The 119810-nt window shown below is 41.4% G+C and overlaps 3 protein-coding genes across 4 annotated transcripts; 2 read left to right on the forward strand and 1 right to left on the reverse strand.

The window, feature by feature from the left end:
- Window positions 1–2283: 2283 nt before the first annotated feature.
- Window positions 2284–91528, forward strand: frmd4a (FERM domain containing 4A). Its single transcript, XM_063004285.1, has 23 exons — window positions 2284–2582; window positions 30058–30123; window positions 40464–40558; window positions 42633–42725; window positions 47121–47205; window positions 50008–50064; window positions 51519–51541; window positions 53628–53711; window positions 55124–55189; window positions 56393–56450; window positions 56713–56799; window positions 68519–68595; window positions 72570–72708; window positions 73707–73848; window positions 77835–77968; window positions 78790–78912; window positions 79233–79464; window positions 80915–80971; window positions 81058–81295; window positions 82866–83021; window positions 83103–83914; window positions 87163–87259; window positions 90083–91528. Exons 1-23 carry the CDS (start codon window positions 2457–2459, stop codon window positions 90183–90185), a joined length of 3150 nt encoding a protein of 1049 aa, XP_062860355.1. The 5' UTR covers window positions 2284–2456; the 3' UTR covers window positions 90186–91528.
- Window positions 91529–98738: 7210 nt separating this feature from the next.
- Window positions 98739–107403, reverse strand: prpf18 (PRP18 pre-mRNA processing factor 18 homolog (yeast)). Of its 2 annotated transcripts, XM_063004856.1 has the most exons (11): window positions 107253–107403; window positions 106280–106357; window positions 105301–105327; window positions 104198–104308; window positions 104003–104116; window positions 103775–103921; window positions 102588–102656; window positions 102330–102470; window positions 102180–102251; window positions 99359–99514; window positions 98739–99267 (listed from the first exon to the last, which is right to left on the reverse strand). In XM_063004856.1, the coding sequence occupies exons 1-11, from the start codon at window positions 107316–107318 to the stop codon at window positions 99187–99189; spliced, it is 1062 nt and encodes a 353-aa protein (XP_062860926.1). In that variant the 5' UTR covers window positions 107319–107403; the 3' UTR covers window positions 98739–99186. The 2 variants fall into 2 exon arrangements, with proteins under 2 accessions (XP_062860926.1, XP_062860925.1); XM_063004855.1 differs by lacking the exon at window positions 105301–105327.
- Window positions 107404–110302: 2899 nt separating this feature from the next.
- On the forward strand, window positions 110303–115777 carry bend7 (BEN domain containing 7). Its single transcript, XM_063004857.1, has 9 exons — window positions 110303–110400; window positions 111786–111860; window positions 111940–112206; window positions 112944–113075; window positions 113238–113536; window positions 113629–113854; window positions 113940–114053; window positions 114134–114187; window positions 115248–115777. The coding sequence occupies exons 1-9, from the start codon at window positions 110337–110339 to the stop codon at window positions 115292–115294; spliced, it is 1278 nt and encodes a 425-aa protein (XP_062860927.1). The 5' UTR covers window positions 110303–110336; the 3' UTR covers window positions 115295–115777.
- The last annotated feature ends 4033 nt before the right edge of the window (window positions 115778–119810 follow it).

Genomic DNA, 119810 nt, shown 5'->3' on the forward strand with positions numbered 1-119810 from the left:
TGTGTCTGTATGAGAGTTTGACTGGGAAGTGTGGAGAGAGGAATGTTCCCATTAGACAAAACTGAACTGAACACAGTACAGACGAAACTTTGTAGTGACGTCCAAGGTGCGTATTAATTAGTAGTTCTGATTTAACTATTACGCTGTAATATACACTGATCATAACATTAAAACCACCTCCTTGTTTCTACACAGCTCCACTTACCATAAAGGAGCACTTTTTAGTTCTACAATTACTGACTGTAGTCCATCTATATAGGAGTGTCTAATAGAGTGGACAGTGAGTGGACACTATTTAAAAACTCCATTAGCATTAATGTGTCTTATCCACTCACTAACACACCACCACCATGTCAGTGTCACTGCAGTGCTGAGAATGATCCACCACCTGAATAATACCTGCTCTGTGGGGGTCCTGACCATTAAAGAACAGGGTGAAAGCAACAGATGGACTACAGTCAGTAATTGTTCAACTACAATGTGCTTCTATATGGTAAGTGGAGCTGATGAAATGGACAGTAAATGTTGAAACAAGGAAGTGGTTTTAATGTTATGCCTGAGTACAGTATAACTGCATTGATAAAGCACATATAAAACACAGAAGAGGTGCTGCTGCTGCTGTCAAGCTGAAGGGTTGCATCCCAAATGCCACAATGTATACTGTACTATGAAGGTTCTTCAAAAAGTTTCCGCAATTTTAAAAACAAATCTCATCACTTTTCTACACCATCACCTTCCGATGCATTTTTCCAGCATCGTACCAACTTATGTCATCAGCAAAAAATTTTTTGGGTTGAGCTCGTAGCCACTGATGTAGCGCCGCTTTCACATCATCATCACATGATAAATCTTCTTCCCCTTAAAGCTTCACTGATTGTCCAAAAAGGTGGAAATTAGTTGGAGCTAAATCTGGACTATAAGCATCTCTCAGTCTCTCAGACATGATTGATTACTCCTCCTCCACCCTCACCGCTTCCAACCAAAATATAAAAAGTTGCGGAAACTTTTTGAAGATCCCTTGTAAATATTATGTGCAGAATAGTATCAAAGGTATTGGTGGTGTGATCATTCGACATTTAGTATGGAAATACAGTACACAATTCAATACAACACAATTCATTTTCTTGCACTGTCATTGACTATTGTTAATTAATACGCTTAAAAGCAGTCAATATGTAGCTTCCACTACAGACTAGTGAACTCAAACACACTAAGAACGTTAGGAACAGGGATTTCATTGTTTGGTTTAAATGCGGAAATTAGTTATTTGTTTTTTGGTCCAGGTCCTTTCTGTGTGGAGTTTGCATGTTCTCCCCGTGTCTGCGTGGGTTTACTCTCCGGTTTCCTTCCACAGTCCAAAGACATGCAAGTGAGGTGAATTGGAGATACTAAAATTGTCCATGACTGTGTTTGATATAACCTTGTGAACTGATGAATCTTGTGTAATGAGTAACTACCGTTCCTGTCATGAATGTAACCAAAAGTGTAAAACATGACGTTAAAATCCTAATAAACAAACAAACAAACTTCATTCAATGTCAGATGAATCCGTTACGGTTCAGACTTCACCCTAAAGTTTCTGTAAATGTGAATTCATTAAGTGCTCTTTGTAATGTAGTTTTATTTATTTATTTCTTGAGAACACTGTCACTCTAAGCAAATGGAAAGAAGGAATACATCTCACATTGACTAAGCAATACCATGATGGACCAGAAACAGCCTTAATTACAACATTTTAAAACCAGCAAGCGTGACGTCACACATTTGTCAAGAATTGTGCCGACGATTGTGCTTGTATGTGTAACTAGGGTTTGATATAAGATGGTATGATATATACTCTGCACAGAGTACTAGGAGCATTGGTACTACAGTCATCGTCCCATTTATAAGTAGATAAGAATCTTGAAATCCAACATCCACCAACCTCTCGCTTAGCGTGTAAGAGGAGACTCTAGTATTGTGGATCTTATCGGTGTCGAGGTCATGGAGTGTAACCTGAATCAGTCCTCATCAGGGAGACTTGTAAGGTGTTGGGTGTGAAGAAGAAGTGTTCATCTCTGGACTCAGTGCAGGTCTGTGCATCCTAAAAGTTCTGATACAGGGCTGTCGCTTTAAAACTAACCCTAAGAGGAGGTGGGGAGGGGGGGAACCTAAAGTTTGTCCTTTCTACGTGGGAATGTTTGTGTTGGGTCAACCATGATTCGTTCCTGTGGGAATAGAGCCCTGCAGTTAGAGAAAGAAAGACAGAGTCTGGTGAGACGACGTAGCACAGACGAGGGTTATTGCTTCTCCCGTGGGGCATTTGGAAGGACAGAAAGGGGGATTAAGGACATGAAAGAAAAGAAGAGTAAAGATCACAGCAGTGCCTGAGGACTTCGTGTTCACGTGTTCATGCACCTGAACTGAGGAGGGATTACCTGTCCGTCAGACCTGTATCTGTGTGTATCCGTGTTGGTATGGAGGCTGTACTGTTGAGTCTGGAGGAAAGTGTGTGTGCAGGGCAAAATGTCATCTTGGATCTGGCTTCATCTACTCTCAGGAGACTGAGACACACACACCTACCCTATAGCACCGTCTACCAGGTAGGAACTTTAGGTTGATTTATACAAACATGTCAAATGAAATCAAGGTCTAATGACGTTTGGACATTTGCACTTCTAGACCAAAAGTGCAATCCTTAAGCCCGGGTACAGTCCTGGATACTGAGATTAGACCACATTATGTATAAATGTATTGTCCTCCTGATGCTGGACATTAAATGATTGGATACTGAGATTAGACCACAGTATGTAAAAATGCATCAGCCCCTTATGCTGGATATTAAATGATTGGTTTAATGTGTCATGACACTACCACAGTGGTAAAACCAGGATACTGTAATTAAACTGTGGATTAAACTCAGAGGCTGATTATACCTCAGTAAACATTTTAGTATATAGAGAACCTACTTTATATGAAGAAAAAATGTTGGAGCTTCCTTTCTATTTTTTTTAAATTCATGTGTTCCATCCATAACAATTACTAACAGGTTTAATAAATCAATTTTATAAAGGAAGTCCCTTTCCTGTTCCAGCTTGACTGTGCTTCTGTGCACAAGGCAAGGGTATACGTAAAGAAAAGCTCAGCTGAAAAGATCACATAGAGGTCAGCCTTTTTTTTTTAATGGGACGTCCAATAATCTCATGATCTGGTGTCCGAATACTTTTGACCATATAGTATATAAAGCGTCCAATAGAATGTGGGGTAAATTTTAGTACACATTGAGCAAGGGAAGCATTAAACTGAAAAACCTGCAGCCTAAATAAAATCACTAAATTAATGATTGATTGAGGGCTTCACCCGAATGGTCATCAGTGGTAAGCAAAAAAAACAAAAAAAACATCAATATTTAAACCCACATTTCATTAATTAAAGTATAAGAATTATGATGATGTTCGTTTGGATCAGGCAGCATTATGAGAATGAAGGAAGCATTCTAAAGGGTTCACAAACTTTTTACTTTCTATCCTTACGCAATTCGAATCTCTGTCATGGGAAATAAATACGGCTTTAGGTTGTTGTTTTTTTGTTGAGGTGTTTAAAAGCTCTGATCGTTAGAATTCAGGTCGTTTTTAGGACGTCTTGTAAGCTTTAAACAGTATTAGTGTTGCTATGGTGGAGCCACAGGAGCCTTCAGCTCCAACTAGCAAAGATCTGTGTGAAAGAGAGAGAAAGAGAGAGAGAGAGAGACAGAGACAGAGAGACTGAATGAGAAAACAACATCAGTATTCATTCTGGGTTTTTACCTTCTTATGGTGTAAGTGGGGCAAAATAATCCCAGAGTCTGAATTCTAAACAGAATAAATGTTGCAAGCAAAGAGGAGAAATCTTCACGTCCTGGTGTAATAAAAATGCTTGGAGGTAAAAATTACAGACGGTGAGATGTTGAGGTATCATCGAAGGGTTACATAAACTTGTTAGATACGTCCTGACAGTCCTGTGAATTCAGTTCTTTCTGCACTTGTTCATTTTCAGTGACTAAACGATTCGTACACATCTTTTTATTTTCAATTACTATGGGTTTTCTAAAAGACAGAAAGGTTCATAAAGCAACTTTGGGTGACATGGTGGGATAGAAAGTCCTATAATGTGAGGTAACTTCTAATTTCAGGTTATAAATTATGTTTGACTCAAGCTGGTGACTTCTCTTTACCCATTTATATTGGACTAGTTGCACCCATTGAATAATACATAGGTGGTCACTTGCCAGGGTCAGGATGAAAACCAAATTATTCATGGCCGACCTGATTCTAGTGGCTCTTGATATAGAAATGACAAGAACTGCCTAAAATGCATCAAAACCTCAAGAGAAATCACTCACTCACTTTCTTAACTGCTTATCCAATCAGGGTCGCGAGGGGGTGCTGGAGCCTATCTCAGCTTTTCAATGGTCGCAAGGCACCCAGTAACACCCTGGACGGGGTGCCAGTCCATCGCAGGGCAGACACATATACACACACTCTCACACACACACACCCATTAACCTATAGGGCAATTCAGTGTCTCCAATGAACCTGACTGCATGTTTTTCGACTGTGGGAGGAAATCGGAGCTCCTGGAGGAAACCCACACAGACACAGGGAGAACATGCAAACTCAACACAGAAAGGATCCAGACCGCCCGGCCTGGAAATCGATTCTTCTTCTACCCACTGAGCCACAGTGCCACCCTTAAGAGCAATCAGAAATTTAAAATAATTTTTGCTATTTTAATCTGTGTTAGTTAGTTAGTATCACAAGAGTGATTTGTGGTCGTCTAAGTCTTTTGGATGTCCAGGTGAGGTTCATAAACGTGTCGAAGGGGGTCTGCATGATGGCTCCAAGAATAAGATGTCACAACAGCAGGGAAAACACAACAGCAGTAGTGCATTGGGATTCACAGACTGTAGACAGGTCCGGCAATGAGAAACCACAGCAATTAAAATCTCCCTCACATATACACACACACTTGGCCAACGACGGAGTTCGAAGCAGCAGGTAGTGTTTGTGTGAAGATCCCTATTCTAGCCTCTCTTTCTTCTCAAAGACAGCGACTCTTTCTGTCCGGATTATTCAGTTCCTGGGTTGGTAACGTACAGCCCGGTCAGGCTTAGTTAAGCCTTTACTTTTGAAACTTCTCATTATCAGGCTGTAAAGATGCTTTTGTTTCTGCTTAAGCTGCTATTTCAACAAAAATTAGGGATGTAAGAAGGTTTTTGGACTCACATTTTTATAATGTCGCAGCGTCTGTACACACTCGTACACACCATACACACCGTTGGCTGTCTGACATTGTAAATCCAGTTGATCTGAGTTCTTAAGAAATAGAGATTAACGTGGAATGTGTAAACCTTTTACTGATTAACATACCGTAATGACACTTGTTTTAAGGTTTTAAGGCTGGCTCCCTGTCCAGGGTGTTTCTGTGTGCCTTGCGCCCATTGAGAGCTGGGATTGGCTCCAGCACCCCCCAGCCTTCCTTCCTGCGACCCTGATTAGAATGACCAGTATAGAAAGTAAGTGAGTAAGAATCATGCCTACCTGCCATGCCATTATGGCCAAAAGGGGGCATGAAGGCAAAGATAACTGACAGGCAAAGATGACCATTTTTCAACCACCCTGGTTGAGCAAGCTGCCCCGGAGGGCAACAGTATTAGGAGTGGTTTGTACATATTGGAACCACACTGGACACTGGCTGTGTCAGTTGATGGAGTGGGCTGTATTTATGTGCATCCCACAGACAGAAAACAATTTAAGAAGTCATTTAATTTCAGTGTAATTCAAATACAAGTCAGTGGTGGTCATGTAGTGGTCATTTTTCACTAATAGATACAGTTGAGGGCAGCTGGTAAACTGCAGCAGGTGGGTTACAGTCATTAAGTCATTAGGGAGTGTCTCTCTGTACTATGTTTAACAGACATGGCTTCAGTCGGAGGGAAATACCACTTTCGACATTCCCAAAATTGGATGATAAATGTTCTCTTCCCCTCCAAACTCTGTAGGGAGGATCTCTGGAGGACGTCCACACCTACAGATCACGTTCATGGCAGGTTGTTGTACGAAATGCTTGTGTTTCCGATTCACTCCATCATCACAGGGTTTATTCCCAGCTGTCTGACAAGAACACAGCTGTCCGTCTGGAGAGTACGGCAACTTCTTGGCCGCCTTAGTGGACGTGGAATGTTTAAACACACACACACAGTGCACAACACAGCTGTATTTATCAACCGTGATATCTTCCCAGAACAAGTTCCTCTGTTTGTGCATATTTGTTCCTTTTTACCTCTAATCGTCCTTGTTACACTCGAGTGTGTGTTTCACTTCAGATCATCTTTAAAGTCGTGTTTATATAGCTCTGCTAGGATTGGTTTAAAGTGGATTCAGATTTTTTTTAGCCCATGTTCTCCTGGGACTGGCTGCTATTTACATGCAAAGTCTGGAAAATGAAATTTTCATGCATGTAAGGGTTGTTTGCACCTCCTTTAGCAGCAATGACAGCAAATACAAACACATTTTCATCACTGTGAAGAAATTTGAGCCACTTTGCCTTGCAGAAATGCTTAAAGTTAAACACGCGGCTTGATTTTTGGACATGAAATGCTTGTTTCAGGTGGATTCAGCGATGTTTTAACAATGAGACCATGTAAAGAAACCAAAGTGGCCGAGTCAGTCATGTGACTATGATTTGTATTTTAGAAATCTGTCCTGCTGTATCACCCATTTATGCACCGGTTTCTGCTCACGGACGGATGATCTTATATTATTTTCTAAAACTTTCTGATACAGAATGGAGGTCTTTGTTTCCAGCAAACTGTCCAGCTCTCAATACAGCAAAAAGCCCTTCTATCTACACCATCATAATACTTTCCATCATACATTTCGAACTATAAAATGTACTGTATTTCCACTTTTATGCCAGACAAAAGTGTGACTCTTGTGTTCAGAAAAGCCCATGTTCTTCTGGGACTGGCTGTTTTTTACATGCAAAGTCTGGAAAATTAAATGTTCATGCATGTAAGGGCTGTTTGCACCTCCTTTAGCAGCAATGACAGCGAATACAAACACTTTTTCATCACTGTGAAGAAATTTGAGCCACTTTGCCTTGCAGAAATGCTTTAAGTTAAACACGCTGCTTGTAAAAGTACTATTAGTATAAAAGTACTTAAAGTAAATAGTAAAAGTAAAAAAGACACATTGTTTTTTAACAAATTAAAAAGTAATCTCACTACGCATTTTTTTATAATACTTTTTTAAACATGAATCAAATCTGTACTGACTATAAAACAAACACTTTACAGATTACGTAATCATTTGGTTGTGTGCTAAGAGGAACACTGTCCTGATGATCAGATGTAATCCAAGAACCAGCACAAATACACGCTGCTAGAACAAAAAGTTGAATGATTTAATAGAACTTTCTGCATCCAGAATTCAATTATGTCAGTGGGTAGCACTGTCGCCTCACAGCAAGATGGTCCTGGGTTCGATTCCCAGGTAAAGCGGTCAGGGTCCTTTCTGTGTGGAGTCGGCATGTTCTCCCCATGTCCGTGGGTTTCCTCCGGGAGCTCCGAGGAAGACAGCCCACTGAGAGCTGGGATAGGCTCCAGAACCCTCATGCCCCCCTTCCTCCACGACCCTGATTAGGATAAGCGGCTTAGAAAGAGAGTAAGTGAGGTTTTATGCTATTTTAGGATGAAGGACGTGTAGGCTGGCTGATCTTGGAGGTGATGGGCTAGCGTAATAGACTACTGCGCAATCTACGTACCCGGAAGGTCAACGGACAAAAAAAAAGTTTAATAGTTCAATCACAGTAAAAAGCAGTGAACACAGTAAAAAACTAAAATCCCAGGACCGAAACGACATACTCAGATCTTATATTCAGCTGTAACTGCATAAAAATTACATTACAGAGATAAAAGTGTGTAACGTGTTTGTGTGTGTGTGTGTGTTCTGAATAAAGAAACAGGTCCCACACTACATACTAAGCAGTATTCGGCTGAAATGTTACACCTCCTCAAGGTTCATGATCATACACACGATCATAGCAGTTTTAATGGCTTTGCTCCGACTATTAAACAGGTTGATAAGTCGTATGATTAAAATACTCGTTCTTCACTCTCATGCTGGATTTTAATTCCGGGTTCCCTCATCTTAAATCCGTGCATTAGCACAGATTGCTTTACAGACGGAGCTGGACTCAATCCAGTCGTTTTCTAAAGTTCATCTGTGTGTGTGTGTGTGTGTGTGTGTGTGTGTGTGGGATGAGAGTGTAATCTAGTGGGATTACAGGAAGAAAGATGTCATTAGTGTGGCTCACAGACACGTGCTGCACACACACACACGTGCACACTGTCATTTACACCAGCCTTTAAACCAAGGAAATCCCGTGTTTGAGATAGACTGAGGCTCTGTAGCTGCTACTGGTCTGGGTTTACAGTACGGAATATGAGTAATGGTTATGTCTAGACCTAGGATAAATAGAAGTACACACTAAAGCCTAGTAATTCTGATCTAGGGAAGTTCCATGTGCATCTGCCTATTTTAGCACAACTGAGAGTTGTGTTTTCAACAACCAGCACATACAGAGAGCCAGTGCTGAGCTTAATGAGTAAGTCGCTACTAAATTTCACAGACCTCATAATTCATAAATCACAGATTTCATGGATTTTTTAAGAAAAAGTGTACAAAATAACACTCATAAATTGAATAATAGAATAAATAGAAGCTACAATACACAGCACAGCTACCTTAATAGTTTAATGTACTCAGGTGGCGCAGCGGTAAAATACACTAGCACACCAGAGCTGGGTTTTCGAATACATCGTATTGAAACTCAGCTCTGCCATCCGGCTGGGATGGGAGGCTGCATGAACAACAATTGGCTGTTGTTCATAGGGTTAGGGACAAGCCGAATAATGGGTCCTCATAACTGGTGCAATTACTACCCCTGCTGGCTGATTAATGGCGCCTGCACAGGGCTGAGGAATAATGCTCATCAGGGTGTGGCTCTCCGTGCACAGTGCTGATCGGTATATATGAACTCGACTTGTGCGGGTGAAAAATGCAGTCTGTACCGAGCATGTGTCGGAGGGGGCGTGTGTCAGTTGAGAAGCGTCCTCAGTCAGCGGTGGACGGTTGAATCAGTGGAGGATGCAATCAGGGTAATTGGACACGACTAGATTAGGGGAGAAAATTGTGAATTTCACAGCCAATTGCATATTACACAGGAAAAGGCTTGCTTGCATGGGTTTCCTCGGGGTGCTCCGGTTTCCTCCCACAGTCCAAAAACATGCAATTGGAGACACTGAATTGTCCTGTAGGTACCTGGCCGCTAGGATGCATGAACCAGTGCATTGTAGTGCCGGTCCCAAGCCCGGATAAATAGGGAGGGTCGTGTCAGGAAGGGCATCTGGAGTTAAAACTGTGCCAAATCAATAATGCGGATCACGATCCGCCGCCGACACCTAACGGGAGCAGCCGAGGAAATAGATTGGCCATGATTATATGTGCAATAATGTCTGGTCCTATTTCACCAGTTCTTATCCAACATTAATAAAAACATCTAAGCCTATAGGAGCTCGTGTGGTGCAGCGGTTTATAACACCGCCGGGATATGGGTTTGAATCTTCTTATTTGTTTATTCATGCGTGAACACGTTCTAACATCAGAGAAAATGCAAACTTACAACTGAGACACTGAAACCCCAGAACACAGTGAGTGATATACACGTTTAATGCAAACTGACAGGTTGTGCTGTCATGATTCTGACCTCCATCCTGAAATCTGCTTCTGATGGCTGTGAGAACAGAACAGGAAGCGACTGCTAATAATTTCCCTGTTTCATTGCGTAAATGAAATCAGTTTCCTGACTTGACTCGATGCCCCTTAATCAACATGGTAATCAGAGATAATAGCTTAGCATGTAGCAGTTACCTTCCTCACACAAACACACAGTTATTAAAATATATCACCTCGGGTTTATCACACATAGCGGCGCACTAGTACTATCTAATTTAAGTGTCATTTACACTAAATCATTACATACACGTTCACTTTTCTTCGTCCCTGCAGTAACATCGACTGAAACACTCGTCGTCAGACGTCAGTTGGCATCAGATCCACCGCAACACTGACCAGAATGAGGCGGATACTGAAAATGAAGGGTTATTTTTGCTTGTACAGAATACAGCTCTGACTTAATACACTCACACTGTCATTCCAAATCTTCTCTTTGCTGCAAAGTCACTGTCAGACTTTCAGAAAGAGCTTCAGGAGGAATTCAATCTCCAGTCAGGAAAGCCTAGCCTATACCAGAGACACTTTTGACCAATCAGAGCAGAGTATATATGGCATACTAGGTATCCAGTAACGTGAGGTCATCTCCCTAGACTCTCAAAAGCTCTGCTAGATTTACACTTGCTTAATTATGAATGAATGAGGGATGAGAGAAGCGAAACGGATCTCTTAAAACCTCGTGCTCAGTCTGCTTTAGTATCAACCACACGCTCATCCACTCCTGGTAAAAAAAGAAGAGGTACAGATGAGGTACAGAAGAGGTACAGAGGTCCCTTCTTTGACTCACAGTGTAATTTTGGCAAATGTTGATCAATTTTCAAAATTCTGTCACCGTTGGTGCGGGATATCCTGCTAGCACACCAGCACTGAGATTCTAAACACCCCAGTTCAAATCTCTGCTCTGCTACCGGTCGGCTGGGCGCCATCTAATGGGCGCAATCGGCTGTGCCTGCAGCAGACAAAATTGGCCACCGAGTCTGCTGGGTGGGAAAAGGTCGGACTAAGTTGGCTGGGTCTTCAAACACTGTGCAACGACCCTGGTTAGCAGACCGAGGCACCTTTGCAGAAGTGGAGGAGCCTCATGTGCGGATCCAACGACAGCACGGGCGAAAAAGACAAAATTGGCCACCGAGTCTGCTGGGTGGGAAAAGGCCGGACTAAGTGGGTGGGGTCTTCAAAACGCTGTGCAAGGACCCTGGTTAGCAGACCAAGCTGCCTGTGCAGAAGTGGAAGAGCCTCATGTGTGAATCCAACAAGGCACAGGTGAAAAAGAAGGGATTGAGGGACTGCGTACGTGTCGGAAGGGGCGCGGAGAATATAGAAAAAAAATATTTCCTCCCACAGTCCAAAAACAGTCCACAAACACCAAGTCAGGTTAATTGGAGACGCTGAATTGCCCTATAGGTGAATGGGTGTGTACATGTGTGTGTGTCTGCCCTGCGATGGACTGGTGCCCCGTCCAGGGTGTTACTGTGTGCCCTGCGCCCATGGAAAAGCTGGGATAGGCTCCAGCACCCCCCCACGTGACCCTGATTGGATAAGCGGTTAAGACGGAGTGAGTGAGTGAGTTTAGACTTGGGTAATTCAGTGATCTTTTATGGTCTTTTTTACACTGTCGGCCACTACGGCCACACCTGACCCCCTGATTCGACCCCCTGGTTTGATGTGGCTCCTCTTAAATGCACAGCCAGGTGCTGGTATGAAATATCCTACAAGAAAAACATGCAATCATGCAAGCCACAGAATCAGGTTACATTTGAAAATCTAGCTTAGCATGCATGTGTGTTTGTGTGTGTGTGTGGGAGGTCTTTAATATCAAGGAGCACTTAAAGTCACCATCGATGGCTCCATTTCAGTTTAACGCACTGCAGATGTGTGGGCGTGAGTGGGTGTAGGGTCGTGCTTTTTTGGTCAGTCTTTTATCAACAAGCTCAAGAGTCCACCAGTTTCCCAGGAATCTGTGGAATTTGGGATACAGGCGTGTTTTTTTTCTCTACGTTTAAAGTACAGAGCCTGAGAAAACCAGCAAGTGACTCACGCGGAGAGAAATAAGTGGGTCTATGTGAAGTCCGACTTCTAATAGATAAGGAATTCCTCCACACACACACACACACACACACACATATTTGGACAGAACCACACATAGTAGAAATGAGTAATACAAGAATCAGAGGTTGTGCACCACCTTAGATGGACTGAGGAGGATGTGGACTGTTCATTCTGTACAGTGTGTGTGTGTGTGTGTGTGTGAGGTTGCTCTCACTCTGTCACCTTTGTGATAAATGAGGATGAGTGTGCTGTTCTACTGCTCCACTGACTCATGCACCCCAGTTACACAAACACACACACACACACACACAAGGGGCTTCACAGTGGCATAGCACATAGTGTTGGTGCTGCACAGCTTCGGCAGCTCAGGTACAAATCCCATCTTTGGGTACTGATTATAGGGACACCTGTTACATCACGCCTCCCAAAAACATTGAGTCTGGTCCTACTTTCCCTTGGGCATGAAGGATGAGTGAGTGAATATGTTATGCAGAGCAGTGGATTGGCACTCTCATCATGGTTTAGTCCCAGTTTGCACCCAGTGTTCTCTGTACAGACTAATAGTAAAGCAACAGATTATAATAACGATAAAGAATGAATGAACGTTTATCATTTACTACAACCATCACAAAGCGATGACGGTGTAGTGACATGACGTGACTATTGTCATTGATTTCTCATTCATATAAAGGGGGTCAATGAATAAATAAAGAAAGTATATACTTACTTTTTTTAACCGCATATCCAATCAGGGTCGTGGAGGGGTGCTGGAGCCTATCCAAGCTTTTCAATGGGTGCAAGGCACACAGTTACACCCTGGATGGGGCGCCAGTACATTGCAGGGCAGACACACACACACACACACTCATACACACTCATTCACCTATAGGGCAATTCAGTGTCTCCAATTAACCTGACTGCATGTTTTGTTTTTGGACTGTGGGAGGAAACCCACACAGACACGGGGAGAACATGCAAACTCCGCACAGAAATGACCCGGACCGCCCAGCCTGGGGATCGAACCCAGGACCTTCTTGCTGTGAGGCGTCAGTGCTACCCACCGAGCCCCCGTGCCGCCCAAGAAAATATATAAAATATTTAATTGAAGTTATTTGGTTAATAGAAAATTGATCTGATTGTAATTGTCGTTTTATTCTAAGTTGTTCTAAGCTGCTCAGTGTTTATTATTCTGCCTCAGTTGTACTTTTACTGTGAGTTATTTGTGATACTGCCACATAGTTTATCACAAGGAATTGAAAATCTTTGTTACTTCCTCTAACTTTAATGATAATCTTAAAACCACAAACACCACAGCGGAATTGAAATCACACCAGCCTAAATACCTAAAGGCACGTCAACAGTTCTGAAAAGATTGGGGTTCTTAAACCTTAGAAATAGAAATAAATAATTTGGTTTCTAATGTTTACACTCTCTGTTATTACAGAAAAAAATTATATCAAACTGTTTTTTTTTTTTATTATAAGTTCTGTTCATCTGCGCTTTGCGTTCTTTAATTTCACCCCCATAGCTCCAATCCACCTTCTGCCTCAAAAAGGACAAGTAGTCTGACCCTCCTGTGTGCAGATCTATCGGGTCTAGAGATGCGTTACATCTAACACTCTACCCACTGGGTGCACGATACTATTTTTTCCCAATTTTTTTTAAACAAAATGAAATTGAAGGCAAATTATGACGTTTCCTTTTATTATTTCTCTTTAAAATATAAAATAAAAGACTGTATTTGTGATTATCTTTTATTTATCTAAATAATGAATGTCCTTTTATTCTGAGGTAGGTACAAACTATGCAAAACAATTTTTAATTGTTCGAACCTGGCAACCAGACGTAAAGCGCCAGTGACGGCAGCCAGGCGAGGTGTATAGCGCCAGTGCCCTCTGCTGTTTAAAGTAAATATCGATTCATTTTACATCTCAACCGGTTTGAATCGTGGAATTTTTCTAATTGGTTATTAACTGTCTTGTGGTGCATCGTTACATCCATAATCGGGTCATTTCTATATTGTTGATTCGGAAGCTGATAGCAATGAATCAGGCTTTCAGTGAAGAGGGTCTGAAACTTCTGACCCAATTCATTTATAAAACAAGTTATACTGAGGTGTCCTAAACATGCCCCTGAACATAGATGTTTATTTCTAGAGATCATGTCAGGACCCTTCAGATGACTTAAAAATGAGGATGATGATGAATTAGGTTCAACCAATGAAGCTCTAAAGCTCTATGACTAGTTACAACTCCTATGTGTATTGTTCCAGAACAGATTTTTTCACATGCAGTCTTTTTTAGCGTATTTTTGTTACACCCGTCCCCACAAAGCCCCGCCTAGTCCTTTTACATGTGTATTTATGTGTATAGGTGTGTGGGTGCATGTGTGTGTGTATGTGTATGTTTGGGTGGGTGTGTTCAGTTCCAGCCAGATGGGAACTGAACTATTCAGTGACGTTTGAAGTGTTCACATGTGGGTGTATATTTTTTTCCACACACATAACTGGAAACACATTTTTCTTGCACACATGTGCACACAGAAATTGAGAAAGCAAGGCAGTGAGCTTTATAAATGGAATATTTCTGATATCTGTGATCGCAAGTATGTGAAGTCGGTCCTTTTTACTGCTTTATACTGTAGGTGAGGACGCTTTATGGGTCTCTGCGGCTCTCTTATAACACACAATCACACACAGGGCACATAACGTAGAGTAAGATGAGTAATAGTCCTCAGTGGTCCAATAGAACACATACATGGACAAGCAAAACAGTCAGACTTTCTTGATTTGTTTTGTCTCCTTCAGCTCTACCAAACTGCTTATTACTTTAATCCCATATTAATAAACACAATGACAGTCACACAAAAAAACAACGAGCTCTGTCAGTCACCTGATCTTTAGGTCAATCCGGAGCCTCGGGTCATGCTCGCCACACCTGGTCCTACACACGAACCGTATAGAATTACACCTAGTTAAACTTCAGAGACGACTGCATGTACGTGGGGGATCTTTGATGTATTCTCTGATTTAAAGGAGGCTCATAACCACCAAGAGTGTCCTCAAAGATGCCCACACACACCAAACCCTCCCTCTGAGGACATTTCTTGACCCCACACCCTTGCATCCATCCATATCAGGCCTGGAAAAAGACTCCACACAAAGCAGATGGGCAGGGCTTTAGGAGTCAACCAGCTATACGGTTCTCAGGCGTCCCATATCATTTTAAACCTCAAAACTATAAAAAGAAAGTAAATGGAAAAAATTAGAAATAGTAAATTAAACACTTTTACACTTTTTTTAGACTTTAATGTGGTTAAATCACATACACAGATGCAGGCAAGTAAAGGTCCGTCCCCATATTTTTGTCATAAATACGAGGGATCTTCAAAAAGTTTCCTCACTTTTATATTTTGGTTATAAGCGGTGAGGGTGGAGGAGTAGTATCGATCGTGTCAGAGAGACTGAGAGATGCTTATAGTCCGGATTTAGCACCATCTGATTTTCACCTTTTTGGATGCTCAAAGAAGCTTTAAGGGGAAGAAGATTTCCATGTGATGATGATGTGAAAGCAGCGCTGCATCAGTGGCTACACGCTCAACTTAAAACATTTTTTGCTGATGGCATTAAAAAGTTGGTACGATGCTGGAAAAATGCACCAGAAGGCGATGATGTAAAAAAAGGATGTCATTTGTTTTTGTAATTCTTAATAAATAGAGTTAAATAAGTACAGAAATTTTTTGAAGAACCCTCATATGTGCCAAAATATTCAAATACTTGTTCAAAAGGATGGGCGGCACGGTGGCTCAGTGGGTAGCACTGTCGCCTCACAGAAAGAAGGTCCTGGGTTCGATCCCCGGGCGGGGCGGGGCGGTCCTGTTCCTTTCTGTGTGGAGTTTACATGTTCTCCCTGTGTCTGCATGGGTTTCCTCCGGGAGCTCCGGTTAACTTTCACAGTCCAAAAACATGCAGTCAGGTTAATTGGAGATGCCTCATAGGTACTTGGCCGCTAGGATGCATAAACCATTGTAGTGTCGGTCCCAAGCCCGGATAAATAGGGAGGGTCTTGTCAGAAAGGACATCCGGCATAAAAACTGTGCCAGATCAATAATGCAGATCACGATCCGCCGGCGACCCCTAACAGGAGCAGCCGAGGAAATTGATTGACTTGTTCAAAAGGAAGTTTTATTGCTACATTAATTTTATATTTATTTTTATTTGTTTATACTGTTAATGGGGAAAAAACCAAACATGACTAAGGAAACAGAACTACTTCTCCTGTATATACGTGTATTATTGTCTTTTTGTTTTCTACTTTTCTCCAAATCAGTTTATGCTGACCATACGACCTCTCCTGACTTTCTCATGGTGCCTCCAAAACCAAAGGTTCCCTCCGACACACATTTACTCAATTCTGATTTCAGCCTAAGGCCATAAGACAGAAATAACCAGGCTGGGAAAGTGGCCTCTAACGAGAACCACATTTTCCTCTGAGAGAAAGACAGACCAGAGAGAAACACAGCGAGATCATATTTGTCCTTAAATTTGTCTGTAGATTTTCAGGCACATGTAAAGGGCTTTTCGTGAAGTGTATAAACACTCAGTCTGTGGTTATGCTCCTTTTTGGGACAGTTAAACCACAAACAGGACTAACTGACATTTAGCATTCAGCTGAGGCAGGAGGAGAGACCGGGCTGTTTTGAAGTTTATTTTAAAACTTTATGTCCACCAATCAGAGTCGTGTGAGCTTAGCCATTCCCGTTCATTCCAGGGCGCCCCAGTGCATCATGGACTTCTTTGCTTGAGACGTTTAGATCTCTGTGTTCTCTCCAGCGTTCTCTAGAACAGCGGGCTCTTGTGACCGAGGGCTCGGACCCGGGCCCAGAGGAAGCAGCCAATAATGCTAAAAATATGTCAGCTTGAGAGCAGACATCACGAGGGAATGTTTAGGTTGGACAGAGCTCAGCTTCAGTTCCAACGGCTATGCTACCCGCCTGACAACCCTAGATTTCAATTCAGTTGAATAATTAGATATAAACTGGTAGATTCAACACCACTGAGACAAAGGAGCAAGGAGGCTGATTCACTGAAATCTGATCAGTATTAATTCAGTATTTCAGTCCTATTCTGGGGTCGGTTGCTGTCTTTTTAAATTAAAATCCCCTATATTTGACGTGTCTTGTTGTGTGCATTTGTGTTCATGTGTGTAAGTCTTTGCCAATGCTGGAAAACTTGTAGATTTTTGTGGTTGTCAGTGCTTTTGAAAGAACTGTGTGTATATAAAGGACATGTTTGATCTAAGAGGAGGTTTGGAATGGAAAGTTTAAATACGGTTACACATGAGCTGGTGATTCTTTTGCTTGTATTCTAATCTGACACGAAGTGAAACAAGCATGCACTTTTGTTATAGTGGGCCAGTATTATCAGTGTTAGCATATATGAAAAACAAAACATGGTGAGGTTGTGTGACAAATTAAACTGGATCATTGTTTCTAATAACTGGTCTAAGCAGATAAAGGCATGTGAAGTTCAAACAGCAGCTCAGGGGGCGCCCAGGTGGCACAGCGGGATATTCCACTAGCACACCAACGCCGAGATTCTGAACTCCTCATTTCGAAACTCGCCATTGCCTCCGGTCGGCTGGGCGCCATCTAGCGGGCATAATTTGCAGTGCGTGCAGCAGATGCTAATTGGCCACCGTATCTGCAGGGTTGGGGCCGGACTATGTGTGGGTGGGTGGGTGGGTGGGTGGGTCGGTCTTTATACACTGTGTAAGGACCCTGATTGGCAGAAGAGACGCCTGTGCAGAATTCAGGGGCGAGAAGAGGAGGGCTGTGCACGTGCTGGAAGAGGCGTGTGCAGCGACATGCTCTCCTCGGATTCAATCTGGTATCTCTCAGCAGCGGAGGTCAAATTGAGTGCGCTAAATCGGGAGGAAAATGGGGAGAAAATGCATGAAAAAACAGCAACTCTGTTTGAATCCATCGGCGTGACGTTGATGTGAGCTGATTCCATCCACAGTCCTGTTATTGCTGCATCAGAAGAACTCCAGCTCCAGGCGACTATGCCTGTGCATCAGCTGGGACTGAGGCTCTCTTTTTGAACCTGGCCAGCTTGCACTTTCATTTGGTTTCACTTTAGGATTTGAATGAACTAAAATACAAAAGTGGACGAGAAATCTCACACCAGGTTATTAGATAGCAACAGTGGTGTGTCTTACCTGCCACAGTCAAAACATGCAACCAAACAATGTAAACTCTTCAGATTTTAGATTATTTATTACCAACAGACCCCATTCACCTTTCTGGGGCACCAGCCAGTGAGGAAGAATGTATGCCATATAGCTTAACCGGTCCAGTTTAATTCAGGACAGATAAGAGGACAGCATTTTAATGGGTAGCCCTTTGTGGCGTGTTTCTTTAGCCCCACATTGCATGTTTTGATCCATATCTAAAGTTAGCAGCATTTTTGGTGAGTTGTAGTTTTATTACAGTAACTAAATTAAACTAACTTGGGGACAGTGGTAGCCTAGTGGGTAGAGCTTTGGGTTATCAACCGGAAGATTGGCGGTTCAAATCCAGGCTCTGCTATGCAGTCACTGTTGGGTCCTTGAGCAAGGCCCTTAACCCTGTCTGCTCCAGGGGTGCCGTACGATGGCTGACCCTGCGCTCTGACCCCAGCTTCGGAATATGCGAAGAAAGAATTTCATTGTACTGTACATCTGTATATGTATATATGACAAATAAAGGATATCTACATTTAAAATCTACAATTAAAAAGCAAGTTTCATGTCTATCATATGAGTCACATGACTCACATTTAACTTGATTCATTGGCCTAGATTATAGATCATATATACTGGACAATGTACGAGTAAATGGGCCAAATGCTAATGACCTTCCTTTTCCATGAAACCTTCACTGGGCCAGACTGGCCAGTAATGGATGTCCGTAAACGTCCCTAGTCACTGGTTCCGACCCACATGCCAAAATCCTGCGGATTCTTGCGGTAAACAGGCTGTGGTGCCTTTTTTAAATGCTAGCTCAGATGTTAACAGAGCACGTTCTGCTGAGCATGGCACGGAGAAACCGATTTCCAGTTTTAAAAAGCAACAAGTTCCTGTGGAATTTGAAAGCTTAGGGCTGCATTCATTTGTGGTTAGGTGACCGTTGGTGAAGGGTGTGAGTGCACACTTAAGGTCACACATATGGAGCCTCGGATTTTAAACCCTTTCATATGCCCCTTGTCAATGGGCCAAACCAAACGGGGTAGCTGGGAAGTCTGATTTAGAAACGGAGGTAAGGATGAGGGTGGGGAAAGAAGAGAGAGAGGTTCTTTCCCACATGCAGGGCCTTTCTATAGCAAAATCCAGATGTTGGACTCATGGTCTGTATGTTCACCCAGCAACCCCTGCACTGTGGTTCTCTAATAATAGAACTTATGAATTGTTTACTGTTTTATTTTAGGCTAATGTAAAACATAAGTGTTTTTAACACTTATACACTGAAACTAACACAAATATAATATAAAAACACTGAAATAAAAAGCTGATTCTTACAATTTCTCAGAACCCCGAGCTGTAACACAAGTTTAAAAGTGAGGAAAATCCAGCTAAACACAGATACACGTGGAGCTTTCAGAGTGAATATGACGGTTATTCCACACAAATGCAGATTAGTCTCATGTGCACACTTTAATTACGTATTACTGCACCGCTCAAGCCGAGGCTGAACAAAGCGACTGTTCATTGTTAATTTAAAAATAAATAAATATATAATTAAAAAAAAACTGAACATGTTGAGTTTAAGGGTACAAATAAAGGGCGTTGAGTTTCAAGGATTGTGAGTTTAGGGGACTTTGAGTTACATTTACATTTACATTTTCGGCATTTAGCAGACGCTTTTATCCAAAGCGACTTACATTATACAGTCTGAGCAATTGAGGGTTAAGGGCCTTGCTCAAGGGCCCAACAGTGGCAGCCTGGCAATGGTATGGTTTGAACCAGCGACCTTCTGCTTACTAGTCAAAAAAAGCATAAAGTACTGTACTTTGTTTATAATAATTAATAACAGTTTCCTGTCTAAATAATGATATTTTGGAAATAAATACATTATTATACTATATACTATACTATATACTATATTACTTCAGTTTATTTTATTTTTATGTTTTACCACTGCTTTATCATGGTCAGGGTCGTGCAGAAGGTGGATTAGTTTCTACCTAAGTGTTTAATAAGTGTTCAACGCCCGACCCATAACATAGAAATAAAATGGTAAGTAAATATAATGAATGAGTACAAGAATAATTATATGAAGTAATGTATTAATCTTTACAGTGAATAAACCTGATTCCTATTCTGATTCCAACTCTCGATTCATCAAGGGGAGTCGTTTGAAAAAAGCGACTCGTTCTTGAATCACCTATCAGTTTGGCTTTCCCCGCCCTCCTCCCCGTCCCTTCCCCCATTCATCCTCCTGCTTTCCCACAAAACTACAATCAGAGCTGTCTGTGGGAAGAAGGAAGCTCAGGTCTCAGTGCTGAAAGCGGTGTATCGCTCCTATCCGATTCCCTGCGCCTCCGGTGCTTCTGCCGCTGCTTACGTTCGCGATTTGCGCTTTTTTGCATGATCGCAGCCGTGCTGTCTCATACGCAAAGGGTAAAGAGGAGGAAAAAGGACGCAGGCGTAGTTTCCTGGTGAATAAAGACAGCAGTGGTATCGGAGTCGGGTTAAAAAAAGAAAGAAAAGGAGGACGCGGCGGGAGATGGGACGCGCCTCAGCGCCGCGGCGCTCCATCCGCTCCGACAGAGCTGCGTCTCCCCGGCCACAGCGGCACTGATGCTCAGTCTGATCTATAGGCCGGCTGACTGAAATCTGTAATTCTGGAATACATCCAGTGTGTGGATTAATACTGCAGATTTGAAATTCATGCTTGGGGAACATTGATATTTCAAGGTAAGCATCGTGGATGGATCTGTAATCTGTATCGTCACCGATGGAGGGGCACAATGTATGGGGATTGTTGTCTGTGCCATGCATGCAAAGTGCACCAACACATGCTGTATATTAGCACGTCGTGTGTTATTTTGTGTGTGTGGAAGTATTATTATAATAAGATATGAGGATGAGATGCAGCACATGAGTTTGCATCCTTTTTGCGTACGGCCAGCAGAGGCAGTCCAGACACACATGTATGTATGCATACTGCTGTCCATCTATTATTCTCCACACTGTCGTTTCTGGATGTATGTAAGCACATTCTTTCATTAGCAGTTTAGCAATGTGGTATTATAGCATTTTAAACCCTTCTTTTAGGAGCTTTTAGAAAGCAGGGCTTGTTTATTTGCATATGTGTTTATGTTTGCATGTGTGTATGCAAGAACCTGAGTTTGGATTGAACAGTAAAACTAAATGAGCTAATGTACTGTTCCTATTTGTTATCAGACATAAACTGGACTAAGTGTATCACCTCCTAGAGCAGAAGATGCATGTGTTCATTAGTTGGGTTTTTAGACTGTAAGAATTCACAGTGCAGACATAAGCATGCTGATTTGCAGGCCTGGTCTGTATTATTGTTACTGTTTTATTATGTAAATCCAGATGATAACAGAATGAGATACAGTGCACTGTTGCCTAGTGTGGTGTTTGGCTTGCAGATGTATTCCCAATTCACTGGAAAACTGCGTGTATTGTACAGTTTCGGGTTATTATGTGATGTACAATGCATCTTGCCCTTTATTCACTTGAAACCTGCTTTCAAAATGATGCAGGACGTCAACTGTGCTTGTGTGTCTTTAGTCAAATGTGGACAAAGTTGTTCCTGGTGCTTGCCATTGCCATTTCTGAAGTCATCATAAGCAGGTTAACCCTAGATTTGGTTCAAGAGGTATCCACATGGAATATATGTGCTATTTTCTTTAATTAAATATCAGGCATCATGACATATGAGATGCCAGACTAGAAGGCTAGTTAAATAATAACCCAAAGTGAAGCAGCTAAATTGATGTCTAGCACATTACAGGGTAAAACCTGTAGAATGCAATGCATGTCTTTCATTCATTTATTCATTTTTACTTTACTTTATCCATGGACTCATCCTGGCACACTTAGGTACACTAGCCACAAGGCAGGAATAGACCCTGCACAGGGTGCCCATGAATCTATGGACAAAACACACTCACATTCATGTAATAACTCCATTACATCTCATGGGAGGTAGAAGGAAGCTGGTGTACTTGCATACAATCTGAACTCTTTATAGACTGTGTGTTGAGGGTCAAACCCAGGTTCCTAGGACCTGTGTTGCTGTGTGGCATCTACTCTACCAACTGTGCCACCATTTCACCCACTGCGAAAGATTGTTAGGCAGCTACATTTCACAGGGTGGTGAGCACCTCATGACAGAGGTGTCAATCGTAACTCCTCACTTAAGATATTGAAAGATGAACCCAATTGCAGGAGATGTAACCCTGGAACCCAGTAACAAAGGAAAGGATAAAAATAACAAAAATAATTATTAATTTTAATTTTGGAAGTTAATAAAACAAAACAAACCCAAAGTCGCAGCCCAAAAGCAGGACTCGAGGATAGAAAGGATAGGAGACTGCATTACAGGAACAGAAACACTGCACTCACTGCAACATGATCGCCAGGAACACAGGGAACTCTGGGACAGATTCAAGAGGAAACAAAAGTGTTCTTGGGTGCAACTCCACTAGCTATTCAGTCCAACTGACCACTGGGGAAATAAAACCAAAAAGTTGCCATGCCACCCATGGCGAGACTCGAAACGTCATTACCGTTACTGACATGAAACATGGATCGTTCTTTGTGCCCCTAAGACATGGTTTTACTTGCTTTGTGCTTAAATGGGCACTAAATTCTAAAGACAAACTCTGAAGTCTTGTGGAAAATCTTCCCATGCTTAATGCCCGTGCTTTTGGAATGGGGTGTCCAGTAAGCTTATGGTCAGCTTGTGGTGTTGACATACTTTTGCTCATGTTGTGTATATTTCCGGACATAAATGACACAGTGGATTGGTGGATATTGCACAAAACGGCTTGTTTGGGATATTGAGACAGTAACAAATCCCACTGTACATCAGCTACATTACCATTTAGGACCTTACTGACCATAAAATTAGCTAAGTACTCATTGGATTGGTGTTACTGAGTACTTAAATCCAGCAAACGATATGTATGTGACAATTTATTCTGAAACACTGCAGCAGGAAGCCAGTCTTGGCTGTTTCGAGAGAATAAGCATTGTGCAGGCATCAGCATGCAGGTTTGCAGGTATATTCGTCGAGGTAAATCCGTCTCTCTCTGCTGCAGTCTAATCCTCGTCTCTGCACTGCAGGGCAGGGGTGGCAGCCCGGGCAGCAGCATTTCGGTGCCAGCCAGACCCAATCACCCGTCCAGCATACGGAAACTGGTACGGCTTGCTATCTGCACAAAGCAGCCAACCAGAGATCAATGAGTTCAATGACAAGGGCGGCTTGGTGCCAGGTACATCCTATTACCAGTGCGGGATGCTTACACGGGCGAGGTTTACATTCACACAATGCAATAAACCGAGGGCTGCAGTTTGTCTTGTAGCTCAACGTGTCTTGTGAGAAATTGTAAACCTGCATATTGCTATTGATCTGTGAAGTGTGATTCAGCACTTTCTTCCTGTGTCTTGTAATGTCTGACTTGAGTCTATACTACATCAGCTAGTCCAGAGCGTCCTTCTCAGGAGAGGATTTAAAGCTGGGATTTTCTGGAGTTACACTATATTCCTTCAACCATGTCTCTATTCTTCAAATACACTATAGAGCCAAAAGTATGTGGACAGGTATGTGGATATGGATGATATTTAAACATCTTCCTAAACTAAGAAAGGACTTTTATGGGAGCACTTAGTGTAAACACTCCACTAGCACACCATCGCATCTCATGAGTTCGAATCTCCGCTCTACTACTGACAGGCTGGACTCCTATTAGGATAATAGTTGGCTCGTCCAAAGGGTGGGAGAGCCAAAAGTGATTCCTCATAACTGCTGCATTTATGACCCCTGCTGGCTGATTGATAGGGCCTGCACAATGAGACGGGGAATAATGGAGATCAGTGCATGACTCTCCATGCACTATACACATCTCCATATAAACTTGCCTCATGCAGGTACTGCACACATATCCCCGTTAAGGAGGGGAGGTCAGCAGCTCTTGAGGAAGCAAAATGAGTTTGGTAACTGGATAAGATTAGTTTGGGAGGAAAATTAAGAAACATGCAGGTGGAAATTAGCTCATTTATAATGTCTAAGCCAGGGGAGGTGGTGGCAAAGTCATTGAACATTTATGTCTGACACTGTTTTAGTTGTAGCTTTCCTATAAGTGTCATTCAGTGGTGTTTGTAAATGATTTTTTACATTAGTATTAAGTCTTAATCCTTTTAGAGAACGTTTAGAGGAATGAATGTGGGAATAAGCTTTGAATTGTATATTAAGTCAGTTGCGATGAAACCAGATCAGGCTTTTGAAAGAAGCCCTCTCAGAAGTCATTAATGTCATGTCCCAAACTGCTAACTAAGTAGTATTTAATACTACCATCGGTGTTGTGCTAATTTGACATTTCATTGTTAGTATAGTGCTTTGTGGCTGCAATTTTTACTTTGGCTTGCTCTCTTTGAGCTGAATGATCACTTTAAGCTCAACAATACCATTTCTGCCTATTTGTGCAGGAATACTACAAGACCATGGGGAAACATGAGCGTCTAGAATTATATTTTACTGTGCTGCTAGTTGGACAGCTTTTGCAAGCCATTTTTACTGTCTTGTTAAAGTGTGACATTATGTAGTCGTGTTTTTCTTGAAGTATTTCTTTAAATCTGTGTTTTCTTGGCTCATGTGGACCACAGCTTGCCTCCCTTTATGCTGGTCCACACTTGAGCGGTGCTTTACATTATTATGTACATTATAATTTTAGTATGTGACCATGAAATATAGAAACTATTTTAGAAGAGCACAGTGCAGTCGCAAAGATACCCTTGTAAAATGAACTCATTAGTATTATGATTCGAGGGCAGACCATTTCAAAGCATTTCGAGGCTAATTACATTCCCAGACGTACACCTGCTAACACACACCTCAGTACGAAACACCAGGTTGCCAGATTCTGGTTACAGGAATAGTAGAGGTTCTAATGATTATGGGTCAATTCTCAGCGATACAAAGCACAGTTTACTTTTAATAAAAATTTTTGTAATAATGCGTTTGTTATCATTACCAGATGATTGATGCCAGGGTGCTTACATTCTAAACATTGACTGAATATTAAATATTAGTTTTGACCAGTTTCTTTTGGCAAATTGTTTTTTATTCTATCCATTTTAAAAGGTAAGACATTGACTCGGCCATGCAAGCAACTTTACATTATTTTTTTGTAGCCAATTTTGGGTTGTTTGGCTTCATGTCTACATATGTTCATGTACGTTACTTCATCATGGTGTTGTTGTTTCCTAAGATCAGATCTCTGCTAGAAAATATAGCCTTGGTCTGGCTGGGAACCATCCTCAGCTGGCCAGTTGGGTGGTCTGTTTGGTTTTAGGAAGGTTTTTGAGGCTGGGTCTTGTTGGTCCAGTTGTACAACTAGTTATGATAGCCCAGTACCAGTTGTCCAGACAGGGTGACTAGCTAAACCACCAGAAACAAGAAAAGACCAACAAACCAGCTATGTAATACCAGCTTTTTTGAAGCAAGGCTGATATTTAGTGCACATAAAAAGGTTTAAGACTACAGATGTGACTTTCGTTGAGACGAGGACGTTGTTTGCAAAGGAAATTATGAGCCCAGGCTCAGGAACTGTAGTATAGCTAATAAAACATTCTTCTCCCAAAAAAACCTCTTCACAAGTCAATATGAATGTCACACAGCAGTGTTTAGGTGGAGACTCTACTGAGGGAAAACTCCCTCTCCTACATACACACCCAGCCATGGCATCTATCATCCATGTCTGTAATAATCCAGCCTTGCCTGTCTGTGTGTAGCCTTCAGCTGTTTAGATGGTGTTTGGACCCTGGCAAAATCAGGGACAAGAATGAAGGGATGTGTTTTTTGTTCTCCAAACAAACACCCCCCCCCCTTCCTTAGTGTGGAGGAAACGTGAGCCGTCCTGCTTGTATCAGCTCTATTGTTTGTGATCCTCGGGGACGGGGCTTCCTGAAGGAGGCCAGAGAGGCGCGCATGTTCCCCAGCTCGGTGCAGACACACTGAACTGTTTAAGAAATTGCCCTCTTTTTTTGTAATTTCCTTTTGAACTTGGCCTACATTTGGAGAGCGAGACGTTGCATGAACGTGAGAGTGTTAGCAGTGTTGGCCCGGTTGGATGTGAACGGTTCCTGGCTTGAATATTTACACGATACATGGGAGGAAGCGGATGGGAAAGAGTGAAGCAAGGAGGAAGAACATTATTCAGTCTGAAGGATGAAGAAGATAGTCTGCAGTGTTGCCAGAATTGATACAAATCTGTGAGAGAACTCAGGAGAAATAAAAACAACATTGTCAGCATGTTTGAATGAGGACAGTCTCAACTGATTAGAGCACTGAGCACTAATAACAGCGTGACTGATCAGACTTTTCGTTCACAGATGTGTGTCCTCTCTGTCTGCCCTCAGTAGGATGTTTACCATTCTACTAAACACAGCAATAGCAATGCAAACTTACACCCACATAACAAGGACCCTTCTAAACTCACAGGAAAATGTGCTTAATTTCACTGACCTTGTATTTTTAAAGAAAAGCGTGACAATTCACGACAGTCATTAAATTACACACATATAAATTGAATAATAATATAAATAGAAGCTAAGATACACAGCACAGATACCCTAATGGTTAAATGTAAACATAGAGCATCCAGCAACAGTGAGAGGCTTCATGTTCTGTCCTCAACCCCCCATCCACAGAATTGCTTGTTAGTTTTCCAAACTCTGTTACCCGAGTTGTGATTTTAGCTGCTTTACACTTCAACATCTTGGACATTTTGTAATATTGCATTATTACCGGCGACAGGATCATGGACGGCCAAGGCTCACTGATGCACGTGGGGAGCGATGGCTGGCCCGTGTGGTCCGATCCAACAGACGAGCTACTGTAGCTCAGATTGCTGAAAAAGTTCATGCTGGTTCTGATAGAAAGGTGTCAGAATGCACGGAGCATCACAGTTAGTTGCGTATTGGGCAGAAAAAGGGGGACCAACACAATCGTAGGAAGGTGGTCATTATGCTATGCCTTATTAATATTTAATATCAAATGGTTCTGTCCCCAACCCCCCGTCCACAGAATTGGTTGTCAATTTTCCAAACTCAGTTACCCGAGTCGTGATTTTAGCTGCTTTACAGTTCGACATCTTGGACATTTTGAGTAACCGATTGCTAACTGAATTGCTGTAGGATTGGGACGCCTCATTTAGTTAGAATTTCACAGCAAAGTGCATGAATTAGGTAGGGCCTTACACATAACGCTCACAAGCTCAAGATGTGTAGAAATGGGTAGAAAATCAGATCTGACCTGCTAAAGAAAGAGCCTGAATGTCCAGCCTGATCTAATGTAAGGCATTTAAACATAGCCAGACAGTCCAGAGAAAGAGTCTGTCTACAGTTTGTTTATTTGCAGCGTCCTTTTTAATATTACTAATCTGCAGTCGCTTTGTCCCTGAAACACACTCACTGTAAAGTAAATATGTAGTGATCAAACCCTGCTAGTTAGCCCTTGCTGTTTAATTAACTGTGGCTAATGTCGTCTGTACCAGTCTGATGAAAACAGAAGTGCTGCTAGCATTGAGCAGTACTCATAGCTTAGAGGTTATCTGCAGGCTGACTGTACAGATGGTTAACGTACAGCATGCGGTGCTGAACATATAGCTCATGGGTGTGTGTTTAGAGCTGAGGGTTCGGTAATCTTGCCCCCTCAGTCTCCAGATTCACTAATATGCTGCAGCCACGGAGGACCTTTAAATTCCAGCTTCACTGACCAGCTCTCCGCTGACTCATCATTTTTACCTGCACTCATTCATGAAGCCGGGACAGTGGGCTTGTATCTGCCCAGCTCTTCATTCTGCTGGCATTATTTTGACCTTTTACATCAGGACATCAGCCAGCAGATTATTACCTTTTGAATTTTGCCGCCACAAGCAAACTGCCCTGGAAGTAAACGTCCCCCAGTAGATGGAATCCAGGCGATGGAGTGGCAGTCTAACTTCCCCCACCCTTTTAGCCACAGCCAATTTTATTGAGTTCCATGTCTTTGTTCTTTTTCTTTCGACAGTTTGGGTTGTCAATTGCTGGTGAATCAATAGCTGGCATTACTGGTAGTTTTTAAAGGCATAACATTATCAGCATAACTCTGACAGGTGAAGTGAATAACACTGATTATCTCTTCATCACGGCACCTGTTAGTAGGTGGGATATATTAGGCAGCAAGTGAACATTTTATCCTCAAAGTTGATGTTAGAAGCAGGAAAAATGGGCGAGCGTGAGGATTTGAGCGAGTTTGACGAGGGCCAAATTGTGATGGCTAGACGACTGGGTCAGAGCTTCTCCAAAACTGCAGCTCTTGTGGGGTGTCCCTGGTCTGCAGTGGTCAGTATCTATCAAAAGTGGTCCAAGAAAGAAACAGTGGTAAACCGGCGACAGGGTCATGGGCGGCCAAGGCTCATCGATGCACTGTGTGGTCTGATCCAACAGACGAGCTACTGTAGCTCAAATTGCTGCAGAGGTTAATGCTGGTTCTGATAGAAAGGTGTCAGAATACACAGAGCAGCACAGTTTGTTGTGTATGGGGCAGCAAAGTGGGACCAACATAGTATTAGGAAGGTGGTCATAATGTTATAACTTATAACTTTCTCTCTATAACTGAAGGCGTGGCTGGTTAATAGAGTGCAGAGGGTGTGATTTCCATCAATGAATCTTGTATTGTTCAGTGAGGAGTAGCTGTTTTTTCTAGCATGTTATTTTTTCATGTTATATTTTATTTTTAAGGTATTAAACCAAGTACATCAACACCATTTTTAATTTGCAGATTAGGCAATCTAACCAAAATCTAAATCCAGCAAAAACAATTGAACTCTCCCTTAAGAAAAACTGACAGTAGAATAGGACAGTGCTAAAGAAATGTTAATTCTAAAATTTTACTTGCAGCAACATTAGCAAAACGTTTTTTTTAATGTATTGGGTTTTTCATGCCTATGATATATGATCTTATTACTGTATATCCATGGGTTTGGGGTGAGCTGTTTAACAAGCACATATAAATGTGATGTATCCCTGTTCATGGCACAGTGGCTCGGTGGGTAGCACAGCAAGAAGGCCCTGGGTTCGATCCCCAGGAGGGGCAGCCCGGGTCCTTTCTGTGTGGAGTTTGAATGTTCTCCCCGTGTCTGCGTGGGTTTCCTCCAGGTTCTCCCACAGTCCAGAAACATGCAGTCAGGTTAATTGGAGACACTGAATTGGTGAATGGGTGTGTGTGTATGTGTGTGTGTGTGTGTTTGCCCTGCGATGGACTGGCACCCCGTCCAGGGTGTTACTGTGTGCCTTGCGTCCACTGAAAAGCTGGGATAGGCTCCAGTACCCCCCGCGCGACCCTGATTGGATAAGCATTTTAGAAAGTGAGTGAGTGAAATTTAAAGTGAATTGATCTGACATTAAACTCTAAATGTGCTTTATAAAATCCAAAAGGTGCCCCTATTGTTGCTTTTGATTTATGTTGCGTGATAAGTTACAATTTTTAATCCCACTACATTTGCAGACATGCAACAGCTGATTTGAGATATTTAGGGAATACAATGTTGTGTGTTCTTAATTAAATGATAAGAAAATTATTGTTTGATCAATACAATGGATTAATTTGTTTATGGTCACTTCCTAAACGAATAACATTGGAAAATATACATTTACATTTTATCACAAATCTTGAACCATATTCCTTTAAAATAGTAATGCAGGGCATCTCAAAATTAATACATTTTGCCATTGATAGTGCGTAACGTCTGCTCCCGTAAAGACATTGCAGTGTTTAAGTATGTAAATGTGTGTGCATGTGTGTGTGTGTGTGTTTAAAGAGTGTTGCTGTTTCCCTCTTGTCACGATGACCCAATTATAACACTGCTGTTTGCAATAGCTAATCTCTCTCTCTCTCTCTCTCTCTCTGTGACTCTTTGTAGATGACGGAGGGGCGGAGGTGTCAGGTCCATCTCCTGGATGACAGGAAATTAGAGCTCCTCGTACAGGTGAGTCACCTTCACACAGCAAAGTTAAATTAATGCCACTCTGATACTTACAAGTCCAGCATTATAAAGTATCACATGCACAGTGATGTGATACAGCAGTACCAGATATAAATGTACTGAAGTAATTTATCACAGAGCAGAATCACATGTACAGTGATGTGATACAGCAGTACCAGATGTAAATGTGATTTTCTCACAGTAAACACTGCAGCAGTACTGCAGAGCATTCTGTAGGTGTTAATGTGGTGTCTGTGTTTATAGTGAGTATCTCAGATTTCCTCTGAATTGTCTGAGACAGGAAATCCTCACTTTTCCTTTGGGAGATATTAAGCACATGTCTGATAGACTAACTTTTTGTGTGTGATTGTGTGAGACTGATATTTTTCATAATTTTGTGTTATATTTACACTATTACTGCTGGGCGATACAATGATATATACTATCCACTTATAGAAATGTCTATAGTTTATACAGTAATACAGTACCGGAGCTGTTTTATATAATTTTCATGCTCGAAACACTACGCAGCTGTTACAAGGTCAATCCTGCCCAGCAACGTGGTTCCAGAAGTCCATGGTTCGATTCTCACTTTTGCTTACTCTCTTCAAAGTGGTGTTTTTTAAATTCCCATCTGGATTCCCTTCAGGCTTCTGGTTTCCTCCCACCTGCCAAAAACAAACAAGAGTAAATTGGCTGCACTAAATTGGCCCTGGGTGTGTTAGTGAATGTGGAAGTGTGTGTTGTCCTGAAAGGGATTGATGCTCTGACTCTGAGTGTATTCCAGCCATGTTACTGGTGTTTTCCAGGTTGAGCCAGACCCATTTCTACACTCACTGTCCGTTTTATCAGCTCCACTTACCATATAGAAGCACTTTGTAGTTCTACAATTACTGACTGTAGTCCATATGTTTCTCTACATACTTTTTTAGCCTGCTTTCACCCTGTTCTTCAATGGTCAGGACCCCCACAGGACCACCACAGAGCAGGTATTATTTAGGTGGTGGATCATTCTCAGCACTGCAGTGACACTGACATGGTGGTGGTGTGTTAGTGTGTGTTGTGCTGGTATAAGTGGATCAGACACTTCAGCGCTGCCATAGTGTTAAAATACCATGTCCACTCACTGTCCACTCTATTAGACACTCCTACCTAGTTGTATCACCTTGTAGATTTAAAGTCAGAGACGATCGCTCATCTGTTGCTCCTGTTTGAGTCGGTCATCTTCTAGACCTTCATCAGTGGTCACAGGACGCTGCCCACGGGGCGCTGTTGGCTGGATATCTTTGGTTGGTGGACGATTCTCAGTCCAGCAGGGACAGTGAGGTGTTTAAAAACTCCATCAGCGCTGCTGTGTCTGATCCACTCATACCAGCACAACACACACTAACACACCACCACCATGTCAGTGTCACTGCAGTGCTGAGAATGATCCACCACCTAAATAATACCTGCTCTGTGGTGGTCCTGTGGGGGTCCTGACCATTGAAGAGCAGCATGAAAGGGGGCTAACAAAGCATGCAAAGAAACAGATGGACTACAGTCAGTAATTGTAGAACTACAAAGTGCTTCTATATGGTAAGTGAAGCTGATAAAATGTGAGTGAGTGTAGAAACAAGGAGGTGGTTTTAATGTTATGGCTGATCAGTGTATGTCTCCTTCATTTCACTTATCTGGTCACTTTTGCACTTTAACTGTATTATATGTAAATCATATCTATCCTGCACTTCTGGTTGGATGCTACTGCATTTCATTGACTATAAAGTTGAATCTAATTTAATCTAATCTGTACTTTAGGATGTTGAATTTGTTTGGTTTTGGGACATCAGATCAAATCAATAGCATTAGATAAACTAAAGTCAGAGATGAATGTTTTATTTTTGATCAAGTGTGTGTGTGTGTGTGTGTGTGTGTGATATGTAGAGCTCTACCAGGTCTGCTAAGCAGCAGCATCTTCGTGAGTTATTTTGGTGCATATGTGTTGCCATGACAACCCTAGTCAGCATCTTTACTGACGTCACCGTCAAGGAGAACTCGCACAATTCACCGGGTGGGCAGATCCTCTATATACCCTCTAATCCAATTAGCTTTAGTATGTAGGTAGAAAGCAAAATCTGCCTTCATAATGTCTCAGCTCAGCCTATCCGTCATGACTCTGTTCAGTCTTTGGAGTTGTATTAAGCTGTAAGCATCTCTCAAAGCTGGGTGTACTACCACAGGAGCATAAACATGCTTTTGTATAGTTTATGCCCCTGGCAATCTGAAAACTGCACTTTTCTACTTTAGGTATGTGCTAAGGAGAGTCGATGGCCACACAAAGAATGGTTAAGATGTTAGAAGTGTCATTTATTACATATTTGTTTGATTTATTTAAGATAAGATAATCCTTTATTAGTCCCACGGTGGGGAAATTCACATTAAATGCATCAGTGCTTTAAAATACCTTCTATTTGTTTATTAAATGTAGATTTTAATCATTCTAGTCACAGTAATACTAGCAACTTTAAATTTGAACATGTTAACCAGTTCACAGCAGAATTTAAACCTCGTCTCTCAAACAAAATGCAATCAGTAGGCTGTACCAAAAACAACCGCCATATCAGTTACCTTAACAATCACTTCCTGTCGCTGTCCTCACCTCCATCGTATATACACACAGCCAGGAAATCCCCATTCAACAAACATACTGAGCATCTGCAGCTCTAATAACATTCCCAGCATTCCAAACCCAACAAAACAAAATAATACAAATACAAAATAAAACAAAACTCAAGTGTGATTGTTTAAGCAGAGCTTAAAAGGTGGACACTTGACCGTGACTTTGTTGGACGTCTCATTCCAGAACTTGAGGCATAAAATGAAGTTGTTTTATTTTGCAGATTCACTATATGGAGAGAAGCATCGAGACACTCCTTCTAATGATTAAATATATGTGTTTATAAAGACATAAAGAAACTCCAGTGTTTTGCACAGATCCCTGACCTCAGCCCTACTGAACATGACACCCTTATTATATGCTACTGTGGGTTAGAGTAGCCAACCTACCTACCTGCATGCACCATCACTCAGAAGGAGAAAGATTTAAGAGAGACACTTTACAGCTCGAGGGCGGCTCGGTGGGTAGCACTGTCGCCTTACAGCAAGAAGGTCCTGGGTTCGATCCCCAGGTGGGGCGGTCCAGGTCCTTTCTGTGCAGAGTTTGCATGTTCTCCCCGTGTCTGCATGGGTTTCTTCCCGGCTCCGGTTTCCACCCACAGTCACGTGCCGTCAGGTTAATTGGAGATACTGAACTGCCCTATAGGTGAATGGGTGTATGTGTGTCTGTGTATGTGTGTCTGCCCTGCGATGGACTGGTGCCCTGTCCAAGGTGTTACTGTGTGCCTTGCGCCCATTGAAAAGCTGGGATAGGTTCCAGCACCCCCCTGCGACCCTAATTGGATAAGCGGTTAAGACAGTGAGTGAGTGAGTGAGTTTACAGCTCGGCTATGAAGTGGTTTTAAAATGTAGCACACATCCCCCTCTGCCCTGCTGAGATACGTAAACAAGCGGGTACTTTAACACCTTCTGGCTGTTTCCTTACCCACTTTCTCTCGACTTTGCTTAATGAAGCTGTCTCTAGTCATCATTCTAACTGTGCCCAGGATTGCTAAGCTAAGCAGGGAGAAGGTTTAGCTTGCTGACTTGAGCCACCACTACCACGGCCTCTTTTTTTCTTCTGTTTCCTCTCAGTCTGTGACCAGACGTGCAGCAGAAAGCCGTACGCAGGTTAATCGAGCCACTAGGGATTCTACTCTATCAGATTTATTTCTGGGAGTTGTGAGAAGGTCCAGTGAGGCCTGAACATGCAGCACGTTCTTCTTGCTTTTCTTCAAGGTCAGGCACCAGCGAAAAAAGCTAATTTAAGACTGCAGTTCAAGTAAACCTCAGTTCAGTTCTCAAAATATACAACCCCGAATCAGGAAAAAGTTGGGACAGCATGGAAAAAGCAAATAATAAAACTTTGACTTTTACTTCATTGCAGACAGGATGAACCTGATATATATCATGTTTTATCTGCTCAACTTAATTTCATTTATTAATAAACATCCTGCATTTTAGGCCTGCAACACATTCCAAAAAAAGTTGGGACAGTAAAGCATTTACCGCTTTGTCATGTTGCCATTCCTTTTCACCACACTGCAATTTAGTGTTTCAGCTTTTATTTTGTCCCGTTCTTCCTGCAAACACGTCTTAAGATGTGCAACAGTACGGGGTCATCGTTGTCACATTTTTTATTTTATGTATTTTATTTATGCATTTTCTCCCCTTTTTTCTCCCTTTTAGCTCGTCCAATTGCCCGATTGCGTCATGCTTCCTCTCCACAAATGCCAATTCCTGCTCTGATTGAGGAGAACGAAGCTAACCCACGCCCCCTCCGACATGTGGGCAGCATGCCGTATGCATCTTATCACCTACACTTTGACGAGTGCAGTGCAGCTCAGCGTTGTGTACGGAGAGACACACCCTGACAGCACTCTTTTCTCATCTCTGTGCAGGCGCCATCAATCAGCCAGCAGAGGTCGTAATTGCATGAGAGAGACCCCATCCGGCTTAGTCCCACGCATATCAGAACAACAGGCCAATCGTTGTTCATGAGGCCGCTCAGCCTAGCCGGGAGGCAGAGCTGAGATTCGATACGATGTATTCGAGATCCCAGCTCTGGTTCCAGTGTGTGTTTTTACCGCTGCGCCACCTGAGCGGCACATTTTTCATTTTAAAATTCTCCCTCTTCCAGTTGCATAATCACTGAACTTCAAGTGATTGCCAGAAAACGACATACAGTCGCCCCACAGGAGAATATGTACTGATGCTGAAGAAGAAATAAAGGAGTGTTGGGTTGCCATTATGCCAGATACTCGATCCACCAGTGAGTAACAACCCAAGTTCTTAGCAGAACCCAAGAAAGGGAAACCCCTTTTATCAAGTCCAACATTAAGTCTGACATAACAACCTCAAACCTACAAACAGAACCAAACAAACTGACAAAAAGACAGACAATAAGAAAAACAGGACTCAGAAATAACCTCCAGGGTTGTACGTGAGGTCTAAACAGAACACGCAAGGAATTTTACCTAAAATGTGGCCTGATTAAAGTGCAGCTAGAATTAAAGACACGAACACATCAGCTTGTATTGGGGTTTTAAAAATCGGCTGCTTCTCTCTGTAATCTTATTCAACTGTTCCCCTTTCCTTGCTCTTTCTCGCCTCATTAAAGACACCCTGGCTGTCTGACATTTATAGCTGATTGTCCGGGACTCTGCAGCAAAAGCATTCTGTAGTAAATAGTGCAGAATGGGCTGAAGGAGATCTGGGAAATTTATGTCAAATGGTTAGAGAAAAGTCTAACCTTTGGCTTTGGATGGATAATTGTAAATAGTCCATCGTGAGCTAATGGTGAATACTCTGTAGATCTGGAGAGTTACTGGTGAATATTTACTTTGTGGACCTGGTAGCATAAGAGCCGCGATTAACTGTGTATCCTTTACATTTGGAAAGCTTATGAAGGATAGTCTGCCATCCCCAAGCTCTTTAACTACGAAAGGTTTCAGTCTTAGGATTTGTTTGTTTGTTTATTAGGATTTTAACGTCATGTTTTACACTTTGGTTACATTCATGACAGGAACGGTAGCTACTAATTACACAGGATACATCATTTCACAGGGTTATATCGAAAACAGTCATGGACAATTTAGTGTCTCCAATTCACCTCACTTGCATGTCTTTGGACTGTGGGAGGAAACCGGAGCACCCAACCCACGCGGACATGTGGAGAACATGCAAACTCCACACAGAAAGGACCCGGACCGCCCCACCTGGGAATTGAACCCAGGACCTTCTTGCTGTGAGGCAACTATGTTACCCACTGTGCCGCCCCGCCACGCCACCCCGCCACCCCGCCACCCCGCCACCCCGCCGCCCCAGTCTTAGGATAAATTATACACTGTATAATAAGTATTTAGACATTATTGTAACTAGTGTAGTCTGTTAGTACAAACACTGTCTGAATAGTGAGTTGTACTAAGGATCCAGTATCTTTTAGTGTAGCACTAATATAATAGGCTACCTTGACTAGGCTACCAGTCAGCTGATGTCTTAAAGGTTTGGGCTCTGTTGTATATTTATTGAAATTTTGTTAAGTAATGTCTTAGATAAGGTAAGATAACATAAGATAGCCTTTTTATTATCCCACAGGGTGAAATTTGCAATGTAACAGCAGCTTTCAAGAATATAAAGATATAAAAGTCTTTAAAAAAGTTGAACAAATTTGCACAAAGTACAACAGGTGTTGCACAGATTTTAAAAAGGTATTGCACATGGTTCAGATTTATATTAAAGGAGTGCTGACATAAAACCATATGAATTACTGTGATGGTGATGACTGTCTGTGCTTGGGGCGCTGCTGGTTATAAAGTTTGACAGCAGAAGAAAGAAAGGAGCTGCGAAATCTCTCCTTTGAGCTTTGAGCTCTTGCTTAATGTAGTGAGACCGTACATCCTCTTTTCACCAGACACGTCCTCTTTTTTGGACCTAAAGAAAGCGTCCAGTCAGGATTTCTAAATCACCAAAAATGTCAGGGATTCAGCTTTTGTAGTCTGTGTGCGCTATTCTTTGCGTGTTTTTGCACTGATTTCACTGTTCGGTTTAGACCCCCCCTCTCATGCCCAAGCATTTTGCAATGAAAAAAAAAAATCAGTTTTTGTCTAGGTCAGGATCCTTGAGAAGCTGAATGAACGACCTGCAAAGTGTCCAATAAAGGTGCCAGTTGAGCAAAACACAAAACTGCAGATAAAAGGAGAGCGAATTTGTCAGGTAAAGACCAGGTAACACGGAAGACGTTGTTACTGCTGCAGAGGGAGTTTTTGCATTTCACACAATGAAGCATCACAACAGTTACATATCAGTGGACTGTAGCACGTCTGTCTCGTTAAAAAGTCCCTGATTCTGAAACTGTGTAAACATTTCCAAATGCGCGTACTAAGATAGAGGTTCTATAGGGCCACATTCTATTGAAATTGCTCTACTGATGGACTATTTTATTTGTTGCTATTATTGTTTAGGGCTAAAGGCTGAATTGAAAGTAATAAGATTATCTGATCATAAATGCATTTGTGGCCGCTCTGGTGGCGCAGAGGTAAAACACACGCTGTTCACCAGAGCCGAGATCTCGAACACATCGTATCGAATCTCGGCTCTGCCTTGCCGGCTGAGGCTGAGTGGCTACATGAACAATGATTGGCCTATTGTTTAGATAAGTGGCAGGACTAAAGCCGGATGGGGACTCTCTCTCAGACTAGTGCGATTACGACCTCTGCTGGCTGGTTGGTGGCGCCTGCACGGAGATGGGAAAGGAGTGCGGTAGGGGGTGTGGCTCTCCGTGTACAGCGCTGTACCACACTGCGCTCGTCAAGTGTAGGTGATAAGATGTTCGATTGTTGTGCACGTTTCGGAGGGGGCATGGAGCAGCCTCGTCCTTCCCAATCAGGAGCAGGGACCAGCATTAGTGAGAGGATGATTGACGGGCAGAAATTGGATGCACTAAAGTGGGAGAAAAAGGGGTAAAAAAAAGAACATTTAAAAATGAATAAATGCATTTGTTAAAAAGCACAGTTGCATGGTTATTGATGCATTTGTCAAATATTTAACCCCTCCCCCTCCCGTAAAGTTTCCTCTTTAAAAAAAACCCCCCAAAATATCCTCCCTGGCACAACATTATGACCACTGACAGGTGAAGTGAATAACACTGATTATCTCTTCACCACGGCACCTGTTAGTGGGGGGGATATATTAGGCAGCAAGTGAACATTTCATCCTCAAAGTTGATGCAGCTCTTGTGGGGGGTTCCCGGTCTGCAGTGGTCAGTATCTATCAAAAGTGGTCCAAGGAAGGAACAGTGGTAAACCGGCGACAGGGTCATGGGCGGCCAATGCTCACTGATGCATGTGGGGAGCGATGGCTGGCCCGTGTGGTCCGATCCAACAGACGAGCTACTGTGGCTCAAACTGCTGAAGAAGTTAATGCTGGTTCTGATAGAAAGGTGTCAGAATACACAGTGCATCAATACAATATTAGGAAGGTGGTCATGATGTTATGCCTGATCGGTGTATAGTTTTGTGTTTAAGCTTTTAAGGCTGTTTAGTGAGTGTAGATGTTTGTTGGGTGTTGTTGGTTGCTGTCTACGTCATTTCTGTGAACTATACGCTTGTGTGTGTTTCATTCAGACATTAAATCATATGTATTTTTGTTCCATTCAGGCAAACCAGTTCCTCCAAAGTCTATTGTTAGCAGGCTGTAATTTCTCTGTGCTGGTGCTGTAATTTGATCTAATGGTGGCTGAGTATTAGGGTGTAGGTCTGAGGTGAAGACAAGCCGTATCCACAGCGTACGTTTGTTGTGTATCCTGTTATGTCTCGAAGTCCTGAAGTGTTTTGGGTGTCTGTATAAGTTGTAATTCAGACTGTGTGTGTGTGTGTGTGTGCAGTTAATCCCCAGAAATGCAGTTCTGCTGCAAGCTCATGCTAGCTTTGCTAACCCTGAGCGCCTGGCCGTGCAGTGTCAGCCGCTGCCGGGTACCAGTGACAAAGAAAACGCTTTGTGTTACAAATCTCCATTAATCCGGTTTAAAGAGGCAGCCACGTTTTACTGTTTCCTGGTTTTTCATGTTTTGTTGGAACTATACAAATAAAGTGCATGAAAGGCCTTGTGTCTCGGTCAGCGGGCATTAATCCACGTCATGGGCATGTTTTTATTTCTTTGTTTGGTGCAGTACACCAGTCCCAGTTCAGAAAGGGCTTAAATATATCATCTGATAAGCATCAGAAGTGTAAGATCTGGCCAAAACACAAACGTGTGTCTGGCACTGTCTCCAGACTGGTCGGAAAATGAAATCATATCCTAAATGCTAGTGATGGGACAGTTCTGATTAAATGCGTCTAAATGGGCCTGGGATATGACACATTTACTACCAATTTCAGTCTGAGACAGATGCTGAAGTAAGGTTTGGGTCTGAAATTTGACCATCACTTTTTCTATATATTTCCAAAATAACATACACCCCTGACCTAGAACTTGCTGGATGATACATTCCAAGATGTTTGAATTGTGTCCTTAGGATCACTAATGTTGGATGAAAAATTCTAGCTTGCAGTCAGCATTCCAGTTCATCCTAAAAAGAGTTTATATGGTTGTGTTTGAATGGCACGGTGACTCGGTGGTGATAATGTACTATGTGTTTTTTAACTTATAATGCACCAGAAATACAGTATATAATGTAAATTATTTGCTGATTAGCTCACAGCTCGATACATTGCTATCAAAAGCATACAAATGATTGTGAATGATATCTGGTCCATACATCATCTCTGTGTTATTCAATTATAGCGCTCCGGATATTCCACCAGCATGCTGCACATAAAAATTAATTATATATCACAACCCACACTGGGGATCTCTGGAACCTTGTCACACACACACACACACACACACACACACACACACACACACACACACACGACACTTATTACCAGGATATTAGTATACATAGTCGGAACTACACATTGATTCCATTAGGAACTGGTTCCATAAAAACATGAGGGACCTCAGTGTGGGAAGTGGTGGCATTAAGTCTAAACCTCCGAACCTAAAACTAGAACCAAGCCCTGCGACGGATTGGCGCCCTGTTCAGCTGTTTATGCCTTGTTCCCTATGATTCCAGATGGAACCGTACCCACCAAAACCCTGACTTTCTTTCTATTTTCCACATGCACTGTTTGTGTATTATTTCAATTGTTTGTGTGTGCGCTGCCTCCTTAAATCCTTATTCAGGGTGTGTTTATATGTTAGTTTGTGAGCACATGGACGATTGTAAGTTGTGCGCGTGTGTATTTATATGTGGGTGTGTGTAACGTTAATGAAAAGCCGGCTGTGTGGAACTGAAACAGTAATTAGGGTGGGTAAACCCGGGCTTGAGGACACACATGGCACACAGACACCGCATCTTTGGGGGGGTCGACTGTTGTGTTTAGAATATGAAAAGACAAAGTGTGCAGTTAAATAAATACTTAGTGTAGTGATACATGCAGAATCTTAGAGGATGTGGAGTTTAAATAATACAAACACACCGAGGAGTAAACTGGAGTTTGGTCAAGCTGGGATGGTGGGCAGACACAGATTGCCCTGATTTGGGGTGTGTGTGTGTGTGTGTGTGTGTGCTTGACAGCTACAGAATGAGCTGTCAAGTAAGATGACTATGTTCTGGTGCTGTTATTGATTAGTAATCAGCGTGAAATTCTTCTTCTCTGTTGCAGCCCAAGCTGATGGCCAAGGATCTCCTGGATCTGGTGGCATCACACTTCAACCTGAAGGAGAAGGAGTATTTCGGAATCTCCTACACAGATGATACGTGAGTTTATCATGGTTATAGTCATGTGACAAAAAGAGAAAGAACCTGAATGTGTAAATTCACACACACAAGCATTCACATAACCATCACACACACACACGGACATTCATAAACCCACCCACACACTTTTCACAGCTCTCTGGAGGACTGCGGTATTTGTAGTTTTGAAACTTTTTGAATTCTACTCAGCTTGACCCTTGACCTGTGCTTCAGAGCAGTTTCCGAGACGCCAGACTCCAGTCGCTGGGGATATGCTAATAAACTGATGGCTGCTCCCACACACACACACACACACACACACACACACACACACACACCTTTGATTTTATACACACTCTTTGTAAGCTGTACATCTGTACTAATTTAATTTGAAGCGCTCATTCAGGTTACATCTGGACATCATTTTATTCAGTAATTGTTTTATTATTACCTTGTAACTCAAGTACTGTGTTTGTTGTTCAGCTGATTGTGGTTTGAATATAAGATCATGAGAACATTACATTATACAATGATCATGCATAACATTATGACCACCTTCCTAATATTGTGATGGTCAGCCTTTTGCTGCCATAACAGCCCTGACCCATCCAGGCATGGAGTCTGACACCTTTCTATCAGAACCAGCATTAACTTCTTCAGCAGTTTGAGCTACAGTAGCTCGTCTGTTGGATCGGACCTCTCAGGCCAACCTTTGCTCCCCCCGTGCATCAGTGAGCCTTGGCTGCCCATGACCCTGTCGCCGGTTTACCGCTGTTCCTTCCTTGGACCACTTTTGATAGATACTGACCACTGCCGCCCGGGAACACCCCACAAGAGCTGCAGTTTTGGAGATGCTCTGACCCAGTCGTCCAGCCATCACAAATTGGCCGTTGTCAAACTCGCTCAAATCCTCACGCTCGCCCATTTTTCCTGCTTCTAACATCAACTTTGAGGATAAAATGTTCACTTGCTGCCTAATATATCCCCCCCACTAACAGGTGCTGTGATGAAGAGATAATCAGTGTTATTCACTTCACCTTGGTCATAATGTTATGCCTGGTCGGTGTAATGTAAATGTAGTTAAATAACACCACACACACTGTATGAAATAAAATGTCAACACAGTATTACAAATAAGGTTACCTTAGAAGTATTAAAAGCAGGGCTGCAACTAACAGACTGCAATGACACTTACATGTCAGTAGGATAGTAGGGTGTGTCCAGACTCCCACATACCTTCCTAACTCAACCCTGCTATTTTTTTTCGGGCTTGGGACTGGCACTAAAAGCACACTGACAAGTGCACCTCGCAGTGGCTAAGCTGTTTTGACCACCCCCTCAGACATGGGCCAATCATGTCCGTGCATACGTCCAACTGGTTAATATAAAGCACTGCTGAGATTCGAACCCCATATCCCAGATCTCATCTGTAATGTGCTAGTGTAATTTACCGCTGTGTCACTCAAGCGTCCGTGTGTTCTACTGGTATTATTGTGTTATATGGTATGTGTAAGTCCAATGTACGTATTCACAATGTCATCAAGGGCCTTATTAAATATCAAATCGAATTAGCCTGATATGTAGGCCGGCCAGATGTTCAGCGCTTGGTAGTCTGGTTTTCATGCCATACCACTAATGAGGGGGTGGTTTATGCTATAAGTGTAGCCCACTGTAGTCTGGCTGCATGTGTAATTTAAAATGATAGGATCATTATTACTTCTAGCATCTTTCTCAGCTCACATCATGCTACAATTCTGTATTTCACACTAAAGCCTTTTTTGTTCTATATAAATATACCGGTGTACAGTACAATAAAATGCCTTTTCCAAAGCTTGTTTGGAAGCTGGGGTCAGAGCACAGGGTGAGCCATTGTACGTCGCCCCTGGAGTAGACAAGGTTAAGGGCCTTGCTCTAGGGCCTGGAGTTGAACTGACAATCTTCCGACTGAAAGCCCATAGCTCTACCCACTAGGCTCAAGAAATTGTGATTAGAATATTAATATTAAATATAGAAGAAAACAACAAACATAACAACAGCTCTGTGTTTTCTCTCTTAAGTACAAAATGCTTATCTCTTTGATCCTTGTTGTTTTTAGGGGTCACTTCAGCTGGCTGCAGTTGGACAGGCGCGTGCTGGAGCACGAGTTCCCGAAAAAATCCGGCCCCATCGTCCTCCACTTCTGCGTTAGGTGAGCAGACAGACGAACCCGAACGGGTTCACTTGAATTCACTCGGGCCTGACTGCACATGTGACTGGATATTATGTTGTTTGTTTGTTTATTTATTGGGATTTTAACGTCATGTTTTACACTTTGGTTACATTCATGACAGGAACGGTAGTTACTCATTACACAAGATTTATCAGTTCACACAAGGTTATAACGAACACAGTCCTGGACAATTTAGTGTCTCCAATTCACCTCACTTGCATGTCTTGGACTGTGGGAGGAAACCGGAGCACCCGGAGAAAGGACACAGACAGGACCCGGACTTTATGTTAAAGTAGTTTCAGAGATCAAATTCAAGAACCTGTTCAAAAATTTATTAGAAATCCAAATGAATCATTTTAGCAATTTTATTACCTTGTGATTTAGATTTATACCAAATGTCCAGCATATTTTGTTGCTAAATTACACATATGCAGTATTTTGCTGTACCTAGAAAAGGTCCAAACCAACAGCAAGAATCAATATTTATTTTACTTGTTGTTTAACTGGGTGACATAAAAATTAAGATGGTGTTTTAACATACCAGTTTCTCAGTTTTATCAATGGAACGTTATGAGAAGAACCATTTCATTGGGAAACAGAGTTATACTTGGATGAGTTAAAGGTAAGAGGAAGAGGAAGGCCAGCAGCAAGATGGATGAATACAATCACAGGAACTATGAACAAGCCACTAAGAAGCCCAACGACCCAAACAGAAGACAGGATATTCTGTACAATCACTATTTACTCACTCACTTACTGTCTTAACCGCTTATCCAATTAGGGTCGCGGGGGGTCCTGGAGCCTATCCCAGCTTTTCAATGGGCGCAAGGCACACAGTAACACTCTGGATGGGGCGCCAGTCCATCGCAGGGCAGACACACACACATTCACCTTTAGGGCAACTCAGTGTCTCCAATTAACCTGACTGTATATTTTTGGACCGTGTGAGGAAACCGGAGCTCCCGGAGGAAACCCAGGCAGACACGGGGAGAACATGCAAACTTCACACAGAATGGACCCGGACCGCCCTGCCTGGGGATCGAACCCAGGACCTTCTTGCTGTGAGGCGACAGTGCTACCCACCGAGCCACCGTGCCGCCCTTATTTAATATATTATGAATTTTATTTAGCATTATATTTGAGTGTAAATGTGACCAAAGTGCACATGTAGCCTCTTGTTAAACATTCATTCATGCCAGTTGTTGCTTGACAGGATTCATTAATGAACCCACGTCTCAATCTTTGTACTGCTATACAGCATAGTATATAAATAAACTACATATAATAAACAGTTCCGCTGATAGTGCACTAATTTGACTTACTATGTACTATGGTAGTATGAGGTTTAAGACCTTTAAAAACAATAGCTATGTAGCGTAATAGCTAAATACGTATACAGTATTTGCAACAGTAGGAACTTAACACGTTTATATTACCAGCTTATAAAAGTCTTATAATTGTGGGAACAGACATAGTGCTGAATGTTTTGTTGTGTTGAATTGTTTATCTCTTTGTAGTATACAGTTTGAGGAAACTGCTCTTCAGAGAGCTGTATTTGGAGTAAAAACCCTTGACACTGCATAAATGAAGTGTTCCACTGGGGTTTGCATGTTGAGTTTTTGATACAGCAAATTAGCAAGGTCATTCATGACAGACTCACAACTCAGCGCCTATAAAATGTGTTTGACCCCTGAGTTAAGCAGTCGCTGTTGTTAGGAGCCAGTTTTTCTCACATCAACACCCTTAATAATCTCGTCATCGTGGCAACAGCAGCGTTTAATTTGCAGTTTTCATAATTCAGGCTTAAAAATCCTTATTTGGATTATTGTTTATAAAGGCCTGCTTATATGTTCAACTTAAATGAAATACATCAAAGGAGTATTTCTACGTATCCTATTTATATTAATAACAAACAATACTACACTATATGGCCAGAAGTGATGCCTGACCATGAGCTTGGACATTCCCATCTCTCATTAAAACAAATAGTATTAAAACAGAGTGACCTTCATGTGATCCTTTCAAGGTTTCTCACAAAACCTTTAAAGTATGTCTGTGGGAATTTGTGTACATTTAGTCAAAGAAATATTTGTATGCCTGGACAACAGCCTTATGTTGGTCAACAAAGCCTCAATGGATGTTTCCGGTTCATTCCAAAGCTGTTTAGTGGGGCTGAGGTCAGGGCTCTGTGCAGGACACTTGAGTTCATTAAACCTTTATAGACCTTGCTTTGTGCACAGGGGTACAGTCATGCTGGAACAGGAAAGAACCTTCCCTAATTTGTTGCTGCCAAGTGGGAAGCATATAATTTGGCCATCCTGCCAACCAATTCCCCTCAGGCATAGCCAATCATGTCTGAGTAGAAGCCCGGCCAACCAATGGGCCATCTCGATAGTCTGCTGAACCCCTGATGATATGATTCCAGTTTGTTGGCAACAGTTTGTGGGATGGTGTGAGTTATAGCCTAATGGTTAAGGTGCTGGTCCAGTAATCAGAAGGTTGCCGGTTCAAGCCCCACCACTGCCAGGTTGCCACTGTTGGGCCTTAACCCTCAATTGCTTACATCATATGCTGTCACAACTGTAAGTCGCTTTGGATAAAAGCGTCTGCTAAATGCTGAAAATGTGAAGGTGTGAGTTTGATGTCAAGAAACTCCAAAGCCCTGACTCCTAATCACTGGATGTTTTGGAATAAACTGGACCATTGTGAGCTGGGTCTTCTCGTCCAGCATCAGTGCCTGACCTCACAAATGCTCTGTCGAATGAACTGAATAAACACAAATACTTACGCTGAATATATTTTTAATAGATTTTTTCAAATTTTGTCACAACTAAATTGCCAAAGTGGATTTTTACAGTCTCTCCTTCAATCACACCTACGTTTATTCTGCATATTTTGTTAGATAATGTGAATGTTAAATTTCCTGGGTGACTGCAGCCTTTGGATTATTAACAGGCTGTACAACTAACCTTAGACTTCCATTAGAAGTGAGTTTGTTTAACCAGGACAACATAACCATGTAGGAGGGGTAAAGGCTTGTAAATAATTATCATAAGGCTCAAACAATTACCATTTTTAAAGCTTCTTTATGCATTTATTTATCTGTTGTCACCATTTTATTGCAGCCAGATCTTTTATTAGTGGTAGTGATTTGCAGCACGAGGCTTTAAGGCGTGCGGTTTTAATGTCTACACACTGACCACAACACAACAGCTCCGGCAGAACAGCGCTGCAAGGCCAGACTGAACTTATAATTGAAAATAAATTGATTTTTGATCCATCGTGATGTAATACCATCTTCATAAAACAATAACAGGGTGCATTTGTTTATATGTTTGGGCAGTATAGATCCTCACTAGCATTACGTCATCTCCAGGTCCGTCTGCATGGATGTGCAGATTAGATCTATGCTTCTCACGTGTCCCATCATTCTCCGTTAATGCAGACGTTTATGTACGAGTGTGTGTCTCTCGTGTGTTTAATTGTGTAGGATTGGGATATTGATCGAGGCAGGCGAAGTCCTCGATGCGTGTAAAGTTCTCTCTTGACCCTCTCACTCACGTGTCCAATTGAACCAGCTGCCAGTGCACTTCTATTTTGCCCTCTATCTCTAATAAAGCGCTTCGGCTATTTCTGTCACCCAACACACTGCAGTACGATGCTACTCCATTAAGGATTTTAAATGCCACTGTATTATTGAGTACATTAATAATGGTGGGATTTGACCCCAGACAGGGTTGCACATAAACCTAACCTTTACTTACAGTGCCGCCTGGCTCACTATGTGGAACGTGGAACCATGTTGTTATATAAAATACTTCCAGTGCATAAATCATTTTTACATTTAGATAAATATCTAAAGATACACAGGTATCACATAGTGTCCTCAAATACAAGAAGGATTAGAGAAAATCCAGCAGCCACAAAAAAAGTGTTGCGGGAAAACCGGAAAGCATCGAGAACAACAAGCAGTAAACTGCATCGTTAACGCAGTGAAGCATAATGATAGGGACGGCTTCTCATCAAACACTAAGGCATCAGGTCTTTGACAGGAACATGAAGATGAGTGACGGATAATAAATAGATCGAATGAAGACGTTCCAACAAAACACCAAGCCTGAACATAGAGCAGATCTGTTTTCAGAAACTCTGTGTATTGTTACTGGTTTCTGATGACCCCTGCTGGGTAGTCTATGCAGGTTTTGTAAAAATGCCCATTTGAATTAATACGTTTACATTTAATTTGAGTCTATATAAACTATTATACCACCTGCACCAAGCTAGAAACTTCAGACGTTACCACATAATGCTGTGTGAGATGTGTGATGTGTAGCCAGCATGTCTTTACATTTCTGTGTGTGTTGTTCTTTACAGGTTTTATATTGAGAGTATATCCTACTTGAAGGACAACGCTACAATCGAGCTGTTTTTCCTCAATGCCAAGTCCTGCATTTATAAGGTACACTTATAAGCTAGCATACGTTTATAATTGTAAGGGGATGTTTGATGGGGGTTTTCATTTTACTTTTATTCCAGCACTAGAAATAAAACATAATGATGCATTATTATTTGATTAAAACGTGGTTGAAATGGGTATTTTGCTATTATTATTATTGTTAATAATATGATTATTATTAAAATGTAGTTCTCATTGCATTTTAGGTTGACAGACAGACAGACAGACAGATAGATAGACAGACAGTTGGATGGATAAATAGACAGACAGATAGATAAATGGATGGATGGATGGATAGACAGTTGGATAGATAAATAGACAGATAGATAGACAGACAGACAGACAGATAGATAGATAATTGGACAGACAGACAGACAGACAGATAGATAGATAGATAGATAGATAGATAGATAGATAGATAGATAGATAGATAGATAGATAGACAGACAGATACTTTATTAATGATTTTCCTAAATATTTCCTATATTCCTAAAACACTGTATTATGTCCCATCTTCCACGCTATGCCCACACCTGCCAGCAGGTAGGAGGATGCAGGTTGACATTGATTTACACCTCAAAGCATTTCCTGGGCCTTGTACTCAATACACCAGTCATGAGGCGCTCGCCAACCTGTCCACCCCGGACTACAAAGTGGTAATACACTTCTGACAGGGTGCCTGTCCGGAGTCCGGCCTGTTATTACTTATAAAGTTTAAGCTATATTAGCCACAAATTGATACACTTGTGAGTTAATGTAATGTATTTAATGCTAAAGATGTAAGTAATCTGTTGGATTGATTCGTTAATGCACGTTTTTAAGGGGGTAGGTTGCGCAATGTCATTTCGCATGTTGTACCACCAGGGGGCAGTATACCTACAGCCCCAGTCTAAACACATTCACTGCTGACTTACACCAGATAACTGAATCTCTTCATGTACTTAAACATAGCTTTGGTTTATAATTGGTATAATTGGTAGAGAATTTTTACGTTCACTGCAAAAGCTATATTGTAAACACACTAAAGGTCATACACTTAGGTCACGCACCCACACAACCCAGTTTGTTTAACCACATTTTTATTGAAGTCCTTAAATCAGCCACCAGTTTCAGACTGGCTGCTATTGCGAAATCATTGACCAGTCAAACCTGCTTAAAGAAGAGAATCATGGGTCCTATTATATACCACTATACTTAACAATGTCTGCTTTTGGTAGGGGAAAATACCACCCTTCCCATTTAGGGCATTCTCACACTCAAACTCAGAGCTTACTATGATTGTGCATCTGGTTTCAAACCTCTGTTCCGCCCATAAAAGCAGTTTCACGTATCATTTCCTCACCAGACATCAAAATACCTTGCAGCTTGTCTTCAGAGCAGCTGAGGCTGGGATTAGTGCACACAATCCAGCAGTCTTTACTCAGAGCAGAATGTTGTCACATCTGCTATTTTCCCAAAAAAAACCTCGGTACTAATGGAATTAATATGTTGAACAGCATTTGCACAAGTCACATTCTGTCTTCCCACCTCTCACAAACATGCAGAGGGTGGATTGTTCCAGCATGTAAGGGAGTAAATAAGTGAACGAGTGGGCGTGAGACCCTGTGATAAGTCTAAGGATGTATTTCCACCTCATGCCCAGGGTATCCAGGTGAAGTCAGACACTCAAACCAAGTAAAACAGTGAAATAATAATATTAATAAGTATAATAATAACATCTGTTTCTCTGCATGCTTTGTTATCCCCCTTTCATGCTGTTCAATTATTCAAGACCCCCACAGGACTACCACAGAGCAGGTATTATTTGGGTGGTGGATCATTCTCAGCACTGCAGTGACACTGACATGGTGGTGTTGTGTTAGTGTGTGTTGTGCTGGTATGAGTGGATCAGACACAGCAGCGCTGCTGGAGTTTTTAAATACCATGTCCACTCACTGTCCACTCTATTAGACACTCCTACCTAGTCGGTCCACCTTGTAGATGTAAAGTCAGAGACGATCGCTCATCTATTGCCGCTCATCTCTATCCAATGGTCACCGGACGCTGCCCACAGGGCGCTGTTGGCTGGATGTTTTTGGTTTGTGGACTGTTCTCAGTCCAGCAGTGACAGTGAGGTGTTTAAAAACTCCAGCAGCACTGCTGTGTCTGATCCACTCATACCAGCACGACACACACTAACACACCACCACCATGTCAGTGTCACTGCAGTGCTGAGAATGATCCACCACCTAAATAATACCTGCTCTGTGAGGGTCCTGTGGGGGTCCTGACCATTGAAGAACAGCATGAAAGGGGGCTAACAAAGCATGCAGAGAAACAGATGAACTACAGTCATTAATTGTAGAACTACAAAGTGCTTCTATATGGTAGGTTTTAAGGAGGTGGTTTTAATGTTATGGCTGATCTGCGTATATGTATATGTATAAATGAAGAGGTTAAACAAATGTAGGCTTTTTAAATGTCTGATAGGTAGCTAGCGTAGACTCTGATGTTGTGTATATGTTGGCTGGCCAGGATGTGATGTCACATTCCCAGAGCCCTTTACACTAACCAGTAAAGCCCTTGTTCTACTGTACTTTTAATACCAGAATAACTTCAGTGAGGATGTGTGAGTTTACACACTGTCTCTGAATGACATTCCTGGCATATTTGAACTCCTGTGCAGTGGGATGAGGTGATTGTCTCCCACTGATGTGTGTGTGGTCTCTTAGTAACAAAGGAAATAGATCCAAATAGGGAAGTAAAGAAGAATTACATGATATCAGAGCTTTCTCATGCTTTGTTTTGTTATTTGCTTTGTTACAGGAGCTTATAGATGTGGACAGTGAGGTAGTGTTTGAACTGGCCTCCTACATACTGCAGGTAAGAGCGTGTGTGTGTTTGTGTGTGTAATAAGCAAGTTATAAACATGTAATAGTAGATGTCATATGCGATCATACTTGCCATAACAGCAATAACTGCACTAGTACCATAACTTGTAGTCATCTTATCATATTTAATGCCATGACAGCTTATCACATAACCCAGGCATGTTAGGATGGCATTTATTTGTTTTTTTATGTACAAACACACGTGTAAAGTACAATAAAATACTGTTTCCATGTATCCCAGCATGTTTGGAAGCTGTGGTCAGAGTCCAGGGTCAGTCATTGTACAGCACCCCTGGAACCAGTAGGGTTAAGGGCCTTGTTTATGGGTCATTAGTGGCTGTATGGCAAAGCTGGGATTGGAACCTGCAGTCTTCCGATTAATAGCCCAAAGCTTTATCCACTAGGCAACCACTGTCACTCATTCCCACTTGAATTAATATTTGGATTGATATTTATGGGGGAGGTTATGACACCTCTGTGCTTTGGTCTGACCTACCACATCTCAAAGGTGCGCTACTAGATTCAGGTCTGGTGACTGGGGAGGCCGTTGAAGTGCACTGAAATCATTGGCACAAGTTTAAGAATAGCCCATGAGATGTGTTATATAAACATAGGGTGTCCAGCCTTTCTAATAAGGTTGTTGTGAGTGTAATGTATTATTCTTGTTACCCCACAGTACACATATTACTGCTCCAGAGTCCAACGGCTTTACACCACTTCAGCTGACACTCAGTTATCCCATGTTATCTTTAAAGCTCCCGATGATCAGTTCCACTTCTTATGTTGACCTTAGACATTTCCAACTTATTATAACAGCACTGACAGTTGACCAGGTCCGGTCTTCATCTCTGTAGTAAAGTTAGCGTCCCTTGACAGCGTTGTGTCATATTGCTGGCAATAGAACGATCTGTTGTCAGTGTTTGATACAATGCGACTATTAGTATTATACATGATAAAAACATGACTTTATATGTATACACCATGTTGTATATTTAATAAACATTGTTACCATAAGGTACCTTAATTAAACCTCGGTAACCTCTCTAAATCAAAGCTATTATAAAGTATTTAAGTAAACAGCAGTAAACTATAATGATTGTCTGTAGGGTCAGTAAGTGCAGAATTTCCTCCTGACGGTAAATAGGAAACAAAGGTCTCTGCACATCTGTATGTGTAAAGTGTGTGTGTGTGTGTGTGTGTGTGTGTTAGTGGGATGCAGGTGCAGTAGAGCTTGACCTTTTATAGGATTTACACCAGATGGGAGATCCTGAGTCTCCTACTGAGTCATTTTAAATCATAACTACACTAGCACACGCATCACACACACATGTATATGCACACCAAACATACACACACACACAAATACACACACACACACACTGCATAAACCTGTTGCTGTATTAATTCCACTAATTCTTTGTTTCTATTTTTTGTTTCACCATTCAGGAAGCCAAAGGAGACTTCACAAGGTAATCATCGCATTCATAGCAACAGAAATGTTCTAATAGACACACACACACACACACACACACACACACACATATTTTGTATTAAAGACTTTTTTGGAATATAACCAGACCCCACAGACAGAAAAAAATGACTGAATGAGCGAGGTCAGGGTGGGAGTCCTGAGTCCTGGGAACACACACTAATAGTAGAAAATGGAATGCAGAAAATAAACAGTGTTGCATTCCCAATACTGACCCTGTTATTCTGTCCTTTATTTTCTCTGTTTCCCTGTATTCGACTATTTCTCAGGGAGGTGTTATGTGTAAGAGCACCCTAGAGCAAACAGGCACTGCAATTTCCTGTGGTAAGACCTGGCACGACCCTATTACCTTAGATTTGCCAGGTGATAGGTGGCAACCATTTAGACGGGTGGATTTTTCAGTTTCGTTTGATGAATGTAACCATAAGCATACCTATGTAGAAACAATGGATTCATTATCTAGGTTTTATTAATGTTGTCCATAATATATCATTAATGCAGAGGAACCTCGATTTAACGGACTAAAAGTGGGGTGCACTGGTCTGAAGAATGTGATTTTTCAAAACACAGCACTAAGGTCCACAAAAGTGCTATACATGCACATATGATCAACAGTAACATAAACAACATCAATAAATATGTAAATATGTCATGTAAAACCACTACATTTCACTGTATACTCCTTTAGTTTTTCTTTAGACCTACGTATGTCACTCACTGTCTGTTTCTTCATACTATATTCCTCACATACATGAGCCACAGAAATACCGCTTTTCACTTTATTATTAATTTAAGCAACACCTAGATGCACCCTCTTTTGATTACCACTTCCCTTTACTTTTGAAGCCATAACTAAGCACTAGAATGAAGCATAAGACTCAGAGAAAAAGGCGAGAACGAAGCGAGCCTCCTGACAAAATTAAGCTGCCATACATCACTCATTTAAACAGAGAGCGGACAATTACTGAACTACTGGTCCGGTACGCTTCTCGCAGTGAATTTTTCTTTTGAGGCCGTAACTAAGCATTACAACTTGCAAAAATTAAGCAGAAAACACAGAAAACAAAGCGAGCCTCCTGGCAAAACTAAGCCAATCACTCATGTAAACAAAGAGACGTGCGCCAGCTAGTGGACAATTACTGAACTACTGGTCTCGGTACGCTTCTCGCAGTGGATTTTTCTCTTAAAGCCATAACTAAGCACTAGAACTTGCAAAAATGAAGCATAAAACAGAGAAAAAGGCGAGAACAAAGCAAATCTCCTGGTAAAACAAGCCTATCCCGCTAGTGGGCAATTACTGAATTACTGGTCTCAGTAGGCTTCTCAGAGGCATTTTAAACAATTGGACCAGACAACAAATGTGAATAATTAGGAACATACAGTACTGTGTGTAGCTCAGTAATGAGTCTGTAGGAAGGAATCATGTGGAAGTGAATCAAAAGTGAATCACTAGCTAATAAAACAACTAGATCATTTTACAAAGATCTTTTGTCCGTAAAATTGTTTTATGTAACTGCTGTACGTGTAAAATGGTGCTACCCAGTAAACTGTTGAGTGAAGCCAGCATGTGTGAATGACACAAAGCCGTGTCATTACTGGTAATGGTTACCTTGAGATTAAGAGACTGAATGAAAGACATTGAGGGGCAGGAATCCCGGGAACAGCTGCTGATGGAAGGAACTGGAATGTGGAGAATAAATAGTGTTCTGTTATCACTTCTGATCCCGTTACGCTCTCGTTCATACCAGCTCGCGGCTCCACCTGATTCACATGTAGCAGCCGCCGTGGCTCTCTGTGGATAAGAATAAGCACCATGGTCATAAACCATAGTAAAAGGTCACTGCATGCATTAATGCCCTGCACCCAGTGTTTCAGGGTGGCATCGGGCCAAATTGCAACCCTGATTAGGACAAAACGCTTGGTGAACATGAATTAATGTATAATGAGCAATAAAGCCACACAGTTTAGACCACACAGTCCTCTTACTTACTGCCTTTATGTCTGGGGTTGCTGAGTTTCTCAGGGTCTCATAGATCTTTATCATTGCTTGTTTTTTTTTTCTGCAGTAACGATGCCACACGAGCTGACCTCAAGAAGCTACCTGCTTTGCCCACCCAAGCCCTCAAAGAACACCCATCTCTTGCTTACTGGTGAGACACACACACACACACACTTCATCTCATTATAACTGATTTGGAGTTATAATCAGTATAATCTGCAATTGAATCTCAGCCAGGTGCCTACACGGACAATGATTGGCTCGCCCGAGGGGTGGGGGTGCCAGATTCCTCATAACCGCTGCCATTAGAAACTATGCCCTCTGCTGGCTGATTGATGGTACCTGCACAGAGTGCAGAGAGACAGGGGATAACGGAGATCAGTGCATGACTCTCTGTGCGCAATACGGATCTCCATATGAACTCGCCTCATGCAGATGAAAAGAAGCGGTCGGGACTGTAAACGTGTCGGGAGAACATGTGGAAGGAAAAAGTGACTAGATTAGAAAGAAGGAAGGGGACTAGATTAGGAAGGAAGGGATTGATGGACTAGAAGGAAGAGGAAGGAAGGAGGGGACTAGATTTGGATGGAAAAACGGGATTGACTAGATTAGGAGGAGAGGAAGGAAGGAAGGGGCCACTTTAGGAAGGAAGAAAAGAAGGGACTAGATTAGGAAGAAAGGGAGGGAGGAGAGAAGGGAGGGACTAGATTAGGAAGGAGGGAAGAAAGGAATTAAGGAAGGAAGGGAGGGGACTAGATTAGGAAGGAAGGAAGGGACTAAAAGAAAATAAGGTGCTAGATTAGGAAGGAAAGAAAGAAGGAAGGAAAGGATGGAAGAAAGGAACTAGATTAGGGAGGAAGGAATGGACTAGATGAGGAAGGAAGGGAGGGACTAGATTAGGAAGGAAGGGATTAAGGGACTAGAAGGAAGAGGAAGGAAGCAAGGGACTAGATTTGGACGGAAGGAAGGAAAGGACTAGATTAGGAAGGAAGAAAGGAAGGAAGAAATGGACTGGATTAGGAAGGAAAGAACTAGATTAGGAATGATGGAAGGAAGAAAGGGAGGAAGGGAGGGACTAGATTAGGAAGGAAGGAAGAAAGGGAGGAAGGAAGGGAGGGACTAGATTAAGAAGAAATGAAGTAAGGAAGTAATAGAAAGCACATGCGACATCACATTATATAAATGTGCACTAACTAATTATGTAACACAATTAGTTTTAGATGAAAATAAATGTGAATCAAATGTTTAGCCTCGGCTGTTATTCAGGTTCACACAGCTTGTTAAAAATAGTACCGTACCGTAGTATCACACTTCAACATGCACACACTGCAGCGGCGGCAGCAGCAGCGATGGCAGGCACGCAGACGACAGCTCTTCGAGCGCTGGAGCTTATCTCCCCTCCTGATATCCGGTTTCACTCCCAGCATCTGCACTCAGCTCGGTCCTGCTGTGGAATTTAAACAGGCTGACAGCCATGTTCTCACGATATTCCTGCCACGAAACAGTCATTCCCAACCCCTCTGCACATGTGTTAGTGCTTGTGTGTGTGGTTTTTTTTTCCAGTGAGGACCGTGTCATTGAGCATTATAAGAAGCTGAGCGGTCAGTCCCGGGGCCAGGCTATTGTCAAGTAAGAGACACACACACACACTATATGGACAAAAGTATTGGGACACCTACACATTACACGTACAGAAGTGTTTATGACATCACATTCTAAACCTGTATTAATATTAATTAATATGAACATGGTCCACTCTTTGCAGCTATAACAGCTTCCACTCCTCAAGGAGTGTTGACTACTGGATGAATTCCATGTGACTCAATTGAAATTCTGTTTTACAGTTTTAGTGGCTTTTTGCTAAATGAGTACACAATGTTTACAAGACCACATAATCAGGTTTCTGGTGATATCCAATGATTATAGGATGGTACATGTGCATGTAGACACTTTTAGATAGATAGACAGACAGATAGTTAGACAGATGTATATAAATAGATAGATAGACAGACAGATAGATAGACAGACAGTTAGACAGATATATAAGTGGATAGATAGACAGACAGATAGTTAGACAGATGTATATAAATAGATAGATAGACAGACAGATAGACAGACAGTTAGACAGATATATAAGTGTATAGATAGACAGACAGACAGACAGACAGATAGATAGACAGACAGATAGTTAGACAGATATATAAATAGATATTTAGACAGACAGATAGACAGACAGCTAGATAGATAGATAGACAGACACAGACAGATAGATGATAGATAGATAGATAGACAGACAGACAGACAGACAGACAGACAAACCGACAGATAGATAGCTAGATACATAGATAGATAGACAGACAGACAGACAGATAGATGATAGATAGATAGATAGATAGATAGATAGATAGACAGACAGACAGACAGACAGACAGACAGACAGACAGACAGACAGATGATAGATAGATAGATAGATAGATAGATAGATAGATAGATAGACAGACAGACAGACAGACAGACAGACAGACAGACAGACAGAGACGCTGCTAATAACTATACATATATACAGGTAAATAATTGTAAAGATATATACTGTATATATGTACGACAGTTGTGTGACGTCCAGATGCTTTAATGCTTAAAAGTAATAAAATTCCTGTTGTACTTTTTTAAGAAAACACATTTGGGATCAATGTTATCGTTATTATCTTGACTTAATGCTAGTGCATATAAAAGTGATTTATTCAGCCACGGTTCGGACAGATATAAGTGATTATAGAATCACGTGGCCTCTCGCACCCCCCACACTCTCTCTTCTCTTTCTTTCTTATCCAGTTATATGAGCATAGTGGAGTCACTGCCTACATATGGAGTTCATTACTACGCGGTTAAGGTGGGTTTGCCTGCTTCATAAATGCATGGAATTGTATTAACTTAAGAGTCAACCTACACACACACACATATACACACACACACACACATACACACACACACACTTTCCCTTACATGACCCTGTCTGACATGTCTGTTCTGTCTCTGTAAGAAGGTGTTAGGTGATAATCCCAGCTTTTTTTTGGCATCATGTTGCTGTCGTAAACTTTAGAGACGTGAACTCTGAAAAGCCTCCACTTATTTTCTCTCTCTCTCTGATTTAGGATAAGCAGGGGATCCCGTGGTGGTTGGGCTTGAGTTATAAAGGCATCTTTCAGTATGACTACCAGGACAAAGTGAAACCAAGAAAGGTAGGAAGTTGTAAACATGCGTGAGCCTCGTATGATGATTTATACATGTGTTCTTTCTAGAGATGGGACGATCGATCGGCTATGAATCGGTATCGGCCGATTTTTTATCAAAATATGCTATCGACGATCGGTCGATATTTCCCAAAAGTAGCCGATCCGATTGTGTGATATATAAAGATCACGTTAAGCTTAACAGCTCAGTGGATTGATCCAGACTTTGAGCTACGACGCACCAACCATTGCATCAAAATTAATTAACCATCACACAGAAACCACAGTGAAAGCTCTTCACGACCTAAAATAACATCATTAACTTTGTGCATCATACATATGATGCAATTTTGCTGATTGAAATATTTACTTTAAAAAGATAATTCAACCCGGTCACATCTGAGTCGATTCTATCAGCACGTTATATAAACACCTGGTTCACTTTGGTAAATCGTAAGTGGTTCTTACTTGTGATGTAGATGAGAACAGAAAACGTTACAGAGCCAATCCGAGGCAAAAGTTTATTCATTACCAAATTCGTTAGTTCAGGATCATCTGCTGAACTTTTAGCTTACTTAGCCGGAACGAGTCTGACTCGGTTACAGATCTGTGGTAATAGCAGTTTAATTAAGCTTTATAATTAAGCTTTTTAATGTAAAAGAGTCACACAAACTGTTCTGAAGTATCTGCTGTTTATTTAAAACTACATTTTATTAATACAACGACATTTAATTAATAACAGTAAACACAGAGAGATAACTGAGAAGAGAAACTTACGCTTTGCATGAAAACGAATCGAATCATGAATCATGAATCACTTAGCGACACTGAACAAAGCGTTTCTCTTAAAGGCGCACACGCACGCACACACACACACACACACACACACACACACACACACGCGCGCGCGTTTTGCGTGTTGCGTTTGTCTCCGGTTTATCTTCACTGTGAGGCTCTTTTTAAGTTTTTTTTTCAGACTGAACTGGATAACATTAAACCTGCGTGCGTGTGTGTGTGTGGGCGTGTGTGGGCATGTTGCCCCCCCGATCGAAATCGACTATCGGTCGATCGCCCTGAAAGGAGATCGGAGATCGACATCGATGCCAAAAACCCTGATCGGTCCATCTCTAGTTCTTTCTAACATACTCTAACAGTCTCATAAACCAACGCACAGAAAACTGAACACAAATGATTAAGTCTCCGTTTCCATTATGAAAAGGCTCCGTGCACTTTCCTATTTATTACCCTTTTAACTACATTAAACAGAAATATTTTTAAATGATAACAATCAGTGTTTAGTTTCAGCTATTATTGGTGTTTATCAAACATTAAATGCATTACTACTGCTTTTCTTAATAATTTACTTAGTATATTAAATACAATTCACATAATTGTAATACACACTGATCAGCCATTACATTTGAACCACCTCCTTGTTTCTACACTCACTGTCCATTTTATCAGCTCCACTTACCATATAGAAGCACTTTGTAGTTCTACAATTACTGACTGTAGTCCATCTGTTTCTCTACATACTGTTTTAACCTGCTTTCATGCTGTTCTTCAATAGTCAGGACCCCCACAGGAGCACCACAGAGCAGGTATTATTTAGGTGGTAGATCATTCTCAGCACTGCAGTGACACTGACATGGTGGTGGTGTGTTAGTGTGTGTTTTGCTGGTATGAGTGGATCAGACACAGCAGCGCTGATAGAGTTTTTAAATACCGTGTCCACTTACTGTCCACTCTATTAGACACTCCTACCTAGTCGGTCCACCTTGTAGATGTAAAGTCAGAGACGATCGCTCATCTATTGCTGCTGTTTGAGTCGGTCATCTTCTAGACCTTCATCAGTGGTCACAGGACGCTGCCCACGGGGTGCTGTTGGCTGGATACATTTGGTTGGTGGATTATTCTCAGTCCAGCAGTCACAGTGAGGTGTTTAAAAACTCCATCAGCGCGGCTGTGTCTTATTCACTCATACCAGCACAACACACACTAACACACCACCACCATGTCAGTGTCACTGCAGTGCTGAGAATGAGCCACCACCCAAATAATCCCTACACTGTGGTGGTCCTGTGGGGGTCCTGACCATTGAAGAACAGCATGAAAGGGGGCTAACAAAGCATGCAGAGAAACAGATGGACTACAGTCAGTAATTGTAGAACTACAAAGTGCTTCTATATGTGCAAATCTAATAAAAAAGAACAATGATATACACTTTGATCTGTTATTATAATAATAATTATCCTATTTACATCATGTGGTCAAAAGTATTTGGACACTTGAGCTTGTTAGATTTTCCATTTCAGAAACAAATGGTATTAAAACAGAGTGACCTCTGTGTGGTCCTTTCAGCTATAACAACAGCCATTCTACCGATAATGCTTTGAAGACTTTGAAGTATAAGTCTCGTTTGATGTTCCAGTTAATGCAAGAGCTGTTTGGTGGGGCTGAGGTCAGGGCTCTGTACAGGACACTGGAGTTTCTTTAAACCACTGAGTTTAGTTTGTATGTCTTTATAGACCTTGCTTTGTGCACAGTGGCACATTTATGCTGGGACAGAAAAGAAACTTCCCTAAACTGTTGCCTGAAACACATGAAATTGAAAGTTAGAAGTGGTGTCCCCGTACTTTTGTGCATATTGTGTATGTTGCTGCAGTGCATTTAGTCTCAAACCTCTTATGACATCAGCACCATATTAATGTACTGAGACCTACGAGGTCATGACACTCGCCCTCTCAGAGACCCTTGGAAATAATAACCTCTGTCGTTTCCCTCGAGGACGGGGTGGATGGGTGCAATACTAGCCGAAGAAACCCAAACTCTCAGACAGATCACACCCCATAACTCACGGTGCACCCGTGTGCAGTTCTTCATGTGTGCTCTACTGGTTTGGTTTGCCCGTGGTTCAGTCTGCTCCCGAAGACAGAGAGAGGATCTGCAGAGATTGTGTGTGGTGGTGAAGGAAATGTGCTTTCGTGCACTTTTCTTCAAGCCGCATGCTAAAAATAGTTTTCAAAGCCTGGTGTCGTCCAGCCAAGCATGAGGGCAAACGTACAGGCCTACTCACACAGATCTGTTACATAGAGAGAGAGAGAGAGAGAGAAAGGACAGAGAGAGTCAGGAAAGGAGAAGAGAAAAGAGACGGCGTCGCAGAAATGTTAGACACGGTGCAAGCGAAGCAGAACTCATAATCACTGCTTGCAGCTGAGAAATCACGTCACGTAATAGATTTAAAGTTTTACTCTTATTTTAAATAGCTTTAGTATTAGTTTCGTCTGCATCAGATCTTTGTACTTGTTAGTGGAACAGTCACAGTGCCACAGTGTAAATGAGCAGGTTTTATACCTATACTTGACTGCAGTAAAAAGTATATACAGTGGAACCTCGATTTAACGGACTGAATGGGGGGAGCACTGGTCCGTAAAATATGATTAACAGTAAAGTAAACAACGTAAATAAATATGTAAATATGTCATGTAAAACCTGTAAATAACTAGTAAAATTAGTGTACTGTACTACAGGGGAGAAATCTTATTTACCTTGTGTGGTGGAGAAGTGCTGGTGCAAAACTAAACATAAAAATGAAGCATTAAACACAGAGAAAAAGTCGAGAATAAAGCGAGCCCTCCGGCAAAACAAAGCCTCTCACTCATGTAAACAGAGAGACGTGCGCTGGCTAGTGGACAGTTACTGAACTACTGGTGTGGGTACACCTCTCGTGGGAAATTTTAAACAATCAGACCAGACATTCGGCTTAAATCCAAAATCAGTTAAATGGAGGTCCGTTAAATCGAGGTTTCACTGTAATATGTTTGGTAAAAATATCATACGTTGATCATATGCTAACAGGTTCTACAAAGGATTACGTTGTTTGCTTTAATGACTATGTCGTTTGGATTTGAAGATGTCTTCACATGGACATTTCACTCTGGGACAGTGGTCGCGTAGTGGGTAGAACTTTGGGTTACCAACTGGATAGTTGTGGGTTTGATACCAGTGTTGGGACCTTAAGCAAGGCCTTAACTCTCCCGGCCGTACAAAGGCTGTCCCTGCGCCCTGACCCCAACTTCTAAAGAACCTGATATGTGCAGAAAAAGCATTTAGTTGAACTGTACACATGTATATGAGTATATATGTATATATATCAAAATCATTCGGTCTACCCTGGATTCATATTTTTATTTTTGGCATTTATAAAAAAATAAACTCGTACCGTTTATTTTAATCTGAACGATAAGCTGACAGATGTACTGCATCATCATATAGCCATGCGTCAAAATGACGCTCTGTCATCCATTAAAAAGGTTCACCAGGTTTAACAGCTGATATACATTGGAGGCACCTTGAATTCATCATGCTTCAACCAGTCAGAGGAACCATGCTTCAGTCCAGGAAATTAGGAGAAAAGCAACCTGTCATTCAAAAACTGCCCAATCCAGCACTTATCCTTTTTCTCCAAACAACTAACTAATACTGAAAAACATCAGAGATCAGAGTTCATTTTGGACATAGCTATGCATCGCTTACCAGCTTAAGATGTTAGATTACAAACGTCTATGGCTGTGTCCCAATCCACACTAGTGTTGTTACTATTTTCTATCATATTTAATACTGTGGTGTTCTCATGGTAACATCATGCCCTCTTGGACCTGATTGGTGTGTAAGTGGTTTTATGCTAACATGTTTTTGCAAGAGCTTACGTGTGTGTGTGTGTGTTCGTGTTCGTGTTAGGCTAGCCCGGACTGGAATTGAGTGTTGCATTCATTCCCATTCAAAAAAAGCACTTCATCTCCTTGCTGTTGTCTCTCTTCTGCCCAGTAAAAAGCCACAAGTATGAATCCAGTCCTTGACTCGTTTCTTCTGAGGTAACCCAAAGCTAAAATACGTTGTATGTGGTTTAAGACGCGAGTCTCCCAGTGATGTGGAAAAACAAGCCCTCAAACACAACAGCCGTTCACATCGACAGTTCTCATGTCAAAAATATACATTTAAATGCAAATAAAAGTGCAAATTGATGTATGTTCACTATATGGACAAAAGTACCCAAAACTGCGATTACTTACTTCATGTGTTCCAGCCACAATTGCTGTAATACATCAATTATATAAAGGAAATTATATTCTTCCAGCTTTACAGCAACAGTTTAGGGAAGGCCCCTTCATTACAGTTTCTCTGTAGTGGTTTGGAAATGCATCTCTTACTCAGGATACTGACAAAGTCACCACATAACCAGGGTTCTGCCCTGAAAGAAAGAAAAACACACATAAGAATGTAGTCAGTTTTAATTGAATGAGACAAAAATTTAAATCTAAGCAGTTTCTCCCTTTCGGTCAAAAGTGTCTGCTGTAAACGCACACATGTACATGAATGTTCTCATTACGGTTTGGTTCACATATGTTAGTGATTATTGGGTGCTCACCACCCATCGAGCCGTGTGTGTGTGTGTTTGTGTGTGTGTGATGGCGGTGGTTACAGTTAAGTGAACCACGCTGTAAAGTTGCAGACTGAGTTAGCGGTTGGGTTTATTTCATAAGTTTTAACTCTGTCCTGATGTGATACTGCAGTAACTCTGCACACGTGACTTATCCTGGTGTACGTGTGTGTTGTGTGTGTTTGTTTATGAACACAGCTGCCCACTCTTTAAGACCATGTAACACTTGATGACCATGATGATTCCTTTATTCCCAGGTTTTATACTAGCAGTGTCCTCCACCCGTATATTCCTCCTGAACCCCCCCCATACTAGAGACACATAGAAACAAGAAAGCAAGGCAAGACATTAGCGGAACCGCAGTTAACCAGGTGATGTAGTGGAACAGGGTGTGATTAAGTTAGGGATTTGGAAGAGCAGGTTTGGAGTCATATTATAAAAGGATTTTCTATTTTAAAACTATCGCTTACTAAATTAAACCTAATGTGAAATGGACCGTCCGCTCTTTCTGTATTAAAAGGATGATGATTTGCAGATTTGTCAAGGACATTAGCCTGATGATGATGATGATTATTATTATTATTATACCATTGCATCAAAAGTTTAACATATTTACATAGACTACTAATTATTAAAATAATAAAAATATATTCTCAGTTGCTCAGTTGCTTGCATGAGTCATTACTGCAAGCAATCTGTCACTATCAAAGTCAGTACCTAGAATTTTACATATTCATTTACAAAGTTCATTAAGTGGCCAGTGAAACAGTGATTCAGTTTACACCAACCAGGCATAACATTATGACCACTCAGAGGTGAACTGAATAACACTGATTATCTCTTCATCACGGCACCTGTTAGTGGGGGGGATATATTAGGCAGCAAGTGAACATTTTATCCTCAAAGTTGATGTTAGAAGCAGGAAAAATGGGCGAGCGTGAGGATCTGAGCGAGTTTGACGAGGGCCAAATTGTGATGACTAGACGACTGGGTCAGAGCATCTCCAAAACAGCAGCTCTTGTGGGGTGTTCCCGGTCTGCAGTGGTCAGTATCTATCAAAAGTGGTCCAAGGAAGAACAGTGGTAAACCGGCGACAGGGTATTGATGCACGTGGGGAGCGAAGGCTGGCCCGTGTGGTCCGATCAGACAGACAAGCTACTGTAGCCCAAACTGCTGAAGAATTTAATGCTGGTTCTGATAAAAAGGTGTCAGAAAACACAGAGCATCACAGTTGCAGGGCTGTTTTGGCAGCAAAAGGGGGGCCAACACAATATCAGGACGGTGGTCATAATGTTATGCCTAATCTGTGTATTCTACTGAAGCGGATAAAGACTAGTCTGGAACTGACCCTAGTCTTAGTCATTTCCCACAGTGATTCAGTGCTGACTGCCCTGCTGGTCATTACACTGACCTTCCTGCTTGGCTGGCTGTGTTCATTTACAAAAACGCTCATTATGGCTCACATTGTCTAAACAAAGCACGTCCGTTATTTCTGTACTTGTGTGTTTCTGTATGTGCTATGATTTATCATTTCTTCAGAGACCACACACTCACGCCTGTGTGCTCTGATTGTGTGAGTAGACAGTAGGGTGGGTGGGTTTGTATTCTTTGGTGGTTAAGAATAGTGCGTCATAGTCATAATAACGCTACACCCATGACATTTGTGTTCGAGTGTAACAGAGACTCTTGGCTCCAGGTTTGCTCTCGTGTGCGGAACGCTCTGAATAGCCAGACGTTCTCTTTTTCCTTCTCTCTCTCTCTAGTCTATCTTTAGACACGACCCACAATTCAAATGTGTATCAGCTGTTAAACAAGAAAGTGCCAGAGTGGCTAAGGGGTAGCCTGAAAACAATACATTTAAAGCCTCACCTCTTATATCACCGTGACCCCAACTTGACCACCACACCCAACCCACGGATCCAAACTCAGCTCATTACAGGGAACGTGCATTTAAGTCATTTCAACAGCCTGAGTACTTTACATTATTACATTAGTTATGGTTAGATATGTGACTTTACTCATTTTTATAAATAAAAGTACAGGGTTTGACATTAGTGGTAGCTCATAGGTTATAGTACTGTACTGTTGATCAGCTGTTTGTTGGCTGTTGTTTGCCCTCACTTGTTTGCATTTTCCTGGTTCAAATTGTAAGTTATTTTGGATTAAAGTTTCTGCTAAACGCAATAAAGGTTCAATATGTGTTTTTTTCCACAAGAAAACAAGTCATTAGACAGGCCTAACATTTCTGTTGTTAGTTTTGTGCTCAAACTCCAAACCATAAATGCTGCTACAGCCATTTAAACCCAGCTGTAATAATCAGATTCCATTTTACATTCAAATGCCATATTTTACACAGTAAACTTCTGTTCTAAAAGCTAAAATGCCACTACAACCAATTAGACCCCAAGTATGTACTGTAACTCATCAGATGACTCCCAGTTGTCCCTAAATGGTCACTGCAACAAATTAGACTCAAAAACTATCTACTGTAACTAAACTGACCCAAGTGTTTACACAAAATGCCACCATAACCAGCCAGACCCCAGTTCTCACCAAAAAATCTGTAATCAAGCTGAATGAATTAGATCTTACTGTATGATGTTGGGGGCGGCACGGTGGCTTGGTGGGTAGCACTATCGCCTCACACCAAGAAAGTCCTGGGTTCGATCCCCAGGCGGGGCGGTCCGTGTCCTTCCTGTGCGGAGTTTGCATGTTCTCCCCACAGTCCAAAAACATGCAGTCAGGTTAATTGGAGACACTGAATTGCCCTATAAGTGAATGGGTGTGTGTGTGTGTGTGTGTATGTATGTGTGTCTGCCCTGCGATGGACTGGCGTCCCGTCCAGGGTGTTACTGTGTGCCTCGCGCCCATTGAGAAGCTGGGATAGGCTCCAGCACCCCCCTGCGACCCTAATTGGATAAGCGGATAAGAAAATGAATGAATGAATGTATAATGTTGTAGCATTTCCAAACTGATGTGTTCTTTTTCTAACACCATAAGTTAAGATCTCTGGTCTACATGGGTCCCTGCGTTATAAAGTATGTCAAGAATTGAGTGTCAGAACAATTCTCTGTCATTCTTGTCTCTGTAAATCGTAATGAGAGCCATGAGAGTGTTTGGCAAGCCTTGAGAGTAAGCACACACACACGTACACAAACAGCTTCACGTCAGATTTGCTTTCATCCGTAACTGTGCTTGAACCCCATCGGCCACCGTGTTGTTCCAGAATGCTATTTGGTGTGGGTATTGCACTTCGGCTCATTGGCCGTGCTAAACCTAAGTGTTTAGATGTTCCTGATCGTTCCACATGCTCATAAGATGAAAGCTGTGAAGAAAGTGTCAGGTTCAGGTTTGTTTTTGGTCCCGAGAGAGTGTAAGAATGCTGAATGTGTTAAATTTAAACACTGCAGACACGCTGGATCTGCTTTGCATCTGTAGCGTAGTGGCGTCGTCCAGATGATCTATGGGGAAAAATGTTTTGTCTGTGGTGTGTTTGACATGGTACCCATACTCCCTTCTTCCCTCATCTGTCCATTGTTTTCCCAGGCTGTTAAAATTCTTAAGCTATTTAGGGCCAACCTCCTCGCTCCCCCCCCCCCCCCCCCCCCTTTCTGCTCTTTTTTCCCTCCTTGCTTTTTCCAGTTCTTTTTAATCCGGCTTTCTCTTTCTTTTTATCCTGCCCCTCACTTTCCTTGTACAGTCAAGATTGTACCAGTAATGACCCAGTACGCAGCTGCTTTTTAAGTGGAATAATATGTGAAATGAGTGGAATTCCTCTGCTGAATACCAGGGATGAATATTTGATCATCTGGCCTGTATAGAGTCATGGGGTGTGTTTTCCAAACCAAATTTAGATTCGGAAAAGTCTGAAAAAGTCAGATTTGCACACTGAATAAAAACATTAAGTTTTAGTCTCGGTTGTTGATTTTTTGTCCACCTCTATTCACTCACTTCTTTGTCTCTATTATTTAGCTAGCAACTGCACAAACCCAATATGTTATTATATGTTACTAATATGATACTATAGTGTCTGTGTGCATGAGTGTGTAGTTGGATCTCTATGGCTACAGATTTTAATAAGCATTATTTAAGAAGCTTGTTAATTTTGAGTCCAAAGTCTTAAAAAGTCAAATTCAGACGTATATACAAGTGTAATGAGAAATCATACAATGATGGTTACACTGGGGAAATGATTTATATATACCGATCAGGCATAACATTATAACCACCTTCCTAATATTGTGTTGGTCCCCTTTTTGCTGCCAAAATCAGAACCAGCATGAACTTCTTCAGCAGTTTGAGCTACAGTAGCTCATCTGTTGGATCGGACCACACGGGCCAGCCTTCTCTCCCCACGTGCATCAATGAGCCTTGGCCGCCCATGACCCTGTCGCCGGTTTACCGCTGTTCCTTCCTTGGACCAGTTTTGATAGATACTGACCACTGCAGACCGGGAACACCCCACAAGAGCTGCAGTTTTGGAGATGCTCTGACCCAGTCGTCTAGCCATCACAATTTGGCCCTCATCAAACTCGCTCAAATTCTTACGCTATGTTATGCCTGGTTGGCGTATATGTAATGTCTTAGCAGCACTAAGCAGTATTTCCACCCTAGTGTCAGACCCATTGTGACCCTAACAGAATGAAGCAGCTACTAAAAATAAAGAAATAATAACATTTAGACAGAACACTGTCACTTATACATAATAACTACACATTTGTTGAAGTTACTAGAAGTATGTAATGATATGGGTGATTCGACTATGTGTTATTGTATTGTGATCATCGTTGTTTGTTTTCAATGTCTTATGTAAATTTGTTTGTATGATTGTTCCTCAAGAGGCTTTACCTTTTGCCAGGCTGCCATTGTAAATAAGAAGCAGTTCTTAATGACTTGCCTGGTTAAATAAAGGTTAAATAAAATAAATAAAAATGTAGTTTTTAAAAGAATCTGTGTGCAGGCAGGCCAGTCATGCACACGTACTCTGTGTCTGGTGTTTTCTTACCGAGAAAAGACATTGCCCTGATTGAGGCATATGTGTCTCTAAAATCCCTCTATACGCTTCTGTGTCAGTAGTACCTTCACACACAGATCTTGGTGACATTTTTGTATAGAATTACTGTATGGAATTCTTTCTGCATAACAGAGTTTCAGGTTGCATTTCTTCATGCAGCTGTGGACTGTGTTCAGTGACAGGGGTTTTCCAAAGAACTTCTGAGCCCATATTTATGACCGTGGTCACACATTTAGCAGTGGGTTCCCAGTTTTGCCCTACATGTGTTTTTCCAGATTTTTTTCAAGTTCCCTGAATCTTTTAACAATATTATGCACAGTGGATGGTGAAAGGCCTGAATTACTTGCAGTGGTGATTCACAATCTATCCTTGCTTGCTAAGCACAAGGCTTTGTGGTTCCTCTTTTGACCCAATCATGATACCCTCGACTGTTACGAATTCACTTGCTTATTATGGAATGTTTCAAAACGGTGTAGCTTAATTACTCTGCCGTCCCAACTTTTTTTAAGTGTGTTACATATTAAAGATATATTAATATTTACGAAATACAGTTGCTAAGTTCCCGAAGTGGGTTTGTTTATACATAAGGTCTGGGTGGACATTTATTTAGCTAGAATAACAGATAAATCAATGAAAAATAAAGATAGTAAGATGTGTGTGTGTGTGTGTGTGTGTGTGTGTGTGTGTGTGTGTGATCAGAACCAGAACCTAACTTTATGTGTGAATGAAAAGTAAGGGGGGGAGTCGAACAGTGGTGATTACGCTTTGGACACACTTATACCCCCTCCCACACACACACACACACACACACACACACACACACACACATGCATGTCACTCTGAACTCTCCACTCACCCCGCCCACGCACAGTCCGCGGTGGGAGCAGGAAGTGTGTGTCCCGCAGGGAGAGATGGAGGGAGGGAGGAGGCCGGGGAGGGGGCCGTCTCCTCCCGATTCCTCCCTCGTTCTCTTTCCAAACACACAGTACACTCCGATTCTTACTCAAACACGCAAAGCGCACAAAGGATCTCGCACACACACACACACACACACACTCACACACTCATACAGTCTACAGTTTCTCAGGAGGCTTCCTGAACACACAGATTTAAAAGGACAAGAAAGGAACATTGTTGGTCGGATGTGCATCGTGGATTAGGAATTAAATCCCTGCGTGGTGCTGTATTTGGAGCTTGTGGTCGGGCGAGTGTGTTCTCAGAGAACTTAGGAACCCGTGGAGGAATGTTGTCAAGCCTTTGTCTCCTCTCTTCAGGTGTTCCAATGGAGGCAGCTGGAGAATCTCTACTTCAGAGAGAAGAAGTTCTCTGTGGAAGTTCATGATCCTAGAAGGTAAATTTATATTGCAGAACAAACACATGCAGAAAAAACTGTGAGTTAAATGTCTTCTTTAATGCTGAATGAGATGTAATGCAAGTAATGTTTACAACACGTTAACTTTGATTGCAGTTATGCTTCTGATTATATTAAATATTGATACAACAGACAACATCTGATCTAAAACAATGAAGGCAAAGACCAAACCTGGGGCCTTGGAACTGGGCAGCAACACCACTATCTGCTGCACAGTTCCATGGTTTTAGGTTTGGTCTTTGCCTTCTGTTATGTCTCTGAAAGGTTTAATATGTCCTGCATGTGCAGTTTGGCATTCTATGGATACCTTGACTTCTCCCACTATATGTAAACATGCCAGTAGGCAGATCGACTCTTTGAAATTGGTTTTAATATTGAGTTATCACCACTTTTTCTTCTTGCAGTTATAACAGATTGTACTCTTCAATGTCATAACAGAATCTAAAGTCAACAAAATTCTTTAAATCTGTTTGGCTTTGTCATTATTAATATACACTTACTGAGTATATGTGCTTATGTTCGATTACACTAGAGCTGGTTCAGACACTGGCTGTGTCTGAGTTTGTTAGGCCGAAGACCTGCAAAGGATTGTTGTCCTGTTCAGGGTATTCCTGCGCCCAATGTTTCGTCCATCCTGCATCCCTGACCAGGATAAAGTGGTGATGAAAATAAAACTAAAATGAAAATATACGTACATGTCAGTTGTCATAAGGACTAATGGACTTATAAAGGTAATTTAGCCTTATAAACATTGTTGCTAATTTAGTTAAATTAGTTTTGATGGTTTCTGTTGTCAACAATCAATCAATCTTTTTGACAGCGGACATATTCTATAAACATTTTGTAGATAGATAGACAGATAGACAGATGGATGGATGGATGGATGGATGGATGGATGGATGGATGGATGGATGGATAGATGGATAGATAGATAGATAGATAGATAGATAGATAGATAGATAGATAGATAGATACTGTATTAATCCTGAAGGAAATCAAGGCCTCAGTAGCTAGTTACACACATCAAAAGTAAAAGTACACAGATTCACAAAATACAAATGTACAAACAAGTACCTACATAATAACAACAAGACACTACAAAAACAGGGCCTGTGCATACATATGGAGATGTACTTTGGTTTAAATTGTATTATAAGTATTAATTATAAAGTGGTCTACAGTGCAAAGATGAATGTAGGTTCATCTTTGTAGGTGTCATTAAGGGCTACTTATACATTACCCTTAAGTAAAGTGTTACCAATCAAACACGCTCTTTGTGACAGAATAGTAGCTACACAACTAAAGTATTTCTTACAATAATGCTGTTTCTAAAAGATCAACAACACAGAGCCCCTGCTCATGACTGGGAAATGTCGGATTAGTGTCTGTTGTTTCTCAAAATCTCATTGTGCAGGGTGAGTGTCTGTCTGCTGAAGGTTTAATCGGAGCCATATTTTATTCGTAGACCTCTTTCCCCTCCTGTGTGTAGTAAAAATAGATTAAAAAAAAGATTCTAAGGGAGGTATATGAATGAAAACATGAGGTTTCTACCTCAGCATGGACTTTATAAACAGTACTGAAAACAAGCATGGCTAAGCTTACAGGCTCTCTAAACCTGCTCTCTGTTTAACAATGCAGGAGATTAAACCATAACCACAGCTCAAGCTATTCTGAAGTCTTGAATACATATTTCAGAAATAGGCTGACAGCACAACATTAAGCTACAATGCAGATCCTGTTTTCACTTTTTAATGACATTAACTGCCAGTTTCTTTAGCATATATTTACTTTGACTGCATGGGCTCATTAGTGAACAGCTGAGACTCAGCAACAGTGTTTCACTTTTATTAACCGTACACTGTTCTGTACTGTGTTTTCTATACTTCAGACATAACTGATGTGTTATTTGCTGATTTATAAGCCAACATACATGGTTATGAAAGACAGACATTGTTTACACAGCACATACAAGCGATTTTCCGGCTGTGTCTTAAACCACACTCAGTGTGCTACATATTGTATTGTATAGTATTGGTAGTGCACTGAGTTGTGGGGGTTTAAATCCTGGGCTGGGATTACAAACACAGAAGACCTAGAGTGTTCTGCAGGACACATACGAGTGCACCATTAGTGCTGGTCCCTAGCCTGGAGAAATGGGAGGGTTGCATAAGGAAGGGACGACCCCCTAATGGGAGCAGTTAAAAGGAATCATTCTCATTGGCAATGCACTGATTGGTGTTTTGTTTGCAGCTCATCTCAGTCACTGTTATTTAACCCCAGCCAACAGGAGACACATAGATTGGCTTGAAAAATTCCTACCCACCTCCAGACGTTTGATCCTGTTCAATGTAACGTCTCACATCAGACCTGCCACAGATTGTTTAAGGCCAATTAAAGCTAATTAAGGCTAATTAAAGAACTAAAAAGTAATGAGAGGCTTTAGACTCTTACCCTGCATTCACACCAGCATGTGTCGGAAGTTTCAGATGTTGTTTCAGGGTTGATGCTTGTTGGCATGTTTGGAGCTGCCACTGTTGTTGCTTGTGGGCAGGGACTGTCCTTAAAATGTACCCAGTCTACAGTATATTTACTTTTCTATGCCGAATATCTTTGTTTGTGAGCTAAATGCTGTACCACATCTTGTTCTGTATCCGTAAGAGTGTTACGAGCAGCCCAGCGATGATCTCCCGTGAGCGTTTGATAAGAACAGCAGTCATGGGTTCAGTGTTTATCTTAGCTTTCAGTGCTTCAGACTGTGGAAGTGTGGGTATTTTTAGAGTGTTTATTCTCTTTTTGAAACCAGTGTAACAGCAAGGAAGAAAGCTGACCATATTTAACCCAGATCTCACCTTTTCTACACTGTAAATGATGGGCTGCGCTGTGTGTGGTAAAAGCATTTCGTCTCTGCAGCTGTCTCTGGGCACTGAGCGCTAATCTCTGGAATAAATACCTGCAGCAGTTCACACTTTAGGCAGATTTGAGTTTATATTACATTGGGGAATATAACAAGGGGAACACAAAGTATGTTTGTTAGTCATTTTGAATAAATGGTAATGCAAAACGTAAGTAATAACAATGGAATCACTACGTTTAGTGTTTAGCTGTGTTTAGCTGTTCATTCATGAACATAGTCATTTAATGTTAAACAGGGTGCCATACGCCCTCTTTTTACTACACGTCATCTTTCGGGAGTTAAAAATGCATGAAAAAAGCCATAAAATGTCATAGATTTGGGTCTCCAGTCACTTTCTCGTCATTGTATTCCTTTTCCCTTTTTTGTGGGTCTCACCTCACCCACCACATGATCATGTGCATCCTAACACGCAACTATTCAAATGAATTTATTTTATTAATTAGGATTTTAACATCATGTTAAAACATAAGTTTAATGTCAAACACAGTCATGGACAATCCCCAGTTCAACTCACTTGCACGTCTTTGGACTGTGGGAGGAAACCTGAGCTCCCAGAGGAAACCCACACAGACATGGGGAGAACATGCAAACTCCACACAGAAAGAACCCGGACCGCTCCACCTGGGAATCGAACCCAGGATCTTCTTGCTGTGAGGCGACAGTGCTACCCACCGAGCCACCGTGCCGCCCAACTATTCAAACTGCCCGTCAAACTGCTTCTCAGAAAGACAGAGATCAGTTTGCCTAATGATGCTAGTGCATAGTACAGAACTGCATCTTAAATAATGTCCAAACACAAACGTAAAGTTTGAAATTGAATACATTTCATTCTTAGCTACAGCTAATTATTTTGGTTGGACGTCAAGTATCCAGATACTTTGTTTATATATTGTAAATAAATCTATTTATATGGCTGGTGCTAGTAAATAAACTATGTAGTTAAATGAAATTATTCTCAGGAACTGAGATTTATTTCTAGCTGGCCTGACTGATAAAATTCAGTGAATATAAAGTCGGTTTGTGTTTGCTCCAACTGCAGGGCGTCGGTAACGCGAAGGACGTTTGGGCACAGTGGCATTGCCGTGCACACCTGGTACGCCTGCCCTGCCCTCATCAAATCCATCTGGGCCATGGCCATCAGCCAGCACCAGTTCTACCTGGACCGCAAGCAGAGCAAGGTGGGTTTGTGAATGCTCGTTCTTATGTTCGTCTTTGCTACGTTTGCTGTGTTTGCAACAGGTTACGTCTTACTTTTGTAGTGTTTATGACTTTAAATCACATTTAAATCACATCTATATGGGTTTGCTTGATTATGGTCAGTTTTTAAAGCATTATAAATTTACTTACTCTTTCAACCTCCAATCTTTTAACAGTCATTGGCTTTTCTAAGCAGGAAATCAAACCCACATGGCAGCAAAGTACCTGCAGGAAGATTTAGCTCACACGAGCGGTGGTGCACTGCTTAATAATGCTAGTCAGCAATAGGAACCCTAATTTGGGGCATTAGTAGCCTTGAGATGGGGCAGTTGTAGCCTTCTGCTGACTGATTTTCTTGGAGATGACTCTTGTGCAATCATCATTAGTGGTTAAGTAACTGCCATAAATGCAAACTGCGACTCCATCACTGTACGCACAACATTTCCATCAGCCAGTGGCATTTTGCTAACAAGTGCTGTGGATTAATGAGGTAAAAATGGAACTCTGGCCATAATCACCTAAGGTATGTTCAGATTAGATGTGGTTGAACACATTGTTTGCTGTTTAACCAGAGCGAATTGTTTATGCTTTGCGGTTTTGTGGCAGGCAGTGGCACAGGAAACATTGCACATTAAGCAAATTCTGGAAATAACGGTGGCAAAATAGGCTGGCCTCTTCAACAGGACGATAATCTGACCCCTTAAATGCTTGGTTCGGGGTGCTGCAATGTTCTGATAGGTCGTGTGATTCTTTCTATCCTGTATCACAATTCTAGACTATACATGAGCAGTCATGAGGTCTACACACAACATACACACACATATGTGTGACTATTCTGTTTATAAAGCGCGCGTGGATAGAATTACACGTTTTAAAAGCAGGGAAATGTTCTTCTCTCGGAAAATCCTGTCACACACCGTACAGCTGGCTTGCACATTCACCGTCTCTTTCTTTTTCTTTCTCTCGCTCTGTGTCTCAGTCAAAGATCCACGCAGCTCGCAGTCTGAACGAGATAGCCATCGACCTGACTGAGACTGGAACGCTGAAGACGTCAAAACTTGCCAACATGGGCAGCAAGGGCAAGATCATCAGCGGCAGCAGCGGAAGCCTTTTGTCCTCAGGTCAGCACATACACACAAACATACACACACACATATACAATATATATTTATTAATGGGTCCAGTGGGTCTAATTGGGGACTCAGTTCCAGTTTTAAAAGATGGGTGATGTTACGCCTAGACAGTATAACATTGGTATTGCTTTTTAATGATGTAGTTTAGTATACGTATGCATTAATTTTCTTGTGCATATAGTGGTGAATTCATGAAGTGGAAATGAGAAACCCCCTCATGCTTCTGTTGGCTATGAGAACTGGCTGCAATATCGCTCGTCATGGGTTGAAGTATAAAGAAAGTTAGAGAATGAGGAGTGAAAGCCTTTCTTTACTCTGCATGCTGAGAAAATCAAGCACTCCGCTTCACCTCATGTGTACTGTACTTTTACATTAACGTCACGTTTCTGAAATCTGAGTTTATTTTCTGTAATGACGATTATTATGTGAGAATTTGTGCAAAGCGTGAAAATTGTCACCGCAGAGGCTTTTCACATTTTTGAAGAAACCACAGGAGTTGGGAATCTCATCGGAAAATCTGAGTTGGAGTTAGTTTTGAACACGTAAGAGTCAAGTGTTAGAAAAAATCTGAACTTCTGAAGTCCATGCAAAAATGTGTGGCTTTATTAATGTGAGCACATAAACAATTTAGATTTCTTAATGAAGGTACAAGTGTAGGCCATTGTTTCTGCTTTCAGATTTTTTATTTGGTAGACCATCTGGGGTTACTTTGCTTACCACTACTAAAACTTGTATTGACTAACCCAGTGGTCCCCAACCACCGGGTCACGGACCTGTACCAATATGTGCGTCATTTATTTCTGGGCTGCACACAGGTTTCTACAAAAGCAATGAAAAAACACTTTGGGTGTTATTGTCTCCTATCACCCCTAGGTGGGAGCATTTCATTGCAGTGAAAAAAAGCGTGAGTAGCATTGTTATTCTATTTAAAATCCTCCCGTCCCCATCGGTATGTAAAATTATATCTTGTATAAAACTGATCCGTGGTGCAAAAAAGGTTGGGAATCGCTGGACTAACCTACAAAATGTTATGGTTTTTCAAAACAATGTTTAAGTACGTGTATATAGTCTGTAAGCTGCAGAATATAATGTCACAGAACCAGTCAGACTAAAGCTTCTTATTCACAAAATCAGGGTTGTCCAATACACCGCAAAATTCGTGTTTCATGTTCCTTATCTTTCATTTTTGTCTCTGAGAACTGTGCTGCACTATCCCTGTCCTATCCACTTTCTCTGTTGTGGGCTGTGGATGCTTTTCTGTCTTTTATGTGGTACTTTGTTTCCGTTAATTTGGCCACCCTGATTATTTACATTTATCCCTTTTTGTAATGGATTTTAGTCGTAGTATTGTTCTATCCTGGTCAAGCATTTTGCATTTGGGGTGTTTTTTTTTTTTTTTCATTCTTGAAGGTGCGGGGCTTCACCTCACGCTTCATCATTACAAGTTATGCTCACTTGGTTTGAAATAAGCCCCACTGGCCCTTTGGTAATAAAATTGGATGAAACTGCACCAAAGGCCTGGACAGTTACTGTGGCGTATCGTGCCATTCTGTGGCTGGGTGGCCTCATGTGAATAATTACAGTTTCTTTCAGTTTCTTTCATCTGTTGTGGTGCCTTAAAAGCTACAATGGTGATGCAAAGTGACAGTGTGTTCGCATGTACAAAATCTATGTAAGGCAGTTGTTGTTATTCATGATTTGCTTTATTGAACAGACTGTTTTTGGAAGGGGGCACAGCAGCTGTCATTAATTTTTTACTCTAGTGCGTACCATATTATTTATTTTAGACTTGTGTCATTCACCATTCACTCCGTTTGATCATGTACTAAAAAGAAAAGGTTAGGACGAATACAAATACACAGAATTAAACAGACAATAAATGAATGAAAGAATTAACCTTTTATTTACAGTATTTTTTTCCTTAGGTTAAACACAAATTAGTTTATGAGACAGCTAATATCAGCAGGGTACCTGATTTTTTTTTTACATCAAACCATACAGTGAGGACGACCTAGAAGAAGCATTTTTGCTGACCGACTGATTACCAGTATTTGCACTTGGATGGAAGTCTTTTAGGATAGTCATACACTTAGTGGCAGCATCAATATGGTTCTTGCTGTGATAGGGCTTGGATCAGCAATCTTTCGATTACTAATGTAGACCTAGCACTGCCTGGATTTGGACTGGAACAGACTCGTGGGTTATGATTATTCTTGGCCCCTGTGCTTGAATCGGCTAGTTGGTCTAAGTCACAAGAAGCCAGATTGTTGAAAAACTACCTTACAGGCTCACAATAAAAGGCACCCAAGCCTGGTATGAAGGCTTGGATGGAAGTCTTTTAGGATAGTCATACACTTGGTGACATCACTGATATTCGTACACTTGGTGGCGGGATTGATATTGGTACTTGGTGGTTCTTAAAACATGAACCAATAATAAACCTTGCAGTGATGGGACTTGGATCAGCAACCTTCCGATTACTAGTGTACTAGTGTAGTACCTTAATCACCGACCTAGCACTGCCTGAATTTGGAACAGCCTCTTGGGTTATGATTATTCTTGGCCCCTACCTTACAGGCTTATAAAAAAGGCACCAAAGCCTAAGTGGAAGTCTTTTAGGATAGTACACTTGGTAGTTCTTAAAACAAATAAAAAACCTTGCAGTGATGGGGTTCGGATCAGCAGCCTTCCGATTACTAGAGTAGTACCTTAATCACTGACCTAGCACTGCCTGATTATTGTCAAATTATGGAAAATAATGTTCAGCTAAAAGAATGTTTTATATAATGTGGTATATAATGTGAAAAATGAGCCCTATTTTATGAATTACCCTACAGGCACCCAAATCTATTAATGCAGATGGGTTTTGAACACGATCTCATTAACAATGAAGACACTTTAACGTTGTGTCATTCAGGAGCTCAACTTTAGTCTTTATGTAGTTCAAATCTGTGATATTTAAGATTCCCAAACTTTGTGATGGAGTGATCTGGAGTGACCCAGGTCACGTGCACTCCTTTTGAAGCGGATCCATCACTAATTCAGACAGCTTTCCTGTCTGCTGCACTGTGCAAACACAAACACTCCTAAACCCGCCGACCTTTCACCCTTGACTTTCAGAGACGACCCTGTGTTGTACCTCACTGACACGCTCACTGCAGGTCAGCATTCTGGTCACAGGGAAGGACAAAGCCTGATATGCTCAGTGGTTTGGATAATTCTGCAAAATGCTTCTTTTGTTCTTTTTAACAGTAGCTGTTCATCAAACAATTGGGCTTCTTGTAAACATGCAGAAGTAATGGGTAAAATTGAACCCTGTGGCACATTCTATCTAGAAGCCCACAATATCTAGAACTGCTGCCAACACTTCTCCACTTATATTGTGTAATTTTTAAATTGACGCATGTGTGGGGCTTATTTTTTCTTTCTTTTATCCCATCACCCCCCACCTTAATGTTTGTTAGTGTGACCTTTCATAACCTGTTGAGATTGCAAAAGTCAGAGCCTTGTTCTGAACTCTTTCAACATCTCACACACACACACACACACGTTACAATTTACCCGCTGCCAGTTCTTGGCTTTTATGGCGTGCGGCTATATTAATGCCCACTAAGGGCATGATTGCTCCTAAACTGCCTTATCTGAACGTTCCACTCACTTCCTTGTAAACTTTAGAGTAGGTGCACGCATGCCTCGCTCTTTGGTCCTGCCACAATGGACCTCTGTATTAAACAATGGCAAGCTGTTAAAAGCTTTCATCTTAATTCAATTAGGAAACACGCTCACACACATGCAGAAGAACGGCATGTCCCATAAACAAGGCTGAAGCGTGACTACACACACACACAGAACATTTTAAATGGCTCGCTCATTGTTTGGACTTTACAGTATCGCCCTTTGGTCTTCAGCCCTCGTGGCTCTTCGTCCCTGTTGTCTGACTGAACACCTTATGTTTGTTATGTGTGTGTGTTCAGGTTCTCAGGAGTCTGACAGCTCTCAGACGGCTAAGAAGGACATGCTGGTGGCTCTGCGAGCCCGACAGGAGGCTTTGGAGGAAACGCTCAGGCAGAGGATAGAGGAGCTTAAAAACATCTGCATCAGAGAAGCGGTCAGTATGAGGGGCACAAACTTTTTTACTCAAATCGTTTTGCTCTTTTATTCTGACTTTGGGCAGAGTTTATCCTGCATGTTGAACAATGGTCAGGGTCGCAGTGGGTCTGGTTTCCCCAAAAAAACAATGGGCACATTGCAATAACACACTATCTATGTGCAGTTGTAGCCTAGTGGTTAAGGTACTGGACTAGTAATCAAAAGGTTGCTGGTTCAAGCCCCACCACTATCAGGTTGCCACTGTTGGGCCCTTGAGCAAGGCCCCCAACCCTCAATTGCTCAGACTGTATGCTGTCACACCTCTGTAAGTCGTTTTTGGATACAAGCGTCTGCTAAATGTATCCCATCACAGGGCATCGGCCAACTTCCACCTCCCCTGAAATAGCCAATCATGTCTGTATGTAGACGCCCAACTGGCCAGCAGCAGCACCGAAGTGCTAATAACAACAATAATAATAGTAATAATAATAATAATGAAATTATTTGATTGTTTGATTTCCTGTTTAAAAAGTACAGATAGCAAAAGCATTTATACACTAGTACAGTGTAAATTAAGGCAGTCATAGCTCAGCGGTTAAGGTACTGGACTAGTAATCAGAAGGTTGCTGGTTTAACCCCCACCACTGCCAAGTTGCCACTGTTGGGCCCTTGAGCAAGGCCCTTAACCCTCAATTACTTAAATGCCACAAATGCAAACACTTCAAAACTGCTACTACGTAAGTGCAGTAGAAACGTAATTGTTACTTTAATTTTTTATTGTACACTTCTGGTGGAATATAAATCTTTTTCTCTTTTGTACACGTGTGGTTCGTGCTTTAGGAGCTGACCGGAAAGCTTCCTAAAGAGTATCCACTGGACCCCGGAGAGAAGCCGCCCACGGTCAGGCGTAAAATCGGCACGGCCTTCAAACTGGATGAACAGAAGATTATGCCCAAAGGAGAGGTACGTCCATCTCGGAGCTTTAACTACTGAACTGTGTCGGGTCACCACAAACCATCAGGGTTAATAAACTGGTCATTGTAATAGATAAATGAAGAAAGCTAAACAATGGTGCTGGTACAATGTCCCAGCGTATCTGTTTTCTTTACATATTAGACTGTAAGGAGTGTGTGTGATGAGTTCTTAAAGTTGTGTTGGTGATAGAAAGGATTGTGTGGTTGTTGGCTTGCATTCATTGTATTAAATGGTTTTGTATGGTTATGCCTAAGCTAATCTGTGCTCTTCTCTCTCTCTGTGTGTGTGTGTGTGTGTGTGTGTGTTAGGAGATAGAGCTGGAGCGTTTAGAGAGGGAGTTTGCTATCCAGTCTCAGATCACGGAGGCAGCGAGACGATTAGCCAGCGATCCTCACGTGAGCAGTAAGAAGTTGAAGAAGCAGAGGAAGACCTCGTACCTGAAAGCTTTGAAGAAGATGCAGGACATCGAGAACGGCATCAACGAGTACCGCATCCGCTCGGGCAAGAAACCCACACAACGAGCCTCACTTATCATAGAGGGTAAGAAACACACAGTACTGTTGTCTGTAAAGTCCAGGTAGGGAGGTAGAGTTGGAGTTTTGTCACCGCATCATACAGTGAACGTTTATAATAACATTTAAGTACAAGGACAAACCATGTTGGTGTGCAGCACCCTATTAACCTATCAGCATGTCCTAGAATCCAAAACCAGATCGTGCCGCACACTGGCTTCTTTTTGGTTGTGCTTTTATTGGCTGTTGCCACTTTGCTGTGCCTCTTGTTTTCATTTTAGGGCTTTGGTCACCTCCCCTCCAGACATTGCCAAACATGTCTGTATAGACACCCAGCCAGCCAATAGTACTCGCAATAGACCACTCTGCCACCTGAGCACATCCCCTTTCGACACATTTAGCAGACGCTTTTATCCAAAGTGACTTACAGTACTTTTACAGTATACAGTCTGAGCAATTGAGGGTTAAGGGCCTTGCTCAAGGGCCCAACAGTGACAATCTGGCACCTTTTGATTACTAGTCCAGTACCACTTAACCACTAGGCTACAACTGCCCTATTGAAAGGACTGATTATTGAAAGGATTTCTGACTTTAATTATGTGTACTACATCTAATGTCTCAGTAATTGCTTTAAACTAGACTTTAGACTCTTGTCAATATTAACAGCGATGTTTTGCACGTGTGTCAACACTAGTCAGTTGGCGACTACATAGAAACAAGCTTTTTCTTTGTCATAATCTATTCTAATCTTACCTCTGATTGGTTCATCCCACACCAGAGTCCCCATCTCAACGTGATTACCTGTTTCTAATTTGCTAATTTCACGCCACCACCCATAACTTCACATGGAAACCGGTGTATAAACACCCCTGTATTTGGATCAATAAATTAGAGAGCTGTCTGCACCTCATTTTGTGCTGGCTTGTGTAATGGTGTAAATTGCATCAGAATTTTCCTCAGCAAAGGAGCATCACACAGGAGAAAGTCCAGCTCCTGATTTCTACTTAACAGTTATAACATCTAAAAATGTTTAACCTGATCAGACATTCTTCTCTAGGTAATGAGCAGAAGCTGAGGTTGTGTGTTTTTAATTGTGGTTGACTAGTACAGCCGGCTTTGCCTGTGAACGCTGTGCGGTCTCCCATGCTGCGCTCAGTGATTACGTAGCTTCATTAAATGCGCTAACACACTTTCCCCCGGCGGAGGGACTCCCATGCAGAGAGCAGGAGGAAGTGATCTCAGTACTCGCAGCTGTAAAACAGCGTGTGTGTGTGTGTGTGCGACCTCCGCTGAGGTCGGGCGAGGGTTGGAAAGGAACTAATTCACGCACCTCATCTGGAGTCACACACACACGTATGAATGTGCTCGTCCTCAGGCTACACAATAAAGAGATGTTAGTCTGATTGTTAGCGGAGTGTGTGGAGGTGGAAGTGTGTGGAATGATGTTATACGCTGTGTGTTTGTGTGTCTCATTGCAGAGGCGAATATCGGCTCAGAGGACAGCTCACTTTCTGACGCTTTGGTGCTAGATGACGGTGAGTTCGGCCTGCCATTTGTTGTCTATCTTCCAGCTTGTATGATTAAATTTAATTCATATTATTTCTTTATTTGTATTTTCCAGATGACCCCCAGGTAACAGGGACCCCCAATTTTTCTCCGGTTTCCTCCCCTCACAAAGGCCTTCCTCCTCGGCCTCCGTCTCACAGCAGACCCCCTCCTCCTCAGTCCCTGGAGGGTCTGAGACACTTGCATTACCAGCGCAGTGACTACGACAAATCCCCCATCAAACCCCGCATGTGGAGCGAGAGCTCACTGGACGAACCCTACGAAAGGGTGAAGAAACGCTCCTCTCACTCAAGGTGTGCACCGGTGATCTTACTTTATTGACACACTGTTATAGCTTGTGATTCACTACACTGTATTTCCAAAGATATCTGGACACGCCTGCTAAGTTTAGGTGTTTTAGCCACATCTATTGCTGCTAGGTGTATGAATGTCACCACAGCATGGTCCATAAAGACATGGTTTGATAAGTTTGGTGAATCTTGAACATGAGATGTCAGTTGCGAGCCAGGCCTTCTCATCCAACATCACTGCTGACCTAATAAATGTTCCTTTAACTTATTGGGCACAAATTCCAACAGACACAATCCAAAATCTCGTAAAAAGTATTACCATAAAAAGGGGTAACACTTTTTTGGTTTTGAAATAGGATTTCCAACAAGAGTAGTCTATATAGAGTCCACTGCAGCATGTTAGACTTTGCGAGTTCGAATCTCAGGAGAGCTACCGACCTGGCCGGGCATCCACAAATACACAATTAGCCGTTTCTGAGGCAGAGAAGGTCGTACAGGATCTGTGGGACTGGTCCAGGCACCTGCGCAAATTTAGAAACTTAGTGTGGCTCTCCAGTTTTGATACGGCTCTGTGTGGAAACTAAGCACTGGCTGGATTCACAATGGATTCACAATCGGGAATTGGAAATGACAACATTGGGAGATAAAGGGCAAAAAATCCAGGGAAAATATGTAATAAAAAACACATTTGAAAGTGTTAAAAATCAGCTTACCATTTGCTATAGTTCTTTCAATGTGTTTCAGTGCACCTTTAATTTTTTCATGAATAACATAAGCTTTTATCTTACTTTACTACTCACGTTAATGTTGATATCAATGCCGGTTGCTTTAATACTCACAAGACACTTGTGTTATCTGTTTTTTTTAGCCATGCAAGCTCACACCTATAACACTAATAACACAGCACACACATGCTACATACACCGACCAGGCATAACATTATGAGCACTGACAGGTGAACTGAATAACACTGATTATCTCTCAATTACGGCACCTGTTAGTGGGGGGGATATTTTAGGCAGCAAGTGAACATTTTATCCTCAAAGTTGATGTTAGAAGCAGGAAAAATGGGCGAGCGTGAGGATTTGAGCGAGTTTGACGAGGGCCAAATTGTGATGGCTAGACGACTGGGTCAGAGCATCTCCAAAACTGCAGCTCTTGTGGGGTGTTCCCGTCTGCAGTGGTCAGTATCTATCAAAAGTGGTCCAAGGAAGGAACAGTGGTAAACCGGCGACAGGGTCATGGGCGGCCAAGGCTCATTGATGCACCGTGTGGTCCGATCCAACAGACGAGCTGCTGTAGCTCAAATTGCTGAAGAAGTTAATGCTGGTTCTGGTAGAAAGGTGTCAGAATACACAGAGCATCACAGATTTTTGCGTATGGGGCAGCAAAAGGGGACCAACACATTATTAGGAAGATGGTCATAATGTTATGCCAAACTTAATAATCAGAATAATTAAATGCATAGACAATTTAAGTTTTTAATATAGACATATAGGAATAGCAACTTTGTGTGGTTTAATTAAAAAAATATTTGTTCTCTGTGTGTGTGTGTGTGTGTGTGTGTGTGTAGTAGTCACAGGCGGTTTCCAAGCACAGGCAGTTGTGAGGCAGGAGGAAGTAACTCTTTGCAGAACAGCCCAGTGCGAGCGCTACCCCACTGGAACAGCCAGTCCAGCATGCCCTCGACCCCTGACCTAAGAACCAGGAACTATGTTCACACAGCCAGGTATAAACACTTGTAAAAACATTTTATTTCTGCTGTCTTGCTTTTTGCAGTTGCTAACTGCTGTCTGTCTCTCTGTCTTAGCCTAACCCAACCCTTCCGTGGCCGAAGCTCCAGTCTAGAGTCTCAGGGCAAGCTGCTCAGCTTAGAACCGGGCCAGGAGGCGAAGCTCATCCCTGACCTCTTCCTATCGGGCCACCAGCGGACAGGAAGCAGCGGCTCGGTGGTTCCAGACGACTGTTCATCCTGCACCAGCCATTCAAGCTCGGAGCACTGCTGCCCACCAGCGGGTGCCAACCCTAACTATCGCACACTGGCGGAGGACTCACCGTCCAGGGCACGTCAACGTCAGCGCCAGCGCCACAAATCGGCCGGCCATCTGGGCACCTCCAGCTCAGGCAGCATGCCCAATTTGGCTGCACGCAACGGTGGCACACCCGGCACACCTCAGCAGGGTGTTTACCTGAACAGCCAGAGCCAGCCGTCATCACAGTACCGCATCAAGGAGTACCCGCTCTACCCGACAGGCAGCAGCCCTGGCGCCGTGGTGGTGCGCAGCCTGGAGAGTGACCAGGAAGGACACTACAGCGTCAAAGCGCAGTTTAAGACGTCCAACTCGTACACGGCCGGCGGCCTTTACAAGGAGGGCTGGGGATCAGCCAGTGAGGATGGTGATGGAGGCAGTGCCAGCGGCAGTGCCAGGCTTACCCCCTCCAGGTCTCAGATAGTGAGGACTCCATCGGTGGGGAGGGAGGGAGGAGGGAGCAGAGTGGCCGTATCCGAGGAGCTCAGGTGCTGGTACCAGCGCTCGTCTGGGTCACTGAAGGAGCATTCACGCCTCACACACACCAGTTCTAATCCAGGGAGAGTGGGCACACTCACCAAGGGCTCACCAGGTAAAACACGAAGCAAAAAGTGTTTTGTTTTCTGTACAGATAATGTAGCATTAAAATGATTCAACACAAACCAGTGAAATAGGATTTCCAACAAGCACATGGTCAGGTGTCCACATCCAAAAACGTATATCTATATAGAGTATCTGAGTCCACTGCAGAGTGTTGATATGCAATCTGCAAGACTGGTCCTGGCACCTGAACAATTTGGGGAGGAAGGGGGTGTGGCACATGAAGCGTAGTATGGCTCTCCGATCCCGATAAGACTCTATGTGGGAACACAACACTGTCAGGTGATAAGACGCGACTGCAGATTGGACAGGGGATCAGAGATCAGATCAGGGGTTGTGCAAGCAGCAGCGGATTCACAGTCGGGTATTGGAAATGACTAAATTGGGAGAAAAAGGGGGAAAATCCAAGGAAAAAAAATATCAATGCCAGTTGCCATGGACTAGTACCATGCCATGGCTTGGTTGGCACCACTCTGCCACAATGCATTTGCTGTAAGTGCAAAACTGCTGTTTAAGGGGATTGTTTACTCTGGGCGTCTGTACATGAAAAAAAAACTCTGTTCACAGCACTTTTTAAGCTGAAACAGGCTAATCTTGCACATTTATAAACACGACCATTAGTGGCTGGCTAGAAATGCCTAAACTGTATTGTAATAAAAGACGAAACTTGATACAAAACCAGATTTGCCAGTTAAGTATAATTTGGTACCCAGTGCCGTTAAAATTTGTACCACTTTAGCTCTTTGTCTCTATTCTAGGTGTTTTTATAGCTTGATATCATTTAGTGCTTTTCTAGAAGGTTAGTTTTGCAGGGCAGGCTCATACTGTCTAATGAGATTACACTATATACCAAAAGTATTTGGACACTTGACCGTGTGTTTGTTGGACATCCCGTTTGAAAAACAAATGGTATTAAAAAAAGAGTGACCTCTGTGTGATCCTTTCAGCTATAACAACAGCCACTCTTTTGAGAAGGCTTCTCACAAGACTTTGAAGTATGTCCGTGGGAATTTGTGCCCATCCAGTCAAAAGAGCATTTGTAGCCGATCAGGTGGCACAGTGATAAAACACGCTGGCACACCAGAGCTGGGATTTCGCCATCCGTCTGGGCTGGGCGGCCACATGAACAACGATTGGCTGTCGTTCAGGGTGGGATGAGTCGGACCAGGGTTCCTCATAACTGGTGCAATTACGACCTCTTCTGGCAGAGTTGGGGAATAATGCTGATCAGGGTGTGGCTCTTCATGCACAAGGCTGATCCGCATATGAACTCGCCTCGTGCAGGTGTAAGGATGCAGTCGGTACTGCTCACGTGTGTCAGATGCGAAGCTCCTCAGTAAGCAGTGGAGGGTTGTATCGGTAGAGGTGAAACGTAACGCAATCAGGGTAATTGGATACGACTAAATTTAAAAAATAGAGCTTATATATAACTGGCCACTGATGTTCATCAAGAAAAGCTCAATTAATGAGTTTCTTTAAACTGAGCTTTTCTTCATGTCTTTATAGATATAGTTGGAAGCATATCGTTTTCATTTTATAATTGATTTATTACACCTGTTGGCAAATGTTCTGGCTCAAACACATGAATTCAGTCATTAGAAGGGGTGTCCCAATACTTTTATCCATATAGTGTACATCTAGGTTGCTGAAAAGTCGACTATGAACTGAGCTTGTTCAAAATACCGCCGCTGTTTTTAGGTGTTTACACAAACACGATCACAAATTTTACTACACACACCTAAACAGATTTACACTTTGAATCAGTTCCCACAGCTCAGTTCTGAAGCGCCGATGTGCTTTTTGCGTATTTTCTCAGCGCACCACCTCGCTCCACTGGCTCCATAAAAACATTCACCGTTGCTGCCAAATGATTCTGTTACTCCGACTGCTCTCAGTTCTGATCAGCAGAAACACACACACACACACACACCGTCGCTCACTTTTACCTCCTGTTCAGAGATTTACGTTCACGCTTTTACCTTGTATTGGTGAATATTTATTTTTGACTGCATGTAATGAAACTCCTAAAAACCCAGAAAACATGCTGATACACCGTATAGCCAGAAGTATTGAGACGTCCACTAGTTGTTGAGTTGAGGTGTTTCAGCTACACCCACTGTTAAGATGTGTTTACTATCAATAATATTAAATAAATCGTATGCTTTTAAAGCGTATGTTTTTAAAGCGTAGGTTTTTCCTGGTCAGTGTCACACTATTGGGTCCACTTTTTCCCGAATCACTTGGCACAATCCAGTAACACACCCCGGACAGGATTACAGAGTGAGCTGGTGCGGTGTAATAATAAGACTCACACCGCTGTGCCAACAGTTTAGGAAAGGAGTGTAGTGTATCTATTCTTATAAACAATATATACAAATATATAAGTATAAATATATAAATAAAGATAAATGAAAGATGATATAGCGATAATGTCTTTTCTAATATCTAATGTCATGTTTAGTTACATTTAGGCGAATTTATATTTATCCATCTTTATTCTGATTAGGGTCATTTTGGGTCCTTTACAGTATTTACAGGAATACCCTGTACAGGGCGTCAGTCCATCACAGTGCTTTGGCCACCCACTGAGACATCACCAATTACGTCTGTGTAGATGCCTGGCTGTCCAATAGCACTACTGAGATTCAAACCCAGATCTATAATGGTGGTGGGTTAGCATTTGCCACCTGAGCATTAGTATATCTCATATAAACGTAATTTACCCAGATTTTGTGCTGCTGAGATTTGAACCCTGATCTATAATGGTGGTGGGCTTTCTATAATGGTAGAAAGCTTTGCCACTCGAGCGTCATATGTGCGTTTTAAATAAAGTATATGTCATATAAACATAATTTTTAATGTAAAAACATCCAAACATCCAGACTTATCGTGTGTGTTCTGATGTTGACGTTGTTGATTGAATGTGGAGGATCAGTCGTGTTAGAACGGTTAAGCTAAATGCATTCCAGTGAGGAGTGTGTGGGATTGAGAGGCTGTCAGGGTGGTCCGCACTCTTTCTGTGTGTGTGTGTGTGTGTGTGTGTGTGTGTGTGTGTGTGTGTGTGTGTGTGCGCGTGTGTAATTGATTGCACAATGAGTGACAGCAGCACTCAAGGGTTTAGTCCTGAGCTCTGCATGGAAGTGTCAGTGACAAGCTCATTTAATCTCCGATAACGGCCAGCGGGTGCGAGTGTGTATTAAATCTGTGTGTGTGTGTGTGTTTGTGTGCTTGTGTTTCCAGCTGCCTCTCCACACAGCCAGAGAAGTGGAACACCGTGTAGCGAATCAGCAGCCACTCCACCCTGCAGCCCCCAGCACATACTCAACTGGCAAAGCGGGTAAGAGAGGCGCCTGGGTTTATTTCTCTTAACTAGTTTAACTGGATACTGGAAGGTCACAGTATTCCATACACTGTATTACTAATTTTACACACATTTGTTATTAATGCAAGTCAGTGTGATGGCGCAGCAGCAGGACTGGGATTAGTTTTATGATCTTGCAAAGCAGGTATACCCTGGACAGGGCACCAATACGTCACAGGGCTTAGACCACCCCCGTTCCCACAGATTTATCCTGTCAGTGTCACACTGGGTCAATTTTTCCCTGAATCACTGGGCACAATTCATTAACACACCTTGAACCAAATGCCAATCAATCACATGATTCTTGCAATACTAATCTTAGAATGCCAAGATTACAGAGTGAGTTGATGTGGGGAGTTCTGGGGGGTTCAAATCTTGGGCTGGGCCCACAAATACAGAAGGTGTTACATGAACCCAGCCATGAGGGACAGATCAGTGCACCCTAAGTGCCGGTCCCAAGCCTGGATAAATAGGGGGGTTGAAGCAGGAAGAAAAAAATGGGAGCAGCCCATCTAGTATATGTTACTAGATATTTACTGTTGACAGACAGCAGGTTAGATAATCTTTTAAGTCAAGTCAAATTTATTTGTATAGCACTTTTTACAACAGACATGTTTTTAAAGCAGCTTTACAGAGCCCAGGCCTGAGATTCTGAACTCCTCGGTTCAAAACTTGGTGTTGCCACTGGTCGACTGGGAGCCATCAAGCGTGCATAATTGGCAGTGCCTTCAGCAGACACGTTTTTGCTAGGGAGGGATGACTGGAATATGTGGGTGGGGTGGGGTGGGTTTAAGCGCTGTGTAAAGATCCCGATTCACAGATAGAGGCGCCTGTGCAGAATGCATGGGTGAAAAAGGGTTCCGCTAGGGGCTGCACGCGCGTCAGAGGAGGCGTGAGCAGCAATATACCCACCTCGACTGCAATCAGGGATCCCCCAGCAGCAGAAGACAGATTGACTATGATAAATTAGGAGAAAATGGAGAAAACCGAGGGCGACAGTGGCAAGAAAAGCTTTAGAGGAATGAATAGGATGTACACAAATCATACATACACAAAATTATATGTAAAAGTTATAACTAGCAAAACAAAATAATATAATATAATAATATATAAATTTTTTTTGAATTGTGTGTAAATAAGACGTTTGAACCCTACTGTACATAAACCTGCTATGATAAAGCTGTTTTACTGTGTAACCTCATAGCAACTCTTTAACCCTAATGTGCTTACATGCGTCGCTTTCACCTGCTAACTACAATTACTGATCATACAGCTGCTAACCTCTCTCTCTCTCTCTCTCTCTCACTTTCTCTCTCTTTCTTTATCTCTCTTTCTTTATCTCTCCTTTTTATTCTCTTTAACCCACTTGCACTCGACTGTTTGCTCTGGGTGTGTTTGTGGGCGTGTGCTGTTCTTTTCGGGTGATGCAGTGATACAGCTGAAAACTCTTCCACTGAGGACCGCTCGCCCTCTCACCAAAGCACTGAACACTAGTACTGAGGTACTCTCACCATCCTACCCTCTCTCTCTCTCTCTCTTTTCTCTCTCTCTCTCTCGGCATGTTGATTCTACCTCTCGCTGAATGTTTGTCTTTATGACTTGCATTGTGTCTTGATATCTAACCTATTTACAAACACAGTTGTAATATGACCATTACCAGATTTCATTATTTGTTTGATTTCTCTGTGTAGATTATAATGTTTATGTGGTCGCGTTAAAAACATTGTCAGGTATTTACATGCATAACAACATTTACACTGTTAATCTGATGAACCAAAACATTTGGGCCATTTTACATGCTGTCAAAACAGCTCTGACCTACCGAGACATGGACTCCACAAGACATCTCAAGGATTCCTTTGGTATCTGGTACTAGGACCTTACCAGAGGGTTCTGTATGTTGCGAGCTGGATCATCCTACAGTGCATCCTGGCCGTCCACATGAACTTTGAGTAAACAGAATTAAAATAAATTGCTCTGATGTCTAGTTCCTGTGTGCCCAGTGTTTGTGTTTACATTAAGGGACAGGAGTTAGCGTCAGCACTTTGACTGGCCTGTAACTAAGCAGCCCCATACACAGAAGGGCTCAATGCCCTATAACTTGTTCACCTCATGACTAGTTTCAAAATGTTTAGCAATTTGAGCCACTGTTGGTCTGTACCAGACATCATGGATCATGCCCTCTGGTGTCAATGAGTCTTGGCTGCCCAGCAACCTGTCCGTGGTTCATGGAGATACTGTAACCCTGGCATTTGACCATAACGATCAGAAATGACCATCAGCCCAATATTTAATACATCTCAGGCCATCAAATGCACAATTGTTACAAAAAAGGCATTGCCATGCACATTTTTGGAGGATGGCCTCACTGTTTTGGCTCATTGGTGTACATGATGGTTGAATGGATGGATGGATGGATGGATGGAAAATTGGTAAAGTGTAAAGAGTAGATTTGTAGTCAAGACCAGATCTTAATTACAATTTATCTGGTTTATGTCACATTGATAAGCAAAATTATAAATATAAATTATACAAAATTATAAAGACATGTCTTTGTGGACCTTACTTTTTTACTCAGTCATGTTGAAACAGAAAAAGACCTTTCCAAAACTTAATTAATTTATTTAATTGATTTTATACACCAGATTGCAGTGGGTGTGGCTGAAACACCTGAACTGAATAATTAGTAGGAGTGTCCACACTTTAGGTAGTCATGTAGTGTTCATTCTTGACCTGCTGCAAACATCTGACTCTGTTCCATGTGTTAGATTTTTTACATGTTTATTTATTGTGTGACAGATCCTTCAGCGACAGCTGTTTCCTGAGCAGTCCTCTGTGCTCGGAGCTGGCGGACGTGCAGTGGTACGGACACGAGAAGGCCAAGCCAGGAACGCTCGTCTAAACTGTTTAAACTCATTCCTCGTCCCATCTCCTTCATCATCCCTTCTTTCTGGAACAGTGTTCTTCATGAGCTGGACCTCAACGCATTTACCTGACCAATGGTTGGAGCCAAGCCCCCCACCCCTCCGTGCATATCCAGTGGTACATTGGCTCTGGACTTTGGAATTGCAGAGGTCAAGTCGAACTGGACTAACCCAACCTGAACGGACCTATCTGACCCTTCCACTGCTTACCCTCTGCACTTTGAACTGAACTGTGACCCAGTTAGCTGCCAGCCAGATGTTTCGTATGCACAAACCCTCATCCAGTCCTAGTGCTGAGTGCTGGGGTGACGCACAAGGGGTGCGGTCGTTTCTTTTTGGAGATGTGTATACTGTGTGTGTGTGTGTATGTAGGTGTTCTAATGAACCGAGTCACATACTCATACATACTCAAACAGACACTAGATTCTAGCTGAGGTGTCAGTCGGCAATGAAAAAAGGACAGTTTGGATTTTACACCCTCACACGTCCCTGCACAATAGATTCAAAGAACTTTAGATGACCTCTTCTGTCTCCAAGCACCAGTCTAAAGAGTGATTCATGAGCCCCATCTATTATTCGTGGACGTCATCGTTTCTCATTTAGTATCATTGTGTACTAATATATATGTTAAATAGTATTTTGTTTCTAAACCACACAAAGGATTGAAGAACCTGGTTTGATAACATTCTTGCCAGGACAATAGGAATTTACAACAATACATACATTAAAAGATTACCTAGGCAAAGCACTGCAATGACAACTAAAGTACTTTTCATTTATCCCTTTATTTACTAAAAAACGGCCTTCATAACTTTACTGGACCCATTAATGATCCTGCATTTAAACCCCACTTACAATTGACTTACTGGAAATTACATTCCAAACACCTACGTTTGTTAAGTACACATGACCACCTTCCTAGTATTGTGTTGGTCCCCCTTTTGCCGCCAAAACATCCCTGCAGCTGTGATGCTCTATGTATTCTGGCACCTTTCTATCAGAACCAGGATTAAGTTGGCCCACACGGGCCAGCCTTCGCTCCCCACGTTCATCAATGAGCCTTGGCCACCCATGGCTCTTTCGCCGGTTTACCACTGTTCCTTCCTTGGACCACTTTTGATAGATACTGACCACTGCAGACCGGGAACACCCCACAAGAGCTGCAGTTTTGGAGATGCTCTAAACCAGTCGTCTAGCCATCACAATTTGGCCCTCGTCAACTCCCTCAAATCCTCACGCTCGCCCATTTTTCCTGCTTCTAACATCAACTTTGAGGATAAAATGTTCACTTGCTGCCTAATATATGCCTAACAGGTGCCGTGATGAAGAGATAATCAGTGTTATTCACTTCACCTCTGAGTGCTCATAATGTTAGGTTTGCTCAGTGTATTCACTCAACTGTGACATTCATTTAACAAAAAAATTGTCCTCAGCACAAACAGTATCTTTATTGCTGAGTCATTTCAGTTTCCAATATCTCTCAATTTCATTCACTGGTGTTTTTAATCATTCGTCTCAGTGGGATCTAGTGTTTTACAGGCAGTATTTAGCTGGGATTGGTACTGTCTTGTCCTAGTAAATTGTGCAGTTTAGATTTACTTGCGTTCACACTTAATCCCCTTCGTTAAAAGTGCATTCGTGCAAGTGGCTTCATAAAAAGGCACTTGAGTTTAATACGTCTGACAAAAACACAAAGCTACAGTAATTAGCACTTGACTGATGGTGGGATTGTGTTACCAGTAAGTTTAAAATTTCCCTTAACATCTCTTAACATCTACCAGTGTTTTGTCAGATAGGTGTTATGGCCACAGCGTTAATTCAGTTCCCTCCGTCATGAAGTTGTAGCCTAGTGGTTAAGAAACTGGACTAGTAAGCAAAAGGTGGTTCAAACCCCACCACTGCCAGGTTGCCACTGTTGCCCTTTACCAAGGCCCTTAATACTCAAATGCTTAGACTGCAAGTCGCTTTTGATAAAAGCGTCTGCTAAATGCTATAAATGTAAATAAAGCAGCTACCAGTCTAGCAGGGCTTCTTTTTGGTAGTAAGTCATCTATTACTTGAGCAGTAACATCCCTGTGTGTTGTAAATTAGCTTACTCATGGCCGTGATTCCAACTTGCATTGTGTAATGACAGCGTATAACCCTTTTTTTCCAGAATTTTTACCCCTTAATCTACCAATATAGTCATTTCCAGTTCTCGTTTGCACAGTCCCCGATCTGATCAAGGACAGTCGGATCACCACGCGTCCCCTCCGGTACGTGTCCAATCTGCAGCCGCTTCTTATCACCTGCCAGTGTTGGGTTCTCACACGTATTGCATACAGTGAGCCACACTATGCTGACGAGACTCAAGCTCCATATTCCAGAAGCTTCTAAATGAACATTTTAACGTCCCAAAATATGTTTTTATATTTTTGACCCAGCATATTTTTAAAAACCAACATTGAAATTAGGAAAGAATTTAAAATGTGTTTTATTCGGTGAAAAAAGATCAACAACAGTGTCAGAAAGGATTGAAATCCCAAGACTGCCATGAAACAAAATTCAGAATCGTTGTAATCATGTAAACACATTTAGCGTTTACGTTGTCACTGTGTGTAGTTGTCATTGCAGAGCTGTGCGGTCAGTAGAACACATTTAAAGCGTAATAAGTTGGGGCTTGTGGTTTTCGTCTTTGTGCTCCATTTTTCATTTTACTGTTTGATTTCCATTCCGGATGGATACAGTTTTAGGTCAAGTCTATGGGTATATATCTGAGTTTACCAAAAGCTGTGACAGGTTTTGGAACAATGCTCGATCTGCTGTTTGTGGGAAACTTTTCCCTGAGCTGATGCTGATTGATTGAGTACTGTACGTGCTCCTCGCCCTTTTAGGCAGCTCCGAGAGTCTGCCAGCCATCATGGTGCTCTGAGCCTCTACTGTACTGTCGTGTACTGTACACTGATCGATCATATAGCCCATAATTCCTCGCAATGAGTGTCTGAGAGTCTTGGAAAAGTACAAACCAGGAATTCATTCCTCCTTGCCATTCCTGCCACAAATAGGGAAGCATTGATTTTTTGTGATATTCAGAAGTGCAGATCTGCATGCGGTTAGGATGTAAGAGCACAGTGTTACAATCATACACACATCATACAATACAGACCAGTATAGATTTCTGTCTATATGATTTTACCTCTGCGCCATTTCCTGGCCAGTAGTGCCGGAGATGCTCAAGCATTCCAGTATCCGTACCTCAGAAAAAAAAGTCAAAAAAGAGTCAAACACTCTGTGTGTTTTTTTACCACAAGATCTAAACTGCTGGTACTTTTCTCGGAGCTGTATCCCCGTGACAGGCGAAACACGGCAAGCCATACGACAGTCGCACTCTGCGTGGTACTTCCCAGACATGCATTTACACCTGACTTAAATAAAAGCACACAGCTTTCTTATTTCTAAAAAAGCTGATTTTTAATCTGTAAAATATGTTTGTATGTAAATGCCAGAAGAAATCATTTTGTCTAATGAGCAACTAACAGCAGATCTGCATATACTGTATGTGTGTTTACTTTGAATACACTACCTGGCCAAAAGTGTTGACACCCCCTGTTTTTGTGGCTTTAGCTATTTCAACCACACCTTTTACATAAAGGTGCATGAAGTCAAGTGTATGGGTCCAGAGACTTTCAACGTGGACCAATTATTCAATTCATTTTCAAGCTGTTATTGTAAAATAGCAATTTCTAAGAGCAACAGTAAATCAACAGGCCAGCAAACTCACATAACAAGACCACAGAGTGTTAACATGCGTAGTGTTTAATAGTGTTTAATCTGTCCCAGGTTGCAACTCTTAACTACTGGTTTCCAAACTCAGTCTTCTGAAAGCAATGACTGTACAGGAACTGATCACCAGGAGCTTCACCTGTCAAGATTCCCTGTCTAACAAGCCACATTTAAGCCTACAATTGGTATAAAAGTAAAAGTATACTGCAGTTGGACTCGGGAGCAGCAATGTTCTTCAAGAATTAAGTCTAAAGGTTGTTATAATTATGGAATTCCATATTAATTCCCATGGGTGTCAATATCCTTTTGACCATGTAGTGTGGCAGCATGGCAGTATCATGTTACGCAAAGCAAGCGATGATCATTCGTGTTGCCTGTTTAAATTTAGATTTAACCTAACCAGTCTGATTCTAAACAAGTCAGTAATAAACTCAGTATTAACACCAACTTGATTAGCATTTCAGGCCTTCATATGAGACCACAATTCTGCATCCAGTACAATCTGATAACTCCAAGCCTTTGGCCAAATATGTTTCATTCTTTCTGCATCATTAGACTTTGTGATTCCCCATTACATTCTCTCCTTTCTACCTGTATTTAATAACAAACCTAAATCTTTTATAACAAAAAATAAACTAACACATTTATCAACATATACGGAAAAGACTATGGACTGGAAAACTGTCTAGGTTATTTAAAGAAAAAAGAAGAAATGTTTAGATGTTTTCTTTTTTAACTATTCGAGCAGTATTTGTTTTACTTTCCTTTACTCTTAAACAATGTCAGGACATAAGTAACCCTTTCAGGTGCTACAGGATGACCAGTGACTGAGTTGTTTTCTAGCTGTTAGACTTTTCCTAACCGTTGTCGATAGTTTTAATACGAGTTTGTGCGAAATGAAGGATGTTAGTTACTAAACCGTGTCCCTCACTTCCCTATCCTGACAATAGAGCATGTTTCTGAATCATTCAGACCTAAACCGGACGCGCTATAACGGTGTTGTAGGAAAACAAATGTGGAATTTTGGGGGAAAGATTAACCTGATTCTGCAGTTAATTTATTCTTTTTCTATTAAGAATTTGTATAGTAACTTTACATTTTTCAAAAACTGTGTTGTTGGCAATTGAATCTGAATTTTCCAGATAAGAAATGTGGTGGTTCTTGAGATTATGAAAATAAATTATTGCTGAATGTTCTCTAAAATGAGTGATGTGGCATTTCTTTATCCTTTTTTAGAGTTCCCTTGGTCAAAACTTTAGACTTCGCCCGTGGTCACTGACTGTAATGCATTTTGTATGAATGTTGGCCAGGTACTGATTAAAAATGAGCAGATTTAATAAATGAATGCCTTTAGGTGTGGCAGAGTGAGTGGACGGGCTGATTTGTGATGTCCGGTAATAACTTGGCCCGTCTGTGGTGTTTTATATTTATTAAAAAGATGAATACAGTTAATAACATGGACCATAGTGATAAAGGACAGACTGAATGTGTAACGTCTTACAGTTATTATTATTCATAAGAGCTGTGAGTGGAGATGACAGTGACTGCTCATGTTCTTCATTCTCATCCGTATGTTCCCTGAGGTCATTTTAAAATGGCATTTCTTTTATTATTCCTGATAGGAATATTGTATATGTAGATGTACGTCTATATGAATATAAAATGACTGTATAGGGGAGCTGGTCAAGGAACTCAGAAAGAATACAGAAAGAAGCTTTAACAGCAACAATGTATTGATTTAGGCTAGCTGTTTGTACAGTAATAAACAGGGGGTTAAAGACTCTGTTATTTATTTATTTATTAGGATTTTAACGTCATGTTTTGCACACGGGGAGAACATGCAAACTCCGCACAAAAAGGACTCGGACCGCCCCACCTGGGGATCGAACCCAGGACCTTCTTGCTGTGAGGCGACAGTGCATATACAGACATAAAGTACAACGAAATTCTTCACATATCCCAGTTCGTTTGGAAGCTGGGGTCAAAGCGCAGGGTCAGCTATTGTACAGCACCCCTGGAGCAGACAGGGTTAAGGGCCTTGCTCAAGGGCCCAACAGTGGCTGAATGGCAAAGCTGAGATTCAAACTTTCAACCTTTCAGTTGATAGCCCAAAGCTCTACCCACTTGGCTACCACTGTCCCTGGAAAAGACGGTACGAGGAAAATAGTATTTTATTTTGGACACCTTATAGTTTGTCAAAGAATTACTAATTAGGCCTCAAACTTTGAATTCTAGCAGGCTGAAACTGAAATAAATGCAAAAAAACAGCCAACAATTGCTTTGTGGTGGTTCAGTGGATAAGGTACTGGAATAGTATTAATGTTACTAAAAAGGATGCTGGTTCAAGCCCCACAGACATTACGTTGCCACAGTTGGGCCCCTGAGCAAGGCACTTAACCCCCAGTTGCTCAAATTGCATTCAGTCATAACCATAAGTCGCTTTGGATAAAAGTGTCTGCTGAATGCTGCAAATGTAAATGTAATGAAATCACTTAGATATAGCTCTATCTCTCTCTGTCTCTACACACACACACACACACACACTTCGCTCTGTACTAATAAAGTCCAGTTTGTCTTGAACTGTGTTGTCATGGCAACCGTCTGGGCTGCTGCAGGATGTTTGGTTCTAGCGTTTAGCAGCAGCTGGATGAGATTCACTTATACACAGACAGTGTGAGTGTGTGTTACTTCCACATTCTGTAAGCATGCAATGTGTATGTGTACTTGTGGTCTGTGCACGTCCCTGTTGCTGTCCAGTGTTTTGGTCACCCTCTGGAAATCTTTGTATCCTCACCGTTACTCTGGGAGATCTGCTAGAGCTCGGCCAATGTGAAGGTCATGACATCCGGCCATGTGTATCAGAATCAGAATATGGCTTTATTACAAGGAATTTGGGGCGGCACGGTGGCTCTGTGGGTAGAACTGTCACCTCACAGCATGCGGTGTTCTCCCCATGTCCGCGTGGGTTTCCTCCGGGTGCTCTGGTTTCCTCCCACAATCCAAAGACATGCAAGTGAGGTGAATAGGGGACACTAAGTTGTCCATGACAATATATATAATCTTGTGAACTGATGAACCTTGTGTAATGAGTAACTACCGTTCCTGTCATAATTGTAACCAGAAGTGAATAAGAAATGAATGTAAATGTTGTGTCATTATATAAATTAAATAGGCGATTTGTAGATGTACTAGTGTCCCGAGGATTACCAGCTGTGTGCATTCAGTAGTGTTCAATTGTACATGAGCATAATGGAGTGTGGGAAAAAAGCTTCTCCGACGCGTCGGCCTGATGGAAGGATGTGTGAAGTCAGGCTGAGAAACACAGGTCTGTTACTCATTTAAAAGCATCTGGCTTGAGACGTAATGACTGTTGTGAAAATTTATGAGAGCGAGAAAAGTCTCTCAAAAAAATGGTTTGGCCAAAAATCATATTCACACAATTTTTCGTTTAGGCCAGATGTTGTCAGTCAGTGAAGACACACTTGGTGTCCAAAGTTTGCTTCTTTATATTTGCAGTGGAAGCTACAAGACTTTTGTACCCTCAAGGTATTCGTAGATGACGAGGTATTTCATGTGCACTTGCAGCTGGGGGTTACTTAGTATATTTATTTATTTATTTATTATGATTTTAACGGCATGTTTTACACACTTTGGTTACATTCATGACAGGAACGGTAGTTACTGCTTACACAAGATTCATCAGTTCACAAGTTTAATGTCAAACACAGACATGACAACTTTGTATCTCCAATTAATCAGAGGAAACCCATGCAGACACTGGGAGAACATGCAAAAACCACACAGAAAGGACCCAGGCTGCTCCACCTGGGGATCAACCCCAGGACCTTCTAGCTGTGAGGTGACAGTGCTACCCACCAAGCCACCGTGCCGTCCCTGGGTATTTAGTATAAGTTACTGTAACTTGCTTGATCTTTTCCTTCTGTTGGTAAGTTGCTTCTCATAAGGTCCGTCCAGCAAGTTCTTCCATTAGCACAGGACTTTTAGAGACCCGTACTGCCTAGATGCCCAATTTGGCTGTTTAATCAAATTAAATGTAGTGATCCCAATTTTCTTATTTTTCTCCTCATATTTTGCCAGAAAAGTGAAATAAAACAAAATTATAAATGCAAACAAATTTTTTTATGTATAAATGAACAGAAATAAAGCAATTTGGTTGGCACAGCAGTCTAATGCGCCAGTATTTAATGTGCACTTGCTGCTGGGGGGTTACTCAGTATATTTATTCATTAGTATTTTAACGTCATGTTTTACACTTTGGTTACATTCATGACAGGAACGGTCGTTACTCATTACACAAGATTCATCAGTTCAAGTTTAATGTCAAACACAGTCATGGACAATTCACCTCATTTGCACATCTTTGGGCTGTGGGAGGAAACCGGAACTCCCGGAGGAAACCCACGCAGACACGGGGAGAACATGCAAACTCCACACAGAAAGGACCCGGACCACCCCACCTGGTGATCGAACCCAGGAGCCACCATTCCGTCCCCGGTTATTTAGTATAAGTTAGTGTAACTTGATCTTTTCCTTCTGTTGGTAAGTTGCTTCTGTTCCCTCTCTTTCATAAAGGCCCGATTTATAAAGCGCTGCACATAAGATCCGTCCAGCAGGTTCTACCATTTGCACAGGACTTGTAGAGACCCTTACTGCCTAGATGCCCATTTTGGCTGTTTAATAAAATGAATACCCAATTGTCTTCATATTTTTCTCATCATATTTTGCCAGAAAAGTGAAATAAAACAAAATTATAAATGCAAACAGAATTTTTAATGCAAAAATGAACATAAACAAATCAATTCAAATCATTAACAAAAGAAAACCACCAACAACAAAACTGAAATACTACTAAATACAATAAAACAAACTTATTAATATTTAATTTTCAATATAAAAAAAAATCAGGGGCGCTCGGGTGGCGCAGCAGTCTAATGCGCCAGCCCACCACCATAACATCTCAATCTTGAATTTGAATGTCCAGACAGACACAAGTGGCTGCACTAGAACTGAGTTCATAGCGTGGCTCTCTGTGCTTGGTACGGTTCTCTATGAGGCTCCACCACTGGTAGGTATTTAGATGGGGCAGGTTGGTGTGTGTAATAGTCTCAGCACATGACAACAGGAAAATTTAAACCAGTTACACTAGTGTGAGTTTAATATTTACACTTTATTTACAATAGAGACAACACTGTGTGATCACAGAGCTTTATATTCCACACATTTGGAAGGATCTGTAATGAAATGCTTCTGACAGATCGTCATTAATCTTTTCAGCCCCTGAAAAAGAGACACAGACGTTAACACGACTTCTCAAACATCGTCCACATCACCATACGGTTCTAACATCAGTCCAACATCACGTACTAACCTGGATGTACTTTCTCTGAGTCTCATCGTTGAGAACGTGGGCTACGTGTTTGGAGAAGATCTTTTCTCGACCGGTACGGGCGTGGATGCCCACCATGGTCACACCGATGGGCCACGGCGCATTCCCTATCGCCATCTGCAGGTACGCATCGTTGGCCTGGACACAGACAGAAGAGATGTGAAGTTTCTAACCATGCAGTCTCCTAGCAGCAGCAAGAATAGTCATATGACCTAAAGATGTTAAACATACTGCCATGAAAAGTGTTTGATTTTCATGATTTCCTGATTTCTTTCCTTACACAATCATTTTTAAATGATTATGTCTTAATAACCACCTTTATTCCCCCCAACATAAATACCTGGTTGTGCCAACTTTAACTGCAATAAAAGGGAACGCTTTTGTTGACTGGAAATTAGACTTTTCCATCCCTGTAGAGCCTTGATTCATTTAGTGACCTCATTCATATAATCTTAAAAGTAGTAAAAGGCATAAAACTATTTAAAAAGAAGAGTTTTGTAATAGTCTCCTAGCAATGTTTTTAACTTTATTATTACAAACTTTGGCAATATGATTATGAAACTCAAATATATGAAAGGCAGCCAGATTTTACAAAGCGGGTTCCTACCTATCCAAGTGCTGAAATTGTATTAGTACAAAATAATACAATATTCAGTAATAATAAGTTCAACCAGGCATATATTATTTCAAAGCACAGAAAGAGTTGGACTGAATGGGCTGGGTGACATAAAACCTCATTAAAACAGGCATTTGTAACCGATACGCATGATCAGCAGTAATTTGTCTATAAAACAGATGTCTATAAAGCAGTGATCAGGAATGACAAGGATACTGAAGGTTACTAAATACAAAAATGGACAGAACACCTATAGATTTTCCTTTAGGCCAGGTTTTTAAAAAAATGTATATTTATAATTTAGATTTCAGTTTCTATTAGCTAAAGAAAACTGATTAAACCATTTAATGGGATTTAACAATTGAAATATGAATTTGATCAATGTTCTAATGAAATACACCTAAACAAAGATGTGCTGTATAGTTCACACAACAGAGACACAGACAAGTGACTTCTTTCTTTTCTTTTGGCTGTTCCGTTATTTAGTGGTCGCCACAGCAGATCATTCTGGTCCACATACCTGATTTGCTACTGGATTTATCTGACTGATAAGTGCACCTCCCACTTGGCATGGCAAGGCTGTTTGGCCATTCCCCCCCGACATAGCCAATAATGTCTGTGTAGGTGCTCGACCAGCTAATAGCACCGCTGATATTCAAACCCCGGGATCTGAGCGGTAGTGGTTAGCGTATTTTACCACTAAGCCACCCAAGTGCCCCTTCAATGTTCTTCATTCAAGACTTAAAACAAAGATGTGCAATAGAGCGTTTTCTACATTCCTCATCAGGTCATAAGGAACAAAGCTGTCGAACACTTTCCCAGGACCACCACATTTCTCTACCGGTTCTTGGCCCTGCTTTTACATCGGGTGCACACAAGATTTTGCTCAGTGCAAGCTTCTGCTTTGCTACTCTCCCATGAAGCATGTACTTGCTCTGTCTCCTTTTGATTGTGGAGTCAGAGACACTGACCGCAGCCGAGACGACAGAAGCCTGTAATTCTCTGGATGTTGTTTTAGGATGTTTTGGGACTTCCTGATGGATTTTTTGGCAAGGCGGCCACTTCTGGAAAGATTCACTGCTGTTCGGAGGATTCTCTGTTGGTGGATTTAACTGTGGTATCTAAGAGTTACAGAATAAATAAACTTGAAACCCCTTTTACACAACTGTTTTCTGACTGAATGTTCTTTGATCATGCCGTAACGCGCTTGCTGGGTCTGGGTTTGGCTTTGACTCAGGTTTTTAGGGTAAATAACATAAGGTTTATATTAAGTCGGGTGAACTCTCAGCTGATTAAAGAAACACAGACTTGATTAGTCATGAATAGCATAATGAGATGAGCTTGGTGTGGTTTATTCTATTTTTACTGCACTTGCAGCCCATTAAATATCTAGACCATGCTTCATTGTACTGTCCTATTAAATATAAGTGGGTGTGTCAGGGATTTTAAACAAGCTAAGTGTTTATAGTGAAAGCTTATTTTAAAAGTTTAGAAAGTCAAATACCCATTTGGAAAACCAAATCAGGTCCTACATGTACATCAAGTTGTTTGTTTTTACAACGCTATGTTTTCATATTTGTGATATTTACGGCAGGAATCTGTGTTTATGCTAGATTTATTGGTATTGTATTAAATATATACATATATAGATTAGATAGATAGTCTTATATTATTGAGGAATTTGATGATTATTTCTGTATGACCTTTGGTGATAAAACAGAAATTTCTTTTAATGTATTGGGCATTTTGTAGTTTTTTCCTCTTTCTCTGTTGAACGTTGGGTATTCATTCAGGATACAGTATGTTTTATGGTGATTGGTGTCTACATGTACATAAAAAAGACAAAAAAGGACTCCCTGATGTCACTGCCAGGTATTTTAGTATTGCTAGAATCGAGAGTAGAAATGAGTGATGTATTTAAAATGTGATGCTTCTTTTATATGCATTGTAATCAACTGCAATTCCTGCATCTTAACACAAAAGTAAACAAACATCTGAAGGACAGTTAACATAATGTAGGGCAAAAACAGAAAGAAGTATCAATTTGATTACAGTTTGAGTAATTGAGGGTTAAGGATCTTGCTCTGGGGTCCAACAGTGGCAACGTAGCGGTGCTGGGGCTTGAACCGACACCTCAACCACTGATCTACCAAATATTTCAGTCTAAACCACACACACATTACTCACCTTCACATATTCTCTCTCTAACATGAATTTGATGATGTCTGTGATGGATTCCTTAATGTCTGCAGACAGAGTCTAAAAGACACAACACACACTGTTAAGACTCGGTACTCCGTCAGACTTCAGGAAGCAGAACTCTATAACGCTGTGTACCTTCTTGCGCAGTTTTCTGAACAGCGGCTTTAAATAAGACTCGGTCTGTTTCTGAGTGGCGCTGGCCAGCTTGCCCTGTACACTCCGTTTGACGTGGTCCTCTCTGCTGTTTAGGTCTTTAGCCCACACACCCAGCAAGAACTGCACACACACAAACACACATGAATGGCTAGAAATAATATAAAAACTACTGGCTATTATGTGTGTAAAAGGATTAATGTTTTAAATTGGTTATTTACTCATTGAACACAAACGTACCCGCATCACTTTGTCTATTATATCCATATCTTTAATATCGTTTCCCGTGCCGAGAGATTTACCCAGAGCCTGCAAGTAATAGAACATATTATAATTAATATGTTAATTTATTAATAACGTAATAAAATGCACTACATATGCTGTTATAGGTCCAACATACACTATATAGCCAAAAGTATTTGGACACCTGACCATGAGCTTGTTGGACTTTTTCAAAAACAGATAGTATTATTATTATTATTATAATAATTAGGGCAGTGATAGCTCAGTGGTTAAGGTACTGGACTAGTAATCAAGGTTGCCGGTTCAAGCCTCAACACCACCAAAAAGCCACTGTTGGGCCCCTTAGCAAGGCCCTTAACCCTCAACTGTTTAAAAAAATTGTGTTCAGTCATAATTGTAAGTCGCTTTGGATAAAAGCGTCTGCTAAATGCCAAAAATGTAAGATGTATATGTAAATTATTATTATTTATTAGAATTTTAACGTCATGTTTTACACTTTGGTTACATTCATGACAGGAACGGTAGTTACTCAGTACACAAGATTCATCAGTTCAGTTCACAAGTTTAATGTCAAACAGTCATGGGCAATTTTGTATCTCTAATTCACCTCGCTTGCCCATTTTTGTGCTGTGGGAGGAAACCGGAGCTCCCGGAGGAAACCCACGCAGACACGGGGAGAACATGCAAACTCCACAGAGAAAGGACCCGGGCCGAACCACCTGGGGAGCGAACCCAGGACCTTCTTGCTGTGAGGCGACAGTGCTACCCACTAAGCCACAGTGCCGCCCGAATAGGCTTCTCATAAGACTTTAAAGTATGTCTGTGGGAATTTGTGCCCATTCAATCAAAAGAGCGTTTGTATGGCTGGGTATTGATGCTGGTCAAGAAAGCCTCAACTGATGTTCCAGTTCATTCCAGAGCTGTTTAATGGGGCTGAGGTCAGGACTCTGTGCAGACCGAGGTTTACTTCATGTCTTTGTAGAGAAAGATCTTAATAGCAGCAAATATTTGTAGTACAAGGAATGACCTGCTGATTTTGGTGCCAAAGTTTCCTTCATAAGACCATTGCACCATCTGCTGGTTAAACCTATAGTCCTATACACTTTTATTGGTGTTTATATCTCATCATTTAGTTTGTGTAAGAACATGTTTGAAGTTCAAAGACACAAATCAAATTTAACTACCTCCAGCTCCTCGATTGTGGTGTTTTCTTCGTGCACCTTCAGATCATCCTGTGTATTCGGATCTACGGATTCCTGCCCTCCCACGATTTCATTCAAATACTGCTGATCGATCTTATCCATAGCAGCCTTTAGATCGTTTCTCAAACCCTAGACACAAAATCACAGAACAAATTCAGCATCTAAATTTCAGCTATGCTAAAAGAGCTAAAAATAAAGACATCATCTTGCCTTGTTCACTTCTGGGGCGAGGATCTCAATCTTTCTGAGCCTCTGAAAGGCTTCGTAATCAGTCTCGCCAAACAGACGGATGGGTTCACCACGCTCCCTCAGACGCCTGATCACCTGCACAAAGGATTATTATTACTCAGTACACTTTGAATACACAGTGAAGCAGGCAGAAGGGCTGTATCTGGTTGTCCTTACCTCTTGTCTGGACAAAGTCATTGGCAACTTCTCCTCTGTGAGCTCCAGTTCTAATACAGGGTTGGATGAAGTGGTTGGGGCTTGTTCCTCATCTTCCTTATTCTTCTCCAGCTTTACACGAGGAACAAAGTAAAGTTTGCCAAATTACTAATCGATCAGTGGTACAAAATTGAGGTCACATTGGCCTTTTTAAGACAATGCAAACAAATGCATGCCAATTAAAGGTACATTTTGTTTATTCTTTGGCTATTTAAACAAATTCAGAACTATACTGCAGTGTATTATATATTTAATGGTACTGTTTGTTGCACATCTGCTATTAAAAACAAAACAAAATGGGACAACAGCAGGACAAACACTGACCAAAACACTGCTGTGCTGAGAATGGTGCACCACCAAATTACTGGTCGGCCTGTGGTGTTCCCATCTCATTCAAGTACACTAGCAGTACTAATAACAGGTAGTGTAGGTACTGCAGTGTGGGTACTGTAAGACTTGGCGTCAAACATACCCTAAACACCTTATCACATGCAACTGCACAAAACAGGCGATATAAATAATAAAAATATTGCATACACCAGGCAGCAGATTATTCACACACTTAACAACATAATACATAGGACACTGATACATATCTTTGTTCAGGAAAGCACTGATAATAGCTGTAAATTGCTGTATTAAACCCAACTATTGCTTAAACACAGTTAATTTTCAGAACCTGTTTAACCCTGGTCAGGGTCATAGTGGGACCGCAAAACATAAACACACACTGGACAAGGCACCAATTTCTTGCAGGCCACTCCAGAGATATAGCCAATCGTGTTTGTGTAGATGCCTGGCCAACTGATAGCACTGCTGATATTCAAAGCTGGATCTCGGCGGCAGTGGGCTGGCATAATAGTACAATATGCTTGTCATTTGGGTAAGTGATCTGAGCACTTGTCCAAGCAAAAGCTGTCAAAGCTCCATGCAATGATAAATGCAAGACTGAAATGTGAAAGCAATGTAATAGCTTCTGTCATATTGAACAGATTAAAAAGCAACTGAGTAAAGCATGCATGCATGGTGCACACAGAAACAGCTCGTGCCCGGCTGCACCGTACCTTCGTTACAGGCTGTTCGTGAGCAACCTGCACACTCACAGCACACAAAGAGAAAATGAAACAAGAGGATGGGAAAGAGAGTAGAGCTTAGAGATATATCAGACGAAATTTACAATTTACACGAAGACTGAATGAATAATAGAAGAAACACTGAAAACGAAAGAGAAAATCTGAGGCAATTAGCAGGTAATAAAACACAAACTGACATGAAGAAATTCAATTCACTTGTTATTCAAGGTTTTTTCATTAGGGATGTTATTGATTACCCAGTAAACCGATAACTGACAGAAGTCATTGTTTGAACTCACTGCACAAGCTCTATTATGCTCCATCACACGATAAAATCACAAACACTGGAGGCAGTTTGCATCAGTATAAAGTCTGACAATGTTAAACTCTGCATGTGTGAATGTGTGTAAGATTTATGGGGTTGTTTTTCCCACAAAAATAATGTGACTACTATACATCATGCTCCAGTATGACGGGAAAACTCTGCTTATCATATTACAATAACCACTTGTCTCATCAGGAAAGGTTTGATATTCAGATTGCATCTCTGCTATGATTAGGATGTTTAAAACTGTGTAAAAACAACATTCTGAATGTTGAACTGGTTCTGCTCAGTGTTACTGTTCTACATTACAGCCACGCTCACTGAATTACACTGTGTATTTAATTGATAGAGCACGCGTGACTCTTTGATACTGGACTAGTAATCCAAAGGTCACTGGTTCAAGCCCCACCACTGCCAGGTTGTCACTGTTGGGCACTTGAGCAAGGCCCTTAACCCTCATTTGCTTTAAAAATATATGGTCACAGTACTTTAAGTCACTTTTGATAATAGTGTCTGCTAAATGCTGAAAATGTACATGTGTTTTATATTTTAATGGGACGTTATATGCTTGTCGGTTATCGATTAACTGTCGACTAAAGAAATTGGCACAATTTGCATCCCTAGTTTTAACAAAGTTAACACTACCTTGTATCCACATCTTCTGTAATATTCATCTTTCTCCATTCGGGCCAGTTCATCTCTCTTGAAGAACTTCTTTTTGTCCTGGAAAAGTATTAAGTTAATATGACATGATATAAATAATATATTAAAACAAACAAACAAAGAACTATAGTGTCTAACATGGATTTTGGTCGTTTAATTCCGCTTTCACACTTAACAATTACCTAGATACCTTTACCCACAATAACAAGGCTTTGCACATCAAGTCAACCAGCAGAACTGTTCCAATCACTTGATAGTTAACAGTGAATTATTAATTTCTTCATATATATTATTCCACATTAAATACAAATAACTAGACTAGCAGCACCTTTCATTTCCATGTTTGGAATTAAGTGTACACAACAAGCCTAGGCCTATGAGTGTTTATATTTATATTTTTATTAAATTTATCAATGCTGTTTTATTGATTGTTTTGTATACATCTTTATGCACAATAAAACTTAATCATAATTAATAATTAACACTAAAACATAATACACTTAATATGTTTTGTATGTGTTGATAAAAATGTAAAATAAAAGTTATAAATTCTTTACAGACATGGCATTTATGCTACTTGTATTGTAGAATTTATATTTATCTGATGAATTTAACATATAAACACATAGAATATAAAAAGGACAACAGAAGGCCACAGAACAAGTCATTTTATGTCTCCAATTATTATTATTTTAAAATGTACAAAATCCTTTATTTGTAAAAAGATGTTAACTTATTTTACTTTGAACACAAACTAAACATATAATTGGACCAAGTGCGTCCAAAATTCTTTAATTCTGTGTAAAAACTGTCTCTTATTGCGTAAACAATAATTATTTAATCGTTCACAGCAACAACAAACGTTACACTCCTCTGTTAGCTTAGCTGCTAACGACACCAGGCTAAAATGCTAACAAACCATAAGCCATCGTTAAGCATGTTCAGTATTTCTCACATCGACGAGCTGTTTCTCCTCCAAGAACTTTCTTTTCCTTGCGATCTCCGCTTTTAAGAAATCCATATTAAACAAAGTTTATTAGTTCATTACTTTAAAAATGTGAAAACACTGGGTGGTAGCTTTCGGCTATCGGCTAGCGGTCCCTAAACAGGACGTTACGTCTGAACACGATTCTAAACGTTTCAGCCAAACAGTCTTACATTAGCGCTCTCTACTGGCTCTAGTTTCATCTATTTTCAGGTTTATTTGCTCTACATGTGCTATTTCTTTATTTATTATTTTATATAATACATCCAGAGATAATAAAAAAAGAAAAATAAACAGCACGTGTAGACACGGTGAAACTGCATGGTAATATTTACATCAGGCCCTGAACAGAAAGGACTGAATCTGACCAACTTGATCCTGACCAAATAATGTCCAGTCTTGCCATCGATAGAAGATATACAGATATAGATATATTTTATTTGTCATATATACATATACAGATGTACAGTACAATGAAATTCTTTCTTCGCATATCCCAACTTGTTTTAAGCTGGGGTCAGAGCGCAGGGTCAGCCATCGTACGGCGCCCCTGGAGCAGATAGGTTTAAGGGCCTTGCTCAAGGACCCAAAAGTGGCTGCGTAGCAGAGCATGGATTTGAACTGCCAATCTTCCGGTTGATAGCCCAAAGCTCTACCCACTAGGCTACCACTGTCCCCAAAGAGACCAAACCAAACACCTGTCCAGAAGAGGCAAGATTCAGACAGATATGCAGTTTTATATAAGAGACATGTCACTTGGAATATTATGTGACCCTCTACAACTCCTGCTGCAAAATATATAAACAACATGATCACTACCTGAGAGACAGAGGGGAACCACCCAACACCCAGCTCTAAACAACTTCTTCCCTACCTACACACACCCATAAATGTTGAAATATAAAGTTGGTATTTTAATACAAACCCCATTTTTGGAACAGCTGCAAAAGGGAACAACTATGAGTGAACAGCTTAAAGAATATTTAAAAACAACACTGTTCCACAATCAGCAGGTTCAAAGAGGGCATCATGATTGGGTACAAAAGAGGAACCACTAAAGGCTCAGTCTTTGCAAGCAAAGGTGGATAATTTCTTAATACAAGTTTACTGTGCCAAAAAAGGACCGTCCAGAGTGTTTTCAGTGAAAGGTGAAAAAGCCAACATCTGTTATGATGTAATGGGTGGAAGGGGGGGTGCATACGCTGTCATCAAGGCCAAATGCATGGTGATTTCAGCAAGACAACATCTGGCCACATTTTGCACAGTGTGTGTGTTTGGCTGGCCTATTAAAAGTGTGTGGCGCATCGTTCATTAATTCATTTTTTTTTATTCACTTATCCAATTAGGGTCACGGGGGAGGTGGTGGTGCTGGACACTCTGAATGGGACGCCAGTCCATTGCAGGGCAGACGCATACACACATACACACACCCATTCACTTATAGGGCAATTCAGTGTCTCCAGTTAACCTGACTGTATGTCTTTGGACTGTGGGAGGAAACCAGAGCTCCCAGAGGAAACCCACGCAGACACGAGGAGAACATGCAAACTCATGTGAGGCGACAGTGCTACTCACTAAGCCACCATGCCGCCTGTGGTGCATCATGCAGAGGATAATTAGACAACAGCAATCATGGACTGTTGAGTGGCTGAAATCTTATATTCTGCACTATTAGTATCCTCGGTTTCAGTGGTAACAACGCCTCTGTCCCAACTTTCATCACATTGCAGTGGACATAGAACTATTGCTCTATCCACCTACAGGTTCATATTGTCCAGAACGCTAATCCAGATGTTTTTCCCCAAAGCTTTTTACATTACAAACATAATAAAAAATAATGGCCACCTGTTGGACTGTCTTGCTCATTTAAACTTAAACTACCCTGAACAGAATGATTGTTTGGATTTTAACGTCATATTTTACACTTTGATTACATTCATGACAGGAACGGTAGTCACTCATTACACAAGGTTCATTTGTTCACACAAGGTTACACCCACGCGGAGAACATGCAAACTCTACACAGAAAGGACCTGGACCGCCCCACCTTGGGATCGAACCCAGGACCGTCTTGCTGTGAGGCAACAGTGCTACCCACTTAGCGACCGTGCCACCCTGAACAGAATGAAGTGAAGTCAGTAAAATGAATAAACTAATAAAGTGTGTTGAAATGATTAGGTTCAAAATGCCCGAGTTCCTCTTTAAGCTTATTATTGTTTACTTTGTATGTTGCAGTTAGAACCTTTCCCAGATTTTTCAGTAGAAACGTTTTTTCATGGCAGCCCAAATGAATATACATCTTCTTAAAGAACAGAAACCAAGAACAATCTTCTGCATTATCCACATAATCAGACTGGGAGTGTGTTGTTGCTTTTTGGAGGTCAGAGCATGCATGGTTCTGGATCAGACACACGTAGAGCAGCGCTCATTGCTTGCACGCTCATTCTCCACACTCGGGCACAGGTGGAGCATTCCTGGCTCCTGATGTGAACAAGTAAAAAGAATAAAGCACTGCCTTAAACAGCACATCAAACCTTATTGACACTCATTGCAGATTTATATGGCCGTGACCATGTGCTTGTGGAAGTGTGAAGCACATGGTGTTTGACATTAAACTTGTGAACTGATGAATCTTGTGTACTGAGTAACTACCGTTCCTGTCATTAATATAACTAGAGTGTGTAAAACATGATGTTAAACCCTAATAAATAAATAATAGGTAAGTGGTTGGCCCCAATGCAGATACCGGTCACTCACATGAGCGCTTCTCTAAATATTAGCGACCGTCAGGTGGCGCAGAGACCCAGACGCGACCAATTTTGAAAGAATTAACCCATTTATTTATTTACATCACAAACCAGCGGCTCTGTGCGGACACCATCTCATGCACCATGACCGGGATCCAGACCCAGCTTTAACCGGGATAACCGACCGCTGTCTTGCTTCAGGGTTAAATGAAGAATAGTAAGATGTGTCTAGTGGAGTGTCATAATTCTGATAGTGATTAAAGCCGCAATTTGCTGATGATCTGCTGGATGATTTCGGGTGTAAAACATGGAGCTGGCGGAGAGGAGACGCAGCCGAAAATCACAGAGCTTTAAACTGATCAGTGAGACAGGTAAGAGTAAATCAGAGAGCAAATGCAAACAATTCAAAAGCAGGTAAAGATGCAGAGAGCTGGAAATAATGTGGTGCACGTCCACAGTCAATGCACGCTCTTTATTATAGCTTTATTATAGATGAATTGAGATCTTAATACATATTTGCGTGCAATTAAGTCAATAATTATGCAAACTCTGCGTATAATGTGCAACCATTATAAAAGATTGTATATAGGTGACCTCTGTATAACATCAGTCTACCTACAGGTGGTAACAGTGCGCGCGGGCACGAGCATTGGAGAGCGCGCAGGATGGATTGCGTCATGCCACCGGTCATTCACAATCAGTTTATCTGCTACACACACACACACACACACACACACACACACACACACACACACACACAACTTGTACCTGCTTTATAACATATTTGCCCCCGTGTCTGCATGGGTTTCCTCCGGGAGCTCCGTTTTCCTCCAACAATCCAAAGACTTGCAAGTGAGGTGAATTGGAGATAGAAAATTGTCCATGACCATTATCCATTGTCCATGAAATTGTCCATGACCAAGATGGTCAAGCGGGGACAGGCGGGGATCGAACTTGTTGCTGTGCGGCACACTACCAGCTTTGTCACCGTGCCAGTCATGTATAGTCATATTCAAATTGTTTAACATGATAACGAAAAAAATGAATGCATTAGTGGTTAGTGAGCTACCTCACACAAAAATATAAGAAATAGAGTATAAGAGAAGTCTGTTTTCTATTAATAAAACTTTTTTAATGAAACAACACATGCTACATGAAAAAAAGCTTGATCCTATGTTTATTTGAACATTTTTGTGTGAATGACCTGCTGAAAGATCTTGTCTGGCCAGTGCAAGTAAGCTTTGGACTTTTTAGGTTTTATTTTTATAAAAAAATTCACTATCTAATTGGTCTGCTTAAATATATATATTTTTTTTTTTCCAGACTACAGGCATGAATCTGAAAGCATGGAGCACTTTGGCACGGGCAGTAACACAAAAATGTAAATAGAATACAGTATTATAGAAGTCTGTTTTCTATTATTAAAAACTATTTTAATAAAACAACACATGGTACATACACGAGCACCTTGCAACATGTCTCACTATTATTTGTTGACATCTACTGTAGTTATGATCAAATCCAGTACTGCTCAATACAGAATCTTTGTAGATCCTCCAACATCCCAGGTCCTTTTTTGTGGATTCTTATTTAGCTCACCCCACATGCGTTTAGGACATTAAGAAAAAATGCTTGATTTTATGGTCATTTGATCATTTTTGTGTGAATTTGAATATACATTTTTTGTTGTCCAGCCAGTGCTAGTAAGCTTTGGACTTTATCTAGTTGGTCTGCTTGAATATTTGTTTTTTTCCAGACTACAGGCATGAATCTGAAAGCGTGGAGCACTTTGGCACAGACAGTAAATCACTAGACATCTCTGAGAATGAAAGTAAGCTATAAGACACATTGCTATAATAATATTTACACTATACATACATGATGGGTACTGAAGTGTCTGTTTTTCTTAGCTTGGTTAGGTGAAGAGGGCATGGAGATTAAAAGACAGATCACAGGTATGATGCGACTGCTGAGTGATAAGGCAGGACGAGTGTACCAGCGAGTTGGCAGTGAGGGGGAAACCCTCAAAGAGGAGCCACAAGAGGAGGAGATGAGCTGGGATTTTACTCAGAACCGCAGTCCAGAGGATCCAGAGCACTGCTGGAACTCAGCAAATAACAGCCAGTATGATACACGCTCCAAAACCCAAAAGTTGCTCGACCACACTAAAAACAGAGGTAGGTCTCACAAGTAAGCAAAGGTGTCTTCTGTAGTCATCATATTTAATTAAATAGGATCCATCTCACCAAATCAGTCACTTTATTAGAATATATTAGATATTAGTCATTCAAAAGAGGCAAAGCTTCATTTTTAGGTCTGGTTCCATCAGGAAACACTGGGCACAAGGAAGGAATACCACCCACTGGCCACCCACACCCCCACTTCCCAGACATAGACAATGCTGTCTGTTTAGACATCCACCCGGCCGATAGCACTGTTGACATTCAAACTTATAATCTCAGCAGTGGTGAGCTTCACGAGGTTCGAGTCCTTTCTGTGTGGAGTTTGCATGCTCTTCCCATGTCCGTGTGGGTTTCCTCCGGGTCCTCCGGTTTCCTCCAACAGTCCAAAGACGTGCAAGTGAGGTGAATTGGAGATACTAAATTGTTCAAGCCTGTTTTCGATATAACCTTGTGAACTGATGAACCTTGTGTAATGAGTAACTAACATGAATGTAACTGTCATGAATGTAACCAAAGTGTAAAACATGACGTTAAAATCCTTATAAACAAACAAACTTACTAAATTGGGTTTGGAAAGAAGATGGTTGGACATATTGGACATAATTAAACAGTGAAGTCTTTACAAGACACACACAGTCATTGTGAAGTGTCCTTGCACGCCTATTTATAAGACTTTGGCATCTTCTGAAGTGTGTATGTCTGGATTATAATGTGTTCTTTTTTTCTTTCAGACTCCTCTCTGCCCAATGTGCCTGCCAGCATGACGGCAGAACCCAGCTGCTGCATGTGCAATTGTAAGAGCACACTGCAGGCCATTCTGCTGGAGTTACGCACTATGAGAAAGCTCATGCAGACTCAACAAGGTAGAGCGTTATGTTCAACACACATTGAAAGCATCTTACGTGGAGGCTTATCCAAAAGTTTGGACAATCTTGGTGAAGTTCCATGCTTTGTTTGTTAAATCTTACATATTGAAAGATTTCAAGTGATTTTAATTTACCTTATTTATGTGATCTGACCCTCAGAGCCACCTGAAAAACAGTGCTCGGTGGGCAACCCTTCATCCACCTGCAGAAAAAGATCTCGCAAAAGGAGAGCAGTCCACAGAGTGTCGGTACTAACCCTCCCAAGAAAGCCTACCGCATCTCCACAGACTAACGTTACCCACGGTCTCAAACAGATCTGCCAAGAAGAACAAGAGAGGATAGAAATGAAGGAAAGAGAAAGAAAAGACAGGGTTCAGTCTTCCTCTTCATCCATACCCTTCTGTAACTCCACACCTTCTTCTCACTACAGCCTGAACAGAGTGCAGAACTGCACCGAGGTAAGTGCTGTTTACAGCGACGGGAAAAAGAATAACTCTATTGTATTGGTGCCCAGGTGGCATGGGTATTTTGCTGTTGCACATTGTTTCAGCTGGAGGTGCAGTTGGCGGAGGATTATGAGGTCTTCATCCCGAAGGCGCAGTTGGACTCTATCTTGCTAAACTACACACGCTCGGGCAGTTTGCTTTTCAGGAAGCTTGTCTGCGCCTTCTTTGATGATGCCACACTTGCTAATTCATTGCCCAATGGCAAGAGGAAGAGAGGCTTAAACGACAACAGAAAAGGACTGGACCAGAATATAGTGGGAGCCATCAAAGGTGGGAGATTAATTTATTACAATTTTAATATTTTTCAGATAATTTCTTCATTAGGTCTAAAGTTCACCTAACTTTGTGGGTGTAGTGTTTACAGAAAAGTACTGCACTGCAAACAGAATTGAAAAGCTTCCTGGTCCACGAGACTGGGTCCAGATCCTTCAGGACCAGATCAAACTGGCACGGCGTCGCTTAAAAAGAGGTCTGTAAATATGTGCTCATGTTTTTTTAAGCTGTGCTAAATTGTCTTTCTAATGTACCTAATTGTGTGTGATTATACAGCGGAGACGACTACAGACTGTGATGAGATCAACAGGACATGGTTAGATAAAACAGGTACAGAGACACTCTGCGTTATGTACATGTATAATGAAACTGTTGTAGGAGGTAGAGGCCCAGGAATTTGGCCCCTATAAACAAACATTATTCAGTGGGTTGATCAAAAAAGGTTTCATTAAATGGTTAAATTAATCTGTATGATAATCACGTGCTTTAAATTTCTAAAATAGACATTATAGCACAATAGTCAAAACGGTATGGGGGTGTACTGGGGCTGAGGAGGGAAGTTCTGGGACCTGGGTTTAAACCTTACTTAACAGTTTGGCGTTTTCTCGAGGTCCAGTTTCCTTCTGCCTCCTACAAATGTGCAAAGGGTCCTCTGGCTACTCTAAATTGCCAACTGCTCTGCAATGGTTTGGCAGCCTGTCCAGAACTAAACACACCTCCTGAACCTGAAGTGATTGAAAATGGATAAGAGAGTAAAAAATATAGACAAGCAGATAAAATAGAATTTCTACAGCACATTGCATTGAGTAGCATTAAAAAGTACCAAAAGTGTGTTTAATGTATTGTGAATGACTTACAATAAACTGATTTATCAATGTGAGCTGGGATTATTATTATTAAACTGGATATTTGCACAATACAAATAGCTGAAAGTATAGTGATGCATACTGTATTTAAAATCCCACCCATTTCTACCAGTGACAGATGAAATGTAATATAGCATAGTTTAAATTATTTATAAATTCTGGTATTTATTATACAGGTAAAATATACAGAGAATTGTGGGGTTATATTACAGTCGTATCCTAAGGCATAAATACATATTACAATAGCTGTTATTCTGTATATATTGTTAGGCATTTAGTATAACCTGTTTTATTTCTTAAAATCTTAATGTTGGGAATAATACAATAGTACAAGTAGGCTAAAATCTTCCCACTTGTACTATTGATTGATCTTACAGTATTTGTTTTAATGGCTTGTTCTTGTCTGTTTCTTTTTTTTTATTAAAGAGGGACAAGTGATAAATAACAATAAACCTGCATCATTGTTTTTAAGGTGCTGTAAGAATAATTTCATGTTCATAGAAGAACTTTTCTCTTTCTTGTAGGTGCTGATTGTGTGCAAGCAGAGTGTGTAGCTGTGGAAAATTTGTAAAAGTGTATGTTTTGTTCACCAAAGGTCTAAGGGTTTTGTTTTGTTGATTTGTTTTGACTGGTATAAAGTGTTACATGTTGGCTAAAGGTCAGTCTAATCTGCGTGCAGAGACTTGACAAGTTTAGCCCACAGGAAATTGTGCCATTTCACTAATGAAGGACTACAAGAATTAGCTCACTCAACAACAGAAACCTCCTCTAGCTCTCTTCATACGCTGTTATAAAACTTTCTATGCTCTATTGCAGTTTCGTTTTTGTGAATTTAAAAGTGTGTGTAAATGATAATGTGAGTTTGTATGTCTGTAACTTAATTGAAGTGCTTTATGAAACAAACTGGAATTTTAATGTGAAGAAAATATGACTGTGTGCCTTTAATACTCTGTATAAATGAATTTCTTCATCACTGTTTCTATGTACATTTACAGTTCTGATGGAAGTTTAGCATACTATTTCCTACAGCCCAAATTTAACAGATATATTAACACTTGCATACTCATACTACTTCATTGCAAATAAGTTCTCATTGGATAAAAAGCAGGTTGAACTGTATGTATTGCATAAATTATCTATGTTCAAATGTTCACTCATTTATTTATTGTCTGTTTTACCACTGCTTTATCCTATTCAGGGTTGCGGTGGGTATGATTCACTGGGCAAAAGGGAGGAAACACTCCAGACTGGTCGCCAGTCTGCCACAGGGCAAAAACACACACACACACACACACACACACACACACACACACACACACACACACCTAGGCCATTTTTGGGAGCTCTGATTAACCTGACTGCCCCGACTCTTTGGACATGCAAACTGCACCCAGGACCTTCTTGCTGTGAGGTGACAGTACTACTCACTGTCCTACCCATGTTGAATGTTAAACATCAAGTAACATTTCCATAACTGTTTATTTATTAGTTGATTATACATATGATTGTCTCACAATATGTGTGTGGGAAGGGGGGGGGGGGAAGGGCTACACACATCACTTACCTTTATGAAAAATAACAACAGCTTCAGTTTAATAATACAGATATGACATTTATGTACTATCTTTAACTAGCACTAAAGTGAAGTCCCAAAGACATGATTCAGTATAAACCTATAAACCTTTACAGTATAATCCCTGGCTTCAAAAGAAATCTAAGAACCGTTATGGCAAAGGGAACATATTTGCACATTTGAAAAATACTAATTATGCTTACATCTTATTCTAATAAAAAAAATGAAACTTTTAATGTTCCCCAACTTTTGCACATCACACATTTAACATAATACACAGTAACAGCACCTTGAATGTGAATGTTTTGTTTAAGGTTTGTAAGTAAATGGTTGATTATTTACAAGCCAGAGTGTACTGTGGGAGGAAACCGGAGCCAACCTGGATCGAACCCAGGACCTTCTTTGCTGTGAGGAGACAGTGCTACCCACTGAGCCTTCCAGAAACCGTACTAAAGTAATAAAAAGTTTTTTTGTTTTTTTTAAAACCCTATTTTGTACAGGTACTCTTATAACGTCCTTAACCTTTGAATATTGTTTTTTTATAAAACAAATCAATGGGGGTGTTTTCGATTTAATGAAGAAAAAAAAAACTTAAGGGAACATATTTATGTTTTCAGCATTTAGCAGACACTTTTATCCAAAGCAAATTACAGTACTGTGACGGTATACAGCCTAAGCAATTGAGGATTAAGGGCCTTGCTCAAGGGCCCAACAGTGGCAACCTGGCAGTGGTAGGGCTTAAACCAGCGACTTTTTAATTACTAGTCCGGTACCTTATTATTATATTAAGACTAGTTGAATAATACAAATAATACATTTGGATATATTTGGAACAGTCACAGCAGGTAATGAGTGAGCTTAACCAATGTGTGGCACGATGGCTCAGTGGGTAGCACTGTCGCCTCACAGCAAGAAGGTCCTTGTTGCGATCCCCAAGTGGAGCGGTCCGGGTCCTTTCTCTGTAGAGTTTGCATGTTCTCTCCGTGTCTGCGTGGGTTTCCTCCCACAGTCCAAAGACGTGCAAGTGAGGTGAACTGGAGACACTAAATTGTCCATGACTGTGTTTGATATAACCTTGTGAACTGATGAATCTTGTGTAATGAGTAACCAAATGTAACCAAAGTGTAAAACATGACGTTAAAATCCTAATAAATAATACAATTACTGCTTAAATAATAATGTAATGTCTGAAATGCTTCATAACTGAAATGTGAAAGAGCTGTTGGAATGGTCATATTAAGACCAGTTGAATAAATTATGACTGAATGACCAGTTTTATAATATAAATAATATATTTGGATAAGTTTGGAACAGGTAGTGAGTGCAACTAATCAAAGGTGAACAGGGGCAGCTGTAGCCTAGTGGTTAAGGTACTGGTCCAGTAATCAGAAGGTTGCTGGTTCAAGCCCCACCACTGCCAGGTTGTCACTATTGGGCCCTTGAGCATGGCCCTTAACCCTCAATCACTTAGATTGTATAATATCACAACTGTAAGTCACTTTGGATAAAAGCGTCTGCTAAATGCTGAAAATGTAAATGTAATTGTAAATGTGAACAACAATAGGTGTAATTAAAGGTACAAACTCTGCTGGCATTTCAGTCGGCTCAATTTAAACCGTTTAAAGGGGAAGTAATCGCGCCAAAGTGCTACATGAGGACCCTTTGTGCGCCACTTTGTTTACTGCTGTTGCGCCTCCGGTGCAAACTGTGCGCTTATTTACCTTATTTACTCCGGTATGTTCACGGTGCTCTGTACTAGATAAACCCGAATGCGTTGCAATTACTATCAAATCGAGCACATAAGACGCTTTGTGTGTGCGCATATTTCTTGTCAGGCGCAAACTCAGGGCACCGTTTTGCTCGCAGTGCATTGTGGCTTTTCTTCTATCGGGAGGCGCCGCCAAAGCGAAACCGGTAAGCGCAGCCTAGTGCACAATTAAAGGGGAAATGAGGCACAAATAAAACTGTGCAAGAGTGCTCGAAGTGTGCGCAGAGCTGCTTTAGCGCGTTCTTTATGCGTGCGGATGAGCGAATGTGGCGCAGATCGGGTTGAGTGCGGGATTTTGGGGGTTATTATGTGTGTTGTAGGGGAGCTCGCATGGCGCCGGGCGAGGCAAGGGTTAAAATTTTCCGCCGCCGACATTTTATAAACACTCCAGCCTGCGTGCGTGAGAATACACGGCTGTGTTAGCGTCAGGTTTTCCGCGCACAGTGCGGGTTGGTGCAGAAGTGCGTGTGCAGTTAGTGCATCAGATTCATCTGTATCTGTATCTGTGCACTATTGTGTAGAGTAATATGGTGAGCGTGTTATTGGCGCGTGCTACAGGGGAGCAGTGACGCACATGACGCCTCCCATCCAACAACACTGCAACTTCAGACTCGCCAATCTCACTTCTGCAGCACAAAGCAGTGCTCACAAGACGTGTTTACTTACAAGAAATGACTTCTAACCACACATGCATGTTTTAGCAGTTTGCACAATGTCAACATTTAAAAATAACTCTACACAAACCTAAAAGCCAATGCACGATCAGTGTTTATTGAACATATTGTTCAATTTAACATATTTTGGAGTTTTAAATAACGATTAAATGTAATAAAAGTTATACAAAGTGCAGCTTTTAAATGATTGTTTTCAAACTAATGATTTTTTCCAACTAAATGCCTGCTTAGCTACTAAATCAACTAGGTGTAACTACAGCGGTACCTTGTAACTCAACGTCCCCTAAACTTAAAATCTTTGAAACTCAACGTTTCCCTTAAACTCAACATGTTCAGTTTGTTTTTTTAAAAATGTATTTATTTAATTTCAAACTAACAGTGAACTGTTGCTTTGTTCATGGAATGCATTACCAGGTTTCCCATACATCCTTATGGGAAAAAATACCTTGTAACTCAACGTCCCCTAAACTTAAAATCTTTGAAACTCAACATGTTCGGTTTGTTTTTTTAAAAATGTATTTACTTAATTTCAGATTAACAATGATCAGCCGCTTTGTTCGGCGCTCGGTTTGAGCAGTAAGACGTCATCAAAGTGTGAATATGGGACGAATCAGCATTTAGATAGATAGATAACTTTATTAATCCCATAGGGAAAGTCAGTTATTACAGCAGCTCCAGTACATTAAAGCAAAAAGTACAAAAGTATAAAAGTACAAAGAATTGAGTACACAAGTAATGTACACACTATGTAATTGAATAAATAGAATAAAAAGGAGTAGTATGTCATATTAAAAAAAAAACCTAAGAAGTATCCTGGCATTAAATATTTAGATGAGATATGTAATGTGATATACTAAGCTGTAGTAGTGTTAAATAATAACATATGTAGTATAATCTTTAGTCTTTATGAACAGAGTGCTAGAACATGCTTCATGGGTCTGTCCTGATAGTGGTTTAGTGTTCGATGATGTCCCGAACTAGTGAATTTACTCTGAAAGCTCCACGTGTATCTGTGTTTATCTGGATTTTCCTCACTGTTTCACTTTTAAACTTGTGTTACAACTCGAGGTTC

This window comes from Trichomycterus rosablanca, chromosome 11 (assembly GCF_030014385.1).
Source record: "Trichomycterus rosablanca isolate fTriRos1 chromosome 11, fTriRos1.hap1, whole genome shotgun sequence".
Taxonomy (NCBI): Eukaryota; Metazoa; Chordata; class Actinopteri; order Siluriformes; family Trichomycteridae; genus Trichomycterus; species Trichomycterus rosablanca.

Bases quoted from the DNA above. Each gene is read 5' to 3' on its own strand.
- frmd4a (XM_063004285.1), top strand. From the start codon at position 2,457: ATGGAGGCTGTACTGTTGAGTCTGGAGGAAAGTGTGTGTGCAGGGCAA. The intron at 56,451-56,712 runs GTGGGTTTGCCT...TCTCTGATTTAG, and splicing joins TTCATTACTACGCGGTTAAG to GATAAGCAGGGGATCCCGTG. The intron at 72,709-73,706 runs GTGGGTTTGTGA...TCTGTGTCTCAG, and splicing joins TGGACCGCAAGCAGAGCAAG to TCAAAGATCCACGCAGCTCG.
- prpf18 (XM_063004856.1), bottom strand. From the start codon at position 107,318: ATGGATTTCTTAAAAGCGGAGATCGCAAGGAAAAGAAAGTTCTTGGAG. The intron at 103,922-104,002 runs GCAAGATGATGT...TTTTGTGTCTAG, and splicing joins TCGCCCCAGAAGTGAACAAG to GGTTTGAGAAACGATCTAAA. The intron at 102,252-102,329 runs GTACACAGCGTT...TGTGTCTTTTAG, and splicing joins TCAGAAAACTGCGCAAGAAG to ACTCTGTCTGCAGACATTAA.
- bend7 (XM_063004857.1), top strand. From the start codon at position 110,337: ATGGAGCTGGCGGAGAGGAGACGCAGCCGAAAATCACAGAGCTTTAAA. The intron at 112,207-112,943 runs GTAGGTCTCACA...TTTTTCTTTCAG, and splicing joins CGACCACACTAAAAACAGAG to ACTCCTCTCTGCCCAATGTG. The intron at 113,076-113,237 runs GTAGAGCGTTAT...TCTGACCCTCAG, and splicing joins GCTCATGCAGACTCAACAAG to AGCCACCTGAAAAACAGTGC.